Source organism: Cherax quadricarinatus, chromosome 1 (assembly GCF_038502225.1).
Source record: "Cherax quadricarinatus isolate ZL_2023a chromosome 1, ASM3850222v1, whole genome shotgun sequence".
Taxonomy (NCBI): domain Eukaryota; kingdom Metazoa; phylum Arthropoda; class Malacostraca; order Decapoda; family Parastacidae; genus Cherax; species Cherax quadricarinatus.
The window spans coordinates 2,391,007-2,516,300 of NC_091292.1; the positions used below are offsets into that span (position 1 = coordinate 2,391,007).

Sequence of the window (125,294 nt, forward strand, 5' to 3'; positions counted from 1 at the left end):
TGCATTTACTAATAATATGCTAGTTCTATTTTTTAATATGTCGTTCATATTCATTTTATGTCATAGGAATTATTAGTTAGTCTAATTTATGGTCATGAAAGGATTTTTTTTTTAGTATATTATTAAGTATCCCAAGAAAGGGTGCCTTTAATCCCTTGAGGGTCTGTGCCGTAGTTCTACGACTTTGAAACTAGGGTAGATGCCGTAGTAATACGTCATGAGCTCAGCTCGCTCAGATGAGCTGTGAGCGGTAAATTTGGGCCTAGATATGAGAGAATGGGTCTATGTGGTAAGTGTGTACCATATAAAAAAAAATCCTGCAGCACACAGTGCATAATGAGAAAAAACTGCGACTGTTTTTGGATTAAAACGGCGAGTTTGCATTTTCGTATGTTTTTTACAGTTGTATTCGTGGTTTCTTGGTCACATTTGATAGAATGGAAGATATATTACAGAAATAGAAATGATTTTGATTGATTTTTATACTATAAATAGCTTGAAATTGAGCACAAAATAGTGGATATGTTTGATTTTTGCCTATGTTCAAGAGTAAACAAATCGCATCATGCGTCCAATACACATTAGCTGGTGGGTCTAATGTGTGTTCATGAATGTGCTGATATTATATATACAATTATTACAGTATTGCATAACAGTAAATCTTCTATTTTTTGGTGTGAATAAAATTTCTTTATGTGAATAAAAAATAATAATGGAATTTATCTGTAAAGCCTGAAAGTGTAACTAATAAACAAAGGAAATGTTATTTTAGTACCAGGAATTCCTGCATTGTTTATTCTGGACCCTATTTTGAAGCTGGAATATTTTGAACTTTGTGTGAAATTGGCCAAATTACCAATTTCCAGTCACTTCATTTATTTAGTCACTTATTATTTAGTTGAAATAGTTGATTGGACAATTTCTTGTGCTCAATAGATAAAATGGAACACATAATAGTGAAATAGCTAAGAATTTGGTCTAGTGGAACAATGTAATTGGCCAAATATAGGACTCAAAGTGGGCAAAATTGCCTATGCATGAATATCGCTGACACTGCAAAATTCGCAAGAGCATAATTTCGCCAATTTTTTTTATTAAATTTCATACTTTGTTTTAGTACTTCAGAAAAAGTTTTTTTTTTTTTTTTTTTTAATTCTTGGACCCTGTGGAGAATTTTCAGATTGGGGTCTGGACCCTCAGAGGGTTAGAGGATGGTTTGGAATATAGGCAGTTTGGAGAAACATCTAAACCATCATATGAGCGCCTCTGCATAGACAGTGATTATGTATGAGTGATGGTGAAAGATTTGAATTATGAAAGTTTTTTTTCTTCCTTTTTGGATCACCCTGCCTTGGTGGGAAACAGCTAACATGTTAAAAAAAAAAAAAAAATCATACATAAAGCTTTATCTGATTTTGGTGTTATACAGTAACTTGTTTATTTATTTATTTTTTATTTGGACATGATACATAGTTGTACAAAGAAATATAGTGATTGGGTATACATGTCAAAAGCCCCTTGTATGCAGAGCATTATGGGCAGGCTTAAAATTAACTTAAGATTAACAAAGCAATGATATATTCATTGGTAAAAATTACAGTAAACAAATTACAACATGAAGTACAAATGAGTATTTCAAATAAGAAGTATTAAAGTTGTACAAATTTGTAGCATAACAATGTATAATATATTCGAATCACATCTAGTAAAATCAATGATTTGTAGTGCAGAAACAGGTCATATGGTCATTAGATGAGTTACTGTGCATTCAAGAGAATGGAGTATTCTATTAGGTAATGTAATAAAAAAAAAAGTTTGATAGGGTCACAGGTTATACATTTATGAGATTCAGTTATTCAGTATTTATTTAGTTGTGGTTGAGTAAGCAGTTTTTAAGAAGTCTTGAATTGATAAACACAGTATTTCTTGTATAACAAAAAAAAAAAAGGCACAATACCGTGACTGGAACGATACACAAATAACCCGCACATAGAAGAGAGGAGCTTACGACGACGTTTCGGTCCGACTTGGGCCACTTACAAAGTTGTAAGCTCCTCTCTTCTATGTGTGGGTTATTTGTGTATTTCTTTTATATTCACAGGTAATGAATTCGAGATTTTTGGGCCTTGTATGTGAATTGAGTTTTTACATAGTGTGAGATGGACACGGGGAACATCAAAGAGTGATCTGTGCCTTGTGTTATGGTCATGTGTTCTGTTGAGGTTGGTAAGGAGAAGTTAAAGGAGAAGTAATTACTAATAACAGTCATAGGTCCTTATCTTTTATTTTGGCTTGAAGTTGTCCAAACATTTCAGGAAGTTGGGAAGAGGAAATGAAAGAAGACGAAGGTTGGGTACACTTCATTATTTCAGATTTAATAAAAAAAAATGATCTTGAAATAAGCTAGGGTAGGATAGATATTCTTTCTCTTATAACAGTAATTTGATTGAATTTCACCTGGTTCTTTTCATTAATCATAATATATTGGTTTGCCTGTTAGGTGGACTGGCTGACAGAGAAAATGAGAGAAGCAAACTTCACAGTGTCATCAATGCATGGTGATATGCCACAGAAAGAGAGGGATGCTATTATGAAGGAATTCCGTTCAGGCCAGTCGAGAGTCCTCATCACAACTGACATCTGGGCACGTGGCATTGATGTACAGCAGGTAATTTGATGCAAGTAATACATATTTACAGATAGAGATTCACACCCAGAAATAAAGAGTTTATAATTGTGATTTGATAGAAAAATCTGTTATTTGTCAAATGTCTGTAGAAGAGAGCTGAGAAACTTGGAATAGAGAATAAGGGTAGGAAGGCAGGAGATAAAAGGTTCAGAGTTAATGTGTATGAGTATCAATGTATACGAAATATATTCTCTCAAGCAGCCCCTCAAGGAAGGTTCCTTGATGCTGGTGAGGGGCTCTTGATCTAGGGAATTGGATCTGTGCTCCAGTTCCCTGAATTAAACCTGAATATCTTCTACATCTCCCCCCCCCCTCCCCACAGGCTCTGTGTAATCCTATGGGTTTAGCACTTTCCCCTTGATTATAACAATAACCTTTCAAGCAGATATATGAAAGAAAAAGTGCCTGTGTAGGAGAAAAATATTCTACAACTTCTTAAGCTTAAGCAGTAAATGGGGTGGTCAGCCATTGAACTGATATATAATAAAAAAAATTACCCAATCTTTTGAAAATGAAACTAAGTGTTGTACTTTATAAAACATTTTGCTGAAATTCAGATGCATAGATCCAAAAGATCTATGTATCTTGCAAAACAAATGGCAAGCTTGTCCCTTATTTGGATGTATGAATCTCGCAGACATATTGGCAAATCTTAGCCTTCAGGAATCTCAAGAGTCATTCTGGGGCTCTTTACACAACATAATGTCAGGCTCATCTTGGAGTATGCAACACTAATATGGAACAAACCTGAATAAACACATTAAAAAACTGAAGAAAGTTCAGAAGTATGCAGTAAGGCTGTTCATGCTAAGGGGTATGAGTTACAAGCAGAGGCTAATGGAATTTAATCTTCTACACTGGAGGACAGAAAAACCAGGGGAGATAACAAATAAAATACTCAAATTGATAGGGTAGACAAGGACAGGCTGTTTGAGAAGCATGAAACAGGTAATCAGGGACAAAGCTGGAATTTAAAGACACTGATGAGCCACAGGAATGTCAGGAAGTATTTCTTCTGTGTCAGAGTTGTTGGGAAGTGAAATGATATTGATGAAGAGCTGGAGGCAGGCTTCATACAGTTTTAAGAGCAGGTATAATAGGGCCCATGTAAGCTAGGAGAGAGTTAATTTGGCAAATTGCAAGCTAAGGGGTAGGACCAGGAGCTAGGACTTGACACTTGCAACCACATACTGGTAAGCAAACCATGTTTCAGTATATTCCATAGTCACTCTTGGTCTGACAAATGGATTATTTTTACCTTTGAAAATTCAAGTAATCACACTTCCTCATAAAAATAATGCTTAGTTTATCAGAAATCTAGGTTAGTCAGCATCAAGACTGGTGTAATATGCAAATTATATGTTAAACCCATTCATGGCTAGCAGGGAGAATAGCTTTAGCTAATCCCTAACAGGATACAAGGCTCTTTCCAAGGCCTGTTAATATTACGAGATCTTCCAATCACATCTACGTGGCTGAGTGTTAAAAAAAAATTATATTCCGAATAATTTAATAATCTACTTTTTTTCCTTCTCTAAAAAAAAAACAATTGAATGGGCCATATTTCAAGCTTTATTAATCATGCACACATTAAAAGGCAAGGTTGATGACAATAGCATAAAGGATGTTTGTGGACTGCATACCACAGCCACTGCAAGTGCCAGTGTAGAACAAATTATTTCCTTATTTGGACTGGTACATTAAAAATTTTGAAATATACAGTGGAACCTCTACTTACGAGTGCATCCACGTGCGAGTTTTTCCAAATACGAGTAGTCGCTCGGTTGATTTTTTTGCTTACAGACCCGAGTGAAATTTCCAGATGCAAGCAGGCCTTGAGGGAGGTTCCTTGATGCTGGTGAGGGGTTCTTGCTCTTGATCTAGGGAACTGGATCTCAGTTGTTTGTTGGACTATCTTATTGAAGCTTGGGCAATGTATGATGGAAAGATGCTTCTTAGTGTACGTACACCAAAAATGAAAGAAATCGGACAATAAAAAACGGAGTTCACCTCTCAGCCATTAGCCTCCCCTTAGTGGCATATTTTCCTATGGTTTTTATGGTTATATTCTCGTTTTTTTGGTCTCATTTGATAGAATGGAAGATATACTACAGAAATAGATATGATTTTGATTGGTTTCATGATGAAAAGTATCTTGAAATTGAGCTCAAAGTAGCAGAAATGTTCAATTCTTTGGCGATGTTCATGTGTAAACAAATGACGTCACCATCCAATACCTGTCCGATTGGCACTGCCCCTCAACCTTCACATATTGGAAAGCTCTTCAACACGCTAGCAAAAGTGGGAGCAGACATCATGAGGTAGCATTGGCAGACAACATGAAGCAGCATTGGCAGACAACATGAAGCAGCATTGGCAGACAACATGAAGCAGCATTGGCAGACAACATGAAGCAGCATTGGCAGACAACATGAAGCAGCATTGGCAGACAATATGAAGCAGCATTGGCAGACAACATGAAGCAGCAGTGGCAGACATCATGAGGTAGCAGTGGTAGACATCATGAGGTAGCAGTGGCAGACAACATGAGGTAGCAGTGGCAGACAACATGAAGCAGCAGTGGCAAAGTGTAGCATTAAGAGTGTAGTACTTATAAGTCACTGACTTTTTTTGGGTTATCCTAGGTTCTCTATACATGTAGTCAGGAGCAGGAATGGCCACTGTGGTGGCCATATAAATCCCAACAACAACAATGGCTGCTGTCACCACCACTAGCCACATACATAATGACATGTATTTTATTCATTCTGGTATATGCCTAACAATTCGCAAACAGGCGAAATTATTTACAAACATTGTCTCTACATCCACAGCAGGACTCGAACCTGCTAACTCCGTATCAGAGTCAACAGTACTTTACCACTGAGCTAGACCCAAGATAAGTATGGGCGCTTAGCCGAAGCTAAGCGATGTTACCCCATACCCCTGGGCACCAAGCTCATTTTGAAAGTTATTTCATCGAATCCTGCCATATGCAGTGGACAGCGAAAGAGATTTGAAATGCTTAACAATTTGCAAACAGGCGAAGTTATAAATAAGCCATAGAGTTGATATTAGGGAAATTATTGAAGTATTTTCTCGTACCTGGAATTCCACTGGAACGAATTAATTCCATTTCAATTAATTTAAACGAGGAAAATTGACTCTGCAAACGAGCAAATCCAGATGCGAGCAAGGTCATGGAATGGATTAAACTTGTAAGTAGAGGTTCCATTGTATTTGGAAAAGAGAAGACTGGGGAAATTGGTGGCTATAAAATTTAGAACAAAGATTTCAGTTTAAAAGTCTGATGACTAGAAAAATTTGTTCTTCATTAAAGAACGAAGTTAGTTTGAGTAATGATTTAATATAAGCAGTCTGCTTAATACATTATTTTGATTTTTTTTTTCCAAAGTTAATGTTTTAAGGTAAGGTTCACTTATAATTTGATTATATTGCAAGTAGCAGCTACCAGTATGTTTATATTTTTGTTGCTAAACACGGTAAACTGCAAGAATTATATATTTTTTCCAATTATATTTATATAAAGGACATAAATAACAAAAAAAGGCACAATACTGTGACTGGAACGGTACACAAATAACCCGCACATAGAAGAGAGGAGCTTACGATGACGTTTCGGTCCGACTTTGTAAATGGTCCAAGTTGGACCGAAACGTCATCGTAAGCTCCTCTCGTCTATGTGCGGGTTATTTGTGTATGAAGGACTTATGATTTATTCATTTGTAAAGTTTGAGTGATCCTTCTTAAATAGATTTTATATGTATTTCATGGAAACATTTCTTATTCTGTTAATGTTTATGAAGTTAAGTAACTGGTATATCAACTTAAAGGAAGGGTGACAGACCACACTTGAAGAGATTAATGGAATATATGAATTTAAAATGCATGGGAATAAATTAAACATATTATGAAGTAGGTTGTATATTCACATGCATGGTTATGGCTTCAAATTTAAATTTAAAATTTAGTGTGACAGACCTTTTAGTTTCATTGGTTGTGAAAATCTTTTTGGGAATAATAAAAAAAACAGAAACCTTTATTAAAACCAAGAATAAAAGGCATAATTAAAAATGTTTTTTAAGTTGGTTTAAACCATGGTTTAAGCCATTGCTTTGTCAACCAACCCTGTTTTGAAATATGAAAGCTTACTTTATGTGGAGGATTTCACAAACCATGGTGTCCACCATCTTTCCATATTGATATTCTCATCAGCACACACAGCTGTCAGTGTTCACAGTTGTGCAGAAGAAAAATGGAAGACTAATTGAGAGTAATAGTTTGTCACAGTTTATTATTGGTGTAATAAGGGGGTTACTGAGAGTTGTTATATTATTAATGGTTCATGTAGCCTTCCATGTAAAATAGTTTGAATGGGTTTACATAAATTTATAATTTTAAATAAGCATTATGCAATAAAATTTTGTTTTCACAGGTTTCCTTAGTGATTAACTATGATCTGCCAAATAACCGTGAGTTGTACATCCATCGTATTGGTCGGTCTGGGAGATTTGGCCGTAAAGGTGTTGCTATCAACTTTGTCAAGAATGATGACATTCGTATTTTACGCGACATTGAACAGTACTATTCAACACAAATTGATGAAATGCCCATGAATGGTAAGTTTTTACATTTAGCCTTGTTTATATTCCATTTCATGTTCAAGCAGGTTTACATTAATTTCATACAGTGAGATACCACTGACAACTTTTTCTACTGGAGTAACATAATTTAGAATAAAATTACTTAAGAAAATGCAATCAGTATAATTCTTTGTGACGGTTGCAGCATATCCTAGTTTTCCCATATTTGATTACTTAATTATATAAGATGCAATTTTTATAATTGTTCAAAAATCACCCGGTCTTATGGCCCACTCAAAAATATTGCTATGGAATAGAGAAATGATTTAAAACCCTAAAAGAACAACAGAGTTCTTCTATTATCTTTTACAGTTGTTGGCACTATTGTTTTAACCTTTTAATTTTAAGAATCATCCGGTTAGCTCCCAACTGCCATTTCTTCATGAAAAAGCAAAAGTACTCAAATAAGCTTTGGCATCACTTTATTATTAAGAAGGGGTCATAAGGTTTCTATATCTAATACATATTTTTCCTTACATATACAGTAAAACTAGAAAATAATTTATGATAATGAAATATTCCTGACACCACATTTCTTTATTCTAATACAAAAAATGCATTGTTATATAATAATAGTTGTTTTTAAGGAGTCTGGTATTCCCCTCATTTTTTGGGTCCAATTTCTTCGCTTTTTTTTTTTTTTTTTTTTTTTTTTTTTTTTTTAGTGTAGGTATGTGAAAAGTAGATAAAAAATAAATTTCATGAAGATTGGTCAAAACACACACAAAAAATAATGTGGTAGTATTTATCTACATGAATGCAAATATTTTTTAGGTAGTAGGTTGGTAGACAGCAACCGCCTAGGGAGGTACTGCCGTCCTGCCACGTGAGTGTAAAACGAAAGCCTGTAATTGTTTTACATGATGGTAGGATTGCTGGTGTCCTTTTTTCTGTCTCATAAACATGCAAGATTTCAGGTACATTTGCCACTTCTACTTACACTTAGGTCACACTACACATACATATGCAAGCATATATAACCAGGCTGTCTACACATATATATACACACACCCCTCTGGGTTTTCTGCTATTTTCTTTCTAGTTCTTGTTGTTTATTTCCTCTTATCTTCATGGGGAAGTGGAACAGAATTCTTCCTCCGTAAGCCATGCATGTTGTAAGAGGCGACTAAAATGCTGGGAGCAAGGGGCTAGTAACCCCTTCTCCTGTATAAATTACTAAATTTGAAAAGAGAAACTTTTGTTTTTCTTTTTGGGCCACCCTGCCTTGGTGGGATACGGCCGGTTTGTTGAAAAAAAAAAATGCAAATATTTGCAGTGGCAAAAATGGTTTTCTTAATGGTATGTGATGTATCAATAGCATGCAGATATGAAACACAAAATGTTTCAGCAAGCATTTGATGAAGCATGGTTTTCTCAGTTCAAAACAGGAAGAAAGTCAAATGAGGATGATGAACAAGAGAGGAGGGTTATTCACAAAGGGCACTGTCAGAGTATCCATGACATTTCAAGCACTGTGGGAATTTCTTATGGCTTATATCAGAGCATTTTCATTGACAGTGCATGTGACAGTGAAATTAGTACTTCAATTGCTGATTAAAGACCAGAAAAACCATTGTTTTTTAGCCAAAAAATGGAAGTTGTCTTACCTGCTCCCCAGATCTAGCCCCCAGTGACTTCTTCCGCTTCCCAAAATTAAAAATGTCATTCAAGCAGCAGCGTTTTAATGACATAGAGGAGATTCAAGGAAAAGCACAGGCTGTGCTAGACACCATTAGGAAAGAAAGAGTTCCAGAAATGTTTCAAGAATTGGCAGAGGCACTTGGATTAGTGTAGATCCTCCCAAGGAGAATACTTCAACTAGGTGATAAGTAAGCCGCTTTTTTTTTTTCATGGCAGTTCAGGAACTTTTTGATAACACCTTGTACAGTGGGTTGAGGAGAGGTTGTTTGGGCATTTGGAGAAAAGTAGGATGACTGGGAAGGCATATAAATTGGGTGGAGGAATGGGGGTCATTCTAAGAAAGGCTAGAAGGAGAGGGTAAAAAGAGGTTTTGTATGCTAGGGGGCTTGTACATCTAAAAGTCTTGCAGCAAGGTACCATTTATGAAGGGGTTTAGGGAAACCAGTTAGCTGGACTTGAGGCCTACAAGTGGGAAGTGCAGTGCTTGCACTCTGGAGAAGGAGTGGGGATGTTGTGGTTTGGAGGGCTAACTGAATTGTGATGTTGGTGCCCATCTGGCAAGAAAGCAATTGAATGAGTGACAGTGAAAGTGTTTTCTTCTTTGTCGAGTTGCCCTACCTTAATGGGAGATAACCAGTGCATTAAAAAAAAAATTTTTTTGTAACAGACATATAGCTTATCTGGGAGCAAGGGGCTAATAACCCCTTCTCCTGTATATATTACTAAATTTAAAAGGAGAAACTTCAGTTTTTTCTTTTGGGCCACCCCACCTCAGTGGGATACGGCTGGTACGTTGAAAGAAAGAAGATATTTTTTTTTTATTATTTTTTTTTTATTATCACACTGGCTGATTCCCACCAAGGCAGGGTGGCCCGAAAAAGAAAAACTTTCACCATCATTCACTCCATCACTGTCTTGCCAGAAGGGTGCTTTACACTACAGTTTTTAAACTGCAACATTAACACCCCTCCTTCAGAGTGCAGGCACTGTACTTCCCATCTCCAGGACTCAAGTCCGGCCTGCCGGTTTCCCTGAATCCCTTCATAAATGTTACTTTGCTCACACTCCAACAGCACGTCAAGTATTAAAAACCATTTGTCTCCATTCACTCCTATCAAACACGCTCACGCATGCCTGCTGGAAGTCCAAGCCCCTCGCACACAAAACCTCCTTTACCCCCTCCCTCCAACCTTTCCTAGGCCGACCCCTACCCCGCCTTCCTTCCACTACAGACTGATACACTCTTGAAGTCATTCTGTTTCGCTCCATTCTCTCTACATGTCCGAACCACCTCAACAACCCTTCCTCAGCCCTGTGGACAACAGTTTTGGTAATCCCGCACCTCCTCCTAACTTCCAAACTACGAATTCTCTGCATTATATTCACACCACACATTGCCCTCAGACATGACATCTCCACTGCCTCCAGCCTTCTCCTCGCTGCAACATTCATCACCCATGCTTCACACCCATATAAGAGCGTTGGTAAAACTATACTCTCATACATTCCCCTCTTTGCCTCCAAGGACAAAGTTCTTTGTCTCCACAGACTCCTAAGTGCACCACTCACTCTTTTTCCCTCATCAATTCTATGATTCACCTCATCTTTCATAGACCCATCTGCTGACACGTCCACTCCCAAATATCTGAATACGTTCACCTCCTCCATACTCTCTCCCTCCAATCTGATATTCAATCTTTCATCACCTAATCTTTTTGTTATCCTCATAACCTTACTCTTTCCTGTATTCACCTTTAATTTTCTTCTTTTGCACACCCTACCAAATTCATCCACCAATCTCTGCAACTTCTCTTCAGAATCTCCCAAGAGCACAGTGTCATCAGCAAAGAGCAGCTGTGACAACTCCCACTTTGTGTGTGAAAAGAGAAAGAAGATATAGCTTATCTATATGGCAGTATCAGTATCTTGCATTATTTACATAATTCAAATATGGCATATTTTATGGTCTCAGAGCTGCGATAGTCTTCATTCTAAGATAAGATTTCGTTCGGATTTTTAACCCCGGAGGGTTAGCCACCCAGGATAACCCAAGAAAGTCAGTGCGTCATCGAGGACTGTCTAACTTATTTCCATTGGGGTCCTTAATCTTGTCCCCCAGGATGCGACCCACACCAGTCAACTAACACCCAGGTACCTATTTGCTGCTTGGTGAACAGGACAACAGGTGTAAGGAAACGTGTCGAAATGTTTCCACCCGCTGGGAATCGAACCCGGGCCCTCCGTGTGTGAAGCGGGAGCTTTAGCCTGTGGCACTACCTACTTTATTGAAAATTCACCTCTGAGTCTAAGATCTCTGAACACAATGAGGAATATTCAAAAAGTTTTAGTAGCCAGTGAAAAGGTGATTTCCATGGCATAGACATTTTTTTATGGATTACCAATTTTCTACTTGTACAGTTTGAGAGTTATGAGACAATGAATAATCAATTAGATGTTTGTTTTAAGTTTACAGTTACCACATGAATGTAACAGTATTATTATGGATTTTCAGAATTTCATTGCTGTATAGCCCTTGTGGCTTAGCGCTTCTTTTTTATTATAATAATAATAATTAGAATTTCATTGGATCAAGGGATCCTTGGCCCTCTATAACTCTTACAATTTTATTATTATTATTATAATCAAGGGGGAAGCGCTAAACCCAAAGGATTATATAACGCCTGGGGGGGATGTGGAAGGCATTCAGGCTTAATTCGGGGAACTGGAGCACAGATCCGATTCCCTAAATCAAGAGCCCCTCACCAACATCAAGGAACCTTCCTTGAGGGGATAACTCTTACAAGCTTAGTGTATCCCCCATGAATATAATATAAGAGTAAAAAATATGCATCATCCATAGGCAATAGAGCAATACTTTTTTCTAATGGCTAATTTTTATTTTATCTAATAATTTTTTTTTTTTTCAGTTGCTGATCTGATTTAACTGAAAGATGGACAAGTGCTTATATGGGTTTGTCATATTATGCTCTTAATTGTTCATTCTTGTTCAGTTGAGGGTTAATGTTTGTGAATAATGTTAGCAGTAGCTGCCCTCAGTCGGATGAATGGTGTAACGAAGATCAGTTAGCATTGTCTAGGGTTTTATATTGTATGAAAAAATGAAGTTACCATGCTACTCATTTATCATTGCAAGTGTACTGTTTAGAATTTATTTTAAATATTTATTTTAGATTTAGTCTTGTGTTTCATATACAATATCAGTCCAACTTTGTGGAAGTTTGTAATAATGTTCTTTGTTTTGCCACTTTTATAACATGCTTTATGAGAAATACTTTCAGAACATTTCATGTACTGTACTGTGCACCAATTTTACTGTATTCCTTATATTTTTGGAAAGTGTACTATTTAATTTTGTTACTAGTCTTATAATAAAACAATACACCAGAAGATTGTATATTGTTTCATAAGTATATGTTGCAATTCCTAGCTCATACTAAATTATCTTGTGAAATCTGAATTTTCCAAATAAATATATGATGCAGTAGATACACTTTATGCACAAAAAAATATTGTGCCAGGGAAACTGTGATTTCTTGCCTTAAGCAGGGAGGATTAACACCTATTATGAGTGAGGAAAGAGCCAGATGTAAGTGTGGGGTAGGTGTGAGAGTGGGTAGAATGAAAGTGGGTAAAGCAGCTGGTATTAACAAATGTAAAGAGCAGGTGAGGATATAGTTTTGGAGTGGTTAATGCATTTGTTAATTATATGCATGAAAGGAGAGAAAGTACTTAGTGACTGCAGAGCCTATGCCTAGTTCTTTTGTATAAGGGGATAAAAGAAAGTGAGAGAACTAGAGGAATAAGTGTGGTGAATATACCAGGTAAAGTGTATTCTAGAAACATTATTGAAAGAATTGTAGGCTTGCAGAGGAATAATGGTAGATGTGTACACCAAGGATTAACATTGAAGCACACAAATGAACAATACTTGAAGGTAAGGAACTTTACATTTATTAAGAAAAGGAATATAGGATGGAGAGGAGAGCAGTGTGGTAGATGTAAATGTATGGGAATAGCTGGCAATTTACATAGACCTTAAACTGTGGGATACCCAGAAAAAAAATCGTGGAAATATTTTGAAAAAAAAAAAAATGCAGAATGAGTTTTTTCTGAATTGAGTACAACTAACATGAATGGAATCTGATAAAAATCCGAGATTCTATGGCATAATGAAGTTGGAAAAAAATTATCACTAGCATAAAAGTGCCAGAAATATTTACATTGAGGGTTAATTGACACCATGATTTTTTTTTAATTTCCTTTAATGTCTTAACACCACATACACTCGTTTCTTATGATAATAGATTTTTGAAGATGTTTCAACACTTCAAACTTGGGGAAATGCTTAACCTGACATTGCTCCACTTGGAATACATAATTATTTTTCTATTTTTTTTTACTATTTAGTCTTTTCTTTTCAGGCCATGTACAAGGAATACTTATAATCAAAACTAAGCACTAAACCCACAAGGGCCATACAGCAGATATTTTTATTATTTTTTTATCACACTGGCCAATTCCCACCTTAAGGCAGGGTGGTCCCAATAAAGAAAAACTTGCACCATCATTCACTTCATCACTGTCTTGCCAGAAGGGTGCTTTACACTACAGTTTTTAAACTGCAACATTAACACCCCTCCTTCAGAGTGCAGGCACTGTACTTCCCATCTCCAGGACTCAAGTCCGGCAGAAATATTTGTAATAGTTGTTTTAGCATGGAAATAAGTCACATTGTTTGACTTGACTGGATTATCCTGGGTTAAATATACTTAGTGTTCTTTGTGCTGGATTTTGCTGTTAGTATCATGAAATTGTAATATATTGAAGTCATCTTTGTGCCACTTCTACACCCCATTTGCTGGTTGGGAAGTTGCTGTAAGAACAGCAGCTCCTGAATTCGTTTACTTTCACTAATTAGGTGTACTAGTACATCAGGCACACTTTCATCACCTGAGTAGTTAACTATGATACACTGTGTGGTCCCTATTAACCTTGTATTTTTTCAAATGTATGAATAGAGGGGTTTGGGTTATTGGCTGTTTGGAGTGACATCTAAACTGTCATATCTGGGGCACCTCTGCAAAGACAGTGATTGTGTATGAATGATAGTTTGGACATGTGGGGAGGATGGAATGAAATAGAATGACTTCGACAGTATATAATTTACTTATGATTGTAGTCAACTGCATAAGAAGTAATACTTAATAGTCTGTCTAGTTCTCAATATCTTTTAGGCCAAAACTGGGATATGCAGTAGTGTGGTATCCACACCTTAAAAAAAAAAAAAAAAAAAAATAGAAAAAGCCCAAAGACAAGCTACAAAATGGCTTTTATAACTAAAATAAGTTAGTTAGAAAGGTTAAAAGTACAGTACGTATTAGATATGGCCTCATTGGCTGACAGGGAGAAGGAAGACGTAATTAAATACAAGATTACAAAATATGAAAGAAAATTTAATGAAATCAACAGGAAGAGCAAGGGAAAATTAAAAGGTGTCAGAAAGACACTATTATTATAATAAAAACTAAGTGCTAAACCCACCAGGGTCATACAGCACTGCAGGGTAGGGAGTATAACAGAGCTAGAGTTTGTGAGGGTGGTGAGGAGTGCTAAAGAAACTACAATCAAAGGTCGTGCAATAAATCTATTGGTGTCAAAAAGTCAAAGAGGGAGTTTGTAGCAAAGATGGGGCTGTCAGCAAATTATTATTATAATCAAAAAGAAGTGCTAAGCCACAAGGGCTATACAGTGCTGCGGCTGTCAGCAAAGAGGGACGATAAAGTAAGGGTGTTAGAGCGTGACGATGTTGGTGGTAAATTCTGCATACTTGCTAATAGACAGGAGAGTCGAACAGAATATGGCAAACTGAAATTGGAACCTGACAGTTTGCACAGAGTGGAACTGGATGTCTCTCCGTGAGATATCCACGAGCTAGACATGTGTGCCCAATGCGAAGACAGACAAGCATAGTTTCCCAGCCATGACATCGATGATGATAAGGTCAGGATCCTAAACACAGCTTGAGAGAATGTATGTAATTTGTTATGAATCAACTTAGGCCAAAGATCACAGCAAGATAGTCTGACAATGGAATACCTCTAGGAAACTGGAAGGTCATGTATCACTGACTGCGCAGCAAAGTCCGCCTGCTCATTGCCCTCAACATCAACACAACCAGGGACACAGCAGAAAATCTTCTGATAGTATAAAGCACTGAAGGAGTCTGAAACTACCATGAATGTTGAGGTAGGTCTGAATGCAATACATAGGAGAACTGCATAGAGTTCAGCTGTGAAATCGCTAGCTGAGTCTAATAAATGATCTCGTACAACACTGTCCGGGAACACTGCTGTAAACCCAGCACCATCAGAGGATTCAGAACTATCAGTGTAAACTTCAATGGCATGAGAATAAGACTGGAGTGGTGAAGAAAAAGGGAGAGAGAAACAACTGTAGGTATTTGAGCTTTTGTGCATAGCAGTGGGGAAGAACAGACTCAAACTGATGGAACCTCTCAAGGGAGGAAGAGAACAGATAGATGCTAGATGAACATATAAAGGAGGCAATTGAAGAGAAGTCAAGAGCGAGTGAAGATGAAAAGGGACAGGATAAACAGGGGCAGTGATTAAATAATGGACCTCTACTAACATCCGTTACCAACCTGTATGTAGATGGGTTGTGAAGTCATGAGAGCAGAAAGTATCAGAGGCAATGGGCATCATGCCGAATGTTCAAGGATGGAACATTTGCCTCTGCCTATAGGCTCTCGTCAGGGAAGGAATGAAAAGCGCCTAGATATAAACATAATCCCTGATGATGAATGGGATCAAGTTTTGAAAGAGTTGTGGGAGAGGCTGCAGGATACACTCATATATGTGATCAGATGAAATACCAAAAATAGGACATCACAAGCATGATTCTACTCCTGTAGCTAAAAACAGGTCATCTAAATAACAGAAATAAGCATACGTATATGAAAAACAGCAATAAGAGAATGAAATAACTATATGAAAAAGAGATACGGTATTCTGTATTTTTGTCATGGGTGACTTAAGTTGGTCAGTATACAACAGAGTAGTTTTCTTGGAGTGGTAATACAGTGGACCCCCGCATAACGATATTAATCCGTGCATGAGAGCTCATTGTTATGTGAAATTATCGTTATGCGAATGAATTTTCCCCATAAGAAATAATGGAAATCAAATTAATCTGTGCAAGACATCCAAAAGTATGAAAAAAAAATTTTACCACATGAAATATACATTTTCCTACACACAAAGAGAAGGATACATGCACAATAGTAGAGTAGTACATGCACAATATATATTGTGCATGTACTACTCTACTAAATGAAGAATAAATGACACTTACCTTTATTGAAGATGCAGCAATGACTGATGAGACACTGTGTCCTGGGAGTGCCTTTTCCTCCTGAGTACTGTAGGTCCTGTTTGGCATTTTCTTCCAGAACAGGCCTTATCACACTGTGTATGCCACTACGATTCTTAAATCTCTCAAACCAACCTTTGCTGGCTTTAAATTCACCAATATGAGCACTAGTTCCAGGCATTTTTCCCTGTTCACCTGGGTGTTAGTCGACTGGTGTGGGTTGCATCCTGGGAGACAAGATTAAGGACCCCAATGGAAATAAGTTAGACAGTCTTCGATGACACTGACTTTTTTGGGTTATCCTGGGTGGCAAATCCTCTGGGGTTAATTGTTTCTTGGTATTCTCAATAAGCCACACCAACAACGGTGCTACAGCAGCAGCAGCAGCAGCAGCTGACAGTGCTACAGCAGCAGCAGACGATGCTACAGCAGCAGCAGACAGTACTACAGCAGCAGCAGCAGCAGCTGACGGTGGTACAGCAGCAGCAGCAGCTGACAGTGCTACAGCAGCAGCAGACGATGCTACAGCAGCAGCAGACGGTACTACAGCAGCAGCAGATGGTACTACAGCAGCAGCAGCTGATAGTGGTACAAAAAAACCATACCCCCGGCCGGGATTGAACCCGCGGTCATAGAGTCTCAAAACTCCAGCCCGTCGCGCTAGCCACTAGACCAGCTAGCCACAATAAGATTCATCCAACTAGGTATATTTCTACACCATAGGAAAGTTAGCACAGGCACCTCTGTGACCACAAATGCAAGTTTTTACAGACGAATCTCCAGCTAGCGTGGCCGTGACGAACTCTAGCTCAAGTCCCTTCACTGCCGTCAACATGACTTAAGAAATCGTAATGACACTGGTCTAGTGGCTAGCGCGACGGGCTGGAGTTTTGAGACTCTATGACCGCGGGTTCAATCCCGGCCGGGGGTATGGTTTATTTGCAATCGTGTCATTACGATTTCTTAAGTCATGTTGTCGATAGTGGTACAACAGCAGCAGCAGCTGACAGTGCTACAGCAGCAGCAGACGATGCTACAGCAGCAGCAGACGGTACTATAGCAGCAGCAGCAGCTGATGGTGCTACAGCAGCAGCAGCAGCAGCTGATGGTGCTACAGCAGCAGCAGCAGCTGACAGTGCAGCAGCAGCAGCAGCTGACGGTGGTACAGCAGCAGCAGCAGCTGTACCACCAATAGTAGCGATGGTTGATTGGGGTTTATTATACAACCTGGCCAGCTCGGAGACACGCACTCCACTTTCATACTTATCAATGATCTTTTTCTTCATCTCTATAGAAATTCTCACCCTTATTGCTGTAGGGTTGGCACTAGAAGCTTTCTTGGGGCCCATGGTCACTTATTTTGCAGATAAAATCACCAAAAACACTGTAATAATACGAAATGTTCCGATTGTATGCTTGGATGTTACCGCGGAGGCTGGCTGGTAAACAATGCCACCGGCGGAACATGTGAGCGTGGCTCAGGCCGCACATAGACGTGTCTCGGACGAACAGCGTTGAGCGGGTTTTTTAGCGGTATGCGAGGCAAAATCTTAGCGATAAAATGTAGTGGTATGCGGATTTAACGTTACGTAAGGCCAACGGTATGCGGGGGTCCACTGTACTGTAGAATACAGTGGAAACTCGGTACTCGAATGTAATTCATTCCAGAAGGCTGTTGGAGTGCCAATCCGTTTGAGTATTGAACAAATTCTTTGCAACCAATTTTCTTTTTGGTTGGTTATCACTAATCTTCATAGACCCCATGGTGACTTTTTTTTTTTTTTTTAATAAGTCGGCCATTTCCCACTGAGGCAAGGTGACCCAAAAAGAAAGACCTCAAAAAGAAAGTACATTCATCATTATTTAACACTCGCCTCATACATAATCACTGCTTTTGCAGAGGTGCTCAGAATACAACAGCTTAGAAGCATATATCGTACGTATAAAGTTACACAACATAACCCTCCAAAGTGCCAGTATCTCAAACCCCTCCTTTAAAGTGCAGGCATTGTACTTCCCATTTCCAGGACTCAAGTCCGGCTATATAAAAATAACCGGTTTCCCTGAATCCCTTCACTAAATATTACCCTGCTCACACTCCAACAGCTTGTCAGGTCCCAAAAACCATTCGTCTCCATTCACATCTATCTAACATGCTCATGCACGCATGAGGACGACCCCTACCCCGCCTTCCTTCCCCTACAGATTTATACGCTCTCCATGTCATTCTACTTTGATCCATTCTCTCTAAATGACCAAATCACCTCAACAACCCCTCTTCAGCCCTCTGACTAATGCTTTTATTAACTCCACACCTTCACCTAATTTCCACACTCCGAATTTTCTGCATAATACTTATACCAAACATTGCCCTTAGACAGGACATCTCTGCCTCCATATCCTTGCTGCAGCATTTACAACCCAAGCTTCACACCCATTTAAGAGTGTTGGTACCACTATACTTTCATACATTCCCTTCTTTGCCTCCATAGACAACGTTTTTTCTCTCCACATACACCTCAACGCACCACTCACCTTTTTTCCTTCGTCAATTCTATGATTAACCTCATCCTTCATAAATCCATCTGCTGACATGTCAACTCCCAAATATCTGAAAACATTCACTTCTTCCATACTCCTCCTCTCCAATTTGATATCCAATTTTTCTTTATCTAATTCATTTGATACCCTCATCACCTTACTCTTTTCTATGTTCACTTTCAACTTTCTACCTTTACACACACTCCCAAACTCATCCACTAACCTTTGCAATTTTTCTTTAGAATTTCCCATAAGCACAGTATCATCAGCAAAAAGTAACTGTCAATTCCCATTTTGTATTTGAGTCCCCATTATTTAATCCCACCCCTCTCCTGAACACCCTAGCATTTACTTCTTTTACAACCCCATCTATAAATATATTAAACAACCATGATGACATTACACATCCCTGTCTAAGACCTACTTTTACCGGGAAGTAGTCTCCCTCTCTTCTACACACCCTAACCTGAGCCTATCCTCATAGAAACTCTTTACAGCATTTAGTAACTTACTACCTATTCCATATACTTGCAACACCTGGCACATTGCTCCCCTATTCACTCTATCATATGCCTTTTCTAAATCCATAAATGCAATAAAAACTTCCCTACCTTTAAATACTGTTCACATATACATGTATGCTTCAATGTAAACACTTGATCTACACATCCCCTACCCACTCTAAAACCTCCTTGTTCATCCACAATCCTACATTCTGTCTTACCTCTAATTCTTTCAATAATAACCCTACCGTACACTTTTCCTGGTATACTCTGTAAAAATTATAGAGGAATTAGTTTACTATCTCTTTTGTCCCCCTTCCCTTTATATAAAGGAATTATACATGCTCTCAGCTCATCTCTAGGTGACTTCCCCTCTTTCATACATTTATTAAACAAAAATACCAACCACTCCAACACTACATCCCCACCCTCCTTGCTTTTAACATTTCTGTCCTGATCTTGCCAGTTCCAGCTGCTTTACCCCCTTTCTACGTAATGCCTCATGCACCTCCCCTACACTCGCATCCTGCTCTTCACTCCTAAAAAATGGTATACTTCCCTAGCCAGTGCATGAAATTACTGCCTCCCTTTCCTTGTCGACATTTGAAAGCTCCTTAAAATATTCCCACCATCTATCCAATACCTCCATCTCCCTAAATACTAACTCACCTACTCTTGTTTTTAACTGATAAATCCATTTGTTCCCTAGGCTTTAACTTTTTTAACTCCAAAATTTTTTTCTTATTTTCATTAAAATTTCTTGACAGTGCCTCTCCCACTCTATATAAAATATAAATAATATAAAAAAAATATAAAAAAAAAAACGCCAAATAATGCTAAGAAACACAAAATAGTTTACAGTGCAGTTTTGGCAGGTTGTGTTCGTTTGGCTGAGTGCTGAGTTTTGAGTAGGGAGCTGTTCATGTACCGAAGTTCCACTGCATATGGATTGCATAAGTGTTAACAGGGATTTAGGGCTGATGTCCTTCTTTACCAACCACTGTATCAGGGTTTGATACAATGTCACAATTGTATCTGACTGATATTATATATTCATGTATCTTTCTAAATATCAGAACTATTATGAGATACACTGTAGACACCATAGGTAAATAAATACAGTACTCAACATAGTTAATTATTATTGCATTCATAAACAATAATGAAATGTAATTTTTTTTTTTTAATTTTAGAAAATTTAGCCAAATGTTTTGAAATTTCTTAAAAATAAACTGCCACTACAACTAGATACATATATAAAAATAATTATTGAATGCATAACTAATTTTATGCAATCCAAACCATGTTAATTTACTAAACTAGACAATAATAAAATAATAGTACTCATCTCACCATTATCTGTGTCTATTATGAACTATATTCCATACAAGTTGTATTCCTAAAAAATAATATAATCATCACTTGTGCAATGATCAATCACAGAAACAGTTCACACCCATTAAAAAAAAAAAACAGAAAATCCACATTTAACCCTTTGACTGTTTTGGTCATATATATACATCTTACGAGCCACCGTCTTTGACGTATATATACTCATAAATTCTAGCGGCTTCAAATCAAGCAGGAGAAAGTTGGTAGGCCCACATGTGAGAGAATGGGTCTGTGTGGTCAGTGTGCACCATATAAAAAAAAATCTTGCAGCACGCAGTGCATAATGAGAAAAAAAAAAACTCCGACCGTTTTTTTTTAATTAAAAATGCCGACTTTGTGGTCTATTTTCGTATAGTATTTATGGTTGTATTCTCGTTTTCTTGGTCTCATTTAATAGAATGGAAAACATTTTATAGAAATAAAGGTGATTTTGATTGATTTTACTATGAAAAGGACCTTGAAATGGAGCTCAAAGTAGGGGAAATGTTTGATTTTTGCCGATGTTCAAAAGTAAACAAATGATGTCATTTTCCAATAAATGTCCAAGTAGCCATTCTAATATGCAGTCATGAATGGGTTGACATTATTTATACAATTATTACAATATTGCATTAGTCTGCATAACAGTAAATCTTCTATTTTTTTGTTTGAATAAAAATTCAAAACAGAAAGAAAGAGTAATATCAGAGGGGCCTGGAGACGTGACTGATGAACAAAGAAAATGTTATTTTAGAGCCAGGAATGTCTACATTGTTCATTCTGGACCCTAATTTGAAATTGTCATATTTTTTAATTTTCGTGAAATTGGCCAAATTGCAAATTTCTGACCACGTTATTGGGTAGTTGAAATCGGTAAATGGGCAGTTTCTTGTACTCAATCGATAGAAAAAATGGAGTTCTAAAGAAATAGCTATGAGTTTGGTCAACTGGAACAATGGAATTAGCCGAAAATGGGCTCAAAGTGGGCGAAATCGCCGATTCATAAATATCGCCGAGGTCGCTAACTTCGTGAGCGTAATTTTGTCAGTTTTCCATCAAATTTCGTTCTTTTGGTGTCACTACAATCGGGAAAAGATTCTCTATCACTTCATAAGATATTTTTTTTTTTTTTTTTTTTTTTTGAAATTTTGCAACACCAAGAGACACCTCAGGATTTGAGGTTGCGACAGTCAAGGGGTTAATAAACTTTATGGAATACCAGATATACCGGTACATTAAATACTTTGTATTTACACAATTTTATTGTCAATGTAAGTAAGTGTACCACATGCCTCATAAATGCTCAGTTGTAGATCCATGATTAAACTATTCAAAGTAACCACCCACCTATATACTCTTAATACTAGTTAGTAGCCCACAAACAGCCCTTTATATATTGCCTATTCAATATGGACTGCTAAATATTAAAACATTTCAGATAAGTGGAAAATTAGCTAAAATTATTAAGGAAAACTTGTGTGAATAGTGCATATAGAAACATATTCTTCTTGTAAACTATTGCAAATCAGTTTAGATGAAGACAAGGATTTTGACAATTTTAAAAAGTGTACATAAAGACATGTTCCCAACACCAACTTGGGTCCTAAAAGTATAAATGCCACAATTCAAACTTTCTATTATTGCTCTATAGTGCTTTAATTTAACATAAACCTTGATACTTGGTATTAATGTGTATCATACAGACAAGTTTTAGAAGACAAAATGCAATCACCTAAGACATGTTTAATGGGAATGTCTTAGGTGACTGCAACCTTCATACTATCTTAATAAGTGATTTAATATATAAAATATAGTAATACATCTCTTATTTCAAATATTTTATGCAGAGGTATGTCAGACTTCTTATGAAGATGAGAAAACAGCATTTGGATTATTATTATTATTATTATAATCAAAAAGAAGCGCTAAGCCACAAGGGCTATACAGCGCTGCAGGGTAGGGAAGGAAGCGAGGGTATTGGGCGGCAGAAGGGGAAGGGGCGATCAGTAGGTTACAGAAAAACAGCGGGGCAGGGGATAGTGCAGGGTAGAGGGTAGCAAGAGATTGAGGCAGAAAGGGCTGAAGGTATCAGAGTTTGTGAAGTAAGCCAGTTGTTGTCAAAAAGTCAATGAGAGAGTCCAGATGAAAGGTGGATCCATCAGCGAGAAGGGAAGGTAAAGAGAGAGCACCGAAGCGAAGACGACGTTGGAGGTAAATTCTGCGTGCTCGTTGATAAAGTGGGCAGTCTAACAGAATGTGGCTGACCGATAATGGAACCTGACAATTCTCACAGAGAGGAGTAGGGCGCCTCTCCATGAGATATCCATGAGTAAGACGAGTATGGCCAATGCGAAGACGGGAGAGAGTAGTCTCCCAACCTCGGCACTGGTGACAAAAAGACGGCCAGTAACCTATACTCGGTTTAATAGACTGAAGTTTGTTACCGAGTAGACCAACATTGTTGCCAATGGGTATGAAGGGGGGTAGCTATTGCAGCAAAATAGTCCGTAAATGGAACACCTCTATATGAAACTGGTAGGTCATGTACTGCTGACCGCGCAGCAGTGTCTGCCTGTTCATTGCCCTGTACGTCAACATGACCAGGGACCCAACAAAAAACAATATCTTTATGCTTGGTAGAGTTGCGGCGTAGCCAAAGTTGGATACGGAGGACTAAGGGGTGAGGTGTATCAAATTTCTGTATAGCCTGTAAAGCACAAGGGAGTCTGAGACAACCACAAATGATGACACAGGCAAAGATGCAATACGGATAAGTGCTGCAAGAATGGCATACAATTCAGCAGTAAAGATACTAGCCAAAGATAGTAAATGCCCTTGTACGACGCTGTCCGGAAACACTGCTGCGAATCCTACGCCGTCAGAAGACTTAGAGCCATCTGTGTACACTGCAATGGCATGAGAATGAGAGTGGAAGTGGTCAAGAAAAAGAGAGCGGGAAGCTACCGTAGACAGTTGGGCTTTCGAGCAAGGAAGTGAGAAAGAACAGGCTCGAACAGCTGGAACTTCCCAGGGGGGTACGGAAAAGTGAGATGCTACATGAACATAGAAAGGTGGAAATTGAAGAGAAGACAAGAGCAAATGTAGGCGAAGAGAGAAGGGACGGAGCAAACGGGCGGCGAACAAATAAAGAATGTCTACTAATATCGGTGACCATTCTATAAATGGAAGGATTGCGGAGATCATGAGAGCGTACATAGTAGCGAAGGCAATGGGCATCACGGCGATCGGATAAGGATGGAACGTTTGCTTCTGCATAGAGGCTCTCAACAGGGAAAGAGCGAAAAGCACCAAGGCATAAATGTAATCCTTGGTGATGAATAGGGTTGCGGCTAGATAGAGTAGCAGGAGAGGCAGCTGAATAGAAGCATTTGGATTAGATTCTCTTACTGTAATTAAAATTCAGAACTTGTGCTCTTAAAAAAGGAGAAAATTTATTGTAATTTCAAATAAAAATTTAGGTAAACATACTTTCCTGTTTGAAAAGGTTTAGAATTATGGAATTTTCCTTGACTGTGAAACTTTTTTTTCCTATTTATAAAACAAATACTAATTAAAAACTTGGAATAATACCAAATGTGAGAAATCAATTATCATCAGCCGTATGCTGCCTACACCATGAGATGATGGGTATATTTTCAGCAGAAAAAAAAAAAAGAACAGTTATGTTAGGTTTTTTTTTCAGATTTCAATAGTTAAGTATACCTTTCTTTTAATATCCCTTTGACTGGCTCCAAGTTATCTACCTTCACAGCCTGGCCTTGGGCCAAGTTGTGTGTTGCTTGTCTAGTCAATCAGGCTGTTGCTGTTGCTAGCAGCCTGCTGGCCTACATATCCTGGTTGATCCAGCACTTGGCAGAGGTACTTGTCAAGTTTCCTCTTGAAGACTTCTACATTTGTCCCAGCAGTTTCTGATATCTTCAGGTAAGATGTTAAATTGTCTAAACTCGAGTCTGATGTTGAAACAATGTTCTCTTACTGTACCCACAGCACCCCTTCTTTCCATTGGATTTATTTTACATTTTCACCTGTCATGCATAGTCACCAGCTAGAACCAAGTGCAAGGATCAACAACTGTACAACTAAGCACAGAACAATGTCAGGCATGCATTCATGAATTGTAGTAAATACATGAATTTGTATCATACCTTTACAAAACACAGTGTAAGTACTCTATCAATATTTAATTTACCACTGTGTTTTGATTTTTTATTACACTTTTTATCTAAATAAAGTAATTTAAACTTTTTAATAATGCTGTTTGGCAGTTAGGTTTATTTGAGCCAAACTATTCACTGAACAATGACCCTTGAGGCATTCACAGTCCTTCAGTCATTGTTAACACCTCAACCCAACAAGCCCTGGAAATGCTGAAACCCTTTAACTTAACAAATAGAACACAAATAGTAGTAGTAAACAGAGTAAGGTTTGAGGCGGCTACGGTGAAAAGCTCTGTTCCACAAGGCACAGTACTCGCTCCCATCCTGTTCCTTACCCTCATATCTGACATAGACAGGGATGTAAGCCACAGCACCGTGTCTTCCTTTGCAAATGACACCCGAATTGCATGAGTGTCCTCCACTGAAGACACCGCAAGACTCCAGGCGGACATCAACCAAATCTATATAAAAGAAATTCCAACCACACAACAGAACGAAAAACTAATGTAAAAGACCTGGGAGTGATAATGTCAAAGGATCTTGCCTTCAAAGACCACAACATTGTATCAATCGCTTCTGCTAGAAAAATGACAGGATGGATAATGAGAACCTTCAAAACTGGGATGCCAAGCCCATGGTGACACTCTTCAGGTTGCTTGTTCTATCTAGGCTGGAATACTGCTGCACACTAAGAGCATCTTTCAAGGCAGGTGAAATTGCTGACCTAGAAAATGTACAGAGAACCTTCACGACACACAGCGATAAAACACCTGTACAGAGACCCTTCATGGTGATAAAACACCTCAATTACTGGGAACACTTGAAGTTCCTCAACCTGTACTCCCCAGAACACAGGTGGGAGAGATACATGATTATATACACTTGGAAAATCCTAGAGGGATTAGTACCAAACTTGCACATGAAAATCACTCCCTATGAAAGCAAGAGACTTGGCAGACAATGCAACATTCCCCCAATGAAAAGCAGGGGTGCCACTAGCACAATAAGTGTGAGGGACCCTAGACTGTTCAATTGCTTCCCAGCATACATAAGGGCAACTACCAACAGATCCCTGGCTGTCTTCAAGAAGGCGCTGGACGGGCACCTACAGTCAGTACTTGATCAGCCGGGCTGTGGTTCATATGTTGGGTTGTATTGGACCAACAGTAACAGCCTGGTTGATCAGGCCCTGATCCACCATGAGGTCTGGTCACAGACTGGGCTGTGGGGGCATTGACCCCCAAAACCCTCTCCAGGTATACTCCAGGTTACAAGGACCATAAAAATGTCAACTCTTCAATCAACAAAAAACACAGTCAAAATATTATTTTTTTAATATTTATTAATATTTGTCAGAAAAATATTGTTTTGCTCTCTTATAACAAGAGGGGTAAAGATCTGTACAACATAGGGCATATTTATTTTAAAGGTAGTCTTATGATTGGTAATACAATGGACAACCATAATTCACCCATGTGATGTTCCTAAAAACAACATGACCAGTTATTTTTGTGATTTATGGAGTGAATAACATGGGAAAATCAAACATAAATAAATTTCCTTACCTAACATTATAGTTTTTGTTGCATGTTGATCTGGAATGGTGTAGAGAGGGTTGATATGGTCCTACACAATGCCTCCACAAACATGTGGCAAGCAGTACTCTTATCATTTACTACCACAATCACCTAGCTGCATTAACTACCCCATCACCTTAATTTTTAAGGCCTAGGGAAAGCTGGTTGCTGACTGAGTTCAAGTGTGTACACCTTTCATAACATTACTAGTATACTGTGAGGGAAAAGTTCAACAGATAGGAGTAGCAAGCGAGTATAGGGTAACGATAGTTTGATTGTCGGCTGCTTGTTAAGGTAGGGTCAGTCTAGCTCCCGCTATCCCCCCCCCATTTTCTCCCCACCCCGAAAGGTGACATGTGAGGCTCCGGCCAAACAGTAATCACTTGACTCACAGCTCCCAGCACAACTGTAAGTAAAAGCCTCTGCTCCTATTCTAGTGGATATTGGTTGAAAGCTTCACTTTTGACCAATAATAAACTTAGTCCTTTCAGTTTTAAGCTCCGCATGAGACTTTTACATAATCACCACCTTTTTTAAGTATCTTACACTTATCATGGAGAGTGATTTCTTAAGCAGTGGGTAACCTGTCTCTCTTTCCAGCTTGGAATGACAGCTCGGGTCACCTGCCAACCAACGAGAAGTGTTGAAGGAGACGGACTGAAACCGGTCTTGAGACGTCACTTTATGATCTACCTACCTGATTAATTGTACAGGACACTACCCCTCATCTTTGTAGTGGTAAAGAACCTGCGTTCCTGTCATCGGGACTGATTATTCAAGGCTATAGACTCTGTGAAGAACTAGTCGTTGGGTTGTCACTAAACACCTGTGACCCCCCCCCCACATCAGCAACGGCTACAATTTCTACAAGACAGTGTCAACCTCAACCAGACACCCCAGTATAACTGTATATATTAGCGTTGAATTCAAATGTCATTTTTCCATTTCATTTTTCTTTAAAGTAGGATACACCTTCATGTTTCAATGTTTTATCTTTGCATTACTAAATAATAAAGTGTTTATCTTTGTGAATTATTTCTTTTTCTATTCATTAATTTTCCTGAGGAGGAGCCAGCCTTGGTAATGCTGTCTGAAGTTGTTACAGGGCTGAGTAAGCCTTCACAATACAACACCTGGATATCTTTATTTTGAAGTGGTTTCTTAATTCAATACAGAGTTTATTAACTGAAAGTGGTTTAATTTTTCTTTAAAAATGGGAAGCATTTTTATAGAGCTCAGCCTGGCATGAACATATATGACCCACAAAACCACCACTACCCACAACACAATCTCAACTTCACTTCAACATTCCTTGTTGAAATATGTTGCTACAGAAGTGTATCGAGATGGTTTGTGTGGCCCTTAACCTTTCCACTGTCCAGATTGCTGAAATTAATATTGCTCTGTGTCTGCTTCAAAAAAAAAAAAAAAAAACTGAAATGGTAGAGAATATCTTTCTGAAGGTAATGGCACCAAAAGTATGAAATTTGATGTGAAACTTACGGAATTATGCTGGAACAAAGTTAGAAGTCTTGGCACAATTTACGAATTGGATTTTTGTCAAATTTGAGTCCTATTTTAAACCAATTATATTGCTCCATTCAACCAAATTCTTAAGTTATTTCACTACGATGCCTTCTGTTGCACTGACCGATGAAAGAAACCACCCATTTAACTATTTTAACAGCCCTATAATGCACAGAACTTAGTAATTAGGACAATTTTACACAAAATTAAAAAAAAAAAATACCAATTTAAAATCGAGTCCAAAATAAACAATGTAGACATTCCTGGCACTAAAACATTTCCTCTATTTAATCATATCCCCAGGCCTTTCTTATTTTACACCTGCCTTCCATTTTGAATGCGAGTAAATCTATTATTTTTGTGTGATAATAAAATACAACTAGGAATGATTGGTTATGGTCTATAGTGTTCCAATACAGGAAGGCACCACTTTACAGCACTTTGCTAGTACAGACATTTCAAATTATACCCAAAAATTTATTTATACAGCTTCTGATTTGCTATTATGGCATTTACGCACCACCCATCCACTCTCAGTTTGTTTGCATTCTTCATGAGCTTTGTGTCTCTCTCATTTATGTCTGGAAACTTTCCAATGTTTCAAGTGTTTTAAAGTTACTGCATATTTTTTATACAGTGATACCAAGAAACAGCCAATAAACCCAAAAAAACAACTCAAATTTGCTATTTTAACCCTTTGACTGTTTCCGACGTATAAATACGTCTTACGAGCCAATGTTTCTGACGTATTTATACGCACAAATTCTAGCGGCTTCAAATCGCACGCCAAAGGCCTGGTAGGCCTACACGAGAGAGAATGGGTCTCAGTGGTCGGTGTGCACCCTGTGAAAAAAATCTGGGACCTAGCGGTGCATTGTGGGAACGCCATGTTGTCAGTCCATTTTCACCATGCCTCTCGGTAAGAAGTTCCTCACTCCTCGGCGGATTGGAGGTCTTTTGTTCCCAAGTGATAGCTCTAACAGCGATGAAAATGTCAGTGACAGTGAATTCAAGGGTTTTCAAGTGAGTGTTACCGAAAAAAGTGCCCAGGATAACGTAAATAGTGACGAAAACCCAGATGACCCACAACCTTCGACCTCTGGTGCTGTGCCGGCTTGTTCACATTCACCTTCGCCTGTACCAGGACGAAAGAGGAAACTATTTGGTCGTGTACAACACCCTGATGATAGCAGTGATAGTGATAGTGATAGTGATTTCAAGGTCATTGAAAGCAGTTCTAGTGACAGTGAGAGTGAATATTCCCCAGTGAAGCGCCAGTATGTACGACGTAGCATGCGGTCTGGTAGTGTTTCATATGTTGTTCCAAGGGGAAGGAGAAACTCTGGGAGCACATCCCGTGGCCCAACACCACGACCTGATAGTGAAGATGACGATATTGTAACGATGGGTATGAATGGTGACAGTGAGGGAGGAGGCAGTGGTGGTGATAGTGAGGGTGGCACGGCCCATGTGGCACCATCACCGGGCCACGCTACTAGCCACGCGGCTGACTCAGCAGAACAACCAGCCTCACCCTACCCCACACTGCCACAACCTGCACCACCACAACCTGCACAGCCACAACCACGGTACAATATCCAGACCCCACCAGCAGACCGCATCTGGGATTGGCAGGACGGTGACGAGTTTGTTCCCAGTCCCCATGACTTTGATGAAACACAAAGTGGAATAAAGCCATCTTGTCCACTTGGGAACAATGCCAGTGAACTGGACTGCTTTGAGTTATTCTTCGATGAACCCCTGATGGACATCATTGTCAGGGAAACCAACACATACTGTGAATACACCATGGCAAATACAATTCTCTCACCAAAATCACGGCTACACAAGTGGAAGGAGACAACTGTGGCAGAGATGTACCTGTTTTTTGCCACAATAATGCTTATGCCACATGTGTATAAGCACACTGTCACCACATACTGGACAACAGATCGCCTGATTTCAACTCCAGGTTTTAGTGACATTATAGGTGTCAATCGTTTCCTGATACTGTTGCGTATGTTACACTTTTCAGACAAAACCAGGCCTGACAGAAGCGACAGGTTATATAAGATAAGAAATGTGTTTATGTACCTGAAACAAAAGTGCTGCATGTATTTTTATCCCTTCAGGAAGCTTGTTATTGATGAGTCCTTGATTTTATTCAAAGGAAGACTCTCATTCAAGCAATATATACCAAGCAAGAGGAAACGCTTTGGTATAAAGCTATTTGTACTGTGTGATTGCAGAAGTGGTCTTGTTTTAGATATTATTGTGTACACTGGCAGTAATACTTTGAGAGATACCATGAAGTTATTGGGTATCTCTGGTGATGTGGTTCGAACAATGATGGAACCATATCTTGGTAAGGGGCATATGTTATTTACTGATAACTGGTACACAAGCCCCTTACTCAGTGATTTCTTGCGAGTGAACTTGACAGACGTGTGTGGCACAGTGCGTGGTAATCGCAAACATATGCCAAGGTTCGACGCTGGCACTCGCAGAGGTGAGGTGCAAGCCTTTGCTGCCAATGACATCATGGCATTTCGGTGGCATGACAAACGTGATGTCACATTGTTGACATCAGTTCACACAAACGAAATGGTACCCAGTGGCAGGGACAACAGAGAGACCAATGAACCCATTCTAAAGCCTGCAGCTGTCATGGACTACAACCTCAATATGCGCTTAGTGGACAAATGTGACATGCAGATTGGGTTTGCAGACTGTGTACGCAAGAGTTATAAGTGGTATATCAAACTTTTTTTCCATCTTGTTGATATCTCTATGCTAAATGCTTATAACATATACAAGTTGAAGACCAACAAAACACCAAAATATGGTGAATTTTGCCTGTCAGTAATCAGACAAATAATTGCAAAGTACAAAGGAGCAACTCCTGCAATAGACCAGCGCCCACAGACGTCATCTCGTTTGAGGCCTGGTGATCACTACCCCATACAACTGCCTCCTACTACTGCCAAGAAAAATGCTCAGAAGAGGTGTTATGTATGTATGCATACCACAAAACGCCCACAAACACGCAGAGACACTCGTTTTATGTGTGAGGAGTGTGAAGTGCCCCTCTGCATATACCCATGTTTCAAAGAGTTCCACAAGCTGCAGCAGTTCTAGGAACGTGCTTAGTGACTGTACATATGTATATATATTATGGAACAATAGTAATAAACATTGTTTTGTATTGTTTGTTTGTGTAAACAAAGTGTATACACAAACTAATAGTGATAAAGTTTGTTCTGTTATTGTGTTGTAAATAATGAGTGTATATTTGAACAATGCACCTTACATTGGTCTCACAGGCCACATAAGTTACCTGGAAAAGAAAAATATTGAAAAATGCAAGAAACCTTTGAATTAGAGTAAATAAAAGAATACCGGGTGGGCGGCAGTCGCCGCTGTTGCCATACGCACGTCGATTTCTGCAAACTTTGCGGCTCTATATCTCGGTAAGTACTGATGGCAAAAATTTTTTTTTAGGCTTAAAACACTAGTAAAAATATTCCTAACATTTTCATAAGAAAAAATAATTTTTTTTTTTTCGAATATTTGGCGACATAGAATGACAGTTTCAGAGAGGGCCCTGAAACAGTCAAAGGGTTAAACCATCTACATAAGTTTTGTTTTTCCTATCATGTACATTGTGGGGCAGAATTTTTTTAAATACTGTGTAAACTCACACACAGGCCCATTCTCTACATTGAGGCAAAGATTCATCACTCAACTTATCTGAGTGAGCCGAGCTCATGGCATAGAATTACGTGAGGGACCCTGGCCTCAATGACATAGTTCTGCATGACAGCCACTGAAAGGGTTAAGAGTTCCAAATAAGGAACATAATAGCCAACTGTGGCCTTATGGCATATGGATGGCTGACACTGCAACTAGATTGTGACCTCACTACACAACTTTCTTGTTTAATAACTTTCAATAAATAGTATATGAAATAGGGGAAGATTCATAGGAAGTGGCAGAGAGCATGCATATTCCCTTTGTATAAAGGAAAAGGGAACAAAAGGATATAAGAATTATTGGGAAATAAGCCTGTTGATTATACCAGGTAAAGTGTATGATAGTTATTATTTAAAGAATTAAAGGTAAAACAAAGAGCGGGATCGCAGATGAACAAGGTTTCAGGAAGGGTAGGGGATGTGTAGCTTTTAATTCATTTATAGATTTAGAGAAGGCATATAATAGGGTGGAAAGGTGAACAAAGTGGCAGATATTGCAAGTATATGGAATAGGTGGTACAATACTGAAAATAGTTAAGAGTTTTTATTCTGTGAGTGGCAAATTTTGGCCTAGACATCACTGAGAGAATGAATCTCTGCAGTGGGTGTGTGTGCAGGGTAAAAAAAAAAATATCCTACCCCCATGCAGTGCATGGTGGGAACAGCTAGCCTTAGACCTTGCTTGCGTTAAAACAACAACTTTAGGGTATTTTCTAGGGTGGTTTTTATGGTTTTACTGACAACTATAGAAGTAGCCAGGAATGAGTTAAGTTTGAGAATGGAACTGACTAAAAGTAGGCAAATTTGTTGTTGCACAAAAGTGCTCCCTGACCTCCAATTTTGCATGTGCATAATGTGATGTTACATCAAAGTTTGTATTTTTAGTGCCATTACTTTTAGAAAAAGAATCTCTACCATATTTTTATTTAAAAAAGAAAAAAAAAAAGACAATACAGAAGGGACTTTCAGTTGGGATGGGGGGGTGGATGGGTAAGGGGATGGGGAGGGGGATGTTTCAAGTTTAGAGGTTAAAAGCACAAGAATGCACAAAGTGTAATCGTGTTATACTAGCCTGTGTGTGCAACCTTTACCTCACAACAGCACATCTCCATTTCTCACACAATTTTCTTCCTGGACTCACCATGATTATCCACAGAAAAGAAAGGGTGATGATAAAATGGAAAATAGAGATCAATACTAAGCAACAATCCTACAACACAATTCAAAGCAAACTGACCGTGATTTGTTCACATCATGAAGTGAACTTCAGCCTCCCCTACACCAATGGTCCTGCCAAATGTGGTGAGTGATATGACATACCATAGTGGCAATAATGTGCTACTACTGGTATGAAAAGGTAAGTTTAATTCCCAATATTGAAAACACATACTTTGGTCACATGACTAAAGAGGTTTGCCTGTGTAAGGTACTGGAAGTATTTCAAAAACATATACACATATCTGGAGTTTATCTGGAGAGAGTTCCGGGGGTCAACGCCCCCGCGGCCCGGTCTGTGACCAGGCCTCCTTAGGTCAGTGTCCCAGGATGCGACCCACACCAGTCGACTAACACCCAGGTACCCATTTTACTGATGGGGAACATAGACAACAGGTGGAAAGAAACACGTCCAATGTTTCTACTCTGGCTGGGAATCGAACCCAGGCCCTCACCGTGTGAAGCGAGAGCGTTAACCACCAGGCCACCAGAGCATATGACAAATTCTTGCAATAATTAAATAACAAGCACACAAGTCTATAAGTAAAATATGCTGAAAATAAAATACTGCTCAGCAGTGTAGCATTATTCATAAGAAAATACCTTGGAATACTGTACAGTATTAATATATTTACTCCTTCCTCTTCCCAACCTCTCTTCTGCCTTTTCTGATTCAGCTGTGATTTGACAATGGTCCCCAACAGAGCAAAAAGCCATCTTGACTTTGTTTTCATTAGCATGGTTTTTTGTTAACTGCGCCAGCAAAGCAGATGTAGATGTTCTCTCCTACAATTTGTTAGCACTCCATGTAGCACATCTATAACCCACTTATAGAACTTACACTAGGTTTTGTGTGTTTTAACATACTTTATTATTATAGATATAGTCCTAGTCCAGGACCAGACAGCAGGAAATGTTGGTCCCCAAAAACATCCTTCAGGTATTTTCAGTATCTGTGACATTCATTCCACAAGAAGTTCATGGCAGGTTAATCCCCAGAAATAGATCTTATATTTCAAAGAAAAAAAGATAAAATGAGTTCTAGAACCTTGCTGATCTCATACCCAAACATAATGCAGTACTAGTCTAACATTGCTATTTCTGATCTAGCACAAATAGGTTATTTAACAGACAGAATATTTAAGAGATGTACAGGTTAAGTTTCCCCTATCCGAAATTAAAAAAGCTCTGAAATCCGAAACTTTTTCGAGCGCTGACATGACACCACAGTTGGAAATTTCCAGTCAGCTCTGGAAAGGTTCACAGGCTTGGCACAGACAGTTGCAACACTTGCACCTCACATACCCTGGGTATGTGAGGTCAAGTGATTAACTGGCTCTGTTGGTACCAGTTAATCAATGGTCATCACTGCCAGACCTATGTGTATTGCTCACTGTGATTACCATATGTTCTGCACTTGTTCTCTGCTCTGTGGGGTGAAGATATTGTTGAAAATGTCAAAAAGGCCTGTATATACCCCCCATGGGTAACAGTGATAAGAAAAAATACAGTGTACAGTAGCCTTTTAATCAAAACACAGCATCATAGATGGAGACTGAAAGCCTGCTACTGTTTGTTGTAGGTTTTAACAGCTGATGCAGGTATTCTGCTGATGCTGCTGTGCTGCTTTTATTTAAAATATTGTTTTTATTATTAAAAATACTCTATAAAACTACCTTCATGTTATGTATATAAGCTGCATATGAAATATAAATGAATTTCATGTTTAGACTTGCTTCCAATCCCCAAGCTATTTCATTATATTCCAAAATTTGAAAATTTGCAAAATCTGAGACACTTCTGGCCCCAAGCATTTTGAATAAGGGATACTTGACCTATAATAGCAAATGCTAATTGCATTTCTGGGAAGAAAGCTCATGGATAGTGGAGAGGACAAAAATAAGTTTGGTGATCAGCAAATTCTGGAATGTGAAACTCATGGATACTGAGGGAAAAACTGTAAATTAGATTACTTTGAGAAATGTTTTGTAAATCATGAGCAACAATTAACACATAAGCATCAGATTAAACTCAGCTATAAGCTAACTACCATTAAGGCAACAGGCTGACAATCTTGAGCAGTTTTGTGCACACCAGATTATCATATTAAAAATGGTATACAAGAATGACAAGTTGATGAGCAAAATACACATCTTTACTGTTAAAACATCTTACCTGTGTAGCAGGTTTCTTCAGTTGAATATAGGTGATTATAATACTCCAGTGTTATAATTACCTGTATCTGACTGAAAAAGCCTGTTGTGAAGGCAAAACTTTTCAACAATAAAGACACCTCACTGATTCATGCATCTTACTCCACATCAAATTATAAATTTCCACTGACCTTGCTACGCAATAATTATAAACCTGTCTTAAAAGGAATGCATTACCAGTGCTTTATAAACAAATGAATAAATCATTTTACCACTTTTGAGAAAAGAAAAACTTTGCATTTCCTGTTTAGCTCTATGTTTAACATACACTAATTCATATTTATTTGCTTAAAATATATTATAACAGTTATTCATAATAAACAGACAAATATTTCTAATAATAAATTTCAATAACAAGATATATTCAAAGGGCTAAATCTATCTGTAATGAATATTCCTGGAAACTAGACTAACTTGTGAGAAATGCTGGAAACAGCAATGAAAAAACAAAAGAAAAAAGTTCTTGTGAGAAATGCTGGAAATAGCAACGAAAAAACAAAAGAAAAAAGTTCTTGTGAGAAATGCTGGAAATAGCAACGAAAAAACAAAAGAAAAAAGTTCTTGTGAGAAATGCTGGAAATAGCAACGAAAAAACAAAAGAAAAAAGTTCTTGTGAGAAATGCTGGAAATAGCAATGAAAAAACAAAAGAAAAAAGTTCTTGTGAGAAATGCTGGAAACAGCAATGAAAAAAAAAAAATAAAAGTTCTATGAACATTACTGTACAATATTGTTAGTTTGTACACAATAATCAGCTATTCAGACAAATGCAAGAGTAATGAAGAATAAATAATTGTGCAACAATGAACTTTTCCATCTGTTGAATTCTGTATATTTTTCTTTCTTATTATGATCTAAGGCGAATCCCCTTGCTAACATCTTGTTTCCTTTAGTACACCCTTATTTTACCCTGGTCACTTTCCAACTATCTATTTTCCCTATAATCCTCATCCTACAGTATTTATGATGATAAGATTATAATGTTCAGAATGTGATGTAAACAACATAGCTTTCTTGTGTGTTTATACTGTATATTTGGAAAACTGATTCCTATGGACCCCACACCTGTTTTTAAGAGTATTCTTCAATGATTTTAGACAAGCAAAATACTAGTTTCATTTATAATATAATGAAGTGATATGTAAGTAACAAGGATAACACACTAGTTTATATTAACTGGGTGTACTGCGTTCTTTAAAATCAAAAGGTGTTTACTCTGAAAGTAGAGCTTCAGAAGATATGATATTATCAGCACTATCTTCCAAATAATTGTACAAATGATTTGTATTTAATCATATATAATTTGTATATGAAGATATACAGTAACACTAATAATAAAAACTATTATGAAAGAACATTTTTCAATTATCTTGTATTCTAATTGACTTGTTTTACACCCTTTTAAAACATACTCCTCCCTCTGCCCCAAAAAGGTATCGTAAAATTTTTATGCTTAACTTGCTATGCCCTTGGCAGAACTATTACAGGCATTCCATACTACAGCATGGTGTTTGCTTAACTCTTCATATTAAAATGTAGTCTCCAATGAGTGATTACTTTCTCACCATTTAGGAGTTATCTGATGGAATGTCCATTTCTGGTAGTTGTTAACAGCATCACATGGAAGTAACGTCAGTTGATTGTTCTGTGGGTGTAACGCTGCACATTTTCCCATACGCTTGTGGAGCATCACGTGATTTTGCTGAAAATTATGATAATATATAATATAGTTATAGGTAATACATTTTTTTTTTTTCAAAAAGTCAGCCGTCTCTCACCGAGGCATGGTGACCCAAAAAAGAAAGAAAATCCCCAAAAAGAAAATACTTTCATCATCATTCAACACTTTCACCACACTCACACATTATCACTGCTTTTGCAGAGGTGCTCAGAATACAACAGTTTAGAAGCATATACGTATAAAGATACACAACATATCCCTCCAAACTGCCAATATCCCAAACCCCTCCTTTAAAGTGCAGGCATTGTACTTCCCATTTCCAGGACTCAAGTCCGACTATATGAAAATAACCGGTTTCCCTGAATCCCTTCACTAAATATTACCCTGCTCACACTCCAACAGATCGTCAGGTCCCAAGTACCATTCGTCTCCATTCACTCCTATCTAACACACTCACGCATGCTTGCTGGAAGTCCAAGCCCCTTGCCCATAAAACCTCCTTTACCCCCTCTCTCCAACCCTTTCGAGGATGACCCCTACCCCGCCTTCCTTCCCCTATAGATTTATATGCTTTCCATGTCATTCTACTTTGATCCATTCTCTCTAAATGACCAAACCACCTCAACAACCCCTCTTCTGCCCTCTGACTAATACTTTTATTAACTCCACACCTTTTCCTAATTTCCACACTCCGAATTTTCTGCATAATACTTGCACCACACATTGCCCTTAAACAGGACATCTCCACTGCCTCCAACCGTCTCCTCGCTGCTGCATTTACCACCCAAGCTTCACACCCATATAAGAGTGTTGGTACTACTATACTTTCATACATTCCCTTCTTTGCCTCAATAGACAACGTTTTTTTACTCCACATATACCTCAATGCACCACTCACCTTTTTTCCCTCATCAATTCTATGATTAACCTCATCCTTCATAAATCCATCCGCCAACACGTCAACTCCCAAGTATCTGAAAACATTCACTTCTTCCATACTTCTCCTCCCCAATTTAATATCCAATTTTTCTTTATCTAAATCATTTGATACCCTCATCACCTTACTCTTTTCTATGTTCACTTTCAACTTTCTACCTTTACACACATTCCCAATTTCATCCACTAACCTTTGCAATTTTTCTTTAGAATCTCCCATAAGCACAGTATCATCAGCAAAAAGTAACTGTGCCAATTCCCATTTTGAATTTGATTCCCCAAAATTAAATCCCACCCTTCTCCCGAACACTCTAGCATTTACTTCCTTTACAACCCCATCTATAAATATATTAACAACCATGGTGACATTACACATCCCTGTCTAAGACCTACTTTTACCGGGAAGTAGTCTCCCTCTCTTCTACACACCCTAACCTGAGCCTCACTATCCTCATAAAAACTCTTTACAGCATTTAATAACTTACCACCTATTCCATATACTTGCAACATCTGCCACATTGCTCCTCTATCCACTCTATCATATGCCTTTTCTAAATCCATAAATGCAATAAAAACTTCCCTAACTTTATCTAAATACTGTTCACATATATGCTTCAATGTAAACACTTGATCTACACATCCCCTACCCACTCTGAAACCTCCTTGCTCATCCGCAATCCTACATTCTGTCTTACCTCTAATTCTTTCAATTATAACCCTACCATACACTTTTCCTGGTATACTCAGTAAACTTATTCCTCTATAATTTTTACAGTCTCTTTTGTCCCTTTTCCCTTTATATAAAGGGACTATACATGCTCTCTGCCAATCCCTAGGTACCTTCCCCTCTTTCATACATTTATTAAACAAAAGTACCAACCACTCCAACACTATATCCCCCCCTGCTTTTAACATTTCTGTCATGATCCCATCAGTTCCAGCTGCTTTACCCCCTTTCATTCTACGTAATGCCTCACGTACCTCCCCCACACTTACATTCTGCTCTTCTTCACTCCTAAAAGATGGTATACCTCCCTGACCAGTGCATGAAATTACTGCCTCTCTTTCTTCCTTAACATTTAAAAGTTCCTCAAAATATTCTTGCCATCTACCTAATACCTCCATCTCCCCATCTACTAACTCCCCTACTCTGTTTTTAACTGACAAATCCATACTTTCCCTAGGCTTTCTTAACTTGTTTAACTCACTCCAAATTTTTTTCTTATTTTCATTAAAATTTCTTGACAGTGCCTCTCCCACTCTATCATCTGCTCTCCTTTTGCACTCTCTCACCACTCTCTTTACCTTTCTTTTACTCTCCATATACTCTGCTCTTCTTATAACACTTCTGCTTTGTAAAAACCTCTCATAAGCTACCTTTTTCTCTTTTATCACACCCTTTACTTCATCATTCCACCAATCACTCCTCTTTCCTCCTGCCCCCACCCTCCTATAACCACAAACTTCTGCCCCACATTCTAATACTGCATTTTTAAAACTATTCCAACCCTCTTCAACCCCCCCCCCCACTACTCATCTTTGCACTAGCCCACCTTTCTGCCAATAGTCGCTTATATCTCACCCGAACTTCCTCCTCCCTTAGTTTATACACTTTCACCTCCCTCTTACTTGTTGTTGCCACCTTCCTCTTTTCCCATCTACCTCTTACTCTAACTGTAGCTACAACTAAATAATGATCCGATATATCAGTTGCCCCTCTATAAACATGTACATCCTGGAGCCTACCCATCAACCTTTTATCCACCAATACATAATCTAATAAACTACTTTCATTACGTGCTACATCATATCTTGTATATTTATTTATCCTCTTTTTCATAAAATATGTATTACTTATTACCAAATCTCTTTCTACACATAGCTCAATTAAAGGCTCCCCATTTACATACATGTATACATGTATTATTATATATTTTTTTAACAAGTTGGCCATCTCCCACTGAGGCAGGGTGACCCAAAAAGAAAGAAAATACCCAAAAAGAAAATACTTTCATCATCATTCAACACATTCACCTCACTCATACATAATCATTGTTTTTGCAGAGGTGCCCAGAATGCAACAGTTTAGAAGCATATACGTTTAAAGATACACAAAATATCCCTCCAAACTGCCAATATCCCAAACCCCTCCTTTAAATTGCAGGCATTGTACTTCCCATATCCAGTACTCAAATCCAGCTATATAAAAATAACTGGTTTCCCTGAATCCCTTCACTAAATATTACCCTACTCACACTCCAACAGCTCGTCAGGTCCCAAATACCATTCATCTCCATTCACTCCTAACACACTCATGCACGCTTCCTGGAAGTCCAAGGCCCTTGCCCACAAAACCTCCTATACCCCCTCCCTCCAACCTTTTCGAGGATGACCCCTACCCCGCCTTCCTTCCCCTACAGATTTATATGCTCTCCATGCCATTCTACTTTGATCCATTCTGTCTAAATGACCAAGCACATGGGCCGATTCCCACCAAGGCAGGGTGATATGAAAAAGAAAAACTTTCATCATCATTCACTCCATCACTGTCTTGCCAGAGGGGTGCTTTACACTACAGATATAAAACCAACAGTAACACTCCTCCTTTAGAGTGCAGACACTGTACTTCCCATCTCCAGTACTCAAGTCCAGCCTGCCGGTTTCCCTGAATCCCTTCATAAATGTTTCTTTGCTCACACTCCAACAGCATGTCAAGTATTAAAAACCATTTGTCTCCATTAACTCCTATCAAATACGCTCATGCATGCTTACTGGAAGTCCAAGCCCCTCACACACAACCTCCTGTATCCCCTCCCTCCAACCTTTCTTCGGCCGACCCCTACCCCGCCTTCCCTCCACTACAGATTTATACACTCTCAAAGCGATTCTGTTTCGTTCCATTCTTTCTACATGTCCTAACAACCTCAGTAACCCTCCTCAGCCCTCTGGATAATAGTTTTGGTAATCCTGCACCTCCTCCTAATTTCCAAACTATGAATTCTCTGCATTACATTCACACCAAACATTGCTCTCAGACATGACTTTGTCAATGGTCCAAGTCGGACCGAAACGTCGTCGTAAGCTTCTCTCTTTTATGTGCGGGCTATTTGTGTAACATGACATTTCCACTGCCTCCAGCCTTCTCCTCATTGCAATGTTCACCACCCATGCTTCACACCCATATAAGAGTGTTGGTATAACTATACTCTCATATATTCCCCTCTTTGCTTCCACGGACAAAGTTCTTTGTCTCCACAGACTCCAAAGTGCACCACTCACCCTTTTTCCCTCATTCATTCTATGATTCACCTCATCCTTCATAGACCCATCTGCTAACACACTGACTCCTAAATATCTGAATACATTCACCTCCTCCATACTCTCTCCCTCAAATCTGATATCCAATCTTTCATCACCTAATCTTTTTGTTATCCTCATCACCTTACTCTTTCCTATACATGTATTCACTTTTAATTTTCTTCTTTTACATACCCTACCAAATTCATCCACCAACCTCTGCAACTTCTCTTCAGAATCTCCCAAAGGCACAGTGTCATCAGCAAAGAGCAACTGTGACAACTCCCACTTTGTGTTAGATTCTTTATCTTTTAACCCCACACCTCTTGCCAAGACCCTCACATTCACTTCTCTTACAACCCCATCTATAAATATATTGAACAACCATGGTGACATCACACATCCTTGTCTAAGGCCTACTTTTACTGGGAAATAATTTCCCTCTCTCCTACGTGCTCTAACCTGAGCCTCACTATACTCGTAAAATATCTACACTGTTTTCAGTAACCTACCTCCTATTCGATACACCTGCAACATCTACCACATTGCTCCACTATCCACCCTGTTGTACACCTTTCCCAAATCCATAAATGCTACAAAAACCTCTTTACCCTTATCTAAATACTGTTCACCTATATGTTTCACTGTAAACATTTGGTCTACACACCCCCAACCTTTCTTAAAGCCTCCTTGTTCATCTGCTATCCTATGTATATATATACATGTATATATATACATAGTCCTAGGTAGTAGGTTGGTAGACAGCAACCGCCCAGGGAGGTACTACCGTCCTGCCAAGTGAGTGTAAAATGAAAGCCTGTAATTGTTTTACATGATGGTAGGATTGCTGGTGTCTTTTGCTTGTCTTATAAATATGCAAGATTACAGGTAAGTCTTGCTACTTCTACTTACACTTAGGTCACACTACACATAAATGTACAAGCATATATATACACACCCCTTTGGGTTTTCTTCTATTTTCTTTCTAATTCTTGTTCTTGTTTATTTCCTCTTAACTCCATGGGGAAGTGGAACAGAATTCTTCCTCTGTAAGCCATGCGTGTCGTAAGAGGCGACTAAAATGCCGGGAGCAAGGGGCTAGTAACCCCTTCTCCTGTATATATTACTAAATTTAAAAGGAGAAACTTTAGTTTTTTCTTTTGGGCCACCCCACCTCGGTGGGATACGGCTGGTATGTTGAAAGAAAGAAGAATATATACATAGTCCTAGGTAGTAGGTTGGTAGACAGCAACCGCCCAGGGAGGTACTACCGTCCTGCCAAGTGAGTGTAAAACAGAAGCCTGTAATTGTTTTACATGATGGTAGGATTGCTGGTGTCTATTTTTCTGTCTCATACACATGCAAGATTTCAGGTACGTCTTGCTACTTCTACTTACACTTAGGTCACACTACACATACATGTACAAGCATATATATACACACACCCCTTTGGGTTTTCTTCTATTTTCTTTCTAGTTCTTGTTCTTGTTTATTTCCTCTTACCTCCATGGGGAAGTGGAACAGAATTCTTCCTCCGTAAGCCATGCGTGTTGTAAGAGGCTGCTAAAACGCAGGGAGCAAGGGACTAGTAACCCCTTCTCCTGTATATATTACTAAATGTAAAAGGAGAAACTTTCGTTTTTCCTTTTGGGCCACCCCGCCTCGGTGGGATACGGCCGGAGAGTTGAAAGAAAGAAGAAAGGATTGCTGGTGTCTTTTTTCTGTCTCATAAACATGCAAGATTTCAGGTACATCTTGCTACTTCTACTTACACTTAGGGCATACTACACATACATATACAAGCATATATATACACACACCCCCTCTGATTTTTCTTCTATTTTCTTTCTATTCTTGTTCTTGTTTATTTCCTCTTATCTCCATGGGGAAGTGGAATAGAATTCTTCCTCCGTAAGCCATGCGTGTTGTAAGAGGCGAGTAAAATGCTGGGAGCAAGGGGCTAGTAACCCCTTCTCCCATATAAATTACTAAATTTAAAAAGAGAAACTTTTGTTTTTCTTTTTGGGCCACCCTGCCTCGGTGGGATACATAAGAACATAAGAACGAAGGAACACTGCAGCAGGCCTACTGGCCCATGCAAGGCAGGTCCAAGTCTCCCACCAGCTTAAGCCAATGCACCCAAACTAGTCAGGTCAGGTCACCTTGACTTAAGGGAGGAACACGGCAACCGACCTGATAGCACAAGCTATCAGGTCCAACTCCCACCCACCCACATCCACTCATGTATTTATCCAACCTATTTTTAAAGCAACACAACGTTCTGGCCTCTATAACTGTACTTGGGAGTTTGTTCCACTCATCCACAACTCTATTACCAAACCAGTACTTTCCTACATCCTTCCTGAATCTGAATTTTTCCAACTTAAAACCATTGCTGCGAGTCCTGTCTAGGCTAGATATTTTCAGCGCACTATTTACATCCCCTTTATTTATTCCTGTCTTCCATTTATACACCTCAATCATATCCCCCCTAATTCTACGTCTTTCTAGAGAGTGCAGATTCAGGGCCCTTAGTCTATCCTCATAGGGAAGGTTTCTGATACATGGGATCAACTTTGTCATCCTCCTTTGTACATTTTCCAGAGCATTTATATCCATTCTGTAATACGGTGACCAAAACTGTGCAGCATAATCTAAATGAGGCCTAACCAAGGATGTATAGAGTTGAAGAACAACCTGAGGACTCCTATTATTTATGCTTCTTGATATGAAGCCAAGGATTCTATTAGCTTTATTGCGAACACTTATGCACTGTTGTCTTGGTTTCAGATTACTGCTAACCAGAACTCCTAAATCTTTTTCGCAATCCGTAATATTAAGATCTACATTATTTAGTTTATATGTGGCATGGTTATTGTCCTGTCCAACATTTAGAACTTTGCATTTGCCTATATTAAACTGCATCTGCCACCTCTCCGACCACTGCATCAGTCTATTCAAATCTTCCTGGAGTGCTCTAATGTCCTCATCAGAATGAATTGGACGGCCTATTTTGGTGTCATCTGCAAACTTGCTGATGTCGCTCTTTATGCCCTCATCTATGTCGTTTATGTATATTGTGAACAGCAGGGGGCCCAACACTGATCCCTGTGGAACACCGCTCGTGACGCTTCCCCACTCTGATTTCTCCCCATTTATGCAAACTCTCTGCTGCCTATTTGTCAACCATGCCTCTATCCAGGAAAAAATTTCTCCTCCTATTCCATGTGCCTTAATTTTCCTCAATAGTCTCTGATGTGGGACCTTGTCAAAAGCCTTACTGAAGTCCATATACACAATATCATATTCATTACCATGATCAACCTCCTCAAATACCTTAGTGAAAAAAGTTAATAAATTCGTAAGGCAGGAACGCCCCTTTGTAAAACCATGCTGAGATTCGTTGATTAATTTATGCTTTTCAAGGTGGCTACGAACTGCCTCGGCAATTATTGATTCCATAAATTTTCCCACTATGGAGGTTAGGCTTATTGGTCTATAGTTCGAAGCTAAGGACCTGTCACCTGCTTTGAAAATAGGTATCACATTTGCCATTTTCCACTTATCTGGCACCATGCCAGTTTGTAGTGATATGTTGAAAAGATTAGCCAAAGGTTTGCTAAGCTCCTCTTTACATTCCTTTAGAACCCTTGCATACAGTTCATCAGGGCCTGGGGATTTGTTAGGTTTTAATTTATCTATTTGCCTAAGGACCATGTCACTTGTGACTCTAATCGTGCACAGTTTATTATCGTCCTGTTCTACATAATTTATCATTTCTGGAATATCGCTGGTATCCTCCTGTGTAAAAACTGAGAGGAAGTATGTGTTAAAACTTCTACACATTTCCTTATCACTGTCAGTGAGCTGACCCGAGGAACTTTTGAGTGGGCCTATCTTGTCCCTGATCTTACTTCAGTATACCTGAAAGAATCCTTTTGGGTTAGTCTTCGAATCTCTTGCAACTTTAACCTCATAATCTCTTTTTGCTTTTCTAATTCCTTTTTTTATTTCTCTCTTTAACTGAATATATTGATTTCTTAATTGCCCCTCCCCTCTTTTGATTTGCCTATATATGCCTCTCTTTTGACCAATTAGATATTTTAATCTATTGTTCATCCATTTAGGATCATTTTTGTTTGATCTGATTTCCCTATTTGGAACATAATTTGACTGAGCAGCTAGAACTATGCCCTGGAAAGCGTCATATCGGCAACCATCACCATCTACCTGACCCTTAGTCAGGTCATTCCAGTTCAGCCCACCTAAGTAATTTTTCAGTCCTATGAAATCAGCCAAGCGGAAGTCAGGGACAGAGACTTGATTGCCATTATTAGGGGAATTCCATGATATATTAAAACTGAGTGATTTGTGATCACTTTCCCCAAGCTCATCATTAACCTCAAGATTATTAATTAGTGTTTCCCTACTGGCAAGAACCAAGTCAAGGAGGTTATTTCCCCTAGTTGGCTCTGTCACAAACTGTTTTAAAAAACAATCCTGGATCGTATCAAGAAAGTCACCTGACTCTAAATTTCCTGTCAAATTGCTCCAGTCAATCTGTCTATAGTTGAAATCTCCCATTAGCACAACATTTTCGTATGTAGATGCCTTACGAATTTCGTCCCATAGAAGTTTACTGCACTCCCTATCAAGATTTGGGGCCCTGTAAATCACACCCAAAATTAGTTTTTCTCGGCCCTCGAGAAGCTGTAACCAAACAGATTCAGTGGCTGACGCTTCTAATTTAATATCTTGTCTAACACAACAATTTAAATTGTCTCTGACATACATCGCTACTCCACCACCTTTCCTGTTGACCCTGTCAGTGTGGAATAATTTATAGCCTTGTATGTGACATTCAGAGGGCATTTCTCTATCTTTCAGATTGAGCCAGGTCTCTGTTATAGCAATAATATCTATGTTTCCTGCACTTGCAATTAATCTTAGCTCATCTATCTTATTTCTTACACTCCTGCTATTAGTATAGTAAACCTTAAGGGAGCTAGTCCCTCGCTGCCCTCTGCTGTCCCCCTTTGTTTGCTGACCTGATCTATTGTTTTTATTTATAACTTCATGCTGAATGCCTTTTATACATTTACTGTTTCCAATCCTAGTGTTGCAACCTGCTTGTTTCCCACACGCACCCATACCTCTATCTTCCACCAGTTTAAAATCATAGGCATTTCACCAATGGCCTTCTCAATCGAGTCTGCAAGTGCTACCACCCCAGCCCCAGAGAGATGTACCCCATCCCTTGCATACATATCATGTTTGCCATAAAAGCTGTTCCAGTTGTCAATGAATGGGATTGCAAGTTCCTTACAGTATCTGTCTAGCCAGCAATTTACACCAATTGCCCTAGACAACCATTCATTTCCTACTCCCCTTCTAGGCAAGATGCTACATATGATTGGGATCCCTCCCTTAGACTTAATGAAATCTATAGCTGACCTGTACTTATCTAGCAGCTCTTCTCTCCTACCCTTCCCAATATCATTTCCACCAGCACTGAGACAGATAATGGGCTTGTTCCCATTACCTGACATGATATTATCCAGCCTGTTGACAATGTCCCCAACACCAGCTCCAGGGAAGCACACTCTATCTCTCATCTTCTTATTCCTATTACAAAAAGCACGGTCAATATATCTTACCTGAGAGTCACCAACCACAAGAATGCGCTTACCTCCATTAGCAGGGGCAGTAATACCCTTACCTTCACTGGCCACTGAAGTACATTCATCCTGAAGAACAGAGAAGCGATTTCCTACCTTCAGATCTTCACTCTTAACTTTCCTTACTCTGATGTGCCTCCCATTACTGTGAACCACTCGCCACTTGTAGCAGGTGCTGGGCTGCACCTCACTGCTGGTAGCCGTTGCTACCTCCCCAACTACAGCCTCCTCACAGCGAGAGACAGACTGCACCTCACTGCTAGAAGCCTCATTCCCCACAACTCCAGCCACCTCACACTCTCTCCCAGACCCCTTGAGGTGGACCTTCAGCCTCCTAATCTCCTCCTGGAGAAGCAAGACCTCCTCCTTCAACTCTCCAACATCAATTTTTAAAACACTGCAGAAGCAAGCCATGCTTTGTAACCGTCCACGCTAATCCCCAAAGCAGCTCAGGGTCTGTGACCTCACATGACGACTGACCACTGATACGGCCGGTTTGTTGAAAGAAGAAGATATATATATAGTGCAACCCCGAGTTTCAGCCATAATCTATTCCAAGAGCTAGGACTAAAGTCAAAACAGCCTAAAGTCTAAGCAATATCTCCCATAAGAAATAATGTAAAACCAATTAATCTGTTCCACCCAAAAATATTCACAAAAAAATTAATTTTTTTAAAGAATAAATACTTTAGTTTTACATAACAGAAAACAATGAGAAATAAATATAAAGCACTAATTTTAATGGATAAATGAACATTCAAATCAGTTTTACATTTATTGAAGACTCTTGTTGGGGTATGTAATGACATGTCATGACTGGTGTTGTGTTGTGCTGTTGTTGGGTGTATAGGGGCCACTGAGAGCATAAGCATAAGCGGCAGCACAGGCGGTGGTGGTTCAGTCGCCCTATATGCCTCAAACAACAATGGAGGAGTTAAGACTCATGCTGCTTTAGTATCATACATATCGTAGAATCACTGAAGAAGGCACATTCTCCCCTCTCTCTTCCTCCTCCACTTTGGTACTTCGCTACAATTTCTTTCTTCGATTCTATCATGTTTCACACTTTCTTTACCAAAGAGCTGCCACTATGAAGTTTCTCTGGGCCAATGGTGGCTTATTTCACAGTCACAATCAATAAACAAGCATTAAACACAATGAATTTACTGTGAAATGTTTGGATGAGCGCTCAGGGTAATGTTCATTCAAGGATAAACAAAGCTAGACTGGCTCATGACGCTTGTGCAGGCAGACATGCAGGCAGGCAAACAGGTCTGGTATGCCAGCCAAAACACAGAGCACAGGCCAAAACTCGGGACAAAATTTAGCTGAAAAAAGCAGTCGAAACTTGAAGCAGCCGATACTCAAGGTGGCTGAAACTCGGGGTTCCACTGTACATATACATCCGTCTCTATACTTTCTATATGACCAAACCCCCTCAACAACTCTTCAGCCCTATAAATTATACCCCTTGGTCTCCCCACAATTTTGGAAATCTAATGTCAACAGAAATATATTAAAAATACCTTTCTATATTATCATGAACTCTTGCTGGATAATTACAGCAAAATAAAATGTTGAGCATGATCACCTTGATATATAGTATGTATATGGAGGTGGAGGAGGAGGATGAGGATGGCAAGTGGATGCACAACAGGACAGAAGAGCACATGGTTTATTATTCATACAGAATATACCTACCTCATTATATAGAAAACCGTAAGTACACAGAGAATCCAAATCTTGAGAATGAGTGAAACTTACCTCATCATACTGCCAGGGACCATCAACTGTACCCAAGCGACAAAAAATCAGCTTTATGCCCTGGCCATCAGCATCAATACAACGTTCACCCACACTCAATTGACCCTCCGCATTTAGCCGTATTAGCTGTCAATGTACAAATTATAAAAATAAACATAAGAGCCAGTAAAAGCAATGTACAACAGAAATACACTTCTTACTGACTTCAGAGGAAGACATTATAGCTTAAGAAATGCATTATCTTTTCAAAAACCCATTTAATGTTTAATGAACATGAACAGTTTGAAAGCAATATTTTCTTAAGGAAATTCTAATTTATTTTTTTTTTTTTCAACAAGTCGGCCGTCTCCCACCGAGGCAGGGTGACCCAAAAAAGAAAGAAAATCCCCAAAAAGAAAATACTTTCATCATCATTCAACACTTTCACCACACTCACACATTATCATTGCTTTTGCAGAGGTGCTCAGAATACAACAGTTTAAAAGCATATACGTATAAAGATACACAACATATCCCTCCAAACTGCCAATATCCCAAACCCCTCCTTTAAAGTGCAGGCATTGTACTTCCCATTTCCAGGACTCAAGTCCGACTATATGAAAATAACCGGTTTCCCTGAATCCCTTCACTAAATATTACCCTGCTCACACTCCAACAGATCGTCAGGTCCCAAGTATCATTCGTCTCCATTCACTCCTATCTAACACGCTTGCTGGAAGTCCAAGCCCCTCGCCCACAAAACCTCCTTTACCCCCTCTTTCCAACCCTTTCGAGGACGACCCCTACCCCTCCTTCCTTCCCCTATAGATTTATATGCTTTCCATGTCATTCTACTTTGATCCATTCTCTCTAAATGACCAAACCACCTCAACAACCCCTCTTCTGCCCTCTGACTAATGCTTTTATTAACTCCACACCTTCTCCTAATTTCCACACTCTGAATTTTCTGCATAATATTTACACCACACATTGCCCTTAGACAGGACATCTCCACTGCCTCCAACCGTCTCCTCGCTGCTGCATTTACCACCCAAGCTTCACATCCATATAAGAGTGTTGGTACTACTATACTTTCATACATTCCCTTCTTTGCCTCCATAGATAACGTTTTTTGACTCCACATATACCTCAACGCACCACTCACCTTTTTTCCCTCATCAATTCTATGATTAACCTCATCCTTCATAAATCCATCCGCCGACACGTCAACTCCCAAGTATCTGAAAACATTCACTTCTTCCATACTCCACCTCCCCAATTTGATATCCAATTTTTCTTTATCTAAATCATTTGAAACTCTCATCACCTTACTCTTTTCTATGTTCACTTTCAACTTTCTACCTTTACACACATTCTCAAACTCATCCACAAACCTTTGCAATTTTTCTTTAGAATCTCCCATAAGCACAGTATCATCAGCAAAAAGTAACTGTGTCAATTCCCATTTTGAATTTGATTCCCCAAAATTTAATCCCACCCCTCTCCCGAACACCCTAGCATTTACTTCTTTTACAACCCCATCTATAAATATATTAAACAACCATGGTGACATTACACATGAACACATGATCAAGAAAATAATACAAGTTTCCCACAGAGAAATTCCTGTTCATAGCACTTTCTTATTTTTATTTTTTGGCACTAATCACAAAGACCTTATACTTTCAGCCTTATTGTCTTATTTGGTAGGTTGAAGATGCTAGCCAGAGCAAGGTAGAATTCTTTGACAAGTGTTTCAAGTACTGTCTCTAAGTTACAAATTTAAGTGTAATTTTAACATTACCCACTTACTTTATAGCCTTTAAATGGTCAAAAACTATGCAAGGAAACATAATATGCAACTTACTTGATTATTGCCAAAACCATGACAATGTGAGACTCCCATGAGACTTGGGGCAGCATGGCCCATAGTATCCAGACACTGGGAGCTGGCAGCATTACGCAGCTGTGAATAGAAGAATGTAATAGTAATAATTAATATTTATTTTATTTTTATTTTATTATTACACTGGCCAATTCCCACCAAGGCAGGGTGGCCCGAAAAAGAAAAACTTTCACCATCATTCACTCCATCACTGTCTTGCCAGAAGGGTGCTTTACACTACAGTTTTTAAACTGCAACATTAACACCCCTCCTTCAGAGTACAGGCACTGTACTTCCCATCTCCAGGACTCAAGTCCGGCCTGCCGGTTCCCCTGAACCCCTTCATAAATGTTACTTTGTTCACACTCCAACAGCACGTCAAGTATTAAAAACCATTTGTCTCCATTCACTCCTATCAAACACGCTCACGCATGCCTGCAGGAAGTCCAAGTCCCTCGCACACAAAACCTCCTTTACCCCCTCCCTCCAACCCTTCCTAGGCCGACCCCTACCCCGCCTTCCTTCCACTGCAGACTGATACACTCTTGAAGTCACTCTGTTTCGCTACATTCTCTCTACATGTCCGAACCACCTCAACAACCCTTCCTCAGCCCTCTGGACAACAGTTTTGGTAATCCCGCACCTCCTCCTAACTTCCAAACTACGAATTCTCTGCATTATATTCACACCACACATTGCCCTCAGACATGACATCTCCACTGCCTCCAGTCTTCTCCTCGCTGCAACATTCATCACCCATGCTTCACACCCATATAAGAGCGTTGGTAAAACTATACTCTCATACATTCCCCTCTTTGCCTCCAAGGACAAAGTTCTTTGTCTCCACAGATTCCTAAGTGCACCACTCACCCTTTTCCCCTCATCAATTCTATGATTCACCTCATCTTTCATAGACCCATCCGCTGACACGTTCACTCCCAAATATCTGAATACATTCACCTCCTCCATACTCTCTCCCTCCAATCTGATATCCAATCTTTCATCACCTAATCTTTTTGTTATCCTCATAACCTTACTCTTTCCTGTATTCACTTTTAATTTTCTTCTTTTGCACACCCTACCAAATTCATCCACCAATCTCTGCAACTTCTCTTCAGAATCTCCCAAGAGCACAGTGTCATCAGCAAAGAGCAACTGTGACAACTCCCACTTTATGTATGATTCTTTATCTTTTAACTCCACGCCTCTTGCCAAGACCCTCGCATTTACTTCTCTTACAACCCCATCTATAAATATATTAAACAACCACGGTGACATCACACATTAATATGTAACTCTGAAAAAAATTCCTGGCAGATGTATTTTTTTTTTTACCTCAATGGCTGTCTCTCACTAAGGCAGGGTGACCCAAAGAAGAAAATATGTTCACCATCTTTCATTCAACTACTGTCTTGCCAAAAGTTTGCTGACATAATTAAGATTATCTTCCAATTGCAGCATCCCCAACCCTCTTTCAAAGTGCAGACACTGCCCTTTCCACCTCCAGGAATCAAGTCTGGCTAAATGATGTCCCTGAATCCCTTCATAAAAGTTACTTTGATCACACTCAAGCAGCACGTTTATTAAAAACCATTCATCTCCATTCACTCTTATCAAACACACTTACACAAGCCTGATGCATGCTCAAGCCCAAACAAATCAGTTTCTTTTATCCCCTACCCCAATTATGTTCTACCCCAGATTTATATGTACATACATACATACATCCTAGGTAGTAGGTTGGTAGACAGGAACTGCCCAGGGAAGTACTACCGTCCTGCCAAGTGAGTGTAAAATGAAAGCCTGTAATTGTTTTACATGATGGTAGGATTGCTGGTGTCCTTTTTTCTGTCTCATGAACATGCAAGATTTCAGGTACATCTTGCTACTTCTACTTACACTTAGGTCACACTACACATACATGTACAAGCACATGTATACACACCCCTCTGGATTTTCTTCTATTTTCTTTCTAATTCTTATTCTTGTTTATTTCCTCTTATCTCCATGGGGAAGTGGAACAGAATTCTTCCTCCATAAGCCATGCGTGTTGTAAGAGGCGACTAAAATGCCGGGAGCAAGGGGCTAGTAACCTCTTCTCCTGTATATATTACTAAATGTAAAAGGAGAAACTTTTGTTTTTCCTTTTGGGCCACCCCGCCTCGGTGGGATACGGCCAGTGTGTTGAAAAAACAGAAGACATACATACATCCTAGGTAGTAGGTTGGTAAACAACAACCGCCCAGGGAGGTACTACTGTCCTGCCAAGCGAGTGTAAAACGGAAACCTGTAATTGTTTTACATGATGGTAGGATTGCTGGTGTCTTTTTTTTTGTCTCATAAACATGCAAGATTTCAGGCATGTCTTGCTACTTCTACTTACACTTAGGTCACACAACACATTACACATCCCTCTGGGTTTTCTTCTATTTTCTTTCTAGTTCTTGTTCTTGTTTATTTCCTCTTATCTCCATGAGGAAGTGGAACAGAATTCTTCCACCGTAAGCCATGCGTGGTGTAAGTGGCGACTAAAATGCCGAGAGCAAGGGGCTAGTAACCCCTTCTCCTGTATATATTACTAAATTTAAAAGGAGAAACTTTCATTTTTCCTCATGGGCCACCCTACCTCAGTGGGATGCGGCTGGTACGTTGAAAGAAGAACAACATACATACATACATATCACATCACGAACTTATCTACTCATTATTCACAGTTATCATTGCCTCACTCATCACCCTTATTGGACAATAACTTGAGTACTAGAATAACATACAGTTCCGACTTAAAAAAATGATACTGTACATGGAAAACAAACTTGAGACAAAACTGCCAAGATAAAGAGAAGTGTGACTCACTAACCTCTCCCCAGTGGATATTAGGAGGAAGCTCTGGATATTTACGAAGCATATCATAAGCCACATTTTTCATAAACCACTCAAAGTTTTTGCACTCCAACCTTTTCTTGAGCTTCACTTGTTCAGTGATGTCACCCATGTCAAGGTATCTAAAAGAAAGAAATATTCTTATCCCCTCAAACAATTATGAGTTTGTAATAATGTTGGTAGAATTACCAACAATATGTAAAGTAAAAGGACACAAGTGCAACTAATGTGACATTTTATTGTGGCAACGTTTCGCTCTCCAGGAGCTTTATCAAGCCGTTACAAACAGTACATGGACACAGAGGGTATATATAAGCTCAGAGTGAGGTGCAATACTAGTGGTAGTAGTAGTAGTGACATAAGTTGTAGTAGTAGTAGTAATACAACAGGGTAGAGCAATTAACTCGTACATGAGTAAAAGAATATAAAAGCTATTACTTGGGTAACATAAAAATAGGTTAGACAAATACAGACTGAATAGAGAAGGCCTGTTTCAGTGTTCACTCTCTGTAATAGCAGTGTACAACACCGAAATTCCTCCAATCATCTCATGAAATTCAGGGACGCCCAATTAGTGATCAAAGAAACTAATTTCTGCAGACGCAAGTGCCTCGAGTCAGCACTAATCACTGTTTTGAATACAATTAAGCAAAACAAAGGCAGCTTCACCATCTCTGAAGCCTTAGCAAGAATCCTCCTGAAAACAGTAAACCCTGCCATCACATAGTCTCTCCTGTTAATACTACACAGAGCACATTACAGAGAGTGAACACTGAAACAGGCCTTCTCTATTCAGTCTATATTTGTCTAACCTATTTTTATGTTACCCAAGTAATAGCTTTTATATCCTCTTAGTCATGTACGAGTTAACTGCTCTACCTATTGTATTACTACTACTACTACAACTTATGTCACTACTACTGCTACTACCACTAGTATTGCACCTCACTCTGAGCCTATATATACCCTCTGTGTCCATGTACTGTTTGTAACGCCTTTACAAAGCTCCTGGAGAGTGAAACGTTGCCACAATAAAATGTCACATTAGTTGCACTTGTGTCCTTTTACTTTACAAATTATGAGTTTAAATATAATTTATGGAAACATTACAATCGATTAAAAATAAATGTCTATTTGTTTATTCTTAAATAATGATACAGTCAGGGCCAGATTAACCCTTTCACTGTCCCTCCTGTAAATCTACAGTTAATAACAGCACCCTTCATTAGGCTGTGATTGGGAAAGTTAGGCCTAGACATAAAGGAATGGATTTGTGTAGTGCAGATGCATGGTATAAAGCAATCGTACTCCACACAGTGTGTGTATGATGGGACTAACTAACCTCTCATTTTGTGTTCTGATTTAAAATAGCAGCTCTGATGCATGTTTAATAGTGATTTTTGTGGATTTATTGTTTGTTTCTTGGTATCAACTGACAGAATGGAAGACATACCTGTACTAGTGAAATGGAGATCATTTTGATCAGTTTCAGAATGGAAGTGGCTTGAAATAGGCCTCAAAGTGGAGGAAATATTTGATTTTTGGCAAATTTCCTGAAGAAGTGTAGGTGCCCTGCAATTACAACCCCCCCCCCCTCCCCATCCTCTTTTATGGGTGTTTACTTGATTAGCTTCAATTATTGGGACACCCTAAACCATGACCAATCATTCATGGTTATATTTTATTAACTAAGAAATAAGACAAAACATTGATTTTTTTTGTGTGATCTATTCAAAATGAAAGGCAAGTGTTATATAGGAGAGGTCTAGGAATGTGTATAGTGAACAGAAGAAATGTTGCTTTAGTGGCTGGAATGCCTTCGGTATTTATTTTCAATTTTGTTCATAAACTGGAATTAATTGTGTGTAAAATTAGCCAAATTTACAAACTACTGGGTGCTGTATAGTGTAGCTATAATAGTTGAATGAGCAGTTTCTTACACTCAACTGATAAAATGGAAGGTATACTAGCAAAATAGCCAGAACTGGCACAGTATGCACAAGAAGTCACAGATGGGCATCCACATGTTGGTGGTCAAGTGTGTATCAGTCCTAAGTCCAAACAAAACTGTGTATATTTGAAGTCCTACAAATAATAAACAATAATAATAATAATAATAATAATAATAATTCTCCATGAGGAAGTGGAGAAGAATCCTTTCTCTATCAGCCATGTGTTGTAAAAGATGACTAAAATGCTAGGAGTAAGGGGCTTCCAATCCCTTCTCCTGTACTAATTGCTAGATGTAAAAAGTAGAAAAACTTTCGTTTCTTCTTTTTTGGGCCACCCCGTCTCAGTGGGAGATGACTGGTGTGCTAAAAATAATAAAAATAATAATTAATTTTTTTTTTTAACAAGTTGGCCGTCTACCACCGAGACAAGGCGACCCAAAAAGTAAAAATCCCCAAAAAGAAAATACTATCATCATTCAACACTTTCACCTCACTCATACATAATCACTGTTTTTGCAAAGGAGCCCAGAACATAACAGTTTAGAAGCATATACGTATGTATAAAGACACACAACATATCCCTCCAAACTGTCACTATCCCAAACCCCTCCTTTAAAGTGCAGGTATTGTACTTCCCCATTTCCAGTACTCAAGTCCGGCTATATAAAAATAACCGGTTTTCCTGAATCCCTTCACTAATTATTACCCTGCTCACACTCCAACAGCTCGTCAGGTCCCAAATACCACTCGTCTCCATTCACTCCTATCTAACACGCTCATGCATGCTTGCTGGAAGTCCTAGCCCCTCGCCCACAAAACCTTCTTTACCCCCTCCCTCCAACCATTTCAAGGACGAACCCTACCCCACCTTCCTTCCCTTACAGATTTATATGCTCTCCATGTCATTCTACTTTGATCCATTCTCTCTAAATGACCAAACTACCTCAACAGCCCCTCTTCAGCCCTCTGACTAATACTTTTATTAATTCCACACCTCCTAATTTCCACACTCCGAATTCTCTGCATAATATTTACACAACACATTGAGACAAGACATCTCCACCGCCTCCAACCTCCTCGCTGCAGCATTTACAACCCAATCTTCACACACATATAAGAGTGTTGGTACCACTATACTTTCATACATTCCCTTCTTTGCCTCCATAGATAATGTTTTTTGTCTCCACATATACCTTAATGTACCACTCACCTTTTTTCCTTCATCAATTCTATGGTTAACCTCATCCTTCATACATCCATCCATTGACACGTCAATTCCCAAATATCTGAATACATTCACTTCTTCCATACTCCTCCTCTCCAATTTGATATCCAAGTTTTCTTTATCTAAATCATTTGATACCCTCATCACATTACTCTTTTCTATGTTCACTTTCAACTTTCTACCTTTACACTTACTCCCAAACTCATCCACTACCTTTGCAATTTTTCTTTAGAATCTCCCATAAACACAGTATCATCAGCAAAAAGTAACTGTGTCAATTCCCATTTTGTACAAGATTCCCCATAATTTAATCCCACTGCTCTCCCCAACACCCTAGCATTTACTTCTTTACAACCCCATCTATAAATATATTAAACAACCATGGTGACATTACACATCCCTGTCTAAGACCCACCTTTACCAGGAAGTAGTCTCCCTCTCTTCTACACACCCTAACCTGAGCCTCACTATCCTCATAAAAACTCTTTACAGCATTTAGTAACTTACTACCTATTCCATATACTTGCAACATCTGCCACATTGCTCCAATATCCACTCTATCAAATGCCTTTTCTAAATCCATAAATGCAATGAAAGCTTCCCTACCTTTATCTAAATACTGTCCACATATATGCTTCAATGTAAACACTTGATCTACACATCCCCTACCCACTCTAAAGCCTCCTTGCTCATCCGCTATCCTGCATTCTGTCTTACCTCTAATTCTTTCAATAATAACCCTACCATACACTTTTCCTGGTATACTCAGTATGTAAACTTATTCCTGGTATAAACCTTAGTAATAGATACCGACAAGTTGGTCTAGAAAGACACGTAAGCAAACACTATGACATATTTATTAGAAGTGATCAAGGTTCCAGGACCGAAACGTTTTCTAATATGTCATAGTGTTTGCTTACGTGTCTTTTTAAACCAAATTTATTCCTCTATAATTTTTACAATCTCTTTTGTCCCCCTTCCCTTGATATAAAGGAATTATACATGCTCTCTGCAAATCCCTAGGTACCTTCCCCTCTTTCATACATTTATTAAACAAAAGTACCAACCACTCCAACACTGTATCCCCCCCCCCCCACTTTTAACATTTCTGTCATGATCCCATCAGTTCCAACTGCTTTACCCCCTTTCATTCTATGTAATGCCTCATGCACCTCCCCCACACTCACATCCTGCTCTTCTTCACTCCTAAAACTTGGTATACCTCCCTGGCCAGTGCATGAAATTATCGCCTCCCTTTCCTCGTTGGCATTCAAAAGTTCCTCAAAATATTCCCGCCATCTACCCAATACCTCCATCTCCCCACCTACTAATCCCCTACTCTGTTTTTAACTGACAAATCCATTCATTCCCTAGGCTTTCTTAACTTGTTTATCTCGCTCCAAAATTTTTTCTTATTTTCATCTAAACTTCTTGACAGTGCCTCTCCCACTCTATCATCTGCTCTCCTTTTACACTCTCTCACCACTCTCTTCACCTTTCTTTTACTCTCCATGTACTCTGCTCTTCTTATAACACTTCTGCTTTGTAAATATTGTGAATATTGATATAAAAATTTTAAATCATTGATACATTGCTTATTGTTGTGTATGTTCATGTTCTACAATACAATGTCCTACTGCATGTGGTCCCATCTCTGTCCACACTTCACTTCTCATGTGAGTGATATCTCAATACAAACTGAACTGCTATGCTTTTCATTATTATATTTAGGGTAAAGCACTAAATCCATAGGGGTCAAACAGCACTTACAGAATGGAAGGCACTCAGGTTTGATCCAAAGGATAGATCCAATCCCTTGGATCAAGAGCCCCTCACCAGCACCAAGAATTAATAGTTAGATACTTGGCCATTTACTGTATTATTTCTTAAAATACAAGCAAAGTATCCAAAGCCAGGAAAACATAGCTGTTTCTTGTATTATTGTACAAACATTTTCTGTCATACACTTTTACAGTACATTGTAAATTTATCAACATGCCCTTCTATGTTAAAGTAACATTACTGACCTTGCCAGAGGTTCACGTGTATAAAAATACTCTTTATATTTGTCATCAAACCAAGTCTCAATGACTCTCTTATAGTTGATAGTAATAAGTGGACCTTTCTTCTTTTCTGCCAGCTTTCCAAAGTTATATGGCATAAAACCTCGATAAACGTGTCCAACTCGGGAGCAAGGCACCCACTCAATGCTACCTCCACACTGCCATATCTGTTAAAAGAAAACTACCCTGTTTTATTCTATTCCATTTTGTTAAAACCTCAGTTGGAAAAAAAAATCAGCATTTTATGCCTTTGTGTACATATGTGGTAGATGATTACTCCTTATTATCTCTTATATCTTTCCAAGATGTAAGAGATAATAAGGAGTAATCATCCATACTCCTTATTATCTCTTATATCTTGGAAAGAACATCTTTGGACAACATACCTGTAACCAGTTTCAAGAATTATTCTACTTTTGAAGCCCAACCTGAGGCCAGGCTTCATTGTTAATTGCCTAGTCAACCAGGCTGTTGCTGTTAGCAGCTCACAGGCCTATATATCCATCACAACCTGGCTGATTTGGCTAGCAGAAATCACATTCTGGAAGTGGAAAATACAGCACCTACACTCTAAAGGATTGGTGGGGATTTTGCAGTTGCAGGATCATTTGAATTATGATGTCCACACATGTCAGGCAAAATAGCTATTGAATAAACTACAGAGACTGTGTGTGTGTGTCCTTCTTTGGGTCATGCTACCTTTGTGGAAAAAACCAATATGTAGAAAATATGTTTTGTGGAGTTATAAAAATAAATAGTAGTTTATTGCAAGTGATGGCAGCCAATATATCAACCATTGGTAATTGCAAAATGTTGACGTAGAGAATATAAATGTGCATATTAATGTGTAACACACATAACAAAACCTAACAAAACAGTTACGAATTTGGAAAACTAGAATAAAAAAAACAGGCAAAATAAATAATAAACATGACAAATCTAAGCAAATCACTCCATAATGGTACCATATTCCTAATAACTAAAAATTATAATAATGCAGTATGGAGTAATAGCACAAATAAACCCACAAAGCCAATAATTAAGAGTACTAATACATACTGTGGCCGTGCACTGAGGCCACAATAAACTTCACTCGTCTTTTCCTATATCTTATTGTCTTTTGTGTCAACATACTAAATTCATGTCAGTATGGAGTCCAAAGAAGAACACAAATGATCACAAAATACACTGTATAGTCTTTTTAATCAACATCTTTCTTTCAACACACCGGCCGTATCCCACCGAGGCGGGGTGGCCCAAAAGGAAAAACAAAAGTTTCTCCTTTTACATTTAGTAATATATACAAGAGAAGGGGTTACTAGCCCCTTGCTCCTGGCATTTTAGTCGCCTCTTACAACACGCATGGCTTACGGAGGAAGAATTCTGTTCCACTTCCCCATGGAGGTAAGAGGAAATAAACAACATGCCATATGAAAATAAAAATCCACTATGGCTATTGAATGTGTGATGAGAAAAAGGTAGCTTATGAGAGGTTATTACAAAGCAGAAGTGATATAAGAAGGGCAGAGTATATGGAGAGTAAAAGAAAGGTGAAGAAAGTGGTGCAAGAGTGCAAAAGGAGAGCAAATGATGGGGTGGGAGATGCAGTGTCAAGAAATTTTGCTGAAAATAAGAAAAAATTTTGGAGTGAGATTAATAAGTTAAGGAAGCCTAGAGAACGAATGGATTTGTCAGTTAAAAACAAAGTAGGAGAGTTAGTAGATGGGGAGCTGGAGGTGTTAGGTAGATATCAGGAATATTTTGAGGAACTTTTAAATGCTAATGAAGAATGGGAGGCGGTAATTTCATGCACTGGCCAGAGAGGACTACCATCTTTTAGGAGTGAAGAAGAGCAGGATGCGAGTGTGAGGGAGGTGCGTGAGGCATTATGTAGAATGAAAGGGGGTAAAGCAGCTGGAACTGAAGGGATTATGACAGAAATTTTAAAAGCAAGGAGGGGGGGTATATAGTGTTGAAGAGGTTGGTATTTTTGTTTAATAAACATATGAAAGAGGATTGGCAGAGAGCATGTACAGTTCTTTTATATAAAGGGAAGGGGGACAAAAGAGACTGTAAAAATTGTAAGGGAATAAGTTTACTGAGTATACCAGGTAAAGTGTACAGTAGGGTTATTATTGAAAGAATTAGAGATAAGACAGAATGTAGAATTGCGGATGAGCAAGGAGGTTTTAGAGTTGGTAGGGGATGTGTAGATCAAGTGTTTACATTGAAGCATATATGTGAGCAGTATTTAGATAAAGGTAGGGAAGTTTTTATTGCATTTATGGATTAAGAAAAGGCATATGACAGAGTGGATATGGAAGCAATGTGGCAGATGTTGCAAGTATATGGAATAGGTGGTAAGTTACTAAATGCTGTAAAGAGTTTTTATGAGGATAGTGAGGCTCAGGTTAGGGTGTGTAGGAGAGAGGGAGATTATTTCCTGGTAAAAGTAGGTCTCAGACAGGGATGTCTAATGTCACCATGGTTAATATATTTATAGATGGGGTTGTAAAAGAAGTAAATGCTAGGGTGTTCAGGAGAGGGGTGGGATTAAATTATGGGGAATTAAATACAAAATGGGAAGTGACACAGTTACTTTTTGCTGATGATACTGTGCTTATGGGAGATTCTAAAGAAAAATTGCAAAAGTTAGTGGACGAATTTGGGAGTGTGTGTAAAAGCAGAAAGTTGAAAGTGAACATAGAAAAGAGTAAGGTGATGAGAGTATCAAATGATTTAGATAAAGAAAAATTGGATATCAAATTGGGGAGGAGTATGGAAGAAGTGAATGTTTTCAGATATTTGGGAGTTGACGTGTCAGCGGATGGATTTATGAAGGATGAGGTTAATCATAGAATTGATGAGGGAAAAAAGGTGAGTGGTGCATTGAGGTATATGTGGAGGCAAAAAATGTTATCTATGGAGGCAAAGAAGGGAATGTATGAAAGTATAGTAGTACCAACACTCTTATATGGGTGTGAAGCTTGGGTTGTAAATGCTGAAACGAGGAGGCGGTTGGAGGCAGTGGAGATGTCCTGTCTAAAGGGCAATGTGTGGTGTAAATATTATGCAGAAAATTCGGAGTGTGGAAATTAGGAGAAGGTGTGGAGTTAATAAAAGTATTAGTCAGAGGGCTGAAGAGGGTTTGTTGAGGTGGTTTGGTCATTTTGAGAGAATGGATCAAAGTAGAATGACATGGAGAGCGTATAAATCTGTAGGAGAAGGAAGGCGGGGTAGGGGTCGTCCTCCAAAAGGTTGGAGGGAGGGGGTAAAGGAGGTTTTGTGGGCGAGGGGCTTGGACTTCCAGCAAGCATGCGCGAGCGTGTTAGATAAGAGTGAATGGAGACAAATGGTATTTGGGACCTGACGAGCTGTTGGAGTGTGAGCAGGGTAATATTTAGTGAAGGGATTCAGGGAAACCGGTTATTTTTATATAGCCGGACTTGAGTCCTGGAAATGGAAAGTACAATGCCTGCACTCTAAAGGAAGGGTTCGGGATATTGGCAGTTTGGAGGGATATGTTATGCATCTTTATAGGTATATGCTTCTAAACTGTTGTGTTCTGAGCACCTCTGCAAAAAACAGTGATTATGTGTGAGTGTGGTGAAAGTGTTGAATGATGATGAAAGTATTTTCTTTTTGGGGATTTTTTTCTTTTTTGGGTCACCCTGCCTCGGTGGGAGACGGCCGACTTGTTAGAAAAAAAAAATTGCTGAATTTAAAAGAAGCTTTTATTTTTCCTTATGAGCCACCCTGCTTTGGTGAGATATGGCTGGTTCGTTGAAAGAAAGATGTGTAATGTTCCACAGTATTGTGCCTTTTTGTTCTTTTAAACACTCTTTTGTTCCATTAGCTAAAAGACATTTTTAAAAGCAAATCTGACAACTTGACTGTCTTCATCAGGAAAACCTTAATAATTCCTTTACTGAGCTTCTCTTATATTTTACAGTATAATTTATAGAAAGCATTACCTTAAAAGATAATTCAAAATTTTCTCCTCCCCAAACCAAAAGCCCCGGGTCATAGGCGCCAAGACTCAAGAAGTATTCTCGGTTGATAGCAAATAAGCCTCCAGCATGAGTTGGAGATCTGAAATTGAGGAATATTTTTTAGGGATATTTGAGTGCAAAACTTTGTGTATACTTTATGTATGTGTATAATTATTTATAAATAATGTGAACATATACATTACATATACAGTATTCCAAACCTGTACATATATTGCATTTTTTTTTTTTAAATTCTGATCAAAAGCTTTTTCTTACTTGTATGGTTCACTTTTATGTATACGGTTGCGTTCCATTTCCATCGGTAGTTCTGTCTCCTTGTATAACATTCCCCATTCAAAAATTCCTCGAAAATTACTGCCAGCGCCATACACAGGCCGATACTCAAATGTGTTATGATCTATGCCATCAATGACTGGTACTGTCATAGTATGCCTGAAGGAAAAAATTAGCACTGCTATATTTTTTTAAACCAAATGCAAAAAACATTCTTAACATACTGTATAGTTTTTTATAGTAATGATTATAAGCTCAGTGATACTAATTCATGTTGTTAGATTATTACCAGCCGTATGACCTCAGTCAGAAGTCAACGATAAAGAAAAAGGGCAATTCAGTTATACTTAAACAAAAAAAAAATACATAATCGTCATGAACTGAAATGCACTCTTTGGTTAGTTTTGGGTTATTTGCTACTACAATCTACAACACTTCACAACATGCTACTACACTCCAAAACAAAGTATGAATGATGCAATTATACAAATGTTCGAATTACTATATGCAGCACTGGAAAAAATGAATACCCTCTGTGGATCTTCATAGACCTGCAGAAAGCATTCAATACAGTGGACGACAATCTCTTGCCCCTTTAACTAGAACATTACAGGGTCCGAGGACATATCCTTGAATACCTAAAATCTTATCTTAGCAATAGACACCAGTATGTCTCCACAAATGGTGTGACCTTGGCTACTCAGCCTGTAGTCATTGGGGTGTCACAGGGCAGTGTCCTTGGCCCTCTGCTCTTTCTCATTTACATCAAGGACCTCCCCAACGCATTTTGTCTCCTTAAATCAGTTCTATTAGCAGATGACACAAGTTATGTCTTCTTCCACCCTAACCTGACTATACTTAGTGATACAGTCAACAACGAACTACAGTGGACCCCCGCATAGCGACTTTAATCCGTGCAAGAGGGCTCATTGTTATGCGAAATGATCGGTATGCGAATCAATTTTCCCCATAAGAAATAATGGAAATCAAATTAATCCGTGCAAGACACCCAAAAGTATGAAAAAAAAATTTTTACCACATGAAATATACATTTTCCTACACACAAAGAGAAGGATACATGCACAATAGTAGAGTAGTACATGCACAATATATATTGTGCATGTACTACTCTACTAAATGAAGAATAAATGACACTTACCTTTATTGAAGATGCAGCAATGACTGATGAGACACTGTGTCCTGGGAGTGCCTTTTCCTCCTGAGTACTGTAGGTCCTGTTTGGCATTTTCTTCCAGAACAGGCCTTATCACACTGTGTATGCCACTACGATTCTTAAATCTCTCAAACCAACCTTTGCTGGCTTTAAATTCACCAATATGAGCACTAGTTCCAGGCATTTTTCCCTGTTCACCTGGGTGTTAGTCGACTGGTGTGGGTTGCATCCTGGGAGACAAGATTAAGGACCCCAATGGAAATAAATTAGACAGTCTTCGATGACACTGACTTTTCTGGGTTATCCTGGGTGGCAAATCCTCTGGGGTTAATTGTTTCTTGGTATTCTCAATAAGCCACACCAACAACGGTGCTACAGCAGCAGCAGCAGCAGCAGCAGCAGCAGCTGACAGTGCTACAGCAGCAGCAGCAGCTGACAGTGCTACAGCAGCAGCAGACGATGCTACAGCAGCAGCAGACGGTACTACAGCAGCAGCTGACGGTGGTACAGCAGCAGCAGCAGCTGACAGTGCAGCAGCAGCAGCAGCAGCTGACAGTGCTACAGCAGCAGCAGCAGCTGACAGTGCTACAGCAGCAGCAGACGATGCTACAGCAGCAGCAGACGGTACTACAGCAGCAGCTGACAGTGGTACAGCAGCAGCAGCAGCTGACAGTGCAGCAGCAGCAGCAGCTGACGGTGGTACAGCAGCAGCAGCAGCTGTACCACCAATAGTAGCGATGGTTGATTGGGGTTTATTATACAACCTGGCCAGCTCGGAGACACGCACTCCACTTTCATACTTATCAATGATCTTTTTCTTCATCTCTATAGTAATTCTCACCCTTATTGCTGTAGGGTTGGCACTAGAAGCTTTCTTGGGGCCCATGGTCACTTATTTTGCAGATAAAATCACCAAAAACACTGAAATAATACGAAATGTTCCGATTGTATGCTTGGATGTTACCGCGGAGGCTGGCTGGTAAACAATGCCACCTGCGGCACATGTGAGGCTGGCTAAGGGCGCACATTGGACGCGTCTCGGACGAAGAGCGGTGAGCGGATTTTTGAGCGGTATGCGAGGCAAAATTTTTGCGATAAAAGCGAGCGGTATGCGGATTGAACGTTATGTGATGCGTACGGTATGCGGGGGTCCACTGTACTAAAAATATCTATGTGGATGACGACCAACAAACTCACTTTCAATAGACAAAACCTACTTCATGCTGTTTGGAAACAGAGTTTTAAATACCCAACTTAACATATTAACCCTTTGACTGTCGCGGTCGTATATGTACTTCATAGGAGATACTGTGTTTGACGTATCTATACGCATAAATTCTAGCGGCTTCAAATCAAGCAGGAGAAAGCTGGTAGGCCCACATGTGAGAGAATGGGTCTCCATGGTCAGTGTGCACCATATAAAAAAAATCGGGGAGCCAGTGGTGCATTGTGGGAATACCATTTCAGTCGTCCTTTTTTCAGCATGTCTAGCGGTAAGAAATATGTGACTTCCCTTCAAATCTGGGACTCTTCTCTTCCCAAGTGATGCTCTAACACGATGGAAGTGTCAATGAAGATCAATTTCATGATTTCGAGGAGTTTGAGACCAAAAGCAATGGAGGAGGAGGAGGAAGAGGAGGAGGAAGAGGAGGAAGAGGAGGAGGAAGAAGAGGAGGAGGAAGAAGAGGAGGAGGAAGAAGAGGAGGAGGAAGAAGAGGAGGAGGAAGAAGAGGAGGAGAAGAGGAGGAGGAAGAAGAGGAGGAGGAAGGAAGGAGGAAGGGAGGAAGGAAGGAGGAAGAGGAAGGAAGGAGGGAGGAAGGAAGAAGGAGGAGGAGGAAGAAGAGGGAGGAGGAAGAAGGAGGGAGGAGGAAGAAGGAGGGAGGAGGAAGAAGGAGGGAGGAGGAGGAAGGAGGGAGGGAGGAAGGAAGGAGGGAGGAGGAGAAGAAGAAGAGAAGGAGGGAGGAAGGAAGGGAGGGAAGGAGGAGGAAGGTGGAAGGAGAAGAAGAAGAAGAAGAAGAAGAAGAAGAAGAAGAAGAAGAAGAAGAAGAAGAAGAAGAAGAAGAAGAAGAAGACCTAATAATAATAATACCTAATAATAATAATAATAATATGTAATAATATGTTCCCTTGAAGCATGGAAAACAGTTCACCCCATGACAGTGACAAGATAAGGGGAGATAACATCTGATAAGAGCTGACCTTTGATGAGCGTAAACGAGGGTGGAGGGAGGGGGGCAGCTGTCCATCTGTCAAGAGCCAGGAGGAGGAGGAGGAGGGAGGAAGAGAAGGAGGAGGGAGGAAGAGGAGGAGGAAGGAGGAAGAGGAGGAGGAGGGAGGAAGAGAAGGAGGATGAGGAGAAGGAAGAGGAGGAGAAGGAGGAAGAGGAGGAGGAGGGAGGAAGAGAAGGAGGATGAGGAGGAGGAGGAAGAGGAGGAGGAGGAAGAGGAGGAGGAAGAGGAGGAGGAGGAGGAGGAAGAGGAGGAGGAGGAGGAGGAAGAGGAGGAGGAGGAGGAGGAAGAGGAGGAGGAGGAGGAAGAGGAGGAGGAAGAGGAGGAGGAGGAGGAGGAGGAGGAGGAAGAAGAGGAGGAGGAAGAGGAGGAGGAAGAGGAGGAAGAAGAGGAGGAAGAAGAGGAAGAAGAAGAAGAACAAACATTTGTCTGTCTGTCTATTTGTCTGTCTGCCAAACTCCCTGTCTATCCGTCTAGCTCTGTCTCAGAGAGAGCCACAAGACTGTGTCATCATCACCTTTACTCACATCTTCAAGCAGAGTATAGCACTTTGTCTGGATTTTTTGGGTTATCCTAGGTAATTTACACTATGTATAGTTGTATTTATGTGTACCTGTGAGACAGAGATAGACAGAGAGAGAGAAAGAGAGACAGATTGAAAGAGACAGAATGAGGGAGAAAGATAATTAGATAGAATGGAGGGGGAAGCAGCATCCGACCCCATTGTTTTGACAGGCGGTAGGGGCAGTGACTAATGAGACAATATGTCATTTTGACAGCTGCCCACTCCTGACTCAAAACAATTATAAGCCACACACTCGCACACAAGACAAGCTTGCTGAAGGGTGATAATAGCAGTTTTATGAAAGTATCTAGTGACTATATATGTGTATATATATTATAGAAACCAGAAGCAAGAAGGGAAGGCAGGAATGAAGGAAGGACTAGATGAAAGGAAGGAAAAAAGTAATGAAGGACAGATGAAGGAATGTAGGAAGAGAGGTGGAATGCCCTCCAGGTAGCCTCCAGGAAGGAAAGGAATGAAGGAAATTAGGAAGGAAGGATGACACACGACCATTTACCTAGGATAGCTACATAACACAACTGCCTGCTAATACTTTGAAGAAAACTGCTCAGACGAGGTGTTTTGTCTTTGCACATAAGATAAGATAAGATTTCGTTCGGATTTTTAACCCCGGAGGGTTAGCCACCCAGGATAACCCAAGAAAGTCAGTGCGTCATCGAGGACCGTCTAACTTATTTCCATTGGGGTCCTTAATCTTGTCCCCCAGGATGCGACCCACACCAGTCGACTAACACCCAGGTACCTATTTGCTGCTAGGTGAACAGGACAACAGGTGTAAGGAAACGTGTCGAAATGTTTCCACCCGCCGGGAATCGAACATTTCAACAAAAATGCACACACACTGATTTTATGTGTGAGAGTGTAAAACACCATTGTGTATGACACCATGTTTTATGTGTGAGAGTGTAAAATACCACTGTGTATGACACCATGTTTTATGTGTGAGGAGTGTAAAACACCATTGTGTATGACACCATGTTTTATGTGTGAGGAGTGTAAAACACCATTGTGTATGACACCATGTTTTATGTGTGAGAGTGTAAAACACCACTGTGTATGACACCATGTTTTATGTGTAAGAGTGTAAAACACCACTGTGTATGACACCATGTTTCACAGAGTTCCACAAGCTACAGAACTTCTAGGAGTATGTTCAGTGACTGTATATTGGTATATATATTATAGAACAATAGTAATAAAAAAATTTTTGTATTGTTTGTTTTTGTAAACAAGTTTTGTAAACAATATATTGATAATTATGTTTGTGTGCTTATTGTGTTGTATACAACGAGTGTATATATGTACATTGCACCTTACTTTGGTCTCACAGGCCACATAAGTTATGTAAAAAAATAAAATAGTGAAAAAAACAACAAACCTTCAAATACAAGTAAACCAAAGTTTACCGGGTGAGCGGCAGTCGCCGCTGTTGCCATACGCGGCTCATTTTCTGCAAACTTCATGCCTCTATATCTCGGTAAGTACTGATGGGAAAAATTTTTTTTGGGGACTAAAACAATCAGAAAAATAATCTTAACATTTTCATAAGAAAAAATAATTTTTTTTTTTTCGAATATTTTGCGACACCAGGAGCAACTTCAGGATTGGGCCCTTCGACAGTCAAAGGGTTAAACAATGGTTGCCACATCACAAGACACACTGAGGGCAAATTTTTAGGGCTACACCTTGACTATCTTAAATTTCAGACCCACATCCAACATATAGCCAAGAAGGCATCGAAAACAGTAGCCATCCTTTCCAAGATACAGTACTAAGTACCCCAAACAACACTGCTTATACTATACCACTCTCCAATTTACCCTTACTTCACCTATGGTATTTGTGCTTGGGGATCTACCATGATCAATCACGTTAAACCATTAATAACCCAACAAAAGATAAAGATAAATATTTAATTTCTTTGCAGAGGTTACAATGTGTAATTACAATTTTGATTTGCTAAGCACAAAGAAAGCCACTATCATGCCAGAGCATTTCAGGCAAACTAATCCTAATACTACTTTAAAACTACTTAAGTCTAGACAAGATAAGAGTGGTTATCTTTTTAATAAATCTTTATTTTATCTTAATACTAATGCGAGGTAGTCAAAGGTGAAGGTTTATAAGAATAATACGTAATCTTGAAGTTGCACGTAACAAATAACAATATTATAAATAATAATTCAAACAGTACTATTTTATGAATTAGCAGATGTTTTAATAGACTAGAGGTCATATAATATTTGATTAAAAGTTGTGTTGTTTAGTATTGAGAGATGAGATGATTTTTAAGGATAGCAATAAACTTGTATGCAGTCAGGGGATCTTTTACCTGTTCGGGTAACGAATTGTAGATCTTCGGGCCCTTTATGTGCATTGCATTCTTGCATAATGTGAGACTGACACGAGGGATGATGAAGAGTGCTTTGTACCTCGTATTGTGGCTGTGCGTTCTGTTGTAGCTATCAAAGAGATGTTTAAACAGAGGGTTTATAATGGAGTTTAATGTTCTATACACATAGTAGGCACAATAATGTGAGTGTATGTCTCTATATTTAGTAGCTTCAAGCTTTTGAAAAGTGGCGGGGTGTGCTCTCTGGCACAGGAGTTGGTGATCATGCACACAGCAGCTTTTTGTAGGGTTATTAAAGGTTTAAGGTGGGTAGCGATGGTCGAACCCCAGGCACAAACACCAGAGGTGAGGTAGGGATATACTCGAGAGTGGTATAGGGTAAGGAGTGTCATCTGGTGTACATAGTACCGTATCTTGCAAAGGATGCCTACTGACTTGGAGATTTTCTTGGATATATGGTGGATGTGGGAATGAAATTTAAGATTATAGCCAAGGTGAAGACCTAGAAATTTACCCTCAGTGTGTCTTGTTAAGTTGGATATTTAAGGTTCTTTTTACAAACAGCATGAAGTAGGTTTTGTCTATATTGAGAGTGAGTTTGTTGGCCATCATCCCAGGAGATATTTTTTTGCAGCTCATTGTTTACAGTGTCTCTAAGTGTAGCTGGGTTTGGGTGGGAGAAGACATAAGCAGTGTTGCCAGTGAATAGAACTGGTTTAAGGAGTTGAGATGCATTGGGGAGATCACTGATGTAGATGAGAAAGAGGAGTGGGCCTAGAACACTACCCTGGGGCTGCTATGTGGATGATCACCAATTCCTGTGCCAGACAACACACCCCTCCACTCTGCAAGAGTTTGAACCTGCTCGATATACAAAATATGCACTCATTTTATTATGCCTACTAGATTTATAAAACATTCAACTCCAATATAAACCCACCCCTCAAACTTCTCTTTGATAGCTACAACAGAACACATAGGCACAACACAAGACACAAAACTTTTTCGACATCCCTCATGTCCGTCTCGCTGTACTCAAAAATGCAATGCACATAAAGCGCCCTAAGATATGGAATTCATTGCCTGAACCAGCAAAAGGTCCCCTGCTTGCAAATAAATTAAGGGCTATAACTAAGGTAGTAGGTTGGTAGACAGCAACCACCCATTGAGGTACTACCGTCCTGCCAAGTAAATGTAAAATGAGAGCCTGTAATTGTTTTACATGATGGTAGGATTGCTGGTGTCTTTTGTATGTCTCATAAATATGCAAGATTACAGGTATGTCTTGCTATTCTACTTGCACTTAGGTTACACTATACATACATGTACATGTTTATTTATACACACTCATCTGAGTTTTCTTTGATTTTTCCTTAATAGTTCTTGTTCTTATTACATTTCCTTTTATAGCCAGGGGAAGTGGAATAAGAATCTTTCCTCCGTAAGCCATGCGTGTTGTAAAAGTCAACTAAAATGCCGGGAACAATGGGCTAGTAACCCCTTTTCCTGTACAGATTACTAAAAAGAAGAATAAGAAAATTGTCATAGCGATTTGTCAGAATGTGCATGGATGTTGTGCGAATGATAAGAAATTGATGATTGTGGATGCTATGAATGAGAAGAAGCTGGATGTCCTGGCTTTAAGTGAAACAAAGCTGAAGGGGGTGGGAGAGTTTCAGTGGAGAGAAATAAATGGGATTAGGTCAGGGGTTTCAAACAGAGTTAGAGCTAAAGAAGGAGTAGTAATAATGTTGAAGGATAAGCTATGGCAGGAAAAGAGGGAGTATAAATGTATTAATTCAAGGATTATGTAGAGTAAAATAAAGGTTGGATGTGAAAAGTGGGTTATAGTAAGTGTATACGCACCTGGAGAAGAGAGAAGTGAAGAGGAGAGAGAGAGGTTTTGGGAATTGTTGAGTGTGTAGAGAGTTTTGAACCAAGTGTGAGAGTACTTGTGATTGGGGACTTCAATGCTAAAGTGGGTAAAAATGTTGTGGAGGTAGTAGTAGGTAAATTTTTTTTTTTTTTTAATTAACACACTGGCCGATTCCCACCAAGGCAGGGTGGCCCGAAAAAGAAAAACTTTCACCACCATTCACTCCATCACTGTCTTGCCAGAAGGGTGCTTTACACTACAGTTTTTAAATTACAACATTAACACCCCAAATTCAGAGTGCAGGCACTGTACTTCCCATCTCCAGGACTCAAGTCTGGCCTGCCGGTTTCCCTGAATCCCTTCATAAATGTTACTTTGCTCACACTCCAACAGCACATCAAGTATTAAAAACCATTTGTCTCCATTCACTCCTATCAAACACACTCACGCATGCCTGCTGGAAGTCCAAGCCCCTCGCACACAAAACCTCCTTTACCCCCTCCCTCCAACCTTTCCTAGGCTGACCCCTACCCTGCCTTCCTTCCACTACAGACTGATACACTCTTGAAGTCATTCTGTTTTGCTCCATTCTCTCTACATGTCCGAACCACCTCAACAACCCTTCCTCAGCCCTCTGGACAACAGTTTTGGTAATCCCGCACCTCCTCCTAACTTCCAAACTACGAATTCTCTGCATTATATTCACACCACACATTGCCCTCAGACGTGACATCTCCACTGCCTCCAGCCTTCTCCTCGCTGCAACATTCATCACCCATGCTTCACACCCATATAAGAGCATTGGTAAAACTATACTCTCATACATTCCCCTTTTTGCTTCCAAGGACAAAGTTCTTTGTCTCCACAGACTCCTAAGTGCACCGCTCACCCTTTTCCCCTCATCAATTCTATCATTCACCTCATCTTTCATAGACCCATCTGCTGACACGTCCACTCCCAAATATCTGAATACATTCACCTTCTCCATACTCTCTCCCTCCAATCTGATATCCAATCTTTCATCACCTAATCTTTTTGTTATCCTCATAACCTTACTCTCTCCTGTATTCACTTTTAATTTTCTTCTTTTGCATACCCTACCAAATTCATCCACCAACCTCTGCAACTTCTCTTCAGAATCTCCCAAGAGCACAGTGTCATCAGCAAAGAGCAACTGTGACAACTCCCACTTTATGTGTGATTCTTTATCTTTTAACTCCACGCCTCTTGCCAAGACCCTCGCATTTACTTCTCCTACAACCCCATCTATAAATATATTAAATAACCACGGTGACATCACACATCCTTGTCTAAGGCCTACTTTTACTGAGAAATAATCTCCCTCTTTCCTACATACTCTAACTTGAGCCTCACTATCCTCGTAAAAACTCTTCACTGCTTTCAGTAACCTACCTCCTACACCATACACCTGCAACATCTGCCACATTGCCCCCCTATCCACCATGTCATATGCCTTTTCCAAATCCATAAATGACACAAAAACCTCTTTAGCCTTATCTAAATACTGTTCACTTACATGTTTCACTGTAAACACCTGGTCCACACACCCCCTACTTTTCCTAAAGCCTCCTTGTTCATCTGCTATCCTATTCTCCGTCTTACTCTTAATTCTTTCAATAATAACTCTACCATACACTTTACCAGGTATACTCAACAGACTTATCCCCCTATAATTTTTGCACTCTCTTTTGTCCCCTTTGCCTTTATACAAAGGAACTATGCATGCTCTCTGCCAATCCCTAGGTACCTTACCCTCTTCCATACATTTATTAAATAATTGCACCAACCACTCCAAAACTATATCCCCACCTGCTTTTAACATTTCTATCTTTATCCCATCAATCCCGGCTGCCTTACCCCCTTTCATTTTACCTACTGCCTCACGAACTTCCCCCCCCACTCACAACTGGCTCTTCCTCACTCCTACAAGATGTTATTCCTCCTTGCCCTATACACAAAATCACAGCTTCCCTATCTTCATCAACATTTAACAATTCCTCAGAATATTCCCTCCATCTTCCCAATACCTCTAACTCTCCATTTAATAACTCTCCTCTCCTATTTTTAACCGACAAATCCATTTGTTCTCTAGGCTTCCTTAACTTGTTAATCTCACTCCAAAACTTTTTCTTATTTTCAACAAAATTTGTTGATAACATCTCACCCACTCTCTCATTTGCTCTCTTTTTACATTGCTTCACCACTCTCTTAACCTCTCTCTTTTTCTCCATATACTCTTCCCTCCTTGCATCACTTCTACTTTGTAAAAACTTCTCATATGCTAACTTTTCCTCCCTTACTACTCTCTTTACATCATCATTCCACCAATCGCTCCTCTACCCTCCCGCACCCACTTTCCTGCAACCACAAACTTCTGCTGAACACTAACACTACATTTTTAAACCTACCCCATACCTCTTCGACTCAATTGCCTATGCTCTCATTAGCCCATCTATCCTCCAATAGCTGTTTATATCTTACCCTAACTGCCTCCTCTTTTAGTTTATAAACCTTCACCTCTCTCTTCCCTGATGCTTCTATTCTCCTTGTATCCCATCTACCTTTTACTCTCAGTGTAGCTACAACTACAAAGTAATCTGATATATCTGTGGCCCCTCTATAAACATGTACAACCTGAAGTCTACGCAACAGTCTTTTATCTACCAATACATAATCCAACAAACTACTGTCATTTTGCCCTACATCATATCTTGTATACTTATTTATCCTCTTTTTCTTAAAATATGTATTACCTATAACTAAACCCCTTTCTATACAAAGTTCAATCAAAGGGCTCCCATTATCATTTACACCTGGCACCCCAAACTTACCTACCACACCCTCTCTAAAAGTTTCTCCTACTTTAGCATTCAGGTCCCCTACCACAATTACTCTCTCACTTGGTTCAAAGGTTCCTATACATTCACTTAACATCTCCCAAAATCTCTCTCTCTCCTCTACATTCCTCTCTTCTCCAGGTGCATACACGCTTATTATGACCCACTTTTCGCATCCAACCTTTACTTTAATCCACATAATTCTTGAATTTACACATTCATATTTTCTTTTCTCCTTCCATAACTGATCCTTCAACATTACTGCTACCCCTTCCTTAGCTCTAACTCTCTCAGATACTCCAGATTTAATCCCATTTATTTTCCCCCACCGAAACTCCCCTACCCCCTTCAGCTTTGTTTCGCTTAGGGCCAGGACATCCAACTTCTTTTCATTCATAACATCAGCAATCATCTCCATGACACACCCCATGTCCAGATTAATCTTTGTAAAAACTCAATATGCATACAAGAACCTAAGACAAGACAAGAGAGTTTAGGTAAGACCCTTGTGGGAAGACGGGACAGGCAAAGAATAGTGTTGGGGGAAGTGTCCACAGTTGAAGAGAAAGTGCTAAGGCTTAACCCAGCAGTTAGGTGCTCGTGGGGCAGACTGGAGAAACAGGAGCAGGAGGCTGAGACTGAGAAATCATTGGTCTTAGTTAGTGTAAGTCTTAATTCTTGGGTAGCTTACAGCAGGCTTCACAGAAGGGAAGGCAGGTGGGGACAACAGAGGCCCCTCAGTTGTAGGTGTTCTTTAACATGGAACATTTGTCAAAAAGCCATTCTCAAACTTCTTGAAGTTGGCTCTGGAGAGGTGGTACATTTTATTTTGTTACCAAAAGTAAAATAGAATGGTTTGATGAACTCCAGAACTTGGGTAAGAGTGAAATGATGTGGAGTCTCATAGGCAAACTTGGCAGATCCAGCACAGAGCCCTATCTATAGCTCTGTGCAGGTCATGGTGTCCTCATCTGCAGAAAATGTGTATAAAGTCAGGTCATCCCAAGCAGATGAACTGGTGCAGGAGTCATCAACATCATCCTCCTCTTCCTCAGAACAGGATTCAGAGGGCGAGTCTATGATGGCGCTGGCATTAGACTGTGGGATGGCAGGTGTAATGGAGAGGTGTACTGGTGGTGTGTCAACAGGCTGGGAGACGTAGGAGGTGGTGACTGAGGCAGAATAATCAGTGTTGTCAACGGTGGAGGTGGTTGTGAAAGTTTCAGGAATAGTTGCTTGGGCAGGAGACAGGTTTGCAGGTGCAGTGAAGTTCACAACATTTGGAAGAATCTTGAGGATATCGGCTGAAGGTATGGAGTCAGGGAAATTGAAGGCAGGCACATTGTTTAGCCGGAAGAGTTCATTTATACTTGAGCTGAAAGTGCCAGGGTTTGCTGCATTTGCAATATCTAAAGATGGTTGGCACAATCCCACTAGTGGTACAGTATACTTGAAATTATTGACCCAAGATCTGGAATTCATTACCTGAACCAACAAAAAGTCCTCTGCCGGCATACAAATTTAGGGTTATGCTTAAAATCATCTCGTCTCTCAAGATTAACCAAACCAATACTATGCTAAATCATCTAACTCGTATTAATTGACCGAATATTATATGATCTCTAGTCTATTAGTACATCAACTCTTACTTAACCCTTTCAGGGTCCAAGGCCAAAATCTGAAGTGGTGCCCCAGTGTCCAAGAATTTTAAAAAAAAAAAAAAAATTTGTTATTTTTTCTTATGAAATGGTAGAGAATCTTTTTGTGAAGGTAATAAAACAAAAAGTACAAAATTTGATGGAAAAGTGACGAAATTATGCTCTCACAAATTTTGATGTGTCAGCGATATTTATGAATCGACGATTTTGCCGACTTTGACTCCCATTTTAGGCCAATTACATTATTCCAGTCAACCAAATTCTTAGCTATTTCACTAGTATTACTTCTATTCTGTCGATTGAGAACAAGAAATTGCCAAGTCAACTGTTTCAACTACAAAATAAAGAAGATTGGAAATTGGTAATTTGGCCAATTTAACACAAGGTTCAAAATATTCCAATTTCAAAATAGGGTCCAGAATAAACAATGTAGGTATTCCTGGCACTAAACTAACATTTCCTCTGTTCATTAGTTATGTTTTGAGGCTTTACAAATAAATTCTGTTTTGATTTTTTATTCACATAATGAATTTTTATTCACACCAAAAAATAGAAGATTTACTGTTATGCAATATTGTAATAATTGTATAAATATCATCACCACATTTGTGAATGTATATTAGACCCACCAGCTGGCGTGTATTAGACGTGTGAGGTCGTTTGTTTATTCCTGAACATCGGCAAAAATTTAACATTTCCGTTGCTTTGAGCTCAGTTTCAAGCCATTTCCAGTGCTAAAACCAATCAAAATCATCTCTATTTCTGTAATATGTCTTCCATTCTATCAAATGAGACCAAGAAATCGCAAATACAACTATAAAAAACATACAAAAAAACACTGCAAAGTCGCTGTTTTAATCGAAAATCATGGTCTCAGTTTTTTCTCTCATTATACACAGTGTGTTGCAGGATTTGTTTTATGTGGTGCACACATACCACATAGATGTATTCTCTCATATCCAGGCCCAAATGTACCACTCACAGTTTATCAGAGTGAGCTGAGCTCATGGCTAGATCTACGGTTTGGACCCTGACCGTAAAGCCGTAGATCTACGGGACGGACCCTGAAAGGGTTAAAATAGTACTGTTTGTACCAATATTAATTATATTACTTTTAATACTGTTATTAGTTATGTGCTACATCAAGACTGTTATCCATAAGATAAAATATCTTATTATTCATAGGATAAAATAATGAATAGTTAAACATTAACCACTTTTATCCTGTCTAGACTTAAGTAGTTTTTAAGTATTATGCTTAGTCTGCCCAAAATGTCCTGGCATGATAGTGGCTTTCTTTATATTTAAGAAATCCAAGTTGTAATTACACATTGTAACTTTTGCCAAGAAATAAAAATCTTTATCTTTATTTTTAATTCACTTACCGACCTACGTGTAGGAATGGAACTCAGTCGTTAAGTGAAGAGTGTCTGTATATCATCACTTTAACCCCATCTAGTAGCACAATATTCTTTCTCTGCTCAATCTTGCATCTCCATTACCCCTATATTAATTTATTTACCTATTACATGCACCAAGTTGAACGACACTTGCTTACCATTCTACCTAAAATTGTTTTCAGCCTGCACCCCTCCCCCTTTTTGTTTTTTTAGCAAATACACCAATATTTGAGCCTGTGAGAGTAGATTATAAAATCTTACTTGTCTCTATAAATGGGAGCTAAGAGAGGAGAAAGCCAGTTCTTGTTTACTTCACAGTGGGCATCCAGGAAGAGAACTACTTCTCCTCTGGCTTCTTCAGCTCCTGTAGTACGAGTTCTAATAAGTCCAGCACGTTCCTTATTGCGTATTAACCGCACCTTGCCATTCCATCTTGTTATATAATCCTCCAAAGGCTCTTTCAGAGATGCTGCAAAAATTAATATTGTCAGCAATATATGGTACACACTAAAGCATATTTAATTCCCTAATTGTACCTACATGAGCAGAGCTAAGCATTGGTATTTAACTTATCAAGTCTTTATAAATTTCTAATGGTTATAACACTTACTACCTTCTCTTCTAACCTATTCCAGAAGAACTGTCAAGTATCCTTTAGGCAGCTCTTGTTTATAGCAGTGGCCCCTTGTTCTACCTGTTGATGAGGTTAGGAAATTTATGAGGTATTATGACAGAATTATGAGGTGCTATGAAAGATTATGCAGTGTCAAGAAGAATAAATAAGAAAATCCTTTCTTTCATATCCTTAAATTTTATACGGTATATGGTGGATATCGTGCTTCCTCATTGTTGCCTATCCCTATGGATGGCATGCTTAATGCTTTGAACCTTAAGATTCCAGAGGCTTTCACTCTGCCAACCACTTCAAAGCTACTCATAAAGAACTCCTCCTTACCTTAATGTGATCCTGACAGTAATTTAATATGCCAAGAAAATCCTGAAACTCTATCATTCATTCAGTATTGTCCCTGTTCCTATTCCATCCTTCCTTAAACTCTCATTTATTACTAGAAAAACATTTTCTTTGTATCAATTCAAGTACCTAGCTTCATCCTATATATAGTATTAATTAGAATTTTTTATTGAATTACTGAATTCCTTCAATACAGTATAGAGTAAGTGCAGTAGGACCCCTGTATCCACGGAGGATATGCTCCAAGGACCGGCCGTGAATACTGAAACCGTGGATAGTAGCAAACCCTATAAGTAAGTCTTATACATACTTATTATAAAGTTTAATTGAAAAATTATGCATACTAAGTGGAGAATTATCACTTTAAATGTTGGAAGTACTTCACGGCTTCTCTTAGGCTTTGAAGAACTACCAGTTTTTCTACCTTTGTGCTTTAGAGGCATTATTATGCAAAATTAAGAGGTATTTTTGGGTCACAGCAAACCGCGGATAAGTGAAACCGCGGATATCGAATCAGTGTATACAGGGGTTCTACCGTGTTCTTATTCTCATGTACTATATGTCTCATTGTCTAGCAGTTGTTAGTTACTTTCAAGACTATCTGAAATGCATAACAAGGGGCTTTCTATAAAGTACTTCATACATGTCAATTACCCTAATTGTATACTGCGCAGTATGCCACTTATTAAAAATACAGTGGACCCCCGCCTTACGATATTAATTCGTTCCTAAGAGCTCATCGTAAGCCGAAATTATCGTTAGCCGAATTAATTTTCCCCATAAGAAATAATGGAAATCAAATTAATCCGTTTGACACCCCAAAGTATGAAAAAAATTTGTCTTCACTGAACGTCAAATTGCTTTCTGCAGTCCATTTAAAGATTTGGCTGATGTCTGTTTGGAGATTTGCAGTGTTTTCGATGGATGAAACTGTCATGCTAATTCTGGTATCACCAGCAAAGGACAGTGCTGTGGCTTACATTTCTATGTCAGATACAAGGATGAGGAACAGGATGGTAGCGAGTACTGTACCTTGTGGAACAGCGCTTTTCACTGCAGCTACCTCTGACTTTGCTCTGTTTACTATAACTCTGTGTTCTATTTGTTAGAAGTTATAGATCCATGTACCCACTTTCCCTGTTATTCATTTATCATATATTTTATGTGCTCTTATACCATGATCACATTTGTCGAAGACTTTCACAAAGTCTGTGTGTACTACACCTGCACTTTGTCCTCCAGAGCATCCAAGACCATGTCGTAGTGGTCCAGTGGTTGTAAGAGGCAGGAGCGACCTGCTCTAAACCCATGCTGCCATAGGTTGTGCAACTGATGGCTATCTAAAGTGGGTGGTAATTTTGTTTCATAGAACCCTTTCAAAGATTTTTGTGATATGGTATGTTAGTGTTATCGGTCTGTAATTCTTCGCAATTGCTTTACTGCCATCTTGTGGAGTGAAGCATGGAGCAAGATCCTGCTAGAAAATGTCTTCTCCATCAGGAAAGCCTCTATCAACAATGGGAAGCAAATGAGTTGCCAGGATTGCCTTGTATTTGTCACTGTTCATCACGCCCTCAACAATAATTAACCATCTGGGGCCTTTAGCAGCAAACTTACCCCAAAACATCTTAGGGGGATGTTTTGGCACTTTTTTAATGTGTCTATTCCAAAGAGGTTTGCCTTCACTTCGTCTCACTACAACTGATCTGTACCCATGTACTTCTGAAAATACAACTTTTCTCTATTCATCTGTCATCCATCCCTTATGATCAAGTGCCCACTGCAGCCGTTTTTCATCTTTTCTTCATAGCAGCAGTCAATAATTGTTTCTTTATCAGCTTCCTGGCAGCTCTGCCAACTTCAAGGAGCCTTTGTCAAACAGCTGAAGAGTCAACATTTATGCCAGCTAAAACCAAATCTCTCTAGAGATCTTTGTTCAACTGCCTCCCAGCACACGTAAGGGGGATTACCAACAGACCCCTGGCAGTCTTCAAGCTGGCACTGGACAAGCACCTAAAGTCAGTTCCTGATCAGCCGGGCTGTGGCTCGTACGTTGGTTTGCGTGCAGCCAGCAGTAACAGCCTGGTTGATCAGGCTCTGATCCACCAGGAGGCCTGGTCACAGACTGGGCCGTGGGGGCGTTGACCCCCGGAACTCTCTCCAAGTAAACTCCAGGTAAACACTATTTCTTATGATAACCTTGTCATCAGGAGGGGCTGTCTTAAGTTTTCTTCCACCTCTTCTTCAACACAGGGCTCCACAATCACTAGTGTCATCAGCTCTCTTCAAAACCTGACCAACAGTTGACTGCTAGACTCAAATTTTTGGTGATCTGTCTGATAGTAAAATCAGCATGTTTTCTAAGAGTTACAATACTTGTATGCTGCCTAGGTGTAATATCCATCAAGAATTTCAGCAGTAATCATGAACTAAAGGGGAGAATGTGACAAAACCACATTCACTCATGAAGCACATGTGCAGGAATAGCCTTACAGAACAACAGCTGCTGTAGCACTGATGAGAGTTGCAGGGTAACACCACAGCTAGATGATTGCCAGAAGTAGGTAGCAAACTCTTATGGAAAGAAAAGAACCCAAAATACATTAATTAAGCCAGACTAAGACTTTTTTTCAAAAGGCCGGCTGTCTCCCACTGAGACAGGGTGACTCAAAAAGATATATGCAACCTACAAAATACCTTCACCTTGTCCCAATGTAATATCCCCAGATTGTAATTTGAGTAAACTTACTGTCTGCTATAAATAAAAAAACAGATGTACAGCTTAAAAAAACTATGATCAATTTCTCTAGTATTAAGTAGTCTGTAAGCCATTAAATTTAGTCTGCAAATAAGGCCATGGCATGATAGTGGCTCTCTTTGCACTGCAGCTCATTATTGTAATTACATCATCTCAATGTAAACTTGCAAGGAAATAAAAAATTGTATTTGTATCATTCCACCAATCACTCCTCTTTCCTCCTACACCCACCCTCCTATAGCCACAAACTTCTGCCCCACACTCTAATACTGCATTTTTAAAACTATTCCAACCCTCTTCAACCCTCCCACTACTCATACTTGCACTAACCCACCTTTCTGCCAATAGCTGCTTATATCTCACCCTAACTTCCTCCTCCCTTAGTTTATACACTTTCACCTCCTCTCTCATACTTGCTGTTGACATTTTCCTTTTGTCCCATTTACCTCTTACTCTAACTGTAGCTACAACTAAATAATGATCCGATATATCAGTTGCCCCTCTATAAACATGTACATCCTTAAGCCTACCCATCAACCTTTTATCCACCAATGCATAATCTAACAAACTACTTTCATTACGTGCTATATGATACCTAGTATAATTATTTATCCTCTTTTTCATAAAATATGTATTACTTATTACCAAACCTCTTTCTACACATAGCTCAATTAAAGGCTTCCCATTTTCATTTACCCCTGGCACTCCAAATTTACGTACTACTCCCTCCACAACATTTTTACCCACTTCAGCAGTGAGATGCCCAACCACAAGTATTCTCTCACTAGGTTCAAAACTCCCCATGCACTCACTGAACATTTCCCAAAATCCCTCTCTCTCCTCTACACTTCTCTCTTCTCCAGGGGCATAAACACTATAACCCACTTTTCACATCCAACCCTTATTTTACTCCACACAATCCTTGAATTTATACATTTATATTCCCTCTTTTCCTGCTATAACTTATCCTTCAACATTACTGCTACTCCTTCATTAACTCTAACTATTTGAAACCCCTGACCTAATCCCATTTATTTTTCCCCACTGAAACTCTTCCACCCCCTTCAGCTTTGTTTCACTTAAAGCCAGGACATCCAGCTTCTTCTCATTCATAACATCCACAGTCATCTCTTTCTTATCATTAGCACAACATCCACGCACATTCAAACATCCCACTTCAACGGTTTTCTTCTTTCTTTTTAGTAGGCTATACGGTAAAAGGGGTTACTAGCCCATTGTTCCCGGCATTTTAGTTGACTTTTACAACACGCATGGCTTACGGAGGAAAGATTCTTATTCCACTTCCCCATGGATATGAAACGAAAAGTAGTAAGAACAAGAGCTATTAAGATAAAATCAAAGAAAACTCAAATGAGTGTATACATAAACGTGTACATGTATGTGTAGTGTGACCTAAGTGTAAGTAGAAGTAGCAAGACGTACCTGAAATCTTGCACGTTTATGAGACAGAAAAAGAGACACCAGCAATCCTACCATCATGTAAAACAAATACAGGCTTCCTTTTTACACTCACTTGGTAGGACGGTAGCACCTCCCTAAATGGTTACTGTCTACCAACATATTATGAGATAATCACAAAATTTACTCCTGTTCCAATTAATCTGCACACTACTGTAGATCCTATGGTTATGAGCAGAAGATACTATCACTGAGCTACAGGTTTCAAGAAATGTGGATATTATGTTGTCATATGGTGATTTTATAATATTCTTTCTTTCTTCTTTCAACACACCGGCCGTATCCCACCAAGGCGGGGTGGCCCAAAAGGAAAAACGAAAGTTTCTCTTTTTACATTTAGTAATATATACAGGAGAAGGGGTTACTAGCCCCTTGCTCCCGGCATTTTAGTCGCCTCTTACAACATGCATGGCTTACGGAGGAAGAATTCTGTTCCGTTTCCCCGTGGAGGTAAGAGGAAATAAACAAGAACAAGAACTAGAAAGAAAATAGAAGAAAACCCAAAGGGGTGTGTATATATATGCTTGTACATGTATATGTAGTGTGACCTAAGTGTAAGTAGAAGTAGCAAGACATACCTGAAATCTTGCATGTGTATGAGACAGAAAAAAAAAAGACACCAGCAATCCTACCATCGTGTAAAACAATTACAGGCTTCAGTTTTACACTCACCTGGCAGGACGGTAGTACCTCCCTGGGCGGTTGCTGTCTACCAACCTACTACCTAGATTTTATAATATTACATATTATTAATATTAACTGAGAGCTTATTAAAATGAAAAAAATTCAGTAAATGAATTGTTTTGGCCTTCAAGGACAGTTGTCATATGATGATTTTGCAACACATCACATTATTAACCACTTGAGAGTCTGTGCCGTTGTTCTACAAGTTTGAACAATGGGTACGTGCCATTCTAAGCCATGAACTCAGCTCACTCAGATAAGCTGCAAGCAGTAAATCTGGGCCTAGAGGTGAAAGAATGGGTCTATGTGATAAGTGTGCACCATATAAAAAATTCTGCAGCACTCAGTGAATGAGGAAAAAACTGCAACCATGTTTTGGGTTTAAAACAGTGACTCTGCGGAGTATTTTCGTATTGTTTTTATAGTTGTATTCACGATTTCTTGGTCTCATTTGATAGAATGGAAGATATATTACAGAAATAGCTTGAAATTGAGCTCAATGTAGGGGAAATGTTAAATTTTTCCAATGTTCAAGAGTAAACAAATCACATTACGCATCCAACACTCGTCAACTGGTGGGTCTAAAATGTGTTCACGAAAGCATTGATATTGTTTATTCAATTATTACAATAGTGCATAAAAGTAAATCTTCTGTTTTATGGTGTGAATAAAAACTGTGAATAAAAAATCAAAATGGAATTCATGTGTAAAGCTTGGAAATGTAACAAATGAACAGAAGAAATGTTATTTTAGTGCCAGGAATGCCTGCACTGTTTATTCTGGACCCTATTTTGTAACTGGAATATTTTGGAACTGGGTAGTTGAAGTAGTTGATTAGGTGGTTTCTTATGCTCAATCGATAAATTGGAAGGCATACTAGCAATACATGTATAGCTAAGAATTTGGTCAACTGGAACAATGTAATTAGCCTAAAATAGGACTCAAAGTAAGCAAAAATCACCAATGCATAAATATCACTAACAGCAGAATTCGCGATGGTGTAATTTTAATTTTCCACCAAATTTCATACTTTTTTGTTATATTACCTTCAGAACAAGATTCTCTACCCTTTCATAAGAAAAAAAAAAATTTCTTTTTGAAAATTCTTGGACAAATTATAGAGAATCTTTTCCCGATGGTATGAAATTTGATGGAAAACTTAGAATTACACTCTCACTATCGGTCTCGGTGATATTTACACATCGGTGATTTCACCCACTTTGAGCCCTATTTTCAAGAAATTCCATTGTTCCAGTCGACCAAACTCATAACTATTTTGCTAGAAATCCATTTGTTCCATCGACTGAGTACAAGAAACCGCCCATTTACCTATTTCAACTACCCAATGAAGTGATCAGAAATTGGTAATTTGGCCAATTTCATACACAATTCAAGGCCAATTTCAAAATAGGGTACAGAATTAACAACACAAATATTCCTAGCACTAAAATAACATTTTCTCTGTTCATTAGTCACATCTCCAGGCCCCTCATATTACGCTTGCTTTCATAAGAAAAAACCATAAGAAAGGAGGAACACTGCAGCAGGCCTGTTGGCCCATACTAGGCAGGTCCTTACAATTCATCCCACTAACAAACATTTGACCAACCCAATTTTCAATGCTGCCCAAGAAATAAGCTCTGATATGCAAGTCCCACTCAAATCCAACCCCTCCCACTCATGTACTTATCCAACCTAAATTTGAAACTACCCAAAGTCCTAGCCTCAATAACCCAACTAGGTAGACTGTTCCACTCATCAACTACCCTATTTCCAAACCAATACTTTCCTATGTCCTTTCTAAATCTAAACTTATCTAATTTAAATCCATTACTGCAGGTTCTCTCTTGGAGAGACATCCTCAAGACCTTATTAATATCCCCTTTATTAATACCTATCTTCCACTTATACACTTCGATCAGGTCTCCCCTCATTCTTCGTCTAACAAGTGAATGTAACTTAAGAGTCTTCAATCTTTCTTCATAAGGAAGATTTCTAATGCTATGTATTAATTTAGTCATCCTACGCTGAATGTTTTCTAACGAATTTATGTCCATTCTGTAATATGGAGACCAGAATTGAGCTGCATAATCTAGGTGAGGCCTTACTAATGATGTATAAAGCTGCAGTATAACCTCTGGACTTGACTTAAGAAATCGTAATGACACGATTGCAAATAAACCATACCCCCGGCCGGGATTGAACCCGCGGTCATAGAGTCTCAAAACTCCAGCCCGTCGCGCTAGCCACTAGACCTCTCAAAACTCCAGCCCGTCGCGCTAGCCACTAGACCTCTGGACTTCTGTTGCTTACACTTCTTGATATAAATCCCAGTAATCTATTTGCCTTATTACGTACGCTTAGGCATTGCTGTCTTGGTTTAAGGTTGCTGCTTACCATAACCCCCAAGTCCTTTTCGCAATCTGTATGGCTAAGTTCTACATTATTTAACTTATAAGTGCTAGGGTTATGGACACTCCCGAGCTTCAGAACCTTGCATTTATCTACATTGAACTGCATCTGCCACTTTTCTGACCAAGAGTAGAGTTTGTCTAAATCCTCCTGAAGTTCCCTAACATCTACGTTTGAATCAATTATCCTACCTATCTTCGTGTCATCGGCGAATTTGCTCATATCACTAGTAATTCCTTCATCAAGATCATTGATATATATTATAAACAACAACGGGCCCAAGACTGATCCCTGTGGAACGCCACTTGTTACAGATCCCCACTCGGATTTAACCCCATTTATGGACACTCTCTGCTTCCTATCTGTGAGCCATGATTCGATCCACGAGAGCACCCTTCCCCCAATGCCATGAGCTGCTACTTTTTTCAACAGTCTTTGGTGCGGAACTCTATCAAATGCCTTACTAAAATCTAAGTAAATAATATCAAATTCTTTATCGTGGTCAACAGCCTCAAAAGCTTTACTGAAGAAAGTTAATAAATTAGTTAGACAAGACTGGCCTCTTGTGAATCCATGCTGAGTATCATTAATCAAGCTATGCTTATCGAGATGGCTTCTTATAATCTCAGCTATAATTGACTCTAGTAATTTGCCTACAATTGAGGTCAGGCTTATTGGGCGGTAATTTGACGGCAACGACTTGTCCCCTGTTTTAAAAATAGGAATTACATTAGCCATCTTCCACATATCGGAAAATATTAGTTAATGGTTCACAGACTTCCATTTTGCATTCCTTAAGAACCCTTGAAAAAACCTCATCAGGACCCGGTGACTTATTTTGCTTCAGTTGGTCTATCTGCTTCACAACCATTTCACTAGTGACTGTGATGTTACATAATTTATCTTCTTCTGGCCCACTATAAAAATTAATTACCGGAATATTTTTTTTTTACCGGAATATTATTAGTGTCTTATGCCTTTTCCAAATCCATAAATGCCACAAAGACCTCTTTAGCCTTATCTAAATACTGTTCACTTATATGTTTCACTGTTAACACCTGGTCCACACACCCCCTACCTTTCCTAAAGCCTCCTTGTTCATCTGCTATCCTATTCTCCGTCTTACTCTTAATTCTTTCAATAATAACTCTACCATACACTTTACCAGGTATACTCAGCAGACTTATCCCCCTATAATTTTTGCACTCTCTTTTATCCCCTTTGCCTTTATACAAAGGAACTATGCATGCTCTCTGCCAATCCCTAGGTACCTTACCCTCTTCCATACATTTATTAAATAATTGCACCAACCACTCCAAAACTATATCCCCACCTGCTTTTAACATTTCTATCTTTATCCCATCAATCCCGGCTGCCTTACCCCCTTTCATTTTACCTACTGCCTCACGAACTTCCCCCACACTCACAACTGGCTCTTCCTCACTCCTACAAAATGTTATTCCTCCTTGTCCTATACACGAAATCACAGCTTCCCTATCTTCATCAACATTTAGCAATTCCTCAAAATATTCCCTCCATCTTCCCAATACCTCTAACTCTCCATTTAATAACTCTCCTCTCCTATTTTTAACTGACAAATTCATTTGTTCTCTAGGCTTTCTTAACTTGTTAATCTCACTCCAAAACTTTTCCTTATTTTATTTTTATTATTTTTTTTTATTATCACACTGGCCGATTCCCACCAAGGCAGGGTGGCCCGAAAAAGAAAAACTTTCACCATCACTCGCTCCATCACTGTCTTGCCAGAAGGGTGCTTTACACTACAGTTTTTAAACTGCAACATTAACACCCCTCCTTCAGAGTGCAGGCACTGTACTTCCCATCTCCAGGACTCAAGTCCGGCCTGCCGGTTTCCCTGAATCCCTTCATAAATGTTACTTTGCTCACACTCCAACAGCACGTCAAGTATTAAAAACCATTTGTCTCCATTCACTCCTATCAAACACGCTCACGCATGCCTGCTGGAAGTCCAAGCCCCTCGCACACAAAACCTCCTTTACCCCCTCCCTCCAACCCTTCCTAGGCCGACCCCTACCCCGCCTTCCTTCCACTACAGACTGATACACTCTTGAAGTCATTCTGTTTCGCTCCATTCTCTCTACATGTCCGAACCACCTCAACAACCCTTCCTCAGCCCTCTGGACAATAGTTTTGGTAATCCCGCACCTCCTCCTAACTTCCAAACTACGAATTCTCTGCATTATATTCACACCACACATTGCCCTCAGACATGACATCTCCACTGCCTCCAGCCTTCTCCTCGCTGCAACATTCATCACCCACGCTTCACACCCATATAAGAGCGTTGGTAAAACTATACTCTCATACATTCCCCTCTTTGCCTCCAAGGACAAAGTTCTTTGTCTCCACAGACTCCTAAGTGCACCACTCACTCTTTTTCCCTCATCAATTCTATGATTCACCTCATCTTTCATAGACCCATCCGCTGACACGTCCACTCCCAAATATCTGAATACGTTCACCTCCTCCATACTCTCTCCCTCCAATCTGATATTCAATCTTTCATCACCTAATCTTTTTGTTATCCTCATAACCTTACTCTTTCCTGTATTCACCTTTAATTTTCTTCTTTTGCACACCCTACCAAATTCATCCACCAATCTCTGCAGCCTCTCTTCAGAATCTCCCAAGAGCACAGTGTCATCAGCAAAGAGCAGCTGTGACAACTCCCACTTTGTGTGTGATTCTTTATCTTTTAACTCCACGCCTCTTGCCAAGACCCTCGCATTTACTTCTCTTACAACCCCATCTATAAATATATTAAACAACCATGGTGACATCACACATCCTTGTCTAAGGCCTACTTTTACTGGGAAAAAATTTCCCTCTTTCCTACATACTCTAACTTGAGCCTCACTATCCTCGTAAAAACTCTTCACTGCTTTCAGTAACCTACCTCCTACACCATACACTTGCAACATCTGCCACATTGCCCCCCTATCCACCCTGTCATACGCCTTTTCCAAATCCATAAATGCCACAAAGACCTCTTTAGCCTTATCTAAATACTGTTCACTTATATGTTTCACTGTAAACACCTGGTCCACACACCCCCTACCTTTCCTAAAGCCTCCTTGTTCATCTGCTATCCTATTCTCCGTCTTACTCTTAATTCTTTCAATTATAACTCTACCATACACTTTACCAGGTACACTCAACAGACTTATCCCCCTATAATTTTTGCACTCTCTTTTATCCCCTTTGCCTTTATACAAAGGAACTATGCATGCTCTCTGCCAATCCCTAGGTACCTTACCCTCTTCCATACATTTATTAAATAATTGCACCAACCACTCCAAAACTATATCCCCACCTGCTTTTAACATTTCTATCTTTATCCCATCAATCCCGGCTGCCTTACCCCCTTTCATTTTACCTACTGCCTCACGAACTTCCCCCACACTCACAACTGGTTCTTCCTCACTCCTACAAGATGTTATTCCTCCTTGCCCTATACACGAAATCACAGCTTCCCTATCTTCATCAACATTTAACAATTCTTCAAAATATTCCCTCCATCTTCCCAATACCTCTAACTCTCCATTTAATAACTCTCCTCTCCTATTTTTAACTGACAAATCCATTTGTTCTCTAGGCTTTCTTAACTTGTTAATCTCACTCCAAAACTTTTTCTTATTTTCAACAAAATTTGTTGATAACATCTCACCCACTCTCTCATTTGCTCTCTTTTTACATTGCTTCACCACTCTCTTAACCTCTCTCTTTTTCTCCATATACTCTTCCCTCCTTGCATCACTTCTACTTTGTAAAAACTTCTCATATGCTAACTTTTTCTCCCTTACTACTCTCTTTACATCATCATTCCACCAATCACTCCTCTTCCCTCCTGCACCCACTTTCCTGTAACCACAAACTTCTGCTGAACACTCTAACACTACATTTTTAAACCTACCCCATACCTCTTCGACCCCATTGCCTATGCTCTCATTAGCCCATCTATCCTCCAATAGCTGTTTATATCTTACCCTAACTGCCTCCTCTTTTAGTTTATAAACCTTCACCTCTCTCTTCCCTGATGCTTCTATTCTCCTTGTATCCCATCTACCTTTTACTCTCAGTGTAGCTACAACTAGAAAGTGATCTGATATATCTGTGGCCCCTCTATAAACATGTACATCCTGAAGTCTACTCAACAGTCTTTTATCTACCAATACATAATCCAACAAACTACTGTCATTTCGCCCTACATCATATCGTGTATACTTATTTATCCTCTTTTTCTTAAAATATGTATTACCTATAACTAAACCCCTTTCTATACAAAGTTCAATCAAAGGGCTCCCATTATCATTTACACCTGGCACCCCAAACTTACCTACCACACCCTCTCTAAAAGTTTCTCCTACTTTAGCATTCAGGTCCCCTACCACAATTACTCTCTCACTTGGTTCAAAGGCTCCTATACATTCACTTAACATCTCCCAAAATCTCTCTCTCTCCTCTGCATTCCTCTCTTCTCCAGGTGCATACACGCTTATTATGACCCACTTCTCGCATCCAACCTTTACTTTAATCCACATAATTCTTGAATTTACACATTCATATTCTCTTTTCTCCTTCCATAACTGATCATTTAACATTACTGCTACCCCTTCCTTTGCTCTAACTCTCTCAGATACTCCAGATTTAATCCCATTTATTTCCCCCCACTGAAATTCTCCTACCCCCTTCAGAATTGTTTCGCTTAGAGCCAGGACATCCAACTTCTTTTCATTCATAACATCAGCAATCATCTGTTTCTTGTCATCCGCACTACATCCACGCACATTTAAGCATCCCAATTTTATAAAGTTTTTCTTCTTCTCTTTTTTAGTAAATGTATACAGGAGAAGGGGTTACTAGCCCATTGCTCCCGGCATTTTAGTCGCCTCATACGACACGCATGGCTTACGGAGGAAAGATTCTTTTCCACTTCCCCATGGACAATAGAAGAAATAAAAAAGAACAAGAGCTATTTAGAAAAAGGAGAAAAACCTAGATGTATGTATATATATATATGCATGTGCGTGTCTGTGAAGTGTGACCAAAGTGTAAGTAGGCGTAGCAAGATATCCCTGTTATCTAGCGTGTTTATGAGACAGAAAAAGAAACCAGCAATCCTACCATCATGCAAAACAGTTACAGGTTTTTGTTTCACAGTCATCTGGCAGGACGGTAGTACTTCCCTGGGTGGTTGCTGTCTACCAACCTACTACCTTATTTTCAACAAAATTTGTTGATAACATCTCACCCACTCTCATTTGCTCTCTTTTTACATTGCTTCACCACTCTCTTAACCTCTCTCTTTTTCTCCATATACTCTTCCCTCCTTGCATCACTTCTACTTTGTAAAAACTTCTCATATGCTAACTTTTTCTCCCTTACTACTCTCTTTACATCATCATTCCACCAATCGCTCCTCTTCCCTCCCGCACCCACTTTCCTGTAACCACAAACTTCTGCTGAACACTCTAACACTACATTTTTAAACCTACCCCATACCTCTTCGACCCCATTGCCTATGCTCTCATTAGCCCATCTATCCTCCAATAGCTGTTTATATCTTACCCTAACTGCCTCCTCTTTTAGTTTATAAACCTTCACCTCTCTCTTCCCTGATGCTTCTATTCTCCTTGTATCCCATCTACCTTTTACTCTCAGTGTAGCTACAACTACTCTCAGTTTCCATTCTGAATTCTTATTCACACAAAAAATAGAAGATTTACTGTTATGCAGACTTCTGCATTATTGTAAAAATGGTATAAATAATATCAGTGCATTTGTATAAGCATATTAGACCCACCAGTTAACGTGTATTGGACATGTTATGTGATTTATTTACTCTTGAACATTGGCAAAAATCGAACATTTCTGCTACTTTGAGCTCAATTTCAAGATACTTTTAAACCATAAACCATTCAAAAACATCTCTATTTCCATAATATATCTTTCATTCTATCCAATGAGACCAAGAAAACGAGAATGAACCAATAAATATCATAAAAAACAAACCACAAAGTCAGTGTTTTAAACCATAAACACGGTCAGTTTTTTTTTCTCATTATGCACTGCATGCTGCAGGATTTTTTATGCAGTGCACACTGACCACTCAAACCCATTCTCTCCTATGTAAGCTTACCAGCTTTCTCCCACAAGATTTGAAGCTGTTAGAATTTTGGTGTAATATTAAGGGACCAACACTGGCTTGCAAACCATATTATAGGACCGACAGTGAAAGGGTTATGTGAGATCTTATTAAAATTAAAAAGAATGAATTGTTTTGGCATTCTAGTAATGAATATTATTACAGCTGATGAACTATATTATTGATATCACAGCCAAATGAGAGATTTTCCAAACTAAAATTACGAGTTTTTTCTCAAAAACAAAAAAATTTTTAATGTCAGAGTTCATTCTTAAATAGTGTAAACATTTTACAAACATTAGAAATTTTCAAAAAAATTTATGAAGCAAAAGGTAAAAATAATTTCCTTAAAAGGATACTCAATAATATCAGCACCTTTATTACTGAAGTCATCTACTAGTAGAACTTCTTTCAAGAACTGTGGCGGCGAGCGGTCAATGACACTATGAACTGTCCGCATCAATGTTGAGAAACCCTCATTATGGAACACAATCACCACAGTTGTTGTTGGTAGATCATCTGGATATTCCCAGTGACTGCATCTGAAACATCCCCACAACAGTAAAATGATTTAATAGCTAGATATGAAATCCCCCACATTTCACTCTAAGATCAGACCAAGTGGAGAGAAGTGGCTTTTATGACTTAAGGTGCTATTGAAGTGTGATGAAGGTAACATTTATAAGGTGATTCAGGAAAACCACTTAGCCAGACTTGAGTAACTGCCTTGGCAGGAGATGGACAATGAAGGTAAAAAAAAAAATTACAATTTATCTATGGAGGTAAACAAGGGAAATGCACCAGAGAATAACAGAACAAACATTTTTATACAGGTTTCAGGCATGGGTTTTGACTGCTGCAGTGAGGAGAGAGCTAAAGGCAGTGGAGATATAATGTTTGAGAGCAATATGTGGTGTGAATATCATGCACAGAATTTGGACGCAAGAAAATTAAAAGAATATGGGATCACCCTGGATATAATTCAGGGCTGAGGAAGAGTTGTTGAGGTGGTTTGCACATGTTTAGAGGGAGAGGGATAAAATGGCAAAGAATGTGTATAAAGCTGGGGTGGAATGTAGGGGGGTAGGGAAATGATTGGAAAGAGGGGGTTAAAGGAAGATTTGAGTTTTAGTGGCTTGAGTATCCAACAGGCTTGCGAGAGCGAGTTGATGGATGTGTACCTTATGACTTGACATGCACAAATAATCTACGCATAGGAGAGAGAAGTTGTAGCTACAATAAGAGTAAGAGGTAGATGGGGCAAAAGGAAAATGGCAACAGCAAGTAAGAGAGAGGTGAAAGTTTATAAACTAAGGGAGAAAGAAGTTAGGGTGAGATATAAGCAACTATTGGGAGAAAGGTGGGCTAGTGAGAGCATAGGTAGTGTGAAGGTTGAAAAGGGGTGGGATAGTTTTAAAAATGCAGTGTCTGTGCAGAAGTCTGTGGTTATAGGAGAGTGGGTGCAGGAGGAAAGAGGAATGATTGGAGGAATGATGAGGTAAAAGGTATAATGAAAGAGAAAAAGGTTGCTCATGAGAGGTTTTACAAAGCAAAAGTGATATAAGAAGGGTGGAGTATATGGAAAAGTAAAAGTGAAGTGAAGAGAGTGGAGAGGGAGTGCAAAAGGAGAGCAAATGAGAGAATGGGTGGAGTGTTGTCAACAAATTTGGTAGAAAATGAGGAAAAAAAATTGGGGATAAATAGGTTAAGAAAGCCTAGGGAACAAATGATTTGACAGTTAAAAACAGAATAAGGGAGTTAACAGATGGGAGTTGGAGGTATTGGAAAGATGGCAGGAATATTTTGAAGAACTGTTAAATGTTGATGAAAAGAGGGAGGTAGTAATTTCATGCACTGGCATGAATGAGGAGTGATAAGGAGCCGGATGCGAGTGTGAGGGAGGTGCGTGAGGCACTGGGTAAAATGAAAGGGAACAAAGCAGCTGGAACTGATGGGATCATGACAGAAACGTTAAAAGTAGGTGGGGATAAGGTTTCAGAGTGGCTGGTACTTTTGTTAAATAAATGTATGAAAGAGGGGAAGGCACCTAGGGAATGGCAGAGAATGTGTATAGTTCCTTTATATAACAGGAAGGGGGACAAAAGAAAATGTAAAAAATTATAAGGGAATAAGTTTACTGAATATACTAAGTAAAGTGTATGGTAGGGTTATTAGTGAAATAATTAGAGGTAAGACAGATCAGGACTGCACATGACCAAGGAGGCTCTAGAATGGGTAGGGGATGTGTAGACCAAGTGTTTACAATGAAGCACAGAGTGAACAATATTTAGATAAAGGTAGGGAAGTTTCTGTTACATTTATGAATTTAGAAAAGGCATGATAAGGTGGATAGGGGAGCAATGTGGCAGATGTTTTACATGTATGGAATAGGTAATATGTTACTAAATGCTGTAAAGAATTTTTATAAGGATAGTGAATCTCAAGTTAGGGTGTGTATGAGATAGGGAGATTACTTCCCAGTAAAAGTATGCCTTAGACAGGAATGTGTAAGATCACCATGGTTGTTTAACCCTTTGAGGGTCGACATGCCCTCTCCGAGACTCGTTCTCAGGGTCGGCCAAATTTAAAAAAAAAAAATAATAAGATAGAGAATCTTTTCCTGATCATAATGACACCAAAAGTATGAAATTTGATGGAAAACTTATGGAATTATGCTCTCGCGAAGTTAGCCGTCTCGGCGATGCTTACACATCGGCAATTTTGCCCACTTTGAGCCCCATTTTCGGCCAATTCCACTGTACTAGTAGACAAAAAACATGAATATTTCGCTAGAACTCCATTTTTTTCTATCGAATGAGTGCAAGAAACCACCCATTTACTAATTTCAACTATCCAGTACAGTGGTCAGAATTTAGCAATTTTGCCAATTTCGCACAAATTTCAAAAGATGCCAATTTCCGAATAGGGTCCAGAATAAACAAGAAAGACATTCCTGGCACTAAAATGACATTTCCTATGTTCATTAGTCACGTCTCAAGGCCCCTCTTACATTCTTTTGCTTTCCACTTTGAATTTTTCTTCTCAAAAAAAAAAAAAAAAATAGAAGATTTACTGTTATGCAGACTACTGCATTAGTGCAAAAAATGGTATAAATAATATTGGCGCACTTGCGAAAGAATATTAGACTCGCCAGTTAACGTGTATTGGATGCTTGGCATGATTTGTTTACTTTTGAACTTTGGTAAAAATCGAACATCTCTGCTACTTTGAGCCCAATTTCAAGGTACTTTTCATTGTAAAACCAGTCAAAATCATCTTAATTTCTGTAATATGTCTTCCATTCTATAAAATGAGACCAAGAAAACTAGAATACAACAATAAATACCATACGAAAATACAGTGCAAAGTCGCTGTTTTATTCCAAAAAAACGGTCAAAGTTTTTTTTTTTCTCGTTATGCACTGTGTGCTGCAGGTTTTTTTTATATTGTGCACACTGACCACATAGACCCATTCTTTCATATGTAGGCCTACCAGCTTTCTCCCACTAGATTTGAGAGCGCTAGAATTTAAGCGAACTAGTACGTCAAAAACCCTGGGTCGTAAGCCGTACTAGTACGGCCGAAACCCCCAAAGGGTTAACATATTTATAGATGGAGCTGTAAAAGAAGTAAATGCTAAGGTGTTGGGGAGAGGGATGGGATTTCATACATTTATTAAACAAAAATACCAACCACTCTAACACCACATCCCCCCCCCTGCTTTTAACATTTCTGTCATGATCTCGTCAGTTCCAGCTGCTTTACCCCCTTTCATTCTACATAATGCCTCACGCACCTCCCCCACACTCACATCCTGCTCTTCTTCATTCCTAAAAGATGGTATACCTCCCTGGCCAATGGATGAAATTACCGTCTCCCTTTCTTCGTCGACATTTAACCCTTTGACTGTCGCGGCCGTATATATACGTCTTACGAGGTACCGTGTTTGACGTATATATACTCATAAATTCTAGCGGCTTCAAATCAAGCAGGAGAAAGTTGGTAGGCCCACATGTGAGAGAATGGGTCTGTGTGGTCAGTGTGCACCATATAAAAAAAAATCCTGGAGCACGCAGTGCATAATGAGAAAAAAAAAACTGACCGTTTTTTTTAATTAAAATGCTGATTTTGTGGTCTATTTTCGTATAGTATTTATGGTTGTATTCTCGTTTTCTTGGTCTCATTTGATAGAATGGAAAACATATTATAGAAATAGAGGTGATTTTGATTGATTTTACTATAAAAAGAACCTAGAAATGGAGCTCAAAGTAGGGGAAATGTTTGATTTTTGCCAATGTTCAAAAGTAAACAAATGATGCCATTGTCCAATAAATATCCAACTAGCCATTCTAATATGCAGTCATGAATGGGTTGATGTTATTTATACAATTATTTCAGTATTGCAGTAGTCTGCATAATAGTAAGTCTTCTATTTTTTGTTTGAATAAAAATTCAAAATAGAAAGCAAGAGTAATATCAGAGGGGCCTGGAGACATGACTGATGAACAAAGAAAATGTTGTTTTAGAGCCAGGAATGTCTGCATTGTTCATTCTGGACCTTATTTTGAAATTGTCATATTTTTTAGCTTTCGTGAAATTGGCCAAATTGCAAATTTCTGACCACATTATTAGGTAGTTGAAATCGGCAAATGGGCAGTTTCTTATACTCAATCGATAGACAAAATGGAGTTCTAAAGAAATAGCTATGAGTTTGGGCGACTGGAACAATGGAATTAGTTGAAAATAGGGCTCAAAGTGGGCAAAATCGCCGATTTGTAAACAGCGCCGAGGTCACTAACTTCGCGAGAGCATAATTCCGTCAGTTTTCCATCAAATTTCGTTTTTTTTGGTGTCATTACAATCGGGAAAAGATTCTCTATCATTTCATAAGAAAAAATTATTTTTTTTTTTTTTTAAATTTTGCGACACCAGGAGACACCTCAGGATTGGGGGTTGCCACAGTCAAAGGGTTAAAAGTTCCTCAAAATATTCCCGCCATCTACCCAATGACTCCATCTCCCCATCTACTAACTCCCCTACTCTGTTTTAACTGACAAATCCATTCATTCCCTAGGGTTTCTTAACTTGTTTAACACTAAAAAATTTTCTTATTTTCATCAGAATTTCTGGACAGTGCCTCTCCCACTATCATCTGCTCTCCTTTTGCACTCTCTCACCACTCTCTTCACCTTTCTTTTACTCTCCATATACTCTGCTCTTCTTATAACACTTCTGCTTTGTAAAAAGCTCTCATAATCTACCTTTTTCTCTTTTATCACACCCTTTACTTCATCATTCCACCAATCACTCCTCTTTCCTCTTGCACCCACCCTCCTATAGCCACAAACTTCTGCCCCACATTCTAAATACTGCACTTTTAAAACTATTCCAACCCTCTTCAACCCACCTTTCTGCCAATAGTTGCTTATATCTCACCCGAACTTCCTCCTCCCTTAGTTTAAACACTTTCACCTCTCTCTTACTTGTTGTTGCCATTTTCCTCTTGTCCCATCTACCTCTTACTCTAACTGTAGCTACAACTAAATAATGATCCGATATATCAGTTGCCCCTCTATAAACATGTACATCCTGGAGCCTACCCATCAACCTTTTATCCAATACATAATCTAACAAACTACTTTCATTACATGCTATATCATACCTTGTATATTTATTTACCCTCTTTTTCATAAAAAATGTATTATATATTACCAAACCTCTTTCTACATATAGCTCAATTAAAGGCTCCCCATTTTCATTTACTCCTGGCACCCCAAATTTACCTACTACTCCCTCCACAACATTTTTACCCACTTTAGCATTGAAATCCCCAACCACAAGTACTCTCACTCTTGGTTCAAAACTCCCCACACGTTCACTCAACATTTCCCAAAATCTCTCTCTCTCCTCGACAATTCTCTCTTCTCCAGGTGCATATACGCTTACTATAACCCACTTTTCACATCCAACCTTTATTTTACTCCACATAATCCTTGAATTAATACATTTATACTCTCTCTTTTCTGCCATAGCTTATCCTTTAACATTATTGCTACTCCTTCTTTAGCTCTAACTCTATTTGAAACCCCTGACCTAATCCCATTTATTTCTCTCCACTGAAACTCTCCCATGCCCTTCAGCTTTGTTTCACTTAAAGCCAGGACATCCAACTTCTTCTCATTCATAACATCCACAATCTCCTTATCATTCACACAACATCCACACACATTCAGACATCCCACTTCGACAAATTTCTTCTTCTGCTGCTGCTTCTTCTTCTTCTTCTTCTTAGTAATCAGTACAGGAAAAGGGGTAAAAGGCTTTGTGTGCAAGGGACTTGGACATAGAGCAGGCATGTGTCAGCATGTTAGTTAGGAGTGAAAGGAGTTGAATGGTTTTTGGGACTTGACAAGCTGTTGGAGTATGAGCAGGGTAATATTTTGTGAAGGGATGCAGGAAAACTAGTTAGTTGGACTCGAGTCCTAGAGGAGGGAAGTACAATATCTGCACTTTAGAGGAGGGGTTTGGGATGTAGGCTATTTGGAGTCGCATCTGAACTGCTGAATCTGGGCGCCTCTGCAAAGAGTGATATTGTGTGAGTGATGGTAAATGTGCTGAATGATGGTGAAAGTGCTTTTTTCCTTTTTTGGTCACCCTGCTTCTGTGGGAGGTGGCCAATGTGTTAAAAAAAAAGTAAGAATAATAATAATGGAAAAAGATCATTATTTATGTTGCATTACTCTTATAACACTGAACATACAGCAGGAATAAGAGAAAAATCAACTACAACAACTCTTCTGCAAACAGCCAAAACAAATCAGCTACAGGTTAGCCATCATTAATCAGGCATCGTCGGGACCTGTAAGATGCCGGATTAGTGATTTTGCCGGATTACAGAGTGGTTAGGTTAGAATACACTTAACCCAATGATGATATTTACACATGGCGATTTCCACCACTTTACGCCCTATTTTTGACTCATTCCATTGTTCCAAACTACCAAACTCATAGCTATTTTGCTAGTATTACTTCTACACAAGTTTGTTGATTGAGTACAAGAAACTGCCCATTTACCTATTTCAGCTACCCAATAAAGTGGTCAGAAATCAGTAATTTGCCCAATTTCACACAAATTTCAAGAGATGCCAATTTCAAAGTAGGGTCCAGAATAAACAATGCAGACATTCCTAGCACTAAAATAACATTTTCTCTGTTCATTTGTCATGTCTCGAGCCCCTTCTTACATTACACTTGAATTTTTATTTACACAAAAAATAGAAGATATACTGTTAGGCAGATTACTGCATTGTTGCAATAATTGTATAAATAATGTCAACTCATTCATGACTGCATATTAGACCGGCCAGTTGGACATGTACTGGACGGTGACATCATTTATTTACTCTTGAACATCGGGAAAAAATCAAACATTTCTGCTTCGAGCTCAATTTTAACCCTTTCAGGGTCAGTGTCATACTATTACGGCTTGCACGCCAGGGTTGGTGCTGTACTAGTACGCGTAAATTCTAGCGCCTTCAAATCTAGCGAGAGAAAGCTGGTAGGCCTACACATGAAAGAATTGGCCTGTGTGGTCAGTATGCACAGTATAAAAAAAAATCCTGCAGCACACAATGCATAATGAGAAAAAAAAAATTCCGACCATGTTTTTCGTTTAAAACGGCAATTTTGCAGTGCATTTTCGTATGGCATTTACGGTTTTATTCTAGTTTTCTTGGTCTCATTTCACAGAATGGGAGACATATTACAGAAACTGAGATGATTTTGATTGCTTTCACAATGAAAAGTACCTTGAAATTGAGCTTTCAAAGTAGCAGAAATGTTCAATTTTTGCCAATGTTTAAAAGTAAACAAATAATGCCACGCATCCAATACACATCAACTGGTGAGTCTAATATTCTTTCACAAGTGCGCTGATATTATTTATACCATTTTTACACTAATCCAGTAGTCTCCATAACAGTATATCCTCTATTTTTTGTGAGAATAAAAGTTCAAAGTGGAAAGCAAAAGAAATGTAAGAGGGGCCTGGAGATGTGACTGATGAACAGAGAAAAATTTTATTTTAGTGCCAGGAATGTCTGTCTTGTTTATTCTGGACCCTATTCTGAAATTGGCACCTTTTGAAATTTTGTGAAATTGGCGAAATTGCCAATTTCTTACCACTTTATTGGACAGTTGAAATCAGTAATTGGCTGATTTCTTGAACTCATTTGATAGTACAAATGGAGTTCTAACGAAATAGCTAAGATTTTTGTCGACTGATACATTGGTATTGGCCGAAAATAGGGTTCAAAGTGAGCAAAATTGCCGATGCATAAACATTGTCGAGACCACTAACTATGCGAGAGCATAATTCCCTAAGTTTTCCATCATGTTTCATACTTTTGGTGTCACTATGATCAGGAAAAGATTCTCTATCATTTCATAAGAAAAAATAATTTTTATTTTTTTGGAAAAATTTTCGGCCTTGAGAACAAGTTTAGGAGAGGGGCCTCTCGACCCTGGAAGGTTTAACCCTTTCAGGGTTGGTGCCATACTAGTACTGCTTGCACGCCAGGGTTGGTGCCGTACTAGTACGCATAAGTTCTAGTGCCTTTAAATCTAGCGAGAGAAAGCTGGTAGCCCTTCATATGAAAGAATGGGTGTATGTGGTCAGTGTGCACAGTATAAAAAAAATCCTGCAGCACACAGTGCATAATGAGAAAAAAAAAAACTCCGACCGTGTTTTTGGTTTAAAACAGCGACGTTGCAGTGTATTTTCGTATGCTATTTATGGTTGTATTCTAGTTTTCCTGGTCTCATTTTATAGAATGGAAGACATATTATGGAAACTGAGATGATTTTGATTGGTTTCACAATGAAAAGTACCTTGAAATTGAGCTCAAAGTAGCAGAAATGTTCGGTTTTTGCCAAAGTTCAAAGGTAAACAAATCATGCCAAGCATCCAATACACGTTAACTGGCGAGTCTAATATTCTTTCACAAGTGCGCTGATATTATTTATACCATTTTTACACCATTTCTACATGAATGCAGTAGTCTGCATAACATAAATCTTCTATTTTTTTGTGAGAATAAAAATTCAAAGTGGAAAGCAAAAGAAATGTAACAGAGGCCTCGGGACATGAGTAATCAACAAAAGAAATGTTATTTTAGTGCCAGGAATGTCTGTCTTGTTTATTCTGGACCTTTTGAAATTTGTGTGAAATTGGCAAAATTGCCAATTTCTGACCACATTATTGGTTAGTTGAAATCGGTAAATGGGTGGTTTCTTGTACTCATTTGATAGACAAAATGGAGTTCTAGCAAAATAGGTATGATTTTTGTCGACTGGTACATTGGAATTGACCGATAATAGTGCTCAAAGTGGGCGAAATCGCCGATGTGTAAATATTGTCAAGACCGCTAACTTCACGAGAGCTTATTTCCGTAAGTTTTCCATCAAATTTCATACTTTTGATGTCATTATGATCGGGAAAAGATTCTCTATCATTTCATAAGAAAAAATAATTTTTTTTTTCGAAAAATTTCCGACCCTGAGAACAAGTTTAGGAGAGGGCCTGCTGACCCTGAAAGGGTTAAGGTACTTTCTGGTGTGACACCAATCAAAATTATATCTATTTCTGTAATATATCTTCCATTCTATTAAATGAGACTAAAAATCAAGAATACAAAAATACAAACTATATGAAAATACAGTGGAACCTCGGCTTACGAACGCCCCACCATGCGATTTTTTCAGGATACGAACCGTCGTTCAGTCAATTTTTTGCCTCTGGATATGAAGGAAGTTTCAGGATGTGAACTTCCCCCTCAAGGAAGGTTCCTTATATAAGTTAATAAATAAAATATTTATTTCTTGGCAAAGGTTACAATGTGTTTACATGTCATAATATGATTGGAGCAAAGAAAGTCACTATCATGATGAGGCATTTCAGGCAGACTTAACCTAATACTAAAAGGCTACTTAAGTCTAGACAGGTCAAAAGTGTACAAGTAGTGGTTACCAATGTTTCGATGATGGTTTACCTGGAGTTTACCTGGAGAGAGTTCCGGGGGTCAACGCCCCCGCGGCCCGGTCTGAGACCAGGCCTCCTGGTGGATCAGAGCCTGATCAACCAGGCTGTTGCTGCTGGCTGCACGCAAACCAACATACGAGCCACAGCCCGGCTGATCCGGAACTGACTTTAGGTGCTTGTCCAGTGCCAGCTTGAAGACTGCCAGGGGTCTGTTGGTAATCCCCCTTATGTGTGCTGGGAGGCAGTTGAACAGTCTCGGGCCCCTGACACTTATTGTATGGTCTCTTAACGTGCTAGTGACACCCCTGCTTTTCATTGGGGGGATGGTGCATCGTCTGCCAAGTCTTTTGCTTTCGTAGTGGGTGATTTTCGTGTGCAAGTTCGGTACTAGTCCCTCTAGGATTTTCCAGGTGTATATAATCATGTATCTCTCCCTCCTGCGTTCCAGGGAATACAGGTTTAGGAACCTCAAGCGCTCCCAATAATTGAGGTGTTTTATCTCCGTTATGCGCGCCGTGAAAGTTCTCTGTACATTTTCTAGGTCGGCAATTTCACCTGCCTTGAAAGGTGCTGTTAGTGTGCAGCAATATTCCAGCCTAGATAGAACAAGTGACCTGAAGAGTGTCATCATGGGCTTGGCCTCCCTAGTTTTGAAGGTTCTCATTATCCATCCTGTCATTTTTCTAGCAGATGCGATTGATACAATGTTATGGTCCTTGAAGGTGAGATCCTCCGACATGATCACTCCCAGGTCTTTGACGTTGGTGTTTCGCTCTATTTTGTGGCCAGAATTTGTTTTGTACTCTGATGAAGATTTAATTTCCTCATGTTTACCATATCTGAGTAATTGAAATTTCTCATCGTTGAACTTCATATTGTTTTCTGCAGCCCACTGAAAGATTTGGTTGATGTCTGCCTGGAGCTTTGCAGTGTCTGCAATGGAAGACACTGTCATGCAGATTCGGGTGTCATCTGCAAAGGAAGACACGGTGCTGTGGCTGACATCCTTGTCTATGTCGGATATAAGGATGAGGAACAAGATGGGAGCGAGTACTGTGCCTTGTGGAACAGAGCTTTTCACCGTAGCTGCCTCGGACTTTACTCTGTTGACGACTACTCTCTGTGTTCTGTTAGTGAGGAAATTATAGATCCATCGACCGACTTTTCCTGTTATTCCTTTAGCACGCATTTTGTGCGCTATTACGCCATGGTCACACTTGTCGAAGGCTTTTGCAAAGTCTGTATATATTACATCTGCATTCTTTTTGTCTTCTAGTGCATTTAGGACCTTGTCGTAGTGGTCCAATAGTTGAGACAGACAGGAGCGACCTGTTCTAAACCCATGTTGCCCTGGGTTGTGTAACTGATGGGTTTCTAGATGCGTGGTGATCTTGCTTCTTAGGACCCTTTCAAAGATTTTTATGATATGGGATGTTAGTGCTATTGGTCTGTAGTTCTTTGCTGTTGCTTTACTGCCCCCTTTGTGGAGTGGGGCTATGTCTGTTGTTTTTAGTAACTGTGGGACGACCCCCGTGTCCATGCTCCCTCTCCATAGGATGGAAAAGGCTCGTGATAGGGGCTTCTTGCAGTTCTTGATGAACACAGAGTTCCATGAGTCTGGCCCTGGGGCAGAGTGCATGGGCATGTCATTTATCGCCTGTTCGAAGTCATTTGGCGTCAGGATAACATCGGATAGGCTTGTGTTAATCAAATTTTGTGGCTCTCTCATAAAAAATTCATTTTGATCTTCGACTCTCAGTCTGGTTAGCGGCTTGCTAAAAACTGAGTCATATTGGGACTTGAGTAGCTCACTCATTTCCTTGTTGTCATCTGTGTAGGACCCATCTTGTTTAAGTAGGGGCCCAATACTGGACGTTGTTCTCGATTTTGATTTGGCATAGGAGAAGAAATACTTTGGGTTTCTTTCGATTTCATTTATGGCTTTTAGTTCTTCCCGCGATTCCTGACTCCTAAAGGATTCTTTTAGCTTAAGTTCGATGCTTGCTATTTCTCTGACCAGTGTCTCCCTACACATTTCAGATATATTGACCTCTTTTAGCCGCTCTGTTATTCTTTTCCGTCGCCTGTAAAGGGAGCGCCTGTCTCTTTCTGTTTTACATCTACTCCTCCTTTTTCTTAAGAGGAATAAGCCTTGTGCATACATCGAGTGCTACCGAGTTAATCTGTTCTAGGCATAAGTTGGGGTCTGTGTTGCTTAGTATATCTTCCCAGCTTATATCGGTTAGGACTTGGTTTACTTGGTCCCACTTTATGTTTTTGTTATTGAAGTTGAATTTGGTGAATGCTCCCTCGTGACTAATCTCATTATGTCGGTCTGGGGCTCCGCGCATACATGACTGAACCTCAATTATGTTGTGATCTGAGTATATTGTTTTTGATATGGTGATATTTCTTATCAGATCATCATTGTTAGTGAAGATGAGGTCTAGTGTATTCTCCAGTCTAGTAGGCTCTATTATTTGCTGGTTTAAATTGAATTTTGTGCAGAGATTTAAAAGCTCGCGTGAGTGTGAGTTTTCATCAGAGCTGCCTCCTGGTGTTATTACTGCAACAGTATTATTTGCTATATTCCTCCATTTTAGGTGCCTTAAGTTGAAATCCCCCAGAAGCAAGATGTTGGGTGCAGGAGCTGGAAGGTTTTCCAGACAGTGGTCAATTTTTAACAGCTGTTCCTGGAATTGCTGGGATGTTGCATCCGGAGGCTTGTAGACTATCACAATGACTAGGTTTTGGTTCTCGACCTTTACTGCTAAAACTTCCACTACATCATTTGAGGCATTTAGCAGTTCTGTGCAAACAAGTGACTCTGCAATGTACAGGCCAACCCCCCCCCTTTTGCCTGTTCACTCTGTCACATCTGTATAGGTTGTAACCTGGGATCCATATTTCGTTGTCCAAGTGATCCTTTATGTGGGTCTCAGTGAAAGCCGCGAACATTGCCTTTGCCTCTGCAAGCAGTCCACGGATGAAAGGTATTTTGTTTGTTGCTGGCTTTAGACCCTGTATATTTGCAAAGAAGAATGTTATCGGACTGGTGGTATTGTTGGTACTGGGGGGGGATTTTTTTTCCGGCATTAGTATCTGTATCTGTTGGTTTGTAGTGGAGGCCATCGACTGTGGTGGTGTCAACTACTGGCAGCTTTTTGAAGTTTCTCCTTACTGTTATTATTACTATAAGAATAAGAATAAGAATAATAAGAATAAGAATAAGAATAAGAATAATAAGAATAAGAATAAGAATAAGAATAAGAATAAGAATAAGAATAAGAATAAGAATAAGAATAAGAATAAGTAGTAGTAGTAGTAGTAGTAGTAGTAGTAGTAGTAAAGGTTATACCACCAGCAAAGGGCGTTACAGTGATTGTTGACACAGTTGACGGAGAAACAGCTCACAGGAGATATGTAGTGTAGTGAGATAAACATAAAAATTGTATATAGCAGTCCTTAAGAAAAGTGTGAACTCCTGACAGGATATGCCGCTCTGCATTTCTTCTCCAAGATATGTAAATGTCGTATGTACACCAGATCTAATTCAGTTAGCCTCACAAACTCCGTTTTCTCTTATAGCACCTCTGTTTTCATAGCTAGAATGTTCGACCACAATCCTCCTTCCTCTGCTGTCCACATGACATATTTTATTCAATCTAGTGTATATCAGGTTTCTATCTTATTTATATTGTTTATTATGTCATATTAGATGAATTGTGATGGATAAATAAGCCATAGAGTTGATATTAGGGTTATTTTGTCATGCCTCTTGAGAGCAGGAATTCAGCTGGAACGAATTAATTGCATTTCAATTAATTTAAAAAAGGAAAATTGACCCAGCATATGAACAAATCAGGATCCGAACAAGTCCACAGAATGAATTAAATTCGTAAGCCGAGGTTCCACTGTACACCACAAGGTCACTGTTTTACACCAAAAGCACAGTTGCCTATTTTTCTCATTATGCACTGCGTGCTGCAGGGTTTTTTATATGTAGTGCACACTGAATGATGATGAAAGTATTTTCTTTTTGGGGATTTTCTTTCTTTCTTGGTCACCCTGCCTTGGTGGGAGATGGCCAACAAAACTTACAACAAAACTTACCACACAGACCTATTCTCTCGTATGTAGGCCCAAATTTACCAGTCACAGCTTATCTGAGTGAGCTGAGCTCATGGCAACTGACAGTGACCTCAAAGCCACCTTCTGTTTTATGGACAATGTAGAGTGTATGTGCTTTACACAACGAGAAGCATTTCTTTTATTCGTTGGAACCATGGCTAGGGCTAAAAGTGAGCAGGTTATAAGAATAAATGGAGAAAAAGAAATTGGAATAACTCGTGCAGCAAGTAGCACCACCAAACAGTAGTGGAAGGTTGATGTTGCTACCCTGGAAATCTGAAATTAGGCTAGACGAAATTAGTCCCAGATTACTGATGGAACCAGATTACTGATTGCCGGATTAGTGATGGCCAACCTTTACTGTATGTACTTGAAACAAAACAAATTATGCCACATCTAAAATTTCAGTAAAAAGTACAAGGATAAACAGTAAAAATTCTTAATGCTGTAACTGAAATAAATTTTCTAAATATTTTCTGTTGAAGTTTAACTTAGGTTAGTTATTTGTTAATTATCATAACAGTATCATGACATTTGTTACATTCTACAAATATATTTGAATGGAAATTTGCTGTGAAAATATTACTATAGTACTGTACTAACTCCGGATGTCTTGTGTCTGGGATGGATCGGTCCATGGCTATCTCATCAGACACTACCATGTTGATGCCATATTCACTGACTGACTGTGTCCCTTCATTCTGTTTATTAGGAGGTAGATGATATGGCTTTCCACCTTCTCCAGGGCCACTCCTAGGTGGACTTTCTGCAGGTTCAAAATTACCCATTCTGTTATCTAGATATACAACCTTCTGCTTGGTTTTGCTCTGCAAGTTAAAAAAAAAAAAAGTTAATTAATATGTGTACAGTTATTAAACTTCTTGACTGCTCTGTAGATTCAAACAACATTGATTTGCTCATCCATTCTGCCTTCAGCAGCTTTGTGCTGCCATGGCTATCAGTAGACAAATACAGCATGCAACACAATTAAAATAATCAACTTATGTATAGTCAATTAAGCTGGCAAATACTGTACTGTATATTACCAGTACATGCTATTTAATGAACCAAAATAATTTACACATACAGTAAACTCTTGATATAACAGACTAATGAGGGAGGAGGTTACTGTCTGAGAACCCTTTAAATCAGAAAGCTTAAAAAATAGCAAAACAGGCACTTAAGTACTCTACTATATACCGAATATAGTACTGTATTAACAGTTCAAATACATATTGCAATAAATACTGAAAATAGAGGAGTTAAAAGTACAATTTAACTAGTGGATTTCTGCCCATAATTTTCAGTCCATTACATCAAGGTCTGTTATACTGAGGGTTTACTGTACTTGAATTGACAAATGTTTTCTACAAAGACAGCGTAGTTGTGTGTTGTGATCCTGGTTCCCAGTGATACCACACTGTCAGGTCCAGGCTATAGAGAAAGATCAGGCCATCAACATGCAAGTTTGCTATGAGTATTCTGCCATTATTTTGTTGGTAGAGAACAGAATGATCATCTGTGGAGGCCAGGACAAACAATACTTCATAGTAATATCACACATGGTCATGGATGGAGCTACCACAGGAAACATCTTTGGGAATTACCCCAATGATTCTAGAGCTGTTTTCAACTCTTGGATAAATTTTAACAATATTCATTATAGCTGCTACTGCTACCAAATATGGCTCCTGTGACTATTTAAAATTCAATGTGTAATGAATCTAATGGTATTTATTATATTCAACATACCTTCCTTAACCCTTTGACTGTTGCGGCCGTATATATACATCTTACGAGGTACCGTGTTTGACGTATATATACATACTCATAAATTCTAGCGGCTTCAAATCAAGAAGGAGAAAGCTGGTAGGCCCACATGTGAGAGAATGGGTCTGTGTGGTCAGTGTCCACCACATAAAAAAAATCCTGGAGCACGCAGTGCATAATGAGAAAAAAAAAAACTCTGGCCGTTTTTTTTAATTAAAATGCCGACTTTGTGGTCTATTTTCGTATAGTATTTATGGTTGTATTCTCATTTGATAGAATGGAAAACATATTACAGAAAAAGAGATGATTTTGATTGATTTTACTATAAAAAGAACCTGGAAATGGAGCTCAAAGTAGGGGAAATGTTTGATTTTTGCCGATGTTCAAAAGTAAACAAATGACATCATTGTCCAATAAATGTCCAACTAGCCATTCTAATATACAGTCATGAATGGGTTGATGTTATTTATACAATTATTACAGTATTGGAGTAGTCTGCATAATAGTAAATCTTCTATTTTTTGGTGGAATAAAAATTCAAAATAGAAAGCAAGAGTAATATCAGAGGGGCCTGCAGACATGACTGATGAACAGAGAAAATGTTATTTTAGAGCCAGGAATGTCTGCATTGTTCATTCTGGACCTTATTTTGAAATTGTCATATTTTTTAATTTTCGTGAAATTGGCCAAATTGCAAATTTCTGACCACGTTATTGGGTAGTTGAGATTGGTAAATTGGCAGTTTCTTGTACTCAGTTGATAGAAAAAATGGAGTTCTAAAGAAATAGCTAAGAGTTTGGTCGACTGGAAGAATGGAATTAGCCGAAAATAGGGTTCAAAGTGGGTGAAATCGCCGATTTGTAAATATCGCCAAGGTCGCTAACTTTGCGAGAGCGTAATTCCGTCAGTTTTCCATCAAATTTCGTTTTTTTTGGTGTCATTACAATCGGGAAAAGATTCTCTATCATTTCACAAGAAAAAATAATTTTTTATTTTTTTTTAAATTTTGCGACACCAGGAGACACCTCAGGATTGGGGGTTGCGACAGTCAAGGGGTTAATTTGTCAATCACTCTACAAAAAGATATAAAATAATGAAGACCCAACTGAATAAACAAGCAAATGTGCTTTCTATGTTGTATTCTGCACCTACTCAACCCCTGCCAATTTGAATTCAGGAAAAATAAAAGCACTAACGATGCAATCATAAAAATGCTAGATCTGCTTTACACAGCATTGGAAAATAAGGAATATCCACTAAGAATTTTTATTGACCTAAGAAAAGCTTTTGACACAGTAGACCACGGCATCCTACTCCACAAACTTGACCATTATGGTATAAGAGGCCATGCGCTTGCATATTTCAAATCTTACCTTACTAACAGGTATCAGTATGTCACCATTAAAGACACAGCATCAACAACACAGCCACTTGATACTGGAGTTCTGCAGGGAAGTGTCCTTGGTCCCCTGCTCTTCCTCATATACATCAATGATCTTCCAAATGTATCTCAACACCTGAACCCCATTCTCTTTGCTGACGACACGACTTATGTCATCTCTCACCCTAATCTTGCCACCCTCAACACCATTGTTAATGAGGAGTTGATCAAAATATCGACTTGGATGACAGCCAATAAACTTACGCTTAACACTGACAAAACCTACTACATTATGTTTGGTAGCAGAGCAGGAGATGTGCAAATTAACATTAAGATCGACAACACTCTAATTGCCAGGCATAATGAGGGCAAATTCCTAGGCCTATACCTCGACAACAACCTGAACTTCAGCACCCATATCCAACACATAACCAAAAAAGTATCCAAAACGGTTGGGATCCTCTCCAAGATACGATACTACATGCCGCAAACTGCCCTTCTCACACTATACCATTCACTTACATATCCACACCTCACCTATGCTATCTGTGTTTGGGGTTCAACTGCAGCAACACACCTAAAGCCAATAATAACCCAACAAAAAGCCGCAGTAAGAATAATCACTAAATCCCATCTCTGGCAACACACCCCCCCACTCTTCATAGATCTAAACTTACTCCCTGTTCAGTACATCCACACTTACTACTGTGCAATCTACATCTACAGGACCTTAAATTCCTATATTAACCTTGACCTAAAATGCTTTCTTGATAGTTGTGACAGAACCCACAGGCACAACACCAGACACAAACATCTCTATGACATTCCCCATGTCCGACTAAACCTTTACAAAAATTCAATGTATGTCAAAGGCCCTAAAATCTGGAACACCCTACCTGAAAATTCTAAAACTGCAGACACATTCATCACCTTCAAAACTACCATCAGAAAACATCTTATCTCCCTGATACACCCTGTCAACTAATTACACGAATACCACCTGGTGGTTAACACTTACACTCACTCACCCATTTGACCATAAACAGAAATATCAATCTCAAAATAATGAATCTTAACTAGTCATAAGTTGGCCTGTGATACTCCAATACTGAAACTATGTATAGTGCCAAAACAAAAGCATTCACATTGCTAAACTCACAAACTAGTATTTAGTCACTTAGCCATAATACCAACTTACCTCATAATTTTGTAATATTTTGAACTTAAGATTTAATTTAAGTCTGCTCGAAATGCCTAGCCATGCTAGGTGTTCTAGTGGTACACTCTGTAATTATTATTTTACTACATGTAAACCACACAATAACCAAATTCTGCAAACTCAGCATTGTCATCCTTATAGAGAATAAACTTTGAATTTGAATTTGAATATTCAAACCTTATACAGTGGACCCCCAGTTTACAATATTATTTCATTCCAGAAATATGTTCAGGTGCCAGTACTGACCGAATTTGTTCCCATAAGGAATATTGTGAATTAGATTAGTCCATTTCAGACCCCCAAACATACACATACAAACGCACTTACATAAATACACTTACATAACTGGTCGCATTGGGAGCTGATCGTAAACTGGGGGTCCACTGTATTTCAGGTCACTGAAGCCTGAAATCAATTTAACCTAGAATTCCAGGTTAAAAATTTTGTACCCATTCTTTTTTCTATCATCAAACCAGCCATATCCCATTGATGCAGGGTGACCCAAAAAGAAAAACGAAAGTTTCTCTGTTTAACCCTTTGACTGTCGCAGGCCCCTTTCTGAAACTGTCATTCTATGTCGATAAATTTTTGGAAAAAAAAAAAAATAGTTTTTCTCATGAAATGATAGAGAATCTTTTCCCGATGGTAATGACACCAAAAGTATGAAATTTGGTCAAAAACTCACGGAATTACGCTCCCGCAAAGTTAGCGGTTTTGGCAACATATAGGCATCAGCGATTTCGCTGACTTTGAGCCCTGTTTTTGGCCAATTCCGTTGTTCCAGTTGACCAAACTAATAGGTATTTCTTTAGAACTCCATTTTTTCTATCTGTTAAGTACAAGAAACCGCCCATTTACCGATTTGAACTGCCCAATAAAGTGGTCAAAAATTGGCAATTTGGCCAATTTCATGCAACTTATAAAAGATGCCAATTTCAAAATAGGGTCCAGAATAAACAATGTAGACATTCTTGGCACTAAAATAATATATCCTCTGTTCATTAGTCACGTCTCTAGGCCCCTCTTATATTACTATTGCTTTCTATTTTGATTTTTTATTCATACAAAAAAATACAAAATTTACTGTTATGCAGACTACTGCATTATTGCAACAATGGTATAAATAATATCAGTGCACTAGTGAAAGAATATTAGACTCCCCAGTTGACATGTATTGGACGTGTGGTGTGATTTGCTTACTCCTGAACATTGGTAAAAATCGAACATTTCCACTACTTTGAGCTCAATTTCAAGGTCATTTTCATCGTGAAAGTAATCAAAATCATCTCTACTTCTGTAATATGTTTTCCATTTTATCACCCGAGACCATGAAAACAAGAATACAGTGGACCCCCGGTTAACGATATTTTTTCACTCCAGAAGTATGTTCAGGTGCCAGTACTGACCGAATTTGTTCCCATAAGAAATATTGTGAAGTAGATTAGTCCATTTCAGACCCCCAAACATACACGTACAAACGCACTTACTTAAATACACTTACATAATTGGTCGCATTCGGAGGTAATCGTTATGCGGGGGTCCACTGTACAATGATAAATACTATACGAAAATACACCTCAAAGTCAGTGTTTTAATCCAAAAAAACAGTCAGTTTTTTTTTCTCATTATGCACTGCGTGCTGTAGGATTTTTTTTATGTGGTGCACACTGACCACACAGACCCATTGTCTCACATGTAGGCCTACCAGCTTTCTCCCGCTTGATTTGAAGCTGCTAGAATTTACGCGTATAAATACGTCCAAAACAGTGGCGCGTAAGACGTATATATGTGACCGAAACAGTCCAAGGGTTAAGCAAGTTCAAGCTCTTGAAGAGCAGTGGGGAGGAGAATAAGTCCAATTCCTTGGATCAGGATGCTGTATTTTTAGCTACCCATTATATGTCATGCTACTAGAATACTGTTACTGACCATGAGTGCACCAGCTGACCTAATGGACGCTCCGTGAGGTGTGTTAGCTCCCAAGAAGAGTAGCAACCCAATTATGCTTGTTACTCCCAGGACAATCTTGAAGAGTCGACCACGACGAAGTTGTAAGATACGCATCTTCACACCAATTACTACTTTTGCATTACTACGATCCTGAAAAATTATTAGATATAATTTATGCAGTAAATACAATGCTATTCTATACATAATTATATAATATTTATGCAGGTTAAAAAAGCTTTTTGTTGATTCATGTACTGTGCATACAGAAGTGATCATCTGAAATTATGTATTTGTAGTTACAACAGAGCAATGGTCATGTTGCTCCATCATCATTTTTAGTTTGTCATAATTTTCTAGATTTCCACCAGTGGTTGTAACATTAATGTACAACACTAGCCATTCCTTTGATACTATTTCAGCAGCCTTCCACTGTTAATATAAATAGTAAAAAGTTTATTTCAGCATGATACAATGTATATATGTACAAGGTGAATGATATTTGGGGGTATATACAGAAAGCCTGTATATATGCAGAGCATTTCAAGCAAACTTAAGATCAACTTAAGATTAACAAGGCAACATTTACAGTCACTTGGGCGAGTGTAGGTATAAATTTAGGAATTTACAATGAATACAAGAGAACTGAATATCCTATTTGTTCATGCTATTTGGCATTAACAAGTTTAACTGAGAGGAATTACAGGATTGATTATTAACATTTTTCATGGTTTACAATTGTGTCAACATATTTTCTGTCTAATGTACTAGAAAAACAAAAAAAATTACTGTTTTTCCCTTGTTTTCATGATCTCAAGTGTTAGAGTGTAATAGGGTGTTTAGAGTCTCAGTGTGGTGAAGGATGAAGGGAATCTTGCTATGGGTGGAAGATGATGGGAGTCTCAATGTGAGTTAAAGATGGTGGTTTCACTGTGGGTGGAGTGTGGCAGCAGTCTCACTGTTGGTGGAGTGTGGGGGCAGTCTCACTATGGGTGGAGTGTGGGGGCAGTCTCACTGTGGGCAGAGTGTGGGGGCAGTCTGAGTGTGGGGGCAGTCTCACTGTGGGTGGAGTGTGGGGGCAGTCTCACTGTGGGCAGAGTGTGGAGGCAGTCTCACTGTGGGCAGTGTGTGGGGGCAGTTTCACTGTGGGCGGAGTGTGGGGGCAGTCTCACTGTGGGCGGAGTGTGGGGGCAGTCTCACTGTGGGCGGAGTGTGGGGGCAGTCTCACTGTGGGCGGAGTGTGGGGGCAGTCTCACTGTGGGCGGAGTGTGGGGGCAGTCTCACTGTGGGCAGTGTGTGGGGGCAGTCTCACTGTGGGCAGAGTGTGGGGGCAGTCTCACTGTGAGCGGAGTGTGGGGGCAGTCTCACTGTGGGTGGAGTGTGGGGGCAGTCTCACTGTGGGCGGAGTGTGGGGGCAGTCTCACTGTGGGCGGAGTGCGGGGGCAGTCTCACTGTGGGCGGAGTGTGGGGGCAGTCTCACTGTGGGCAGAGTGTGGGGGCAGCCTCACTGTGGGCAGAGTGTGGGGGCAGCCTCACTGTGGGCGGAGTGTGGCGGCAGCCTCACTGTGGGCGGAGTGTGGCGGCAGCCTCACTGTGGGAGGAGTGTGGCGGCAGCCTCACTGTGGGCGGAGTGTGGCGGCAGCCTCACTGTGGGCGGAGTGTGGCGGCAGCCTCACTGTGGGCGGAGTGTGGCGGCAGCCTCACTGTGGGAGGAGTGTGGCGGCAGCCTCACTGTGGGAGGAGTGTGGCGGCAGCCTCACTGTGGGAGGAGTGTGGCGGCAGCCTCACTGTGGGCGGAGTGTGGCGGCAGCCTCACTGTGAAAGTTAAGACACATGTGCAACATCTGGATATCTTTATTGTAGACGTTTCGCCATCCAGTGGCTTTATCAATACAGATTCTAGGACATAATGGGGAATACCGCCTACCAGTGACTATGCCCTCGTCTGCTGCACGTCCTTATCCACTGACTCCTATATAACCGCCAGTCTTCTTGCCTTTGCTCCAGATTCTCCTCCACCACGATGCTGTGAACACTAACTCCAAGGCTGAGGGACTGATTACCTCATCTTTTGTATATAGTTCTACTGTCTTCTAATTATGTCCTAGAATCTGTATTGATAAAGCCACTGGATGGCGAAACGTCTACAATAAAGATATCCAGATGTTGCACATGTGTCTTAACTTTCATATTGTCGGTATTTTATACCTTTCTTGCACAGCCTCACTGTGGGCGGAGTGTGGCGGCAGCCTCACTGTGGGCAGAGTGTGGCGGCAGCCTCACTGTGGGCGGAGTGTGGCGGCAGCCTCACTGTGGGTGGTAGAAGTCTTTTTTGCTGAAGCATGATTCCACAGCACTAACTTCAATACAGTGGTAAGAGGAATCCAGGTACCTAAGTATTTATGTGAAAACTGTGTCTAGGTTGATTTAAGAACTATTTCCCAACACTCTGAAAGCAGCTTCAGTCGATACAGCCAGAACTGCCACAGTACTATTGTTGATCAATAAAATGTATTATTGTTATACTGAAAAAATACACTAAACCCATATGAGTCAAATCTGAGTAAAAATGGAGGTAATATACTATAATTAATGGAGTGAATCAGCTGAATAGCAGTCATAAACTGCTATTCAGCTGATCCAGTTCATTAATTATATTATTATAATTAAGGGGGAGTGCTAAACCCATAGGATTATAGAGCACGTGGGGGGGGAGACGGAAGGTATTCAGGCTCAATTCAGAGAATCAGAGCACAGATCCAATTCCCTGGAACAGGAGCCCCTCACCAGCATCAAGGAACCTCCCTTGAGGGGTTATTAATTATAGCTAAAATTGTAAAATACTAAGTTGGTTTGCAGTTGATGGTATTTTCTTGTGTAAATGGTAAAAAATAACCAAACTTAAGAAAACCTGCCTAACCTAAACTAACCTAACATAACTTAGTCTTACCTCTGCCACCAGTACTGGCACATCTTTGCTTACATTTGGCTGATGTGTGACATGACAATGCCAAGAATAACAATTTGTACAAGAAATACTTATGTGTTGTAAACTAATACCCGAATTCCATCGAGCAGTAGTCAGTAACCTCAGTTAAACTGAAGCCCTTGAGGCTTAACTTAACCTGCTGTTATAGTGCTCAAGTACCATATTTAGGGCATATTATTATTACATTCTTATAGGGTTCAAGGTCCCCAGTGGAAATAAATCACCTTATCTAACATTTTTGGGTTATCCTAGATAATTTACACACATTAATATATATGATAATTGTGGTTACCTAAATTTATGTAATTATAGTCATATGTAACCTAAATAAACTTACCTAAACTTGTAGGGGTCATATATTACTACACACATGGGGAGGGCGAAATAACTCATGTCATACAGCACCTGGGGAAATGAGAGGAAATCAGATTTGATCCAAGGAAATAGAGGGCAAGTCCAATTTCTTGGATCAAAAGCCACTTACTGGCATGAAGGCACTTCCCTTAACAGTTATTAAGAGGAGTGAAGTCTTGCAGGTGAACTTTCACTGAGTCGCCTCCCTTGATGCCTCTCTGCTACCTTCAGTGGCAACCAGCAGTCACTTTATGCTTTTATTTATAATGTGTGTTGCAAAATATAATATAATAAGAGTGGAATAAAGCTTACAGAGGTAGTATATGAGTGTGAGGAGGGAGGGAGGTAGGGAGGTACAGGTGTCCACAACACTTGACGTGTAAACTTTAATGTTTACTACAATTAGTTCCTTATTATGTTATTGATATTATTATTTTATAATTATATAACACTTTCTGATATTTTCTTAAACCTAATACTCTCTTTAATGAGCTTATATTTTTGTGTAAAATTCACAGAAATCTGAAGGAATATTACTTTCCCTTGATAATTCTTCAGTTTTATATCAACTGTACAATCAAGTATTTTTAGTAAACCTGGTATTTATTTTTTACCTTTGGTAGGATAACTTTATTACATATAATTAATTTGTATTCAGTAATATGTTATATAAAGTTGACATACACAAAACTTGCCTTTGATCAATATGGAGTATAAGTTCTGGTCAGAACTCAGGTATTATATTATTTTGTAAAATACGAGCAAGTTATTGCATACCTTAGCAATAATTGTTATTTCTAGTGCATTCTTATATTATAGGAGATATTAACAAAAATAATATAAAAATATATAGGCCGAGTGATATGTCTGAGCCAATAAACAATTAGTACTGAGTCGTTTAAGCCGCCCAGACAAAAAAAAAAAACTTTATTTGTATGAAGGTAGACTGGTAGGCAGCGCTCCCACTTCACACATGGTTCGATCCATGACAAGGATGGAAATATTGGTCGTGTTCCCTACACCTGTTGTTCCCTTCACCTAGCAAGCAAGTAGGTACCTGGGTGTTAGTCAACTGGTAATTGGGTTTCCTTAGGTTAGTGTCCATTTCCACAAAATATATCCAGCTAATATTAATCATTTTAGGTATCCTCCAGAGAGATACTTGCGAGTGGTTGTGTGAATACTCTGTTCAACCTCTACTTTTTTTTCTATTAACTGAAAGTGCAATAAGACCCATGGACACAATACCAGGCACAAAAATATTTATGACATTCCCCGTGTCAGGCTAAATCTTTTCAAAAACTCAGTGTAAATAAAAAGACCCAAAATCTGGAACTATCTTCCAGAAATCTCCAGAACTACTGACTCACCAAGCATTTTTAAAACTACACTTAAAAAACACCTTATCTCTTTAGCCTATCCTACTCCATCATAAATAAATATGTAAAAACTATACATGCATTTGCTCAATATCATGAACTTAGTTAAAACATTATAATCAATGTATGCTTACTCTCAATATCTGTAATCCTCTCAAGTGTTAATCATAATGCCACTGTGTCCACCTTAGGTTAATAATCAAAACTATAATTCTTTTCTTCCAAACTTATTAAACCCTTATAGCACGAACTAATAGAATATTCAATTTTCTAGTGTTCATTGTAACTCACTTAATAACCACATGTACAATTACTGCCCTGTTATTGCCTTATTAATCTCAAGATAGTCTAAAGTTTGCCCGAAATGCTCTGCATAAAAAGGGGCTTTTGGCATGTACCTGGAGTATACCTGGAGAGGGTTTCGGGGGTCAACGCCCCCACGGCTCGATCTGTAACCAGGCCTCATGGTGGATCAGGGCCTGATCAACCAGGCTGTTAGGCTGGCCGCACGCAACCCGACGTACGAACCACAGCCCGGCTGGTCAAGTACTGACTTTAGGTGCCTGTCCAGTGCCTTCTTGAAGACAGCCAAAGGTCTATTGGTAATCCCCCTTATGCATGCTTGGAGGCAGTTGAACAGTCTTGGGCCCCCGACACTTATTGTGTTGTCTCTCATCGTGTTAGTGGCACCCCTGCTTTTCATTGGGGGAATGTTGCATCGTCTGCCGAGTCTTTTTCTTTCATAAGGAGTGATTTTCGTGTGCAAGTTTGGTATTAATCCCTCTAGGATTTTCAAAGTATATATAATCATGTATCTCTCCTCCCTGCGTTCTAGGGAGTACAGGTTTAGGAACTTCAAGCGTTCCCAGTCATTGAGGTGTTTTATCGCATTTATGTGTGCCGTGAAGGTTCTCTGTACATTTTCTAGGTCAGCAATTTCAACTGCCTTGAAAGGTGCTATTAGTGTGCAGCAATATTCCAGCCTAGATAGAACAAGCGACCTGAATAGTGTCATCATGAGCTTGGCATCCCTAGTTTTGAAAGTTCTCATTATCCATCCTGTCATTTTTCTAGCAGATTCGACATGATCACTCCCAGGTCTTTTACATTAGTTTTTCGCTCGATTGTGTGGTTGGAATTTGGTTTATACTCCGATATAGTTTTAAGTTCCTCACGTTTTCCATATCGGAGTAATTGAAATTTCTCATCATTGAACTTCATATTGTTTTCTGCAGCCCATTTAAAGATGTGGTTGATGTCCGCCTGAAACCTTGCAGTGTCTTCAATGGAGGACACTGTCATGCAAATTCGGGTGTTATCTGCAAAGGAAGACACTGCACTGTGGCTTATATCCCTGTCTATGTCAGATATGAGGATGAGGAACAAGATTGGAGCGAGTACTGTGCCTTGTGGAACAGAGCTTTTCACTGTAGCTGCCTCAGACTTAACTCCGTTTACTACTACTCTTTGTGTTCTATTTGTTAGGAAATTATAGATTCATCTACCAACTTTTCCTGTTATTCCTTTATCACGCAGTTTGTGCGCTATTACGCCATGATCGCACTTGTCAAAGGCTTTTGCAAAGTCTGTGTATATTGCTTCTGCATTTTGTTTGTCTTCTAGAGCATCCAGGACCTTGTCATAGTGGTCCAGTAGTTGGGACAGACAGGAGCGACCTGCTCCAAAGCAGAGGCGTCGCTAGAGTTGGTGTCACCCGGGGCGGAATCATTGGTGTCACTCGGTGTGGCATCTTTGGTACACAAATAACCCGCACATAAAAGAGAGAAGATTACGACGACGTTTCGGTCCGACTTGGACCATTGACAAAGTCACACTGGTGTCACTTTGGTGTCACCCCCAAGAAATCCAAGGGCGGGGGGACAGGGGTAGTAAACTCCAGTTACATCACTGCTGCATGACCAATGACTAATGTTTAGCAATGGGAACGTTTAAAGGCCATAAACCGAACTTTATTAATGATAAAATAAATAATCGTAGTAATATTGAGGAAATGTAAACTCAAATACCACTTTGAGTACAGCCAACAGATCCTACAGACATAGAGAACACACATAGCAGGCTCTTCTGTTGGGACTCCGGTGGGTGAATGGGGAAGTGTGGACAGACGAAGAATAGTCGGTGAGAGGAAGGTCTTGAGTTGTAGATGAAATAGCTAGGGCTAAACCCAGCTGCGTGGCACTGCGAGGCAGTGTAGAGAGGGCATGTTGAGGACATAGAGGAGAGAGCAGACTGCAGACAGTGCTCGCTGGTTGATATGCTTCAGGCTGAGGTGAAGAGCTGGTTTGGACGTCAGGTGTCGGTAGGTTCACATTGTGTGTTGCGGAAGTGTGTTGTGTGTTTGGCTAAACTTCGCTGGTGATGGAGCCACTCTTGAGTCTTTTGAAGTCTCTCTTGGACATGTGGAATAGTTGCATTCTGAGGTTGGAACAGTTCAGATTCGTCACGAGGTAAGATAGTGCATTTTCAAAAGGAATTTGGTGAGGTTTGTTGCAGGTGTACTTAACAGCTCCCTCTTTCATTAAGTGGAGCATATCAGCTGCGCTCATTTCGGTTGGGAGGTTGGGGGTGGTGTAGAAGGTTAGAGACCCATTAAAGGCTTGGCTTAGGTAACGGTTGCCTGTTACTTCTTCGGTTACTTCTTCGATTACTACTTCGTCGTCGTCAGAGGGTTGTTCATAATGTTGTGGTACTATTTCGTCTTCTGTGACTGTGTTGAGAGGAGGCAGGGAGTGTTGGTCGGTTGTGGTTTGTTGGCCTGGTGGTGGGTGGTGAAAGGTGACAGTAGACGGTGGTGTTGGTTCTGGAGTAGAGTCTTGGTCAGAGATGCTAGTAGGACCAGGGGTTGAGGTGAAGTTAACAATGTCTGGAATTAGCTTGAGGAGGTCTTGTGATGGTGGCGAGTCTGGAAAGTTGAAGTTTGGCATGTTGTTAAGGCGAAACAGTTCATTGATTATTCTATTCAAGATTGATGGACTGAACACATCGACTCAAGGTTGAGGGACTGATTACCTCATTCTTTTCCTGTTCTTCAAGTTTCTCCTACGTATGGACTGATGAAGCCACTGTGTGGCGAAACGTTTCCTCAATAAAGATACCCAAGAGTTGCACATGTGTCTAATTTATCAACATGTCGGTTCTCTGAACCATTCATCTACAGTTCATTGATTGTTGTGTTGAATGAGCCAGGGTTTGCAGCATTAGTAAGGTGTGCATACATCATACAGTATAGCACCTTGGATGGAGCAGCGTCAGGAAGAGCAGAGAGGGATTGGCTGGGTGGAGATGATTGTTGTGTAGCTTGAAGGAGTTCGATGGTATCTGATTGAATTTTTGCAATGGCGGCGTATGTTGGCGATTTAGGGTTGTTGTTCTTGGTTTCTTCAATGATTTTCTTAGACAGGACTTCTTTGCGTAGAGGGCATTTTGCTGCAAGGGTGTGGTGAGTACCCTTGCAGTTGAGGCAGGTAGGAGAGGTAGTGGTAGTAGAACATTCTTTGAAGTCATGGCCGTCTTTACCGCAGTTTGTGCAGTACTTCTTCCCTTTCAGAGGACAGTCAGGCGTTGAGTGGTGATAGGACTAGCACGTCCAGCATGGCGAGATGTGGGCGAAACGTTCGGGTTCTATGTGACTTGGATGTATGTGATAGTAGGAGATAGCTAGGCCGTCAGACAGTGCTCTAGTAGCCATCTCGATGTTGGAGAAGGTTAGCTTGATCATTGTAGAGGCGTTGGGGATTTTGGTGATATGTTCAATCGACGCCCAGGTATTTTGTTCCTCGATAGAGGTCTTGAGATCCTCAGTCGATAAAGAAGTGACGAGTTTGTCCAGGCGTTTGACGAAAACGGAACGTTTCGCCAGAAAAAAAGGTGAAGGGGAGATGGTGAACTGTCGGTCTCTGAGGGTTTTCATAGAAGTGTCGGCGATCAGCTTTGAGGCTTCATAATCATCAGTACAGACACTTAACACTGGTAAAACCTACTATATTATGTTTGGTAGCAGAGCAGGTGTTGCGCAACTTAACATTAAGATCGACAACACTCTAAGTGCCAGACATAATGAGGGCAAATTCCTTGGCCTATACCTCGACAGCAACCTAAATTTCAGCACCCATATCCAACAAATAACAAAAAAAGTATCCAAAACGGTGAGGATCCTCTCCAAGATACGATACTACGTGCCGCAAACTGCCCTTCTCACACTATACCATTCACTTATATATCCATACCTCACCTATGCTATCTGTGCTTGGGGATCAATTGCAGCAACACACCTAAAGCCAATAATAACCCAATAAAAAGCCGCAGTAAGAATAATCACTAAATCCCATCCCTGGCAACACACCCCCCTACTCTTCATAGATCTAAACTTACTCCCTGTTCAGAACATCCACACTTACTACTGTGCAATCTATATCTACAGGACCTTAAATTCCAATATTAACCTTGACCTAAAACGCTTTCGTGATAGTTGTGACAGGATCCACAGGCATACACCAGACAAACATCTCTATGACATTCCCCGTGTTCGACTAAACCTTCACAAAAGTTCAATGTATTTCAAAGGACCTAAAATCTGGAACACCCTACCTGAAAACACTTTCAAAACTACAGTTAGAAAACATCTCATCTCCCTGATCCACCCCGACAACTAACTACATGATAACCACCTGGTGGTTCACAGTTGCACTCACCCACTGACTATAAACCCAGAAATACTAATCTTAATCTTAAAATAATAAATCCTAACTAGTCATATGTTTGCCTATGATACTCCAATATAGACACTTTGTATTGTGCCAAAACAAAAGCATTCACATTGCTAAACTCACAAATTATGATGTAGTCACTTAGCCTTAATATCATAATCTGTAAGGATTTAATGTTAAGAATTAATCTAAGTCTGCTCGAATTGCCTAGTCATGCTAGGTGTCCTAGTGGCCCCCTCTGTAATTAGTATTTTATAACATGTAAACCACACAATACCCAAAACCTGTAACCCCCACATTGTAACCCTTATAGTGAATAAACTTAAATTGAATTGAATAGATAGAACAAGTGACCTGAAGAGTGTCATCATGGGCTTGGCATCCCTAGTTTTGAAGGTTCTCATTATCCATCCTGTCATTTTTCTAGCAGATGCTATTGATACGATGTTATGGTCCTTGAAGGTGAGATCCTCCGACATGATCACTCCCAGGTCTTTGACGTTAGTTTTTCGCTCTATTGTGTGGTTGGAATTTGTTTTATACTCTGATGACGTTTTAATTTCCTCGTGTTTACCATATCGGAGTAATTGAAATTTCTCATCGTTGAACTTCATATTGTTTTCTGAAGCCCATTGAAAGATTTGGTTGATGTCCGCCTGGAGCCTTGCAGTGTCTTCACTGGAAGATATTGTCATGCAGATTCGGGTGTCATCTGCAATGGAAGACACGGCACTGTGGCTTATATCCCTTTCTATGTCTGATATGAGGATGAGGAACAAGATGGGAGCCAGTACTGTGCGTTGTGGAACAGAGCTTTTCACCGTAGCCGCCTCAGACTTTACTCTGTTGACTGCTACTCTTTGTGTTCTATTTGTCAGGAAATTATAGATCCATCTACCAACTTTTCCTGTTATTCCTTTGGCACGCATTTTGTGCGCTATTACACCATGGTCACACTTGTCGAAGGCTTTTTCAAACTCTGTGTTTATAACATCTGCATTCTTTTTATCTTCTAGTGCATCCAGGACCTTGTCGTAGTGATCCAGTAGTTGAGACAGACAGGAGCGACCTGCTCTAAACCCATGTTGCCCTGGGTTGTGTAACTGATGGATATCTAGATGGGTGGTGATCTTGCTTCTTAGAGACAACACAATAAGTGTCAGGGGCCCAAGGCTGTTCAACTACCTCCCAGCATACATAAGGGGGATTACCAATAAACCCCTGCCTGTCTTCAAGCAGGCACTGGACAAGCACCTAAAGTCGGTACCTGACTAGCCGGGCTGTGGTTCGTACGTTGGCTTGCGTGCAGCCAGCAGTAACAGCCTGGTTTATCAGGCCCTGATCCACCACGAGGCCTGGTCACAGAGCGGGCCACGGGGGAGTTGACCCCCGGAACTCTCTCCAGGTAAACTCCAGGTTACCTACGCTTTACTTTATCTTAACACCACAAGACTTTGTAAAGGCGATAAATGACATGCCCATGCACTCTGCCCCAGGCCCAGAGTCATGGAACTACGTGTTCATCAAGAACTGCAAGAAGCCCCTGTCTCGTCCCTTCAGCATTCTATGGAGAGGGAGCATGGACACTGGGGTCATCCCACACTAACTAAAAACAACAGAAATAGCCCCACTCTACAAAGGTGGCAGTAAATCAATTGCAAAGAACTACAGACCGATAGCAATAACATTTTATATCATAAAAATCTTTGAAAGAGTTCTAAGAAGCAAGATCGCCAACCACCTAGATACCCATCAGTTACACAACCCAGGGCAACACGGGTTTAGAGCAGGTCGCTCCTGCCTGTCCCAGCTACTGGACCACTATGACAAGGTCCTGGATGCTGTAGAAGATAAACAAAATACAGATGTAGTACACACAGACTCTGCAAAAGCTTTCGACAAGTGTGACCATGGTGTAATAGCGCACAAAATGCGTGATAAAGGAATAACAGAAAAAGTTGGTACTGCCCTTGATACTGGCCATGTAGTCAGAAACTGTAAGGCTGGAGGTGATGTCCTGGTAGTCAGTAAATGTGAGGCTGATAGTGCTGTCCTGGGAGACAGTAATGGTGAAGCTGGAGGTGCTGTCCTGGGAGACAGTAATGGTGAAGCTGGAGGTGCTGTCCTGGGAGACAGTAATGGTGAAGCTGGAGATTTTGTCCAGGTAGTCGGGAATTATACGCAGGAAAGAATACATATAAATGACCTCATAGGGGACAGGAGCCGTAGTGGGGAAACAAGTGTAGTCAAAGATAAGATAAAACCAATATTGCAAACTAGAAATACCACAGGAAATAGCAAACTAGAGGACTCCACTAGCAATAGTGAGGATATATTACCAAAAACAACTGGTGGGAGCTCCATTGTTGGTGCTAGGGAGGATAGGAATAAGACAGAGAAACATGCACCAACAGGGAATACAGTCACAGAAACCCAAGGGAAACGGAAACCAAGCCTGTGCACATACTATGCACTTGGTATCTGCAGACATGGGAAATCTGGAAAAACAGACGGGACGTGCATCTATGACCACCCTAGAAAATGCCATGCCCATATGACAACAGGAAAATGCAAACTCCCTTCCTGTAAGCTTTTTCACCCTGAAATGTGTACCTCTTCAGTACAGGAAAGACTGTGCTATAACTTAAATTGCCAGGCACACCATCTAAAGGGTACAAAAAGATACAAAACATCCAGGCCATGGGAAAACCTGGGTAGCCACAGCCACTCATGAGGGAGAGGTTTTTTAGTGCCAGGAAGGAAAAAAAACTGGCTGGAAATGGCAGAAATCGTACACCAAATCCAGTCATTCCTGGAGTGGAACCACAGTCGATGACCTCCACTCCAAACCAACAGATACAGACACTAATGCCGGAAAAAAATCCCCCCTTCCAGTACCAACAATATCACCAGTCCGATGACATTCTTCTTTGCAAATATACAGGGTCTAAAGCCAGCAACAAACAACAAAATACCTTTCATCCGTGGACTGCTTGCAGAGGCAAAGACAATGTTCGCTGCTTTCACTGAGACACACATAAAGGATCACTTGGACAACGAAATATGGATCCCAAGTTACAACCTATACAGATGTGACAGAGTGAACAGGCAAAAAGGGGGGGGGTTGGCCTGTACATTGCGGAGTCACTTGTTTGCACAGAACTGCTAAATGCCTCAAATGATGTAGTGGAAGTTTTAGCAGTAAAGGTCGAGAAGCAAAACCTAGTCATTGTGGTAGTCTACAAGTCTCCGGATGCAACACCCCAGCAATTCCAGGAACAGCTGTTAAAAATTGACCACTGTCTGGAAAATCTTCCAGCTCCTGCACCCAACATCTTGCTCCTGGGGGATTTCAACTTAAGGCACCTAAAATGGAGGAATATAGCAAATAATATTGTTGCAGTAATAACACCAGGAGGCAGCTCTGATGAAAACTCACACTCACACGAGCTTTTAAATCTCTGCACAAAATTCAATTTAAACCAGCAAATAATAGAGCCTACTAGACTGGAGAATACACTAGACCTCATCTTCACTAACAATGATGATCTGATAAGAAATGTCACCATATCAAAAACAATATACTCAGATCACAACATAATTGAGGTTCAGACATGTATGCGTGGAGCCCCAGACCAACATAATGAGACTAGTCACGAGGGAGCATTCACCAAATTCAACTTCAATAACAAAAACATAAAGTGGGACCAAGTAAACCAAGTCCTAACCGATATAAGCTGGGAAGATATACTAAGCAATACAGACCCCAACTTATGTCTAGAACAGATTAACTTGGTGGCACTCGATGTATGCACAAGGCTTAT

General features: G+C 39.5%; 2 protein-coding genes across 4 annotated transcripts in view; one reads left to right on the forward strand and one right to left on the reverse strand.

Moving 5' to 3' along the window:
- Positions 1-12,402, forward strand: part of LOC128703934 (eukaryotic initiation factor 4A-III) — a 33,575-nt gene extending 21,173 nt beyond the window's left edge. The window contains exons 6-8 of the mRNA XM_053798820.2: positions 2,501-2,668; positions 7,146-7,329; positions 11,922-12,402. Coding sequence (XP_053654795.1) covers positions 2,501-2,668; positions 7,146-7,329; positions 11,922-11,938 — 369 coding nt within the window. The 3' untranslated portion in view covers positions 11,939-12,402. The remainder of the gene's footprint in view (positions 1-2,500; positions 2,669-7,145; positions 7,330-11,921) is intronic.
- A 23,436-nt stretch (positions 12,403-35,838) lies between these two features.
- Pgant7 (N-acetylgalactosaminyltransferase 7) lies at positions 35,839-115,774 on the reverse strand. 3 transcript variants are annotated; one of them, XM_070083017.1, is made up of 12 exons: positions 115,677-115,774; positions 112,004-112,174; positions 106,308-106,531; positions 91,910-92,076; positions 77,303-77,510; positions 62,891-63,067; positions 62,597-62,714; positions 58,587-58,789; positions 53,360-53,504; positions 50,482-50,580; positions 48,636-48,761; positions 35,839-36,981 (listed from the first exon to the last, which is right to left on the reverse strand). In XM_070083017.1, exons 2-12 carry the CDS (start codon positions 112,136-112,138, stop codon positions 36,841-36,843), a joined length of 1,743 nt encoding a protein of 580 aa, XP_069939118.1. In that variant the 5' UTR covers positions 112,139-112,174; positions 115,677-115,774; the 3' UTR covers positions 35,839-36,840. The 3 variants fall into 3 exon arrangements, with proteins under 3 accessions (XP_069939118.1, XP_069939061.1, XP_069939177.1); XM_070082960.1 differs by lacking the exon at positions 115,677-115,774 and adding an exon at positions 115,495-115,631 and having other exon boundaries at positions 36,690-36,981; XM_070083076.1 differs by lacking the exon at positions 115,677-115,774 and having other exon boundaries at positions 36,690-36,981; positions 112,023-112,161.
- Between the last annotated feature and the right edge of the window lie 9,520 nt (positions 115,775-125,294).

Excerpts from the sequence above, each read along its gene's own strand:
- Pgant7 (XM_070082960.1), bottom strand. Across the intron at positions 106,532-112,003 it reads GGTCAGCTGGTGCACTCATG|AGCAAAACCAAGCAGAAGGT; the intron begins GTCAGTAACAGT and ends TTTAACTTGCAG. Across the intron at positions 62,715-62,890 it reads CATAAAAGTGAACCATACAA|ATCTCCAACTCATGCTGGAG; the intron begins GTAAGAAAAAGC and ends CCTCAATTTCAG.